This window comes from Vipera berus, assembly GCF_964194415.1.
Source record: "Vipera berus genome assembly, chromosome: 3".
NCBI classification, from domain to species: domain Eukaryota; kingdom Metazoa; phylum Chordata; class Lepidosauria; order Squamata; family Viperidae; genus Vipera; species Vipera berus.
The window spans coordinates 189,405,869-189,550,047 of NC_138204.1; the positions used below are offsets into that span (position 1 = coordinate 189,405,869).

At 38.2% G+C, this 144,179-nt stretch overlaps 4 protein-coding genes across 5 annotated transcripts; 2 read left to right on the forward strand and 2 right to left on the reverse strand.

The window, feature by feature from the left end:
* Positions 1 to 8,358: 8,358 nt before the first annotated feature.
* OSGIN2 (oxidative stress induced growth inhibitor family member 2) lies at positions 8,359 to 20,936 on the forward strand (the record flags this gene model as incomplete). The annotated part of the gene is made up of 6 exons (XM_081322421.1): positions 8,359 to 8,402; positions 9,289 to 9,443; positions 13,439 to 13,575; positions 14,540 to 14,731; positions 18,138 to 18,229; positions 18,772 to 20,936. 6 exons carry the CDS (start codon positions 8,359 to 8,361, stop codon positions 19,787 to 19,789), a joined length of 1,638 nt encoding a protein of 545 aa, XP_081178547.1. The 3' UTR covers positions 19,790 to 20,936.
* A 7,620-nt stretch (positions 20,937 to 28,556) lies between these two features.
* Positions 28,557 to 70,037, reverse strand: NBN (nibrin). 2 transcript variants are annotated; one of them, XM_081323009.1, is made up of 16 exons: positions 69,476 to 70,037; positions 64,977 to 65,110; positions 63,023 to 63,171; positions 60,892 to 61,051; positions 59,408 to 59,511; positions 54,521 to 54,638; positions 52,469 to 52,659; positions 51,615 to 51,712; positions 49,580 to 49,730; positions 42,876 to 43,136; positions 42,094 to 42,553; positions 40,651 to 40,719; positions 39,437 to 39,589; positions 37,130 to 37,243; positions 33,329 to 33,378; positions 28,557 to 29,813 (listed from the first exon to the last, which is right to left on the reverse strand). In XM_081323009.1, the coding sequence occupies exons 1-16, from the start codon at positions 69,723 to 69,725 to the stop codon at positions 29,786 to 29,788; spliced, it is 2,490 nt and encodes an 829-aa protein (XP_081179135.1). In that variant the 5' UTR covers positions 69,726 to 70,037; the 3' UTR covers positions 28,557 to 29,785. The 2 variants fall into 2 exon arrangements, 1 of the variants encoding a protein (XP_081179135.1); XR_014025845.1 differs by lacking the exons at positions 28,557 to 29,813; positions 33,329 to 33,378; positions 37,130 to 37,243 and having other exon boundaries at positions 39,475 to 39,589; positions 40,502 to 40,719; positions 69,476 to 70,033.
* Positions 70,038 to 70,147: 110 nt separating this feature from the next.
* Positions 70,148 to 84,905, forward strand: DECR1 (2,4-dienoyl-CoA reductase 1). The gene is made up of 10 exons (XM_081322819.1): positions 70,148 to 70,281; positions 76,711 to 76,910; positions 78,581 to 78,638; positions 78,778 to 78,864; positions 81,083 to 81,230; positions 83,039 to 83,138; positions 83,359 to 83,431; positions 83,824 to 83,970; positions 84,305 to 84,367; positions 84,764 to 84,905. Exons 1-10 carry the CDS (start codon positions 70,207 to 70,209, stop codon positions 84,821 to 84,823), a joined length of 1,011 nt encoding a protein of 336 aa, XP_081178945.1. The 5' UTR covers positions 70,148 to 70,206; the 3' UTR covers positions 84,824 to 84,905.
* A 4,853-nt stretch (positions 84,906 to 89,758) lies between these two features.
* Positions 89,759 to 111,424, reverse strand: CALB1 (calbindin 1). The gene is made up of 11 exons (XM_081326011.1): positions 111,222 to 111,424; positions 110,599 to 110,675; positions 101,656 to 101,730; positions 97,912 to 97,995; positions 97,751 to 97,807; positions 94,174 to 94,251; positions 92,925 to 92,980; positions 91,992 to 92,031; positions 91,851 to 91,904; positions 91,659 to 91,730; positions 89,759 to 90,292 (listed from the first exon to the last, which is right to left on the reverse strand). The coding sequence occupies exons 1-11, from the start codon at positions 111,301 to 111,303 to the stop codon at positions 90,179 to 90,181; spliced, it is 789 nt and encodes a 262-aa protein (XP_081182137.1). The 5' UTR covers positions 111,304 to 111,424; the 3' UTR covers positions 89,759 to 90,178.
* Between the last annotated feature and the right edge of the window lie 32,755 nt (positions 111,425 to 144,179).

Consider the following 144,179-nt stretch of genomic DNA (forward strand, 5'->3'; position numbering starts at 1 on the left):
CAATTTTGCCATAATACAAATATGCCATTATCTTTCTGAATATGACCCACCTTCCCTTTAATAGCATTTATGTTGCTGAGCTTTTATTGCTGACAAAATTGACCGAATGTAATCTTCAGCCTGTAGGCTGATCTGTTCAATTCAAAATGGTAAATTCGAGAAGTCTGTGAAAATATCATTATATGGTAATTATTCTAATGTCCCAGTTGCATAGTTAATAAGGAAGATTGGACATTTTTAGGTAAGATCATTGATCCCAGTTCCCTAAGTCTATTAACAATTCCCATTCCAACCCATGAATTAGTGCATGATGTACAAGGAAGCACCCAGAAAAGCAGCGATGCCTGGCCACAAAAAGAGGGCATGATATGTAGGAACAAATATTGTATAATATAGTCATTCAATAAATCTCATCTTACTGTTCAGGTGCTCACTTCACCCTCTTTTCCTTTCCCTTATAGTCTATTTCCTTCAATAAGATGTAGAGTGGAAAAGAGAAGATGCTTCTCAAGGAAATGACACTTTCTAACAGCTGAATGTCCTTTGACTGTTTCCAAGTAAGGGACAAAGGCTGTAAAGAAGAATAAATGGCCACATTATCACAAACATGGAGCTGAATCAAAACAAGCTTTCCTAGGTTTTTCAGATATTTATTTGATTAAAATCCAAATACAAACAATCTCACAGTTGCAGTGATGTTATTAGAGAATTAATTCTTGGACACCTGTCTGCTAAGTGAGAACTAAATGCCAAAAGAATCCCATTCACATATATGAGGGGCATTAGTAATAGATTTGCAAGAAAAAAAGTTTTTAAAATCATCACCACCACCACCACCTTGATGGCATTCACAGACAAAAAAAATCTTTAGCTTATGACCTTTGCTCTAAAATAACAAAATAATCAGGAAAATATCTTATAAAGAAGCTCTGCTAACTTAGTATGAGTATTGCAAAATGCAGTATTCTGTTGCAAAACAAGATGCAACAAGTGGTATATGCAGTCTAAAATATTTTTAAAGGAAATACAATTCAACTTATACTGCAATAGTAAACAATATGAAAATATGGTACATTCATTTGAAATTCTGCTCTCTTAAAAACAAATGGAACAAGTTATAGATTGAAATGAATCCCTTTAATTTTTTTAATGTAATAATAATTTCAAGTACAATAGATTTTTGTCTTTTTATTTTCTCTTAATTTATTCTATTTGTATGGCGCCCATTTCATAAGAGTGTGACTTTGGGCAGAATCCTGTTAACAGGTTTAGTTTTTAAAGAACATCACGCTAGCATGAATGATAAAGAATGGACTGTATATTTAATTGAACACTAACAGTGGATCAGTTTCAAGTTTTTTATATACTTTTGAAATGTTTCCACAAACATTAATACTTTAACTCCTATCGCTTTGTCTTTTACTTTCATTGAGATATAAACATTAACAGAGGAATTTACTGAACACAGCATAACTGACAGGAATTTGCATGGCAAACTAAAATGTTGCTGTTTGTTTAAACCATTAGGAAAGACACAATCAGATTCTAAAGCTAATAATCCTTTTGCACATGTGCCAGGGAATTAAACACAGAAGAGATTTTTAGAAGAAAAGATAAACCGTATTATAATGTATAGTGGAACATTTTGTCCCTAGATGAGGACTTAAATTCACATGACTTATTTTTATCATTCTAAATGTAGTCTGATGAAAGTAGACACATAGGCACAACATATTAGATACTTACTTTTCCAAAATCATCGCATACAGGATGTAAATTTTTGAATGTCCAAATTCAGTAAACAAAACCTTAACAATTTAAGTCTGACGTTTCTCAGAGTACAGTATGGCATAATCCAAATAGAATGGAAAAATATATCAGCAGATGCAAACTACCATATTCAGGAAACATGTCAGTGTGAAAGAACTGATCTAGAATTCTCCAAGACATTTAACTTTTCTATAGCTTGAATCTTGAACAAAGACTTCCTATTCTCCATATCATAATGCATGTGTTAAATTGAATTATAATTTAACAACATCTGGAAGGGCCACAATGCCAGGGAAAACTAGAAGCTCAATCATTTCTTATATTGGATTAAATAAACCTAGGATCCAACAGTCTTTGTTAATGCAATGTTAGATAATCTTTGCAGTAAGCACAGCCTGTTTTGATTTGTGTTAAGATAAACAATGTCAAAACTACTAAGACCATCCAAAGTTTCAGTATTTAAAATAATTAGCTTTCATTCAATGAAACATAATATATAACCTTAAGTATAGGTAGTGCAAAACTTTAGGTTCTGAACCATTTCAAGCGTATAATCTGAAACAATGTCTTGCCTTGAGCATGAATTTAAGTGTACCGTAATGTAGGCTCATTCAAGCATTTTGGAATTGTGTAGACTTTGATGGTAGAGGACAGGAAGGCCTGGAGGAACATTGTCCATAGGGTCGCGATGGGTCGGACACGACTTCGCAACTAACAACAACAAAAGACTTTGATTTGTCCCCAAAGCAATTGTATTTCCTGCAGTAAAAGCTGCCATTCATGTTTGGATAATAGAAAATAAATTTTATCTCCATTTCCTTAAGAAAATAATATATTTGGGATATCCTCATTTTGAGAAATGTAGAAAAAGCCATTTGAACCATAAATATTAGTATCTAAGATTCTTAAATTATTATTGGAAAAAGTTTTGGATCTTTTGAGAGCCAGCTTAAAAATATTATGGAGACAGATACAGTTGTCATTTGCAAGGAAATAAGGAGATGGAATAAGGAATAAGGAGATGGAATACCTTGTTTTAACTGAAACAACTTTACTACATTTCCTTTAAGCAGGAGATCAACACTTGAACCCAATCAAATGGCAAAAATATAGTATTTTTTTATTTTTTTATTTTAATTCCATTTATATCCCGCCCTTCTCCAAAGACTCAGGGCGGCTTACAAGCTTAGCAGTATGGTATTTTCCTAACTGCGCTGCAAGGAGAAAAATGAAGCTCCACCATTGCAGTGGTCTAATCAAGCCACGTTTATTTGGGGGGGGGGGTGTTCTAGTGGAAACAGGCATAATAATGGTCTCTCCTTCTGTTGTGTAGCAGGTTCTTTGGCGCAGGAATGAAGATGAGGCAAGTGAGTTCAGGAAAGCTCATGTTTATTTGCTTGCAGAATCTGAACTGAGAATTGGGCTGTAACTAGCCGCAATATATAATCTAGCCCCTAGGCAGCAGCTAATAGGTTTGAAGCAACCATTGCGGCCTAGGAATAGCCAATAGCAGCACTGGAGACTTGTAGTCTGGGTTGCTGGAGAGCCATTAGCTGCTCCAGCAACCCATGTGGTATTACTATTGAGCCCAATATATAACACCCCTCCCCTCTTAGATCAGACAATATTATAGCATAAGTTAGTCTTAATACAATTATCAAGACTCATTATCAAAACAATCTTACATAATATTAATAGAAAAACAACCCATATAGGTTACAAGGTTAACTTACAGCATCTGAATGAATAGGCTTCATTGACAGCACACTAGACAGTTAGCATCATAGCATCTGAATGAATAGGCCTTCATTGACAGTACTCTAGACAGTTAACATCATAACGCTAGTTTCTGTAGTACAGTGGCAAGTTGCAATACAACAACATTATAGATCTTTATTTTACAACGTAATCAGCAAGATATGAAGGAGGCTTGTAAGCCCTAGTGGAACGTCTCGGAATTCCAGTCACTTTGTGGTCTACCAGCTTACCCAGTGGGCTGGGTAGACCTGTGTCCCTTGATGTTCCTGAGTCAAGGGCCTCTCCAGGTTGGCCCACCCCAGAGTCAGACTGATCAGCAGAGTAGGCACAGCGGTTGCCGAAGTCTGGTTGGCTTGCTCCTTCAGGGGATCCATGTTGCATTCCTGGACTCCCCACATCTCCATCTGTTTCCTCATTGGTTATGAATGAAAAGTCCTGAGAGTCCATCTGAGGACTGGCTTGGCCGCAAGTTTGAGGACCTTGGGAGGGACTTATGATGCAGTCCTCACTTAGTGGCCATTCTGGAAACTGTTTCCTGAGCTGATCAATGTGTCGTCTGACAACTCGCCCTCCCGCCAGCCCCACTTCACAAGATAGGAGTCCGGATGCCTTGGTAATTTGACTAGGAACCCACAGATTCCCATGAACATAGTTCCTGGCCCAAACCCAATCGCCCATGTGCAGCCCCCTTGGGGGTTTTGATTGAGAGGCTTCAGCTGCCACTCTATCTGGATACAACCTGTCCAGTTTAGTAATCAAACATCTCCCCCAACGCAGTTCTTCAGGACTTTTGCCTGTAGCAGTACAGGGCATAGAATGCTGGCAGAGTAGAAAATCTGCCAATCTGTGATGCCAGTCACCTGTTACAATGCGCTTGAGTGATTCCTCCGTTGTCCTCACCATTCATGTCTGTTGTGAAAAGTCCCAACAGAGGTTTTTGGTCTGTAAAGACTGTGAAGTTCCTGCCATATAAATAGTCATGGAATTTTTTATTCCAGCAACAATGGCTAGGGCCTCTTTGTCAATCTGAGCATAGTTGCGCTCAGCAGAGGACAATGTCCTTGAGTAGAATGCTATAGGAACCTGTGTTCCATTTTTTTCTAAGTGACTTAAAACTGCCCCCACCCCATAGGGAGATGAATCACATGCAAGACAACTGGTTTAGACTCTTTGTAATCAGTTACAGTGGACTTTTCTGACAATAGTGCTTTTAAGTCCAGGAAACTTTTTTCATGTAGACTAGTCCATGGAGCTTTCTTATCTAGAAGCCTGTGCAGGGGCTCTGCTAGTGCAGCCTTGTGAGGTAGAAATGTGTGATAGAAGTTGAGGAGGACCAAGAATGCTTGTAGCTCTCCTTTAGATTTGGGCCTAGGAGCCATTTTAATGGCCTTCACTTTGTATTCAGCAGGGTGAATACTGTTAGCATCAATTCTGAATCCCAGGAATTCTGTTGAAGGGACCCCAATACTACACTTGCTCTTTTTTAAATTGAGGCTTGCTTCGCAAAACCTCTGTAGAACAGCCTTCTGGCTAACACTTCTGGGGATTCCCCAGCAATAAGAACATCATCAAAATAAGGGCCGACGCCCTGAATGCCTTTAAGTGTGCGTTCCATGATCCCCTGGAATATGCCTGAAGCAACACAGACTCCAAACTGTAAGCGTTTTACTTTGAAAGCCCCCCTGTGAGTCACGATCGTCTGACCTGCAGCTGTGGCCTCATCAACCGGCAATTGCTGATAGGCCTGTGCTAAATCTAGTTTAGCAAAAATAGTACCCCCTTGCAAGGAGGCTAAAATGTGGTTGACCACTGGAACCGGGTAAGCACATTGCTTGAGGGCTTTATTTAGAGTGCATTTATAATCAGTACAAATGTGAATTTCCCCATTGGCTTTAAGTGGGGTGACTATAGGAGTTTCCCACTCCCCTCCATCGACTGGCTGTAAAATGCCCTGCTCTACAAGCTTGTCAATTTCTGAATCAATTTTATGTTTTAAGGCAAAGGGGACCCTACGAGGTTTAACCCTGATTGGAACTACATTGGGATCTAGCTTAAATGAGATAGGCGGGCCTGTGTACATTCCTAGGGTTGAATCCAAAACATCTCCATAGTCCTCGCACACTGACGAGGTCTGCAGTTTGTGTCCAATGGATACCAGTAATCTGAATACCTAAGGCATCAAACCAATTGAGACTGCAGAGCCAGAGTCCAATTCCATTTTACAAGGAACTCCTTATAGCTCTACCAGGAGTCTGAGTTTAGGTTTGAGGGGGCGTCAGGCCCCAGTGCGACACACACTTCTACGGCTTCTGAAAAACCCCACACTAACCGGACCCTGGGCCCCAGTACCTCTCCTAGTCAGTTCTTCCGACTGGTGTTTGGGTGGCCGGTTCCTCTGGCGGGCTCTGCAAACCGCTATGATGTGGCCTGTCCTGCCGCAAGCTCTGCACATGGCTCATCAGAATCTGCAATCGGCGTGAACATGGATGCCGCTGCACCCATTACATGTAGGTAAGAGAACTGCCTTGTAAGTGTTCTCTTGCTGCCGGCTGTTGCGGTGTTTCTTTTGGGTTGCTTTTGGAGTCTGTTGATTTCAGGCTCTTCTTCCTCGGAAGACTCTTTGGGGCAATTGGCGTCCTCGTGGTGGACCATTTCTTCATGCTTTGTCGTTTTGGCAGGCTGTACTGTTTGAACTGCCCCCCTGGCGGCTTCGTTGGCCATTACTTCGTCTTGTGCTTCTGAAAACGTTAAGTTCGGTTTGGCAAAGAGTCTCTGTTGAAGCGTTCGGTTCCGTAGGCCACAGACGAGCCGGTCTGGTAGTCTCTCTTCTAAATTTGAAAATTTACAAAGGCCTGCCTCAGGCCCGCGATGAATTCTGAAGCTGATTCACCGGGTTGCTGTACTCTCTGGTCAAACTTGAAACACCATGCTATCTCAGACATCTTGGGCTGAAAATGTTCGGTTAGCTTCTCTCTGAGGTCTGCGTAGGAGACCGATTCTATCAGTGTCAGAGCAAAAAGGTTCTCGGCCAAATCAAAGGTTGCTGGGCCGCACAGGCAAAGTAGCATTGCGGACTTCAGTCCTTCTGTGATCTGGTTTGCCCGGAGGTAGTTTTCTACCTGGGACAAATAGGATGGCCATTCCTCTGGGTGCTTTATGTCAAATTCTCGAAGTCTCCCGACCTTCGGCATTCTGTCTCTGCTGGTTCCTGCAGTTTCTTCCAATCCTGCTTCCCAGGCTCAGGGAATGAATCCACTGAGCACGAGGTCGCTAGCATAGTTTGCTAGCAGACCTTGAGGGGGGGGAAACTGCCTTTTCCCTCCGGTGTGCGCTGCCTTCCCCTCTAAGACTTCAGCTCTTTTTCAGAGAAGCAGGATCCCTCCTTCGTTGCCAGTGTTGTGTAGTGGGTTCTTTGGAGGAGGAATGAAAACAAGGCAAGTGAGTTCAGAGAAGCTCATGGTTTATTGCTTGCAAGATCTGAACTGAGAATTGGGCTGTAACTAGCCGCAATATATAGTCTAGCCCAGCGGTAGACAACCTCGGCTCTTTTATGACTCACGGACCTCAGGAATTCTGGGAGTTGAAGTCCATGAGTCATAAAAGAGCCGAGGTTGCCTACCCCTGGTCTAGCACCTAGGCAGCAGGCAATAGGTTTGAAGCAACCATTGCCTTCCGTCTAGGGATAGCCAATAGCACAGGGGTGTCAAACTCAATTTCATTGAAGGCCGCATCAGCATTGCGGTTGCCCTCAGGGGGCCGCGTGGGTATGGCCAGGGTGGGTGTGGCCTACTGGGTGGGAGTGGCTAAAGTGCGTATGGCCTACTGGGTGGGCATGGCCAGCTCTACATCATTTGCATCAAGGGTGCCTATGGGGGCCTGGGCAGGAGTGGGACAGATCTGAGGGTCTCTGGCAGAAGGAGGGTCTCTGGGCCAGGGCTAAGGCAGGGGGGGGGCGTTCCCTCACTGTTTCCAGGATGGCTTCACGGGCCACATGAAACCACTTCGCGGGCCGGATACGGCCCCCGGGCCTTGTGTTTGACATGTCTGCAATAGCAGCACTGGAGACTCGTAGTCTGAGTTGCTGGAGACCCCTTAGCTGCTCCAGCAACCCACATGGTATTACTATTGAGCCCAATACATAACACCTTCCATTGCTTTTTCTTTTGTAATTGTAGAGAGAAGCATCCGAGGGATGATGGGGAGGATGCTGATGGTATTTTTAAAGGGACATTTGGTACAGAATTGGGAGACCCAGAGCTGCAGCTCACTCCCGAGAAGAACCCCTGCAGTCATCCTAAGGCACTTGCTAAAGAAGCGCGATTGGTCGCCGCCCTCCAACCTTCGCCGCTGCGGTCCTCGCGGCTGCTTTTCACCTCCTTTCCCTCCTTCCTAGACCAGGGGTCTTCAAACTTGGCCCTTTTATGACTTGTGGACTTCAACTCCCAGAATTCCTCAGCCAGCTTTGCTGGCTGAGGAATTCTGGGAGTTGAAGTCCACAAGTCATAAAAGGGCCAAGTTTGAAGACCCCTGTCCTAGACGCTCTCGGGAGAAGCGAGCTCCCCCTAAGCGTCGTCTTACGTCCCCCCCCTCCCCGCCCGACACCGAGGACAGACCCTCCCTCCGCTGCCCTCCGCCCGCCTGGTCCAAGCCAGGCTCCGCCTCCGCTCCTCTGGCACAGCGCCGCTCGCGAGGCGAAATGCGAGGGGGAGGAGGCAGCGGCAACCAACAGCGGCCCCCAGCGCGGCGGCAGAAGAAAGGAAGGAGGCGGCGGCAACCGCAGCGGCCGCCGCCGCATCTCCATCTCTCGACGTCCTCTTTCCTCAGTCCCTCATGACGGTGTGGTGCTGCCGATGCTCCTTAACCAGCCGCTTCAGGTAAGCGCCTCGAGCCGCAGTCGGCTACCAAGCGTGGCGCCGGGGACGCCGCCGGCTTCCGACTCTTCCTCCTGGGGAACCCGCGACTTGAGGGCCATCCAGGATCCGGCGCGTTAGGCCGGCTTCAGGAAACCCGGCGGTAAGCACTTGCTGCCGCTGAGGAATGCGAGGCGAGGAGCCCCGGAGCATCCTGGCGGAGGCCTGGCGCACACGAGGTCGTGGGGATGGGGGCGGTATGGGCGGCTGAGGCGGAGAAGCGCCGGCCCGGTTGCACGCGCTCGGAAACGCCGCCTTCCCGAATCGTTTTGTGTGTGTTTGTGTTTGTGTGTGTTTGTGTGTGTGTGTGTGTCTCGATTGAAAATGTGCAAGACAAATTGTATTTCATTTTGTCACTTCCCCTTTTTCGGCATGCATACGTGTGTAGCGTATACATTTAAAAATTTATGTCTCGAAGTTATTTATTCGGATGCCTTTTTTTTAAAAAAAATGCCATTTCTATAATAGTTACTCCTCAAATGGGGGGGGGGAAAACAGATCCAGAGTCAATTAATGAACTCACACCCCCTCTCTTCTCTTTGTTTGTTGATCCAGGCAAGGTATGTTATTTATTTGAAAAACCCAAAGAATCCTGTTAAGTAAGCATTCCGTTTATACATATTTAGATGTAGAGTTTTGTATTCACTACTTGATTTTTAAAATGATCTTGTTTCACGATTAAAACCTCAGCAATCTGTCACCCCTATTGTTCATATGTTTCTTGGGGGAAAAATAACATATATTAGCATGTGGCTAAAATACTGTATTTAACAAATCAGCATGAACGAAGGAAGTATTTACAGTGAAGGTTGTTTTATAATAATGATTTGTTTTGTTTCCTTTTAAATAGAAATTACGGTAGTCCAGAAGCTGAAGGATGCTTTTTGAATTCCTTAGTGCAGTATTTTGGTGACAATCTTGGAACCAACGCTAAAACCATGCCATTACTACAAGAAAGTACGCTACCTGTGGACCCAACATTGACTTTGCCTATAGTAATAATCGGTGAGTTACTCTCAAATAGGTTTCATGCTTAGCTAATAATGAATTTCTATTATTAAATTATATAGAAAAAACTGATGACTTAATCAATTTCACTTATGTGTATCCTTGTTAGCTCATAAACCTTATCTGACATACAGTTATCAGATGGTATTGGAAAAGATTTTGTAGCTGAAATAATTTTTTGCCAGCATATATAGTTTGTCTACGAAGTCTGGCTTTGGGGTCTAACTAAATGTATAATATTGCACATAGTTCTGGGCATCATAAAACAAGATGCTGAGGTCCTAGAAAGAGTGCAGAGAAGGGCAACAAAGCTGATAAAGGATCTGAAAGCTAAATCGTATGGTAAACAATTGAGGGAACTTTCAAAGAAAAAGATTAGGGGGAATATGATAATTATCTTCCAGAACTTGAGTGGCTGTCACAGAGAAGAGGGGATTGACTTCTTTTCCAAAGCTTCAGAGGCCACAACACGAAGTAATGGATGGAAGCTTGTCAAAGAGAGATCCAACCTAGAACTCAAATGTGCTTTTTCAAAGACAAGAACTGTTGAAGAACTGAAGAAGCTTCTTGGATGAGAAGCAAAAGGAAAAACAAAGAAAGTCCCGTTGCCTTTGAAAAAACATCTTTGGGACAATCGTGTCCTAGATGACTGAGAATTTCTATAGATATTCAGTCTAGAAGAAAGGCAAAATTTTCTGATAATGAGAACAATTAATCAATGGAATAGCTTGCCTCCCAGAGTTGTGGCTCCATCATTGTAGGTTTTAAAAAAATAGACTGGACAACCATTTAACTGGGATGGTATAAATTCTTCTGCCTTGAACAGGGGATTGGACTAGAAGACCTCTGAGGTCCCTTCCAGCCCTATGATTCTGTGTTCTACCCCTTGGCACCATTACTTTTGAATTGTATCTGTAAGATTGAAAGACTGTGGGCAGCACTGATATGTTAATACTTTTTTTAACATCTACAAAGATTCCAAAGCAGATTTTAAGAATTAACAAAGACATTTTTATATATGTAATTGAACTAGGTAAATTCCCTTTTTAGATTTTAAAATCTACTTTACAGTGCAGAATTTGGAATGGAATGTCTGTGGAGGTTCTCAGTCAGCCAGGTAATGGTTGTCCCAAAGGTACTTTTTCAGGACACAACTGGACTTGTTTTTCTTTGAAGATGTTCACCTTTCATCCAAGAAGCTTCTTCAACTCTGACTGGATGGTGGGGAATGGAAGGATTTATATTCCTTGAAGACAGATGGTCATTTGCATTCTTTTAGAGAGTTGCCACTTGGAGGTTTGCCTGTGTCCTCAGGTTCACCTGAGCAGTGCAAATATGTGTGGAGCCTTCTTGGCTGCAGGATGTTTTTTGCCCTGTGTCCCTTCACTGTTGAAGACAGGCGCAGGCTATTGGGAGTGAGTCTCTGTTGCCTTGCATCTCAAATTGAAGCGTAAATGGTTCCTGTAGTCTGCAATATTTTCTGGAAATCTGTTCATACTCCCATACCATTCAAAGGGTGTTCATCCCAAAGTGCATAGCTAAATGTCTATGGAGATTCTCAGTCATCCAGGTCATGGTTTTCCCAAAGGTCCTTTTTCAGGAGGCAACTGGACTTTCTTTTTCTTTGAAGATGTTTCGCTTCTCATCCAAGAAGCTTCTTCTCCATTCAACACTTCTTAATTTCAGATCATCCCTCCATATCAACTTTCTGCCCTGCTGGCTTTAGATAAAAGTAGTCCTCATTTATTGACCACAGTTGGAGTCAGTTATTTCTAATTGACACAGTTGTTAAGGGGAAAGTCACATGTCTGTGACTATGCTTACAATTTACTTCCACTCCCCCCCCACACACACTCCCATGCCCTATGAAATATTCACCTCAGCTTTGGGATAATTAACAAAAAGGGAATTAATGTTTGTATTTACATTCATTCAGGAGGAAGGGATTACGAGGGAATAAATAGGCACACAATAAAGAATACACAAAGGGATGTACTAGTACCAACTCTGTGCCTCCTTGGTCTCTTGTAATCTCTTCCTCTCCAATTTCTCCATTCTGCGAGGAGAGGAGGAGAAAAAGGATCAGACACAGAAGGGATTGCCTGAAGAGATTTCTTATTTTAACAATCTGTCCACTCTTAGAGGTGGAAAAAAATTAAAGAAATGGGTCAAACACAGGTCATGTACTGACTGACTATAATGCTGATCAAATAACAGAGACAGATACTGCAAAGCTCACAAATGTGCACCTTGGTCACATAGTTATTTTTTCAGCACTATCATAGCTTTGAATGGTTGCTGCATTGAGGCAGCAAGGTCAACCTGTATATGCTTTATTAATTTCTGGTCAGTTGCTTGCTTTTACATGCTTTAGGAAAGAATAGGCATTATTAACAGGTTACATAAACTTTTGAAATGTCTTAAACCTATTCCACTTTGTTCCATTTAGCTATGGAAGTAGCTGATGGTAAGGTGTGGAGGGGGAAGGATTAACTCTTTGGAAATTTGTATGCATTTTTAATTGCCTTTCATGAATACTTCCAAGATCCTTCTTGCAAATGATGCTTAAGAAAATTCAGTATATCTCCATTAAAATGGAAGGAAAAGTTATCAATAATTTTCAGAATGTCAAATAACATTATTAATTGGTGAAATTAAGATTCTCGTAAAACTTGATACTGGGTGGGACTTCTGGGGGAGGCAAGTGAATTGAAGACATCTCCATGAAAGTAGAATTATGGCAAAGACCGAAGTACTAATAAGTAAACCGGTTCTTCAGAATCTCTCTGAATAAAGAGAAGACCGAAGATTGCCCCATGTGCTATTGATAGGTGTTTCTTGTGGGGGGATTAATGGTAGAGATCTCCTATAGGCGTAAGCACCAAAAGACTAACAGATTAGGCATCTTGCTCACAACCACAGTAAAGTTTTTTTTTTAAAGGATACTAAATTCACAAGCCTCATTTTCTGATTTTGGAAATTGCTTATTAACCCATCTTAAAGAGACCTTCAGAATGACAAGTTTAAAATAATTTGAGATACCTCTTTGTAAAGTTATATAGTTCTTGATATTTAGTGGCTGTCAAAGTTTCAACAAATTTATCTGGGTAATAGTTTTGACCCAGATTCAAAGTTTCACACACACACATACCCCATAATCATGTAATTGAGCTTCAGGCGCTCAGCAGCTGGACTGCATTTACGGCTGTTTGCAGTGTCCCCAGTCATGCAGCTATATGACGGCTTTGCAGAAAACCAGCATTTATTTCTATTTTCAGCTAAAATGCTCCTATAGTGAACCATTGATTTCCTTGAGGCAGTCACTTAATGACTATTGAAAAGTTGTAAAATTGGGTGGTTCGTATAAATGACCCCGTTTTACAACTTTCATAACTTAGGACCTTTATGGAAAGGCTCCACTATGGTCATAAGTCAAGAAATACCTCTAAAGGGTAAAGAGATACTGAATTTGCCTAGACTATGTTCAGATAAAATTTGAATCCTGGTGACACAATGTAGTTTTCTTGGCAACAAGCTGTAAGCTGTGTTTCATTGACATCTCTGTTTTGTTTTGTTTTGTTTTAAATTTTCAATCTAGTTTACACTTCCTGTATTTAATTAAGCTGGTCTGCTCTTTATTAGCTTTTCAAGATCAGCTAAGAAATGATTATTATTAATTAGTTCTAATTACTTATTAATGATTTAATACAAAATAATAAAAATCATAGTTATAAAATAGCACTTCACTTACATATTTTCCTAATATCAATAGCAGTTTAAAAATTATTAAAACAATGTCTAAAATGTGAACATTGAATATCAATCTAGCAATAAGTCTGAGTTTTTGAAAATTCCAGGTTTTTATCCAACTTTCTATGGAAGGAATTGTAAATGAAAAGCATTTACTTCTAAATCAGTAGGTTTAAAAATATTTAATTTTGATATAATATGTTCATTTCTTTTTTTTATTATTTTTCCCCAAAAACAAACAGGTAATGGACCTTCTGGAATATGCCTCTCTTACATGTTATCTGGATATAGACCATATTTATCTCCCGACGCGGAACATCCAAATCTTATTTTGTACAATAAGTTAAAAGAAGCTATTCATCTTTCTATTGTTGATCAGGTACAGTCAGTGCTTTTTTTGTAAAAGAAAAAGGTGCCGGAACTCACACATGTCATACAACCCGCCTTGCCTACGCTACAAGGTTCCATCCAAAAAAGGTGCCGGAACTCCGTTCTGAGCGTTCTATGAGACAAAAAGCCCTGGGTACAGTATATGTTAATCTTATGCTTATATGCTTATTAATCAAAAAATATATTTTAGCTATGAAACATTTAATTTTATGTCATAGTTGATTACATATTATATATCCAGACTTAAAAATATTGATTCCATTTGTATTGTAAGCTGCCAGTAGCTTTTATTGTTTCCTGCTATTGCAGTTAATATAAAGTGCACTTGAAATACAAGGTACCAGACATGTACTATGCAATAAATATATAAACATTTCCCAAAGATCAAACTCAGTTTTCAGTGTACTTCCACACTAGTATATTTATTTCCAAAAGGTGATACATTTTAGGTATCATAAGTAGTGGCTATTAATAATCCTGTGATCTATTAATTTAATGTGAACTAAATAGTAGAGCTGAGCAAACTATTTTATGGTGTGTCACAGACATCACAATATCACTAAAATGGATATAAGCTTTTCCAAAAAAAAAGCTGCCAAAAAGAAACTGTTCAATTATAATACATTAATAAGACATTCTCCATATTTAGCTATGTATATATACAGCTAAATCTTGACTCTAATGCATTCCCAACACAAATTTGTCAGTCTTATACCATGGTCTCTAGATATTCTGGGGTTATCTCCCCCCCCAAAAAAAAACTTCCAAGCTAATTAAAATCAAAGGACAAATCAATCTTGAATTTGTAAACAGGAAGTAAAGAAACTAGGTTCAAAGAATTTGTAAGAAGATTCATATAACTGATGTACAAGGGAAGCAAAGTGTTTTTTCCACTACACATGTTCTCTGAGGAAAAGTTGAACAGCCATTTAAATCTTATCTTTTCAAATCAGGAATTAGAGTACTTGGCTGAAGGCCTGGAAGGACGCTCTTCAAATCCTGTTGCAGTTCTATTTGACACTTTGCTTCATCCTGAAGCTGATTTTGGATTTAAGTACCCACCAGTTCTTCAATGGAAATTTGAACCACATCAGTGCATACCTCATATAGTGCTTGGCAAAGGCCCACCTGGTGGTGCTTGGCATGTAAGAATAACTTTAACTTTTTTAATCAGCTATGTACATGTACAACGTAGGACTTCTGATTGGTTGTGACTTCTACAGCAAATGCCCATTTATATTTTTTTGAGCTTTTATCATGCACAGCATCCCATCGTCATCGTATTCATGTTGGAAGCACTGAGGCACTTCAGGGTTGAAAGGATTAACTGGTGACATCACTGTTTAATTTAATTTTAATTTAATAATTTGATTTCTATACCGCCCTTCTCCCGAAGGACTCAGGGCGGTGAACAGGGCAATACACAATAAAAATCAGATACAAAAATTAAAAAACCATTAAAAACCAATTAAACATCATGCCCATAAAAACAATACATATTAAGTTAAAAACTAATTTCAAAAACCCAACCCCATCCCGTCAGACCAGGCCAGCTTGTTCGAAAAAGAATGTTTTAAGATCGCGCCGGAAGGAGCGAAGGTCGGGGGCCGTCCGGAGCTCAACCGGTAAGCTGTTCCAAAGGTCTGGCGCGCCCACAGAGAACGCTCTCCCCCTGGGGGTCACCAATCGGCATTCTTTGATCGGCGGCACCCTGAGGAGGCCCTCTCTGTGGGAGCGCACTGGACGGAGGGACGTTGACGCCGGTCGCAGGTGTTGCCGTAGGTAATCCGGACCCATGCCATGAAGGGCTTTGTACATCATAACTAACACCTTGAACCTCACCCGGAGAGCAACCGGTAGCCAATGCAGCTCGCGGAGCAGAGGTGTAACATGGGAGTATCGGGAAACTCCCAAGACGACTCGCGCGGCTGCATTCTGCACCAGCTGGAGTCTCCGGGTGGACCTCAAGGGCAGCCCCATGTAGAGAGCATTACAGTAGTCTAGACGAGAGGTCACGAGCGCATGAGTGACTGTGCGCAAGGCATCCCGGTCTAGATAGGGCCGCAACTGGCGCACCAGGCGAACCTGGGCAAAGGCCCCCCTAGTCACAGCTCCAATATGCTCTTCCAAAGAGAGCTGTGAATCTAGAAGGACCCCCAAGTTGCGGGCCCTATCTACGGGGGGTAATAGCTCACCCCCCATGGCCAATGATGGGATAATCGGAATTTCCCGGGATGCCGGCACGAACAGCCACTCAGTCTTGTCAGGGTTGAGTCGAAGCCTGTTCCTCCCCATCCAGACCCGGACCTCCTCCAGGCAACGGGACATCACGTCGAGGGCATCGCTGGGGTGGTTTGGGGTAGAAATAAAAAGTTGGGTATCATCAGCATATTGGTGATACCCAACTCCAAAACCACGAATGATCTCACCCAGCGGCTTCATATAGATGTTGAACAGGAGAGGCGAGAGAACCGACCCCTGAGGAACTCCACAAATGAGAGGTCTCAGGGTCGATCTCTGCCCCCCTGCTAACACCGACTGCGAACGTCCCAGGAGGTAAGAGGAGAACCACTGGAGAACCGTGCCTCCCACTCCTAACCCCCTGAGACGTCGCAGCAGGATACCATGGTCGATGGTATCAAAAGCCGCTGAGAGGTCTAAAAGGACTAGGACAGAGGAACAACCCCTGTCCCGAGCCCGCCAGAGATCATTCACCAGCGCGACCAATGCCGTCTCCGTGCTGTACCCGGGCCTGAAACCCGATTGGTACGGGTCTAGGTAGTCAGCTTCCTCCAAGAACAAAGGGAGCTGATGCGCCACCACGCTCTCAACAACCTTCGCCAAAAAGCGAAGGTTGGAGACCGGACGATAGTTGTTTAAAATTGCTGGGTCCAAGGCAGGCTTCTTGAGGAGGGGTCTCACCACCGCCTCCTTCAAGGCGGCGGGAAAACTACCGTGACTCAAAGAAGCAGTAATCACTGCCTGGAGCCAGCCTCGTGTCCCATCCCGGGCTGCATAAGTCAGCCAGGAGGGGCACGGGTCCAACAAACACGTGGTGGAGCTCAGCTTCCCCATGATCTTGTCCACTTCTTCAGGTGTCACAGGATCGAACTCTTCCCAGATTAAATCGACAAGACCGCCCGTATCCTCTTCGTCAGACTCTGCCCAGTCGGAGTCCAAACCGGTCCGGATCCGAGCGATTTTGTCCGACAGAAATCGACTAAACTCCTCGGCTCGACCCTGCAAGGGTTCCTCCCTCACCTCCTGATTAAGGAGAGAGCGAGTCACCCTAAACAGGGCGGCCGGGCGATTCTCTGCGGACGCAATGAGGGTGGCAAAGTGGTTAGACCTAGCCACCCTCAATGCTGCGAGATAAGTTCTCGTAAACGACCTTAGTCGTAACCGGTCGGATTCGGATCGGCTGGACCTCCAACAGCTCTCTAGGCCCCGTCTCCGACGCTTCATCTCGCGGAGCTCCATGGAGAACCATGGGGCCGGTGGGATCTGCGTCGGGTCAAGGGCCGCATGGGTACAACTTGGTCGAGTGCCTCTGTGGCTGCCCTTTCCCAGGCTTCCACCAGGGCATCGACCGAGCTGTGAGCAAAGGAGGCAGGTGGGGGCCCAAGCGCCGTTTGGAACCGCTCAGGGTCCATAAGGCGCCTAGGGCGGAACCATCCTGTTGCCTAGGAGATAACCATTGGGGGCTCCTTTCATGTCCCCATTAGTGAGCCCACCAAAGTAGTAGCTGTTTATCTACTACGCTTTCAGACTGCTAGGTCAGCAGGAGCTGGAGTGAATGACAAGAGCTCACCCCACCACATCGCAGCACTTGGGTCCCGAATGCGAGCTTGCAGATTGTTCTAACCCTGTGAGCCACTGTGCTCTTAGCATCCCATGAATAACCCAGTATTTTTAATGATCCATAAAAATATTAAATCTGATTGCTTAGCAGTTGGTTTAGCACATTTTCTGTCCTCATTTTCACAGGCTTAGAATATGGAAGATTATATTATTTTTTTATCCTAATCCTATTTTTTGTTAATTGGATCAATTAGTTACTATAGGCAATGTTTAGCAAAACCTACTGTTAGATCCTGAAGTCCCTATTTTATTGCAAACAATAATCACTGGATAGTATCAACTGAAGACATTCATAATAAGACTAAGAAAGTAGCAAAATGAATCCTACCAAAATGAAAACATGATGATGAAAGGTAGATTATCTTATGTCAGGAGATGATTTTTTTTTCTCTGATTACATTGTCAAATGTAGCTTGTAATGTGATGCTCTGGATTATTTAGTTTCCCTATCAGCAATAGAGCTTGGAAGCGTTTTATTCTAAATATCACCATGACAAACTGAATAAGTATACTTTTAGTAAGAGTCACTGGAAACCTGTGAAACAAATAATAAATTAATTGGCCTTTTGTACGTAATGCATGGTATATATTTCAGTTTCTTTTAAAATTAATCTTCAAAATGCAATACTATTTTTATAGAAAGATAAGATTATATATTTTGAATGAAGTCATGATTTTATTTCCATCTAGTCTATGGAAGGTTCTATACTCACTATCAGTTTTGGAAACTGGATGGAATTACCTGGATATGCATTTAAAGATTGGGCTGCTACTAAACGAAGGTGAGCTTGGTAACATTTTTAGCAATAGCACTTAGACTTATATACTGCTTCACACTGCTTCACAGCCCTCTCTAAGCAGTTTTACAGAGTCAGCATATTAGCACCAAAAATCTGGGACCTCATTTTACTGACCTCAGAAGGATGGAAGGCTGAGTCAGCCTTGAGCTGGTGAGAGTCGAACTGCCAAACAGCTGGCATTCGGCAGTCAGCAGAATTAGCCTGCAATACTGCATTCTAACCACTTTGCCACCATGGCTCTTTTTTATACTGATGTAGAAAGAAAACTGATGCCTGGATGTAGAGATCATACTGTAGGTTTCCAGCTCAATGGAAATCATACTTCAGATTTCCACCTAGAGGGAAATGTTGAGATAGTATAAAATAAATTTGTGTTTTGTAAAATAAAACAGAATAACTATACTGCCCCTCTTTTTTGGCTTTAAGGGATACTACAATGAAATTTAGAGTTGAGGGATGTTTCTGTTGTGATTGTATACTTTAACTATAACAAATATAAATAATTTTCTCATCTGATTTTTCAGAAATATGAAGTGTGACAGAGTTCTGCCAGAGGAAGTTGCAAATTATTACAAGCACTATGTTAAAATCATGGGCTTACAGAAAAACTTCAGAGAAAATACTTATATAACATCTGTATCAAAGTTTTATCGGGATCAGGACTGTGAAAGCGAAAGCTCTTTGCAGATAGAAGAACAAGGTGGGCAGACTACACTGATCAAAAGAAATTGGGAAATTAGAGGTTACCAGAGATCAGCAGATGGCTCTCATATGCCATTCTGCTTGTTTGCTGAGAATGTGGCTCTCGCTACTGGAACTTTTGATGCTCCTGGACGATTGCAAGTTGAAGGAGAAGACTTTCCTTTTGTGCTCCATACCATATCTGATTTTGGAGCTGCCATAGATAAAGGAATATTGCATGGGAAAACCGATCCAGTTTTAATTATAGGTGGTGGACTCACAGCAGCAGATGCAGTTCTGTATGCTTACAATAACAATATACCTATTATTCATGCATTCCGTAGGAGGGTCACTGACCCAAGTTTAATTTTCAAACAGCTACCAAAAAAACTTTATCCAGAATATCATAAAGTCTACCATATGATGTGTACTCAGTCAATTACTCTGGATTACAACGTGCATCCTGCTTATACCAGTTTCCCTGAACATCAAGTTCTTTCTTTTCAACCCGATATGAAGTGTATCCTACAGAGTTCTTCGGGATTAAAGAAGATCTTAAAATTCTCTTTAGCTGTAGTCTTAATAGGTTCGCATCCTAACTTATGCTTCCTGAAGGATCAAGGCCAGAGCATATGCCATAATCCAAATGAACCAGTTACTTGCAAGGGCAACCCTATTGAAATTGATCCATATACATATGAGTGTATAAAGGAACCCAATCTTTTTGCACTTGGTCCATTGGTTGGAGACAATTTTGTACGCTTTTTAAAAGGGGGAGCATTGGGAATTACACGGCATTTAGTTGCAAAACAGAAGAAACATCAATTTATAGTTGAAAGAGGTGCAGATGGAGTGCCCTAAAGCAAGTAGACATAGACATAACCTGAGGAGCTGCAGGCATATGGTAATAACTAATCTGACCATTAATAACTAAGTGATTAGTCTTGGTTTTATTATACATACCAGTTTTTTGTGCTTGCATTGCCTCATAGAGGAAGATGCTACAACATTATTGCAGCCTTGCAAAATGCAAAAAAATGGCAGTTTTTCTGGAATTGCTTCCAATTAAGGCAACTGTAAAGGATAACAATGCATGCCAATTTGCTTTGGTTTCAAAGCTTAGAAATATATAAAGTTTTTCCTCATAAGCTAATTGTTTTGCTATACAAAACTAGATGAGTATTCAAGGATAGAATTTTCTCCTTAACACAGATTAAGGCAAATTTTCAGCCAGTTATTTGCAGCTAAGATTTTATAAAGTCAACCTGAGAATGTTGCATATTCTGAATCTCAATTAGCTACAAATTTGAGATGTGCCTAATCTCGTACATCTAAATCAGATCTAGTGCTTGAGTCTGATGAAGGCACCAATCATTAATCTAAAACATGCAGTACAATCCAGCTAAATCTGACATTTCACACACAAGTCATGCTCTAGGAAAGCATGTGGAGATGGGAGAATTTGCCCATATTTTATGTAGTTTCCATTACAATATATCCACAATATATCTGAGGCAAAATGTATATGTTAATTATGAAAGTTATTGCTATAGAAACCACAAGGATAACTAGTGGTTCTCTTTGTATTTAATTTTTATAAACTATGAATGTTTATTTTTTAGCCTCCTAAACTTTGATTATGTCCATTGGCAGCAATCCCTATAGACATCAAAATGCATGTGGAGCAAATTAGTTTCCTAATCTCCAATTTTAACAATTATGCCCCTGCTCATTTAAAGCTGGGGTGTTTACTATTAGGGAAAATGAGAAGAAAATACGAAATGTAATTTATGCTAATATATTAAATATATGGAACTGGAATTGCTAACCAATTATACTATAAATATAAAAGTTGGCTAGTATAAAAGGCTTTTACTTTTAATTCACTTTACCCTTATGTATATTATGGAGTATGTAACATAATAATTCTGGATTACATTGCGTGTGGGATTAAATGAATGTCCAACATTTAAAGACTGCCAATTTTTAATTGTAGGGATAAACTTCAGGGTTGCCAATAATTTTAAATAAAAGCATGGCGTTCAAAAGATTTGTCTTTTCCCTCTTTTACATAAACATTTTTAAACTCGCCCTCTGGCTTCTACACTTCGTCTCTTATGAATTTGAATCAGAACTATTGTAAACTCAGGTAAGTATCCTCAGTGTTAGAGACACATAAGTTAAATTCATTGTAAAACAGCCAATAAAGAGACTAGATTCATTAAACTATTTTAGTATTTTTAAAGAGGGTCCCTTCAAATCAGTTGTTGGCTTTTTAAGTCTGTATCATTTGCATTGCACATCAGGATAACAAACTAAACTTTTAGAAACTTTTTCTAAAAGTAATCAAGTTCCTGTAAAGACTTAATGAATACTACTAGTCCAAATTTGACTGTATAAATCTACATACTTGGGGTTTTCTAATTATTACTGTATCTTTCTTAAACATTTTAGTGCACAACCTTTCAGTATAGCAGAAAATCAATTTGATTGGAAGCAGCAAATGAATTTGTGGTTGGGTTGCTTTATTGGAATAACATTTACAAACGATTTTACATATTTTCATTATGAGGGACCTCCCTAAATTAATGGTTTATTGGATTATGAAATTATCATAAATCAGAATAACACTTAACTCATAGAAGTCCTTGAGTGCAAAAATTATTTTTTCAATGTTTTCATTCAATTTGGCATATAAGGGAAATATCCTTTTTATACAAATACCCCCATGCCCAAGATGGGGGGAATCTTTTTTTGGGGGGTCATATATTTATTTGTGTGTGTGTGTTAATCCTTGCAGGTACCTAAGACACTTCAGTGATACAATCCAGAAATCCATATTCTATGATTCTCCTCAAGTAAAATCCGAAAAAGAACCACAGTATTTGTATGTTTTCCCATAGGGTTTAGTACTATTAAAAGCCATATTGTTAACTAGAAACTTAGAGCCAAAGTATCAAAATCATACACTACATTACATTAGGTGTTATAATAGGCTTAGGGATCCCATGGAAACAGAAGCTGCGAAATGGCTGTATTGTGTGTGAGATTTTGGAGCATTTATATTTAGGTGTAATTATTTTTTATTGGTTTAATTTCTTTAATTATTATTTAAGACTTGATTCAGTTGTTTGGTTTTGTTGTACACTACCCAGTCACATTCATGAGAGGAACAGTTATATAAATCTGAAAGATAAATAAACCCTCTTCTACAATCATACATACTAGCAAATCAAAGAAAGCAATGCGGATTATTTGGTAAATGACCAGCCAAATTTTTTAAAAATAGAACTTAAAAAAATAAATATAAAATACTAGGATAACAAAGATAAAACAGATAAATATATAACATACTGTATGTTACTAAAATGGTATGTTGATTGCCTGTGCAAGTGTAAATCTAAGATATTAGAATTTATGAAGTAAATATAAATATATAAAACCTAAAACCAAATAGCTAGATGTATTAAACTGCAATTTAGCTACCGAACAAGTGATAAAAGGTTTTGAATCTTCTAAAAGATAGTTCACATAGAAATCATCTGGCCTTCCTGGAAATTTATGTACCAGGAACAGAATATAAGCAGATCTGATTTCCCTGTAGAATTTATAATGTAATAATGCATGTGAAATTATTTTGATCCCCTGTCATCCCATGATCACGGATAAGTTTGCTCAGTTAATGGGGTTCGGGAATATCTGCCTTGGTAAAATGTCTTTGGTGATAGCTTAGAAAAATGCAATCCTTTTGGAAATAGCTTACTGGTTCCCAAATGCCCTTATTAATCCAACCCAACATCTGCAATGTTGGAGCATCCTATTAACTTAGTCTGAAACTTCACATCCCTTATTCTTTGAGCGAGCAGTTGTTTGGGTTGGTCATATCCTAAAGAAATTAGGAATTGTATAGAAAGCCCTATAATGACAATGTCTGCTCTTCAGGTTCTTTCAGGAAGATGAAAAAATGTCTATTAAAATTAGAGAAGTCAGTACAATTAAAAAGAACGGGACTTTCAGGCAATGGCTTATCATACTCCTCCAAGCCCTCCTTATCTGGATTGCATTTTGGTGCTCCACTATCTTGCACACTCCTCCTTCTTCGCGGGCTTACTTTTTTAGAAAAGCTTTTGACTACTTGAAGACATTTCACTTCTCATCCAAGAAGCTTCTTCAGGACTATCATGATCTGAATGATTGAGAATCTTCATAGAAATGCCTTTGAGTCATTTTCTAGGAATGACCTTTGGGGAAAAATTAGGAACCACAACTACAGTATTGACAAGTGTCTCCTCTTTCTGATACAGAAATTGTATTCCATCACCACCTTAAGAACCAGGTGCAATCTCCAAGGGTCCTTCTCTGACACAATAGGTGTTCAGAAAGAAGTGTGGCAAGATGTATTCTTTGCCCCCTCTCTTTTCAATTTGCACCTCAGCTCAGTGGTGGACTTTCTTCATAAGACAGGTTTCCATGCACCTAAACCTGGTATAAAAATCCCTATACTAATTTATCGTTCATTCCGCCGGGACCTGAATACCTGGCTCTTTGAGCTTTCCGGCCAGGACTGAGAATTTTAATTTTAATTTTATTTTAATTGGGTTTTAATTGGAGTTTAATAGGCGTTTTATTTATTCAAGGACTAAATTTAATTATTTTAATTGTTCTTAACTTTTGTAATTTGTATTGTTATTTTAAATTCCTTGTGAACCACCCTGAGTCCTACGGGAGAAGGGCGGTATATAAGTCCAATAAACATAAACAAACATATTGATGATAAACTCATAGTGATGAAAAGAGCAATAACAGCAATATTTTGTTTGGTACTGCAGTCAAAAATTGCCTGGTTCTGAATTTTGACAAATCTAAAATTCTGGTCTTTGCTAGGAAAGCCATCCAACTATTCTGAAGAGCAAAGCAAATTACTTCATTTGAATATCTTAGGGCTAAAGGCACCTGGAACCTGCATGAGAATCACATAGTGCAGTTAGTGCTTAGGTCCACTCTTGCAGATGTGGTGGACAGTTGAAGCCTGCAGCATTAAAACATTTTTTTGAGGCCAAACCATGGTGCACAAACAGCAATTTATGCAACGAAGGATGCACTGGAAGCAGTACCAACAAAATTTTTGAGATCAATCCTTACTGCTCCCAATAGAAGAACAAACACCTTGTAAAGGCTCAAGATGGGAATACCTGCAATCCAGGCAGACCTGGAAGAGGAAGAGAATAAATTACTAGCAGATTACATTGGCAAGAATCTGCAAAATGCCCCACAATATTATATGACTGCCATGTAAAGTTGTACATACTTGAAGAAAAAATGCATATAGCAGCTTACCTGATAATGTTTGTAGCTGAAAAGCCACCCATGGCTTCCTTCGTTAATCAAGCTGAATCTGATGTGAATATAGAAATATATTTTGCCTGCTTAGCAGAAACCCAAAAACAAAGTTGTGGTTTTAGATTGTTGGAGGCCTCTCACATTTATACTCTCTCCTGGGCTAATCAAAGTGCAAACACAATACTCTGTCAGGCAGGGTTTGGATAGCTAAGCTTACCATGATGGATGAACCATCATTTGTGAGTAATGTTGTGAGTACATTGTGGCTGGCATGCCCAATGTGCATTTATGTTCAGGCAGAATAGGACTTTATGAAGTTATAAAGAGAATGAACTTTTATGGGAGAGGGAGAACATCTAATTATTATGTTCAATTGTTTTGCAACACAAACAGTTAACTCATATGAGCTTCATTAACTTTCTATAATTGAAGTTTTCAGTCTTGAATATTAACTAAACTGTTCATATTTTAAACTATTTCCCTATAAAATTACATAACTGAAGTTCACTAAGCTATTAATGATTTTTCAATATAAATTTAAAAAATTTGAAGAAATACTGAAACTAGATTTGTTTTTTACTTACTGAAACCTGGGCCAAGAATTTATACAGCGATTTGACAGAAATGAAAATTATTATTTTTTCTTTAAAAAGTCATTAATTGCTAGAGTATTTTTGGAAAGATATGGCATTGCAAAGTAATGTTCTTTAGTCTAATTGCTGTTAATTCCTTAGAGGCCAGCCTGATACATTAATTTAAATTGCAATAATAAAAGTTACATGTGTCTCTAGAGTCTCAATTATACCTGAAGGAGAAAATGACATTATTAAACTGCATAGACCTGAGAACAGTGGAAAGAAAGATTAGCTACTTTCCTCTAGCACCAATTATGTTACCCATATATTCCTTTCAACATAATTTCTTAAAATAATCTAATTAAAAGCCTGATGTAAATGGTGTTTTTGAACACTACAGTGTTCAGTTTACTTGAGTTATAACAAAGTGGAATAACTCCACTCTTTTATTGGTAGGTACAATTCCTCTGATGAAGATAAAGTTTTAGAGACTGTACTACAAGTATCTGGAAAGACAAGAAACGTCATTAAATCTAACCTACATTTTGCCCAAGTCCTGCATATATTTTGGAATAAGAACAATATTCAAGGTTTCTAGAGTTTTAGAAAGTAAGAAAGTTTACTATGTAAGTTATGTAAGGTAAAGGTAAAGGTTCCCCTGCACATGCATGCTAGTCGTTTCTGACTCTAGGGACCAGTGCTCATCTCCGTTTCAAAGCCAAAGAGCCAGCGTTTGTCTGAGGACATCTCCGTGGTCATGTGGCCGGCATGACTAGATGCCAAAAGCGCACGGAACGCTGTTACCTTCCCACCGGAGTGGTCCCTATTTTTCTACTTGCATTTTTACGTGCTTTCGAACTGCTAGGTTGGCAGAAGCTGGGACGAGTAACAGGCGCTCACTCTGTTACACGGCACTCAGGATTCGACCCGCCAATCTGCTGACCTTCTGATTGACAAGCTCAGTGTCCTAACCCACTGAGCCACCACGACCCTAGTTATGTAGTCATGTCAAAACATGCTCTTCTTCCTGTTGGGCTCAGAACTGTCAAGAACCTAAATGATTTCTGCAGAATGGAAGCTCACCTTTCCTTCTCCTCCCAAAAGTTTAAATAAAAAGAGCCTGTATATGGGTGCCCTGATGAGAAAGAGGCTCAGTGTCTTGGAAGAATACATGCCTGGAGAGAGATTGATTTAAGAATCTACCAACTTATAGAGAGAAATGAACAGAGCAGGGCTGTCAAACTGCTGGCCCATGGGCCAGGCATCATAGCAAAACTGCACCCACCCCATTGCTGGCAAAGGAAAAAAGTCACGATACGTCGCGACACATCACGCGACATTGGCCAGAACTGTTTAGAAGCATCTTTAGATGCTACACAGCATTTTTGAATATGTCTAAGAGGAAGAAATCTTCAGGAATAATTCTAGACTCCCTGTTGAGGAAAGAACTATGATGTTTGTTCACTCAACATTTCAATCTTTGCTAAAAGCATTTGCCACAAAAATCCTGTAGATATGGTCCCATTTCAATATAAATTTAAAGACTGATGCCACGTTGATCATTGAGTTCAGCCATGTATCAGCTTTGATAGTATTCTTTCTTCAAAACTTTTAAGTACGTTCTATTTGAAACTGGCCATGGTTACTTTAAATTTAAGCAAGGAAACAGCTTTCCTGTTTGGGAAGGAGAACAGGCACTCTCCAGAAACCTTCCCAGAGGACACCCAATTCAATCTCGCCTCTGATCTGTGCTACCCTTTCTGCCTGGACAACGAAAGAAGCAATCCTAACATATAAGCAGCCTGAAGTTATTTCAGTAATTAAGGTGAGAAAGTGAAAGCATAAGCCAGTGAGCACTGTAGAAGATATAGAAATATTTTGAAAGGATACACACGCTAGCAGTTGTATGGATTTGACTTACCTTTTAATTTTTGCTAAAAGGAGGATATAACAATCTCACAACACATTAAGACAATTTTGTTTGTAGCATACTGTGCTGCATGAAACTAACCAAGAAATCATAAATCATAGCTCCATGTGTTGCATGAATAATTCCAATAAAATCAACCAAAAATAGATTTTAAATACTTTGCTTTTCACTAGAAAATGATAACTTTGCATTTTCTTGTTTACTTATAACTTTGATCTGAGAAATTTTACATTATTAATCACACAGTTCAATTGCTGTGGTATATATGCAAAAAACCTGGAAGTTATTTATATATAGTACAATGAAGTAATAGTATTCTCAACTGGTAGTTGATGGAATAAAGATCCTCTCCACTTCAAAAGCACTTGAGTTCCTAAAAAATTATCATTAAAATTTCACTAGTATTTACTCAGGATAAATTATAATTGTTCAGAATAAATTAAAAATAGCTGTAAAAAAGATCATGTCTGAAAAGAAAATCATTAGAAAAGAATACTTGATATTCAGCAATCTATGGCATCTTTTGTAGCAAAAGAGGGCTATTAACTCTGCTAGAAAACTGATTCAATGGACCAAGCCTCTCTCAGAAGAGTCAACCTATCTGTATTTCCGCAAGTTGTAGCTAGCAGAAAGTCCAAATGGGGTCAACTCCATCAATTCCTTAAGAAAACAGCAATTTGGGGCTTGTCTTCTCTTTTGAGTGATTTCCAAACTGTCTATTTGCAATACAGCTGGTTCGGCCCTTACTTTTTTGCATTGGGGTTTCTTTTAGTAAAGGTAAAGCTTTCCCCGCACATGCGTGCTAGTCGTTTCTGACTCTAGGAGCTGGTGCTCATCTCCATTTCAAAGCCAGCGTTTGTCCGAGGACATCTCCGTGGTCATGTGGCCGGCATGACTAGATGCCGAAGGCGCACGGAACGCTGTTACCTTCCCACCGTAGTGGTCCCTATTTTTCTACTTGCGTTTTTACGTGCTTTCGAACTGCTAGGTTGGTAGAAGCTGGGACGAGTAACAGGCGCTCACTGTTACGCGGCACTCAGGATTCAACCCGCCAAACTGCTGACCTTCTGATTGACAAACTCAGCATCCTAACCCACTGAGCCACCGCGTCCCTGGGGTTTCCTTTAATTGATGTTTATTATCAGACTCAAGAGCAGGGTATCAGGACAAAATAACACTTTTTCACAGCTATTTTAAAGGAATAATGAAGAACTTGGGGGGAAATGGGGAAAAATGTGATTCTCAACAAATAAGACATAATATGTATCCAGCAGTTTCAAGACTCTCTAGTTTCTATACATAGCCTTTTAGATATTCATATTCTCAAAACGTTAAATAATGTTGAGTTCCTGTACAGATTGGAGAAATGTTATGGATAAATGAGAACGATGATCTCAAATGGTTAGGGGCGCGAAAGAGAGAAATGCTTGGCAAATCAATTGAATTACAACTACCAGCTTGGGAAAAGTCTTCATATCCGCACAGGAAATTAATATTTTGTACTGCTAGCTCATTAGTACACTTCTTCAGGCTGATGCTACTTTAAAATAACTTATAATCATTAGATGTTCTACCCTTTATCATGTTGCTAAATTTTCTGCAAATCAAACAACTGTTGCACTGAAAGCAATGGAGGCTTTCTCAATTTTTGCTTTAGCAATTTACTCATTACCGGTATTTAGAAGATAATATATGTTAAGGCAAAGTCATCAACATTTGAAAATGATTTCTTTTCCTTCTTCAGGTTAGAGAACAATATAAACAGGACACTTTTGTGAAAAGGTACATTTCCTCACAGAAATCATTTATTGGTTAGATTACACAAATGGCTGCTCATGGTATGATTCTCCAGTTGAAAATAACTCAGCTAAACCAACAGAATATTCATTTATCCAGCATAATATGTAGTGCAAATGCATATTGGAGTGATTCAAATTGACACTGAAGACTCCAAAATTTAAAATATATGAAAAAGCACCTTTTTATAGCATATTTGAGCAGGCAGAAACACCACAGAAATCCAGTGTGAAAAGAATTTAGCACATCCTACTTCAAATTCCCTGATCAGGATCTTTTTCTTAGAACTAGTTAAGGGAGTTAAATATTACAAGGACTAGTCTGTAATATCTGACTTACAGACCAATAAAGCGTGACTTTTTAAAAGGGCCATCTTTTATAAATAGAAATAGTTGCAATGCATAAATTAAACAAACACTTTAAAATGTGGTGTCTCCATTTCTTTTTATAAAAACAAAGGCTTTCATAGAAAGTTCTTAAAATGTGGCTTGAAATGGAATTCGAAAGGCATAAAACTTATTAACCTCAGTATCAATGGGCAAACTCCTTGGTCAGCAAAATCCAAAACCAAAACTTTCCTATGTTGGAATGCTATTAAAAGCTTGGCATTTTCAAGACTGCTTCCAATATTGTTTTGATGAAATCTCTAATATCAGCACAAATCTTGCTCCCACAGTCCTATAGATACATGGCAATATGTTCAGAATCATCTGCCTCTTCCTGTGCTTCTTTCACTATACCTTCTAGCTACTCCAAGTACAGCAATGTGCCAGGAGGAAAAGGCCTTCCCCTCATCCACTAGTTTTCACCGCAAGCTACAAATGTGTATTTAATGGAAAAACTGAAAACAAGGTTTCCGATGCCATTCAATGGGTTTTCTAGGAATTCCTCTCGATTGGACCCGACATGCAGCACAAATGTAGGTGGAGAATTTCACTAAATAGTAACAAGGCTGGGGGAGGCTTGAAAGATTATGCAAATGCAGGAAGCTTAAATTCGTCTTCCACTCAGATTGAGATGTTTAATATTTTCCTTTGGGTTAATATTTCAAAACCTACAAGAAAATTAGCTAGTTTTGGATCCATCACTAATTGGGACGTGTCAAGTTCTGTTTCTTATAAACAAAAACATTCTTTCATTTTCAGCAGATGTGGTTGATTATAAAGTAACTCTCTGATACTGCAGTTTATTCCTAGCAAGCAATTAGAGGTACAATTATCTTCTTTTTATTCGTGGATCATACCTGTAAATTAAGAAAAAATATGTTTAATAAATAGAACCTTAAACTGACTAAAAATCAGACAATTATGAAGAAATAAAGTAACAAGAAATCTTACAAAATATTAAATGGGATAAAGTGAGGTAGCAATTAGGAAACCTGACTACAGTAGAAGAAGTTACTTATTAAAATTCCTACATTAGCCTGGGTGACTTCAGTCCTGCCATAAATGTATGGTCTAACTAATCTTACAAAGTTGTCGCCAGGTTACTATAGGAAGCCAGGAGGAAACCCTGAGATCATTAAAAAGAAGTCTGAATACAATGGTGGTAAACAAGCGTTGGAATTTTATCAATATTTCTAGGTTGGGTGCTGTTGAGTGCAAAAAACCAGAATGACCAGGTCCACACATGAAATTCAATTAACCTGATTTATTGCTATAGTCTATGCACAAGAATTTTCTCAACTAATGCTTGAGACTAACCTGCTCTAACTGCTTAGAATTAGATAAGGGTCAACAGCACTCAAGGAGGGTTGGATTTAGTTCACTTATGGCTATGTAGGAACTCTAGGCTGATTCCTAGATCCAGGTTATGCCATTCCTTCTCCTACAGGTGCATTAATACTGAACTATTCTGATGCTAATGTAAACACGTAACATTAAACCACAGTCTTCCTCTCCACTGAATCTAACATATGAGATTCCAATTTTCATATATTATATCCTTCATAATTTCAACATCATACTTAACATAATTTAAAATTATCTTTCCAAAGTACAGGTCTCCACCCATTGTCCAGGAACATGTACAATTTCAAACAGAACAAAAAACTATTTATAGTGACTGCTTTAATACTCTGGAATAGTGTGGAATCCCATTTAGCTAGCCAGTTAACTGACATACAGGAAATTATCTTTACCACATGCATCCCCCCGTCTGATATTTGAATAGTGATATAGGTTTAAAGCCCCAATTCACTTAATGGAGAACAAAATGGGTAGCAAAAATTAAGGGATAATCAGTAGGGGGGAAAAACCAAGAGTTTCCTTCTAAAAACATACACGAGCAAACACCTTTGGTTTGAAGAAACAGCTACACATGTCATGTATTTATTTACATATTCATCATCATCATCATCATCATCAAAGTTGGAAGGGACCTTGGAAGTCACCTAGTCCAACCCCCTGCTCAGGCAGGAAACCCTATACCATTTTAGACAAATGGCTGTCCAATCTCTTCTTAAAGACTTCCAGTGTTGGAGCGTTCACAGCTTCTGGAGGCCAGTCGTTCCACTGATTAATAGTTCTAACTGTCAGGAAATTTCTCCTTAGTTCTAAGTTGCTTTTCTCTTTGGTTAGTTTCCATCCATTGCTTCTTGTCTTGCCTTCAGATGCTTTGGAGAATAGCTTGATTCCCTGTTCTTTGTGGCAACCCGAGATATTGGAACACTGCTATCAAGTCCCCCCTCGTCCTTCTCTTCATTAAACTAGACCAGGGGTCGGCAACCTAAAAAAGAAAAAGAGCCACTGGGAACCGGTTCCATCACAAATTAAAAAAAGAGGGAGCCGCGTGCGTGTGTCCATGCACGCGCATGCGCAAAAAGGTTTTTTGCGCATGCGCGGACGCACGCGGCTGCCATTTTTTTAAAAATGAGATGGAACCGGTTCCCGGTTGCCCGATGGCGACGGCCCGTCTGCAAAGCTGCCGCTTTCGGCAGCTTTGCAGACGGGCCGTGGCAGCTTCCTCAAAGAGCGGCGCCCCTGCCCATTCCGAGAGGTGCGCGCGCACCTCTCCGAACGACCGGAGGTGCGCGCGTACCTCCGCGCGAATGGGCAGCGGTGCCGCTCTTTCAGGAAGCCCGCCGCGGCCTGTCTGTGAAGCTGCCGAAAGCGGCAGCTTAGCAGACGGGCCGCGGCAGCTTCCGCAAAGAGCGGCGCCCCTGCCCATTCCGAGAGGTGCACGCGCACCTCTCCGAACGACCGGAGGTGCGCGCGCACCTCCCCAAACCTTTGGGGAGGTACGCGCGCACCTCCCCAAAGGTTTGGGGAGGTGCGCGCGCACCTCCGGTCGTTCGGAGAGGTGCGCGCGCACCTCTCGGAATGGGCAGGGGCGCCGCTCTTTGCGGAAGCTGCCGCGGCCTGTCTGCTAAGCTGCCGCTTTCGGCAGCTTCACAGACGGGCCGCGGCGGGCTTCCTGAAAGAGCGGAAACGCTGCCCATTCGCGCGGAGGTACGCGCGCACCTCCGGTCGTTCGGAGAGGTGCGCGCGCACCTCTCGGAATGGGCAGGGGCGCCGCTCTTTGCGGAAGCTGCCGCGGCCCGTCTGCTAAGCTGCCGCTTTCGGCAGCTTCACAGACGGGCCGCGGCGGGCTTCCTGAAAGAGCGGCACCGCTGCCCATTCGCGCGGAGGTACGCGCGCACCTCTCCAAAGGTTTGGGGAGGTGCGCGCGCACCTCCGCCCATTCGGGGAGGTGCGCGTGCACCTCTCCAAACGGGCGGTGCCACTCTCCATTTGGAGAGGTGCGCGCGCACCACTGCCCGTTGGAAGAGGTGCGCGCGCACCGGGCGGCTGGGAGCCGCAAGAGACGGCTCAAAGAGCCGCATGCGGCTCCGGAGCCGCAGGTTGCCGACCTGTGAACTAGACATACCCAATTCCAGCAACCATTCCTTCTAGGTTTTAGTCTCCAGGCCCCTAATCATCTTTGTTGCTCTTCTCTGTATGTTTTCTAGAGTCTCAATATCTTTTTTACATCGTGGTGATCAAAACTGGATGCAGTATTCCAAGTGTGGCCTTACCAAGGCATTGTAAAGTGGTATTAACACTTCACATGATCTTGATTCTATCCCTCTATTAATGCAGCCTAGCACTGTGTTGGCTTTTTTGGCAGCTGCAGCACACTGCTGGCCCATATTTAAGTGATTGTCCACTAGGACTCCGAGATCCCTCTCACAGTTACTACTACTGAGCAAGGTACCACCTATACTATACCTGTACATTTGGTTTTTCTTGCCTAAATGTAGAACCTTACTTTTTTCACCACTGAATTTCATTTTGTTAGATAGCGCCCAGTGTTCAAGTCTGTCAAGATCATTCTGTATCTTAAGCCTGTCTCCTGGAGTGTTGGCTATTCCTGCCAGCTTGGTGTTGTCTGCAAATTTGATCAATTCCCCATCTATCCCCTCATCCAAATCATTGATGAAGATATGAAGAGCACTGGGCCCAGAACAGAGCCCTGGGGCACCCCACTACTGACTTCCCTTCATGTAGATGCAGTTCCATTGATGACTACACACTGAGTATGGCCGGTCAGCCAGCTACAAATCCATCTGGTGGTGATGCTGTCTAACCCACATTTTCTATGTTATCAAGTAGTAAGTTGTGATCTACTTTATGCATCTGTTTACATATGCAAACTTATTTATATAATGCTGATCATTATTTGTTGGTCAGAACAGAAAAACAGCAGTCATGTGCCATTTCACTAAACTGCTAAGAAGAAAAGTGCCACTGACTTCAGTATTAAAAATAAGGTCCTTACCGGAACAGATCATCTGCAAGTGACTCCTCTCTTGTTTGGCAATTCTGCTCCTAGGGGAAAAAATGGTTCTTTAAGAATGAGTAACAAGGACTTTTTAATAACAATTTTAAATAGAGTCATTCATAAATAATATCCTATATTGTACAACCACAATGCTATTTCTGTTCACAATCTTTCCTTCCTACCGCAAACGTGGGCAAATTCAAGGCTTTCCTGAGGATTCCAGTGAATGGGGAGGGGATGGAGTGCAGGGAAGGAGCATATCAGCTCCCTCTGATTTTTCACAATAACTCTTTTTCTATTCCCACTGCCATCCTTGTATGTTGTGTACATGAAATATTCTAATAATTGCACTCAATGTTCTGCTACATTTAGAAAGGATAAGGATTTACCGTATTTTCCGGCGTATAAGACGACTGGGCGTATAAGACGACCCCCTACATTTCCTATTAAATTATAGGGTTTGGGCTATACTCGCCGTATAAGACTACCCCTCTTCCAATGCACACCAAATAAAAATTAAAAAACATCAGATTTGATTTTAATATGGTAATTTTAATTCAAATGCTTATGACATGCAAGTACTTAGTAGGAAAACTGTCACTTATAAACATAAGGCTGTTTGTCATCAAACATGTAAACATAAAACAGTGCAAGTGGATTAAACTTTAATAATAATAATAATAATAATAATAATAATAATAATAATAATAATAATAATAATAATAATTTGGAAGGGACCTTGGAGATCCGCTGCAGTTTTTCCAGCCAGCCTGCCCAGTTCCTGAGTCAAATGTGTCCTTAGAGCTAAGCAGCTGCTCTGGCTACGGCATTCCCCACCTGCCTTTCAAGTTGCTCTTGCATTCCCCACCTGCCTACAGCTGCTCTTCAACTTTAGAAGGAAAGACGCCCAGACCCCAGCCTGTAAAAATCACAGACTGCAGCTTCTACTCCAATTGGTCCCGCTTTCCCTGCGCAGACTAAATGGAAGATCCTCTCCAGGTTTTCCAGCCAGCCCTGTCCCGAAAGTTTCAGCACCCGGCGTATAAGACGACCCCTGACTTTTGTGAAGATTTTCATGGGTTAAAAAGTTGTCTTATACGCCGGAAACTATGGTAATAAAAAAACTAAATTCTACGGTTTTTTAAAAAAAAGAATGTTATTTAGTTCTTGTAATTTTAATAGTTCTTATGTTTATACTTGTTTTTATTGCATTCCAAGCTGCCCAGAGTTGCTTTGGGTAGCATGGATACCATATAAATTTAATAAACAAAATAAATAAAATGGGTTCCTAAGGACTCTTAATCACAGCAAGTATATTTCTAAGAATCATGCTCATAAACATCAATCGTATTCATGGTCAAACTGCCGGCCCGCAGGCCAGATGCATCACGACAAAACCGCGCCCTCCCCATTGCCGGCAATGGGGAAAAAGTCGTGATACGTCGCACGACATCACGTGACGTTGCGATTTTGACATGCCTGCTCTATATAGTTGAGGTGTGCTATCTTCTCAGAGAACATTGTATCAAACAGCATTGAGCGTGCCTAGATCAGGCACTCTCAAGAATTAGTCTAACCTCTGAGCACATGTTATCTGCGATTCCTGATTTATTTAAAACACTACAGTATTTTACTATAGGCATTCACTTACTATTTTTCTTGGCTTACAAAATACATACATACATACATACATATAATACATAGAGCTATATACTATGTCCAAGCCTTCATTGAACCACAAGACATATTCCTAAAATTTTTGTTCAACAAAATTATCAATAACTTTAAAAAGTGATCCTAAATTAGAGTCTTGTTTTATGTCCCCACTGAATCACGGAGCTTAGGGTTTATAAACTCTTTCAACTTAGTCTAGTTGTGGGCGCATAGACAGGGTAAAAAAAAATCAAGATAAGAAAAAAATATTCTATGCTACATGCTTTAGATGCTATAAAGTCATATATTTTTACAAACCTGAACAACCATTTTTGCAAAATATTTTAAGCACTAACAATGTCAGTCATGTTTATATTAGGTATTAAATATTAAATATTGACTGATTGAAAAGCTTTTTATGCTATCAGGTTCACTATATGTAGAGAATGCTTATCCAATCCGCAGCCCTGGACATCAAGTAGTGAAGCTTCGTAATGAAGATTGTAAACTTTTATCATTATTATGTGACTTATATATATTAACTATATTATATACTTTACAAGACTATTCCCCTTCATTTAGTACAGTACAGGCAAGCCAAAAGGTTGAACAACCACAACTTAAAATGGTCATTAACTGCCTTAACAATTAAGTGTTACAAAGCATACTAAAATTCTGCTTCCAGAATTTGTATCTATGTTTATCTTTTGCCACTTTGGTATCACAATGAAGACATCAAAAAAGTAGCGGGAGTGAAAGTCTAAGTTTCTTATATGCATTTATGTTACATACACATAGGCAAATATTATCTCTTTTAATTCAATATGAAATGTAGTTGGGAAGTAAAAGCACAATTATTACATTGACTGCAATTATAATAGCAATAGCAGTAGCAGTAGCACTTTGACTTATGGCAATCCTGCTGTGGGAAGTCAGCCCCTCCCCCCCCAGAAAAAGAAATATTTTGGGGAATATTAAAAAGGCAGAATATATTTCTCCAAAGGAATAACGGAGATGATCTTAAAGAAAGGCAGAAACCTCTCCCTCCCCCCAGCCAGAAACTCAGCAGAAAACAGGTTTGTAGAAATGCAGGTGTGACAATCCTTTCAGAAAGGCTGGAGCCAGGAAGCTTGGAGCTGATGGGATTAGAAAGACAAAAGATCCCTAGAATCAACAACACCTCACCCAAAAAAATCCAACACAGGACACAGTCATCAGCCACAACCACAGCCACAGAGAAGCAGGGTATGACCTTTAGGACATAATACGATTAACCCACCATTAGAATACCAGAAAGGCACACTGAACCTCAGGTCAAAGTTCATGCCACAGGAACAGGAAACAACCTCAAAAGCCCAAGAAGGTAGAAAAACCCCACCACTCCCAGCAACATGTACTGCTCCAGACCCTCAAGTCTTGTGTTCTGCTCTTCAATAAACGACAACCTTCTTTCTAAAGCAGTCTCCATTTTGTTTATTCCTGGCTTGGACTGGATCCTGATGAAAACTTTTCTTTTAACACTGCATTCTAACCACTGTGCCACCACAGCTCAGGGTATTAAAAGTAAAAACTAAGTACGCTTTGTCTTTATAATAGTGAACTTTAAGATACCCCTTTTTAAAAAAATGTGGAAACAAGAAGCACAAAATGTATAGCCTGTCATCTCTGCATTTAAGTAAGCTGCATTCAACAAAATATGGCTTGCTGAAAATTAGATAAAGAAACTACTAATTTCTTAAACATAAAGGAAAAGATAAACACAGATGTAAAATCAAGTCAAAATTTGCAACAGAATGTTCACAATATTAAAGTAATTGTTTAGAGGGTAATTTTAAAATTGATAAAACTAAAGATAAATGCAGAAAAAAGCAAACTCAGATTGTATAACAACAAAAGAAATGGTAAATATGATAAAGTTGAAAATAGAATATTATTATATTGTAAAATATTGTACAAAAATAATACGGTATTATGCTTGTATCTTTTATCTTTATCTTTTATCTTTATTGATTTTATTGTAATTCCTTTGACTGTTTTGACCTTCCCACAATCATTTGAGAGACAAGCAGCATAAATTATTAATAATATTTGTTTTTAGCTATTAAAAATGTTTGTGCTTATAGAACAAATGTTTGTATTGCTTACCTCCATTTCTTGTCTCAACCAATCTTCCATGTCAGGGTTTCTTCTAGCATGATGAGCTATCAGATCTGATCCTCCAATAATATTTGGAAGCCTCCCTGCCCCAGGATAAACTATCTGTCCCCAAAAAAACCAAACAAACACATCACTGTGAACAGAAATATTAATTAGTGGCAATAGTTGCAAAAGCAGAAGAAAATAAATGCAACTTTGGTCTTTGCTTCATTCAGTTCATAAATAAAATAATTCAATACAACATATGCCAGGATGAAAAAGTAATCACCCCATCAGACCTCATGTAGGAATTTGGGACCATTATTCCACGCTGAATTGTTTCAAGCAATAATATTTCACGGCTTTCTAGTATGAATTGCTCAACTCTTGGCTCTACCACAAATTTCTACGAGACTTAGGCCTGGACTGAACTTTTGAAAACACTTGTAGACCAGCTTGCCATTTTGGGATCACTGTCTTGCCGAATGACTCACTTGTATTTCAGCTTCAGCTGATAGACAAGATAGCTTAATACTCTCCAGTAAGACTCTTTTTTTTGTTACATTAAATCATCCAGGTTCTGAGTCAGAAAAGTTTTCTAAGCCAGGATTCCCACATATCACAAACACTTCCTGCATCAGAAAAAGAAGTTCCAACTGTGACAGATAGTATAGGTAGTCCTTGACTTACAGGCACAATTGAGCCCCAAATTTCTGTTGCTAAGCAAGATGATTGTTAAGTGAATTTTGTCCCATTTTACAACCTTACCTGACACAGTTGTTAAGTGAATCACTGTAGCTGCTAAGTTAGTATCATGGTTGTTAAGTGAATCTGGCTTCCCCGTTGACTTTGCTTGTCAGAAGGTCGCAAAAGTTAAATAGTGACTCTGGGACACTGCAACTGTCATAAATACAAACCTGTTGCCAAGCATCTGAATTTAGATCACATGACCATGGGGATGCTGCAATGGTCATAAGTGTGAAAAATCATCATAAATCCATTTTTTCAGTGCTGTTTTAACTTTAAAAAAGGTAAAGGTTCCCCCGCACATGTGTGCTAGTCGTTTCCGACTCTAGGGGCCGGTGCTCATCTCCGTTTCAAAGCCGAAGAGCCAGCGCTTGTCCGAGGACGTCTCCGTGGTCATGTGGCCGGCATGACTAGACGCCAAAGGCGCACGGAACGCTGTTACCTTCCCACCGTAGTGGTCCCTATTTTTCTACTTGCATTTTTTACGTGCTTTCGAACTGCTAGGTTGGCAGAAGCTGGGACGAGTAACAGGCGCTCACTCTGCTACGTGGCACTCGGGATTCGACCCGCCAAACTGCCGACCTTCTGATCGACAAGCTTTGTATAACCACTAAACAAATGGCTGTAAGTCAAGGACTAACTATATTAGGTTCTTGCTGTAGCAGGCAGTGCTTTGCTTCTGCCAGATATACTGTAACAACCTTCATCTAGGACCCCAACGTTATTCTTTTAGAACAAATTATCTAGTCATCCTGACAGCTATCAAAATTTTCTTTGGCAATTTTCTTAGTGAACAGTGGATTTCCATCTTTATAATTTCCTATAAATCCCATTTTTACCCATATTTTTTTTGGTGGTGGAGTTAGATTTTAGTCAAGGCAACAGAGACCAGAAAATTTCTGGATGTTTTGGGTTTTTTTTAATCTGGGATGACTTTATGCAGCGCCCTTGAAGTAATTTGGACAAAACTATCCTTCTATTAAGATTTATTATTGTTCCAAGTTTTGTTCATCCTAGGACTGTGTCTCTGACAATAGATCAACTGAGTCCCAAAACCTGTTCTGCACTGTAGGCAATACGATGCCTTTTTTTAAACAGAAAACTTCTGAAATTTCTTTGAGTGAGGCCTCTGCAATTGTTATGGTGAGAACTTCACTGTGATGAGGAAAGCAAAAGTTTGTGGGATTAATATATAGCTCTAGCTTGAATCATTTTAGCCTTGATTTTCTAATGACAACATATCTTTTAATTGAACTAACTGAACTTGGAGAAGATTTCTTTTTCACACTGACACACATATTGGACTATTATGTTTATGAAATAAAGGAAACAAACACCATTTTTATATTATTTGTTCACTAAAGGTCCTGTATATGTCAGCAGTACCTACAGTAATCTCTCAAAATGCTTTTACATATGGAAACATTCAGAAAATGCAAAAGGAGACAAATACATCGTAAAAATTACTAATTGTACATATGCAAAATCAAAGAGGGATAAAACAAGTTTAAACAAATATCCTTAAAATTTAATATTGTAAACAAGGCTCCCTTGTTACAGTATACAAACCTTTTTAAATTTTTTAAAGTTGTTCAGATGCCTGTAGTCTGAATTTGCTGGACAACTGATTTTCCTTGGTTGAGTAACAACCAATGATCTGAATTCCATTAGCAAAAGTTTACCAGGTAGATAACTTGAATCATCTCCACATTTATCTGTACTCTTATTTAGGGAGAGAAAGGAAGAGCAGTTAGGCACTAGAGTGTATAGGCACTCTAATTAAACTCTTATTATTAATGAGATTACCAAAAATACGCCCTCCCCCACTCTGGGGATTATATCCTAAATCAATATTTCTCCAAATTTTGTAATTAAATCCATTTCACCATGAAAAATTCAAACGATGTGAACTCATACAAGAATCATGTGCTATGAAACCTTCCTAACAACTAATTCATCTAATATACACAGGTATTTTTTCCTTTAAAAAATTCAGCATTCTGTTACAAAGTCACTCTGACAACTCTTGATCTTTTTTTCTCCTTTTGGACCAATGGGAAGATAAAAATATTACCTATTTTAGAGGCAAAAAGGAAAGCAACCATCGAAGTGGGTGCAATCTAGGGATTGTTTCCAATCTGGGAAGCTACATGCAACCCCTCAGGCTCTTGATTAGCCACCTCTGATTTAACTGTCTCAACATTTTCTAACAGACATTCCCTTTATAAATCTCCCAGCAGTCCTTATAAAAAAATAAAACAAAATGGATCTCCTTCTATACTCCTAATTCTAAAATGGAATAATTAGTTTGATTGCCTGACAAATAATAGCAAGAGTCAAAAACGGAGAATATTTGTAGCTCAGAGTAGAAATGAGGGGTCCTTGATGCTCTCTAAGCTTGGTTGTTTTCTTACAGATATTTCATTACCCAAACTAGGAAACATCATCAATTGCCAGTAAGGAATGGGTTTGCTCTGTTAATAGCAAGAAAGAGGAAAAGAGGCAGAAAACACATGACATATTTTCTTAACACTACCCCCAATATTGTTTTGGGTAAGAAACGGTTATTTAAAAAGCTTTGCTTAACACTTTAACCATTTTTTAATTTAAAAATATTGTTCCTTCTATATTCACCTTTTACTAAACTTATTTCTTCTATTTACATCCCACCTTCCTCCAAAGCTCAAGGCACCATACACAGCTCTGCCATTTTATCCTCCCAATAGCCCTGTTAAGCTTCAGGTAAACATAAATAGATTCCTTAGATCTGAGTCACTTCTTACAGGTTCTGGTTGTTCTTTTTTTATTTCTTCTTTCTGGTTTTCTGCTGGAAAGGATTCCTCATTTTTTTCCTGTTCAACAGAAAGATATATTTGTATATATTTGTACAAAAACTGTTTAAGTCCTATGATTAACATTTAGGTTTATATCCCACCTTACCATCAAAAGCTCAAGGTGGTATAAATAGTACTCACTCCTCCATTTTGTCCACACCTAATTCCATGGGTAAGTTGAGCTAAAATTAACTGGCTAATAGCAGTGATTTTGTACAACCGACAATGGATGTAACTTAACCTGGGTTTCCCCAGCTCTTCTCTAATGTGCAAATCATCACCCTACCCTGCTTCCCAAGAGAATTCCTTTCATGTAGCTCATGTACAACCATCATTCTCCCCCCCTGCTTTTTTTTGGAGTTCCTATTTCTTCATTTTACAGACAAGGTATTTTTGTATTATTAAGGGATAATATAAAAAAGTTAGCTTTTATTCATTAACAACCTGATTTAAAGTTGCTGCAGTTGCAACTATATCATAAATATCTGAACAGTCATGCTTATTCAGGCCCTGCAGATATATCCCCAACTCTTTTCTTATAATAAACAGGCATTTGCTTTTATTAAACCCACTAGCAGACTCAGAGTGCAACAGTGTCCTCCCTTTATTAACCCAGGATTCACTGATCCCATTAGTAGAGACAATTCAAGTATAATCATTGCCATTACTACAGTCCATGAATGCATTCAAACCCTTCTAAAGCTTCCCATATTTTGACCATCAATAATCTCATGAGGTTCCACAATCTTGAATTATTCTATTGAAAAATAATTATATTTCCTATTTTAAATAATCAATTTTAAGATAGAAATCACAAAGCAGCTGACACTTAAGTTCATGAATTCAAGAAAAATGCTTGAAATATTGCACTCCACTGTATTACTGTGATTTAAGATGCTTTGATTTATTCAAGATTACTACAATGTGATATTTTGTGTATGTGGATTTGTGTGCTTTCCCGGATTGCATATCTGTAATTGACAGTTACATTACATTGTGGAAACAGTAAATCAGCAGCTTAACAAAATTAGTATTATATATGCAAGAATAGATATGTGAAAAGTAAAAGGAAATTGTGTAAATGCTAACTGATTAATAGTGTGTCTGCAATTTAAGGACCTAATACCTGTCTTTCCTCAAAAATAAGACCAGGTCTTATATTAATTTTTGCTCCAAAAATTAGGGCTTATTTTCCAGTTAGGGCTTATATTTGGGAAATAGGGTACTAAGTGCGTCCGTCTGGCTGACTATCTTAACTGGGGCTTATTTTTCATGTGGGGCTTATATTACGAGTGTCCTGAAAAATCAGGCTAGGGCTTTTTTTCCAGTTGGGTCTCATTTTGAGGGAAACACGGTATATGGATAGATCCCATGAGAAAAAGCAGGTCTCACCAAAAATCCAGTGGCTTCTATTTTTGTTTCTTTGTTTCTTAAAGTGCTTTCTTTAAGATGCAGTTTTACTTTTTTCTTTGCATTTTGAGTGTTTTGCTCATCCTGATCTCCTATATTCTCTTCTGGGTCCAACTCTTGGCTTGCAAATACAAGTTCTAACGAAGCTTCATCTTCAACAGAGTCCTCTATTTTTTTTCTCTTCTTTGATGCAGGCGTTTCAACAGGAATACTTTCCATTCCTGTTTGCTTTAACTTGTTATTTTCCACTATTAAAGATTTTCTTGAGTCCATGTTTGGGTCACTTACTCCTTGTGTTGCTGCACACTGTCCTTTTTGAGAATCCATATTATTTTCCCATAGCAAAAAAGGTACAGATGATGTTTGATGGGAAACCTGTGACAACTTCTTCTCCATCTTTGCATGTTTTGATAATGGTGTTTCTACATCCTCATTCCTTTCTCTTAAAGTAGAAAAAAAAGACTGAGAGTTGATCTTACTTTGAAATACCTTTCTAGTCAACAATAGGTAATTGAATAAATACAGTTGGAGGACCTATGGATATTTCAACAAGATAAGGAAGTATTTACATTTTATAAGCAAGACCAATTCTAAATTCTACCAAGTTCACATCACTCTGTAATAATCATTATTGGAATAAATATCAAATAAGAGCTCCCCTTAAGACCTTAGGAACTAAGTTAGCTAACATAAAAATAAAGGTTAAGAAAGAGAGCTTATTTTTTTAACCCTTAAGACTCAAGTCAGAAAAAGCATTAATGTACCTTTTTTTAGCAGTGGCGTGAAAGTAATTTTTAATTGAACCGAGTTGCTGTGAATCTTTCTGTCTGTTCCTGCTGTGACTTGAAATTTCAGAAGATAAGCATGTTAGACTGGTGAAGTCAGCTCCATGTGTCTTCTTCAGCTCGGGCAGGATTTTCCCTCTGTTTACACTTCCTGCTCCTTCTGGAGTCTCCCTAACAATAATATCCTGTGACTGGATGACAGGTGGTTCTGTCTTTGTTTTCTCTTGCGATAATTCAATACTGTAAAAATGAAACAGATTCGAAAAAGTAATAATCAAAACTGAGATAAACACACTCCCTGAACTATAATCCATGAAGCCCTGAAAATAACTGCAGAATTCTAAATTGTCTCGACATGTAAGAAAATGTTAACATAATACAAAATGGTGTGATATTTTAAAGTCTTATCCCTATCAGAGTTTGCCTCCTTACTGACACTCAACGATTTTAATCTTTTCCTATTATCTAATATGAGAAAAATGCTATTATTTAAGACTGTATGTTTGCATGCTATTTCAAAGAAAATGGGATATGTTGAAACAATTAAAAAAATTAATTGCCTGGAGTGTAAGGGCTATATAAAAATACAGAGGAAAATCGACTTCCGGTGGCTGCGCGGCGCCGGAGACAGCCTTCCCGGGCTGCCCGCGGCTCAGCTGTTTGTTTTTTCGCCCGAAACAGCGCCGATCAGCTGTTCGGGCGAAATTGAAGCCCCCTCCTCGGGAGAAGAGGAGGGGGTGAGGTCTCAGGTAGGGGTAGAGTTCTCCGGGGCCGCCTGAGCTTGGAGCTTGGGCGGCTGTAGGATTGAACTCCCCCGAAGCCTGGGCTGCTCCCAGCTGGCCGGCGTCTCTGCTCCGAACTTCTTGGAGCAGAGCCAGGCGTCTGCGAACCATCCCTGCCTGAGGAAAGAACTATGATTTAAAGGAGCAGGCAGAGCGGTGCAAGAGGGAAAGGTGAAGAGGATTATTTTACTATACTTTCTAGCTTTTTGGACTTTTTAAACTTTAATTAAAAGTGCGTCATAATTGAGGATTAAAAGATGGCGGCTAAACCTCCCCCTAAAACTCTTCGGAGCGGTGGATCCTCGCCGGTGCAACAATCATCACTACAGGCGTTGCACCCTTCTGAAGTGCTGACACCGAAGGATTTACGAGATGCTCTGGATAAACTTTTGGAATCAATCAATCAATCAATCGGTGATAAATTTGCACAGATGGAGGAGAAATTGGAGAAATTGGAGGAGAGAATGGAAGAGAGGATGGAACAGAAGTACAGCGTGATGAAGGTAGACATTTTGTCTTCAGTGCATAAAGTGGCGGGATGTGTGGAAGAATTAGATGAAAAAATGGATGATCTGGCTCAAAGGAACGCTATATTAGAAGTAAAAGCACGAGAGAATGAAAATGCAAGAGACAAAATGGAAAGGGAGTTAAGCCTATCCCAATATTACCAGATGCAGTTTGCTGTTAGAATCAGAGGGTTAAAAGAGAATATTAAAGAAGATCTAAAGCAGCTGATTTCTGAGGCTCTTGAAGTGGTGATAAACCAGCCAGCATCTGAAATAAGAGCAGCTATGGATAAAGTGTTTCGGGTGAATTCATGGATTGCCAGACAGAGAAAATTGCCTAGAGATGTGGTGGTTTATTTTGCAAAAAGAGAGATTAGAGATCAAGTTATACAAGCTGCCTATGATGCTAAAGTCGTGATCGCTGAACAAGAAGTCTTGGTTTTAAAAGAAATTCCTCCAAGGATTTTAAGGGGAAGGAAGGACTATACATTTCTTGTGCATGAGCTTAAGCAAAGAGATATAAGGTTTAGATGGGAGATCCCGGATGGGCTGATGGTGATGCATGAAGGTAAAAGGTATCGGCTGATTACTGTGAAGCAAGCGCGTGATTTCTACAATAACGTCTTAAAGGCAACCCCATCAGCACTTCTGGAAGCTGGAAAGGGATCGGGAGAAGGAGAACATCAAGAGGATGAAACAGAGGAAAGTGGCCCTGGAGTAGATCAAGATACAACTTCTTTGGATGATCCTAGAGAGCAAAGAGTAACGCGTGCTGCTTTAAAACGAGCAAAGAAAATAAAAGAACAAGATCAGCAAAAGTCTTCAGATTCTTCACAACGTACGCAAGCTGTGGGAGGAGCACGGCCTAAAGAAATTAGCCCTATCAAAGCTGTGCTCCAAGAGCTTTGGGAGGATATGCATGGCAACTAAATTTCTAACCTGGAATGTTAATGGACTAAATTCACCGCAGAAGAGGAAGAAAGTTTTTCAATATTTAAAACAATTTAAGATAGATGTTATATGTTTGCAAGAAACGCACATTAGAGTTTTGGATCAAAAGTATTTATTGAACTCGAGACTGGGTACGCAATTTGTTGCCTCTGCAGAGAATAAGAAAAATGGAGTGGTTGTTTATGTTAAAAGTGCCTTAACAGCAGACTTAATTGAAGTAGATAAGCATGGAAGATATGTTATGATTGAGCTGTTGTTAGAAGGCAAAAAGACGCTTCTAGTTGGATTATATGCACCTAATCAACAACAAGCGGATTTTTTTAGTTTGCTCCACACAAAGCTTACCCAGTTGGATTATAAATCTTTTATTCTTATGGGAGACTGGAATGGTGTCTTGGATGCACAGTTGGACAAGGCTGGAGCTTTTAAGCGCATTCCAAGTCATGCTAGATTGCCTAAATCTTTTTTTTGAAATGAAGGACGACCTGGAATTGAGAGATATTTGGCGTGAGAGGCATTTGCAGGAGAAGGATTATACTTTTTATTCTGATAGACACCAATCTTTTTCGAGGATTGATTTTATTTTGTTGACTAATGATTTTTTTTTGAGAACTAAAAAGGTGAAGATTTGTGCAAGAACTATTTCCGACCACAGTCCAGTTTGGTTGGAGATTGATAAGGAGAAAAGAGACAGGCGCTCATGGCGTGTAAATGAGAATTTGTTTAGAAATCAGAGAAATGTGGAAGAATGCAAACAGCGGATGAAGGATTTTTTTGAGATTAATATGAATAAGGGTACCTCTATGGATATGGTTTGGGATGCTAGTAAGGCATATATGAGAGGGGTGTTGATATATATGAATAATAGACATAGACGTGTAATGGAAACTAGAAGGAAAGAACTGGAGAATGAAATAAAGGAAAAAGAAAAGGCTTTGATTCTGAATCCAGAGGATGTGAAGGTTAAGGAGGCTATTAGACTGCTAAGAGGACAATTTGATAAATTAATGGCAGATCAAGTGGCAACCAATCTGCGGTTTGCTAAGCATAATACTTTTTGCAACGCTAATAAGCCAGGCAGATGGTTAGCTTATAGACTGAGGAAAAAACAAAGGGCCTCTAATATAGATAAGATTGAGTATAAAGGAAGGGTTGTGTTTCAACAGAATCTTATTAAGGATGCTTTTGTGGATTTTTATTCGAAATTATATACTAAAGAGGAAATTAATGTAAAAGATATTGATATATATTTGGAGAATGCTAGCATCCCAGTTCTTACGCAAGTACAAAAAGAGGGGATTAATCAACTGATTACAGAAGAAGAAATTCTTACAGCAATTAAGGAATTGAAGTTGGATAAAGCGCCAGGTACGGATGGCTTGACTGCAGCCTATTATAAAAATTTGCAATTTGAGATGATAAAGCCGTTAAAGGAACTGTTTCAGACAATTCAGAGGGAGGGAAAGGTGCCACCGTCTTGGAGAACAGCTTTTATTTCTTTGATTCCGAAGGAAGACCAGGATGCTACTCAAGTTAAAAATTACAGACCGATATCGCTTTTGAACACAGATTATAAGATATTTGCTAAGGTTTTGGCTAATAGACTGATGAGGGTTCTGCAACAGGTGATTCATGGGGATCAAACGGGGTTTATTAGTGGTAGGCAAATGAAAAATAATGTGAGACATATAGTTGATGTTTTAGAGTTTTTGGAAAGGCACAACCAGATCTCTGCAGCGCTAATTTTTTTAGATGCTGAAAAGGCCTTTGATCAATTGAATTGGCAATTTTTGTTGAAAGTTTTAGATAAAATGGACTTTGGGGAAAATTTCTTACAGCCGATTAGGGCATTATATCAAAAACAAACTGCCCGAATCATAGTTAACAATAGCCTGACAGCAGCATGTAACATTGAGAAGGGCACAAGGCAGGGGTGTCCGTTATCGCCCTTGTTATTTGTGTTAACATTAGAGATATTATTGGTTAAGATTCGGAGTTCGGGAAAAATTAAGGGGATACAAGTTGGGGATCAGGATTATAGATTGAGAGCATTTGCAGATGATCTGGTTGTTACAGTGACCCAGCCAGAGCACTCTGTTGTGGACCTGATGGAGATAATAACACAATATAGGAAGGTTTCTGGATTTAAGGTAAATACACAGAAAACTAAAATTTTGGCTAAAAATATGACAGTTTCACAGAAGGCTCTCTTAGAAGGATTAACTGGATTTGAGATTGTTAAGAGGGTTAAATATTTGGGGGTGATTTTGTCGCCCTCTAATACAAAGCTATATAAAAATAATTATGAAAAACTATGGGGGAAAATTCAAAAAGAATTGGAGAGTTGGCAAAAATTGCAATTGTCTTTGTTGGGACGGATTGCAGCAGTGAAAATGAATGTCCTGCCCAAATTTTTATTTTTGTTTCAAATGATACCGATTCTTAAGAAAGATTCTAATCTGGAGGAATGGCAGCGAGGTATCAATAAATTTGTGTGGGCAGGGAAAAAGCCACGAGTTAAACTTAAGATTATGCAGGATACTCGTGAGAGAGGTGGCCTTAAACTGCCTAATCTTAAATTATATTATGAAGCTGCTGCATTAGTAGGAATAAGTGATTGGATTAATTTGACGCAAGGGAGGTTATTAAATCTTGAGGGCCATGATTTGTGGTTTGGCTGGCATGCATATTTGTTGTATGATAAGAAGGTAGACAATGTGTTTAGGGTGCATATTTTAAGACAGGCATTGCTGAGGGTTTGGAAGAAGTATAGGCATAAGTTGAGCTGCAAGATACCATTGTGGGCAATTCCAAAACACGCAATAGAAAATATTCATGCTGGCTTCAAACATGATGTGACTACGTACAAGGAGATTTTAACTTTGGAAAGAAATGTTTGGTGTTTGAAATCATATAGCCTCTTGCGAGAAGAGAAGGTTGTTCAAAATTGGTTTCAATATATTCAGCTACGGGCCAGGTGGAAAGAAGACCAGAAAAATGGTTTTATAATGACTGATGAAAATTTGATAAAGCAAGTTAGAAATCAGGGATCAGCACATATCAAACGGATATATCTTGCATTGATAGAGATTGATTCAGAGACAGAGCTTGTTAAGGATTGTATGATAAAATGGGCCCAAAACATCCAAGAAGTTATCACAATGGACATGTGGGAAAAGATTTGGGTGAGGAACGTAAAATTTACTCAAGCTCAAAATCTAAGAGAGAACTTTTATAAAATGTTTTATAGATGGCATTTAGATCCTAAAAAGCTTGCAAGTATGTATCCGAATTACCAGCCTAAATGTTGGAGGTGTGGTGATGAAGATGCAACATATTTTCACATATGGTGGACATGTAAGAAGGTTAAGGCTTTTTGGATAAAAGTCTGGTGGAATATGCAGAAGATTTTTAAACAGAGGATAAAGTTTTGTCCGCAGCTTTTTTTGTTGGGAATAATTGCAGACGCTACAGTTGTGGACACTAAGTTGATGTTGAACCTAATTACGGCAGCAAGACTTTTGATAGGCCAATATTGGAAGAAAGAGGAATTGCCGACCATAGAAGAGTGGACTTTAAAGGTTTCCGACCTGGCAGAGATGGCGAAGATTTCGGCTTATTTGAAAGATCATTCGCAAGAACGCTATATTATGGAATGGAGAAAATGGATTGAGTTTATCCAGAACAAGTATAGGGTTAAGAAGTTTTATGTAGCATTCGAATAAGTCTTCTTTCGTTTTTTCTTTTTTCTTTTAGTTTTTTATACATAGTCAATATTGTTAAGGTGTGTCTTATCCTATATAAGCTAGAGAGTAATGGATTTTAGATTTTATAGTGGGTAGTATATGGATGCTTATGATTGCCTTTTTATAGATATATACCTTGTATTTAGCTCTGGGAAGTCGGGGGGGGGAGGGGGGGATGGAGGGAGGGGAGGTTGGGGGGAGGTAGGGGGGGGAGTAGGGAGGGGGAAGGTGGGTTTGTTAAAGGAAAATTGTATTTTAAAACTTTTTCAATAAAAAAAAAAAATACAGAGGAAAATCCATGTATTTAAATATAATCCAATTAATATTCCATTGCAATTAATGTTGACATACTAAGTGTAGGTTGCTATTTTGTAAAAAAAAAAAAGTCGTTTGCTGCAAATAACTAATTTCAACAACCAATTCCTATGCATGTATACTTAGATGTCCATCCACAATTGACTGATTATTTATTTACTCATTTTCTATATCTATCCATCTCAGCCAAGATTTGAATGAAACACACAACTAGATTCTTTTCAACATGCAGCTTAATTTTTAAAACAATCATTTGATATTACAGAAGTTGCTACACTATACTAAACCACACACTATATGAGTTGTCCCTAGTTTCAACAATTACAGAAGATAAGAAATTATAGTTTAGTAGCAACCCAAAAAAACTCTGAATGATAATTTACAGTAATGTGTCCATCACTTCATCCATTTCTGTGTCAGCTACATATGCAGTGATGTCCTCTTGGTTGGAAGCCATTGTTGTTTCCTCCACTGCCACAATCCGAGACTGACTTTGTTCAGCAACATGGGATGCTATGGTATCAGTTTTTATATCTGCAATTTAGATATGAAGGTAAAAATATTCAAATAAAACTATTTTTAATGCTGCTAATGATACAATATTATTAGCATCAAGCTTTCAGGTATTCTTTCAATCAAATTATATGCCAAAAATCCAAGAAACTACATGCTCATATTTCAGGCTTTAAATTAACTAAGCCATAAATTATTTAAACTTGACTTCAGTAGGACTTGAGTATTTAAATCTCCAATCTAGTTTTTTCTGATCTGCTCTTATTACTGAAGAATTGTGTTCTAACAAATGAACACTACCCACCAACTAAAAATCCTAATATTGGTGCTGATATACAATTAACAATAATCCCTGTTTAGTTAGTGGTCATGATTAATGTTCAGCCTTTCCCCATAATTTTGTGCCAGTCACTTTCTTCAACTAAACACAGATCACAGGGTTCCTGATGTGAGTTAAAATTAAAGGAGAAAGCACTATTTATGCTGTCTTGAATTCCTAAAGCAAAGGTAGATTATAAATCTAACAAATTATATTTATGATATTTGCAACCCACAACTCCATGGCAGTTCCCAACATAAAACATAAACAATAAAGTCCACTATTATTATTGTAAATCACAACAACCTTCATATCTGGTTTAGTACAACGTAACAGCTAACAGTAATACTAGGAAGTATTCAGATAAAGCAGGTCTGATGTAGCCCATGGTTTTGTGACCCTAATCACAGGCAAATAATGGACTCACAGTAAATGTGAAAGTTTGTGTTGGACTAAATGGTGTTTCAAAAGATGGGCACTGCTTAGTGCTGCCAATCAAAAGGCCCACACTTATTTTGTATTTTTTTCATGAAAAAAAGTTAGAAGACAGAGAAACATATTTTGGAAAAAAAGAGGAAAATTATAAACTTCAAAATGCAAGTTTACAATGACAGCGTCATTTGCTAGCATTCCACATGAAGGTCTATATTCAAAACACCATTTGTTCATAAAATATATTGAATTACAAGATAGCTTGGGAGAGCTATCTAATCAAACTTACAGAACTACTGAGATGATAACAGGAGTAACAGGAGTGGCAGATCATGTCTGCTGTTATATAAATCTATCTGAACTGGAATTAAATCTTAGGATAACAGGCTTCATTCATCAATATCTTTTATTAGAAAACTATTCATTAAAACATTCTTTGTAATGTCAACTTTTAACATTTTCCCGTCTTCTGAAATATTTTATCAAAAGAAAAAAAGAAAATAATTACTTTTACTGTATAAAAAGGGAAATTGTATATGTTTTTTTCTTTTTTGCTCAAATGACTTTAATGTATTGATGAGATTATAACTGTTGCTGAGCATCCTGAGATTTTGAAAAAAGTTTGAGTTACATCTAACTCTCAGCAAAAAGATTTCTTTCCTATATGGAAGGAAATTAGAAATTATTTCAGAAATCCTCTCTCAGGTTAGTCAGTGCTGATGGGTTTTGGTAATTTACAACTCACTTTTTCCTATATGTCGTGAATTTCAGTGTACTCTCTCATAAGTAATTGGAGGGGATTACACAATGCATAAACACAGAAAAAAGGACTATCTGGTTACATTCTAGAAATAAAATGCAAATGCATGAGATTCACAACAATTGTTTTTATAAATTGGAATAAGCATGGTTTGCTTAGGCATTGTTTGTTGAGTAAATTCATGGGGGGAAAAATTAAAAGAGAGAAAGAACAATATTTGAGGGGGGTGGTAAAGATGAAAATTACTTTCATACTGTACATTCATTAAAAATAAAACCAAGCTGCAATTTAGTAAAACAGGTAAACAACCATCTTAGTGCTATTCACTAAATATCAATTAAACAAAAGACTAATAAGAAAAGATAAAACAAAGTGAAAAAAGTATTTTTGTTACCTCCACTGGGTGAAATTTGAGGGTTACAGTATTTTTCTGTAGATGCAAAAATAACTGCTAAACCGATTTCTGCCTCTGAAATTGTTCTGTAATTCTTCCTAACAGAAATAAAATGAGTTATCAAAAAGTATCATTCATCTAAAAATATCTAGAAAAACATTTAAAAACAGACTTTTACAAAGAATTCACAGTAGCACAAAAACATTCAGGTAGGTTGCTAGATCTTCCCCTACTCTTTAAAATGCTTTCTTGAAATATCAGTGATCAATTCATTTTTAATGTATAGTTTTAAGTCTACAATCTATAACTGTGCCAGTTTTTAAAACCTAAGGGTTCTCATATAAAAAAAATTAAAAATGATTTTTTGTAATTGGTTAACCCTTTAATCAATCAACTGATTTTTTTTACTATTTCTCATTGGACAGTTATATCCAAAGCCTTGATAGTAAATGAACACATATTTTCAGAAGATTTTGGAGGTTACAGGAACCTTAGTATGTTATATGGAACCTTAGAATGTCAATACTGTATATGCATGATCTTGAAAGTTTATTTCAAAATATTTCAAAATTTTGTTCTGTAAAAATACATTTCACTATACAACTGAGAGTGGGTTAGCTAGCAAAAAAACTTTTAGAAATCCTACTAAATACAGCATAAGCTAAACTAGAATCCTTGGGGCAAATTGATTAAGAGTTTTTTCATTTCATCACACAAATTCCAATAGTACTTTCTTGCACAAGATAATAAACTATGGTGTAAGATGAATATCTCTTTTACATGTTTAATTTTGAACCACATCTCAAATGTTGTTGACTCAGCAATTCTGTCTGAATCATAAACATACGCCACACCTTTGCAAGGCAGCTGTGATGTTATCTATCCATTTTTTGTCCAAGGTAGAAACTGATGCTTGGGAGTTTGTAGAGCCTACTTCAATGACACAAGTGTTAGACGTTATTAAAGTAGCAGCATCTTCTGTTTTGTCAGTCAACAGTTTTGCCTCTCCTCCTCCAAGTTTAATTGCTGAATTCAATTTTGCATGCTGGAATGAAATTAAATTTAAAGAACTGAGCTGGTATTAATGTGTAATTTTTAATAATAAATATACTGGACATTTCAAAATTAAACATTAGAACAACAAAAAGAGGCCTCTCTAAACTGCAATAAACAAATGTTAAGTACAGGTAGTGCTTGATTTACGACCATTCATCTAGTGAACATATGAAGTTACAATGGCACTGACTTGTTTTTCACACTTACTACTGTAGCCTCGCCAGGGTCATATGATCAAAATTTGGATGCATGGCAACTGGTTCACGTTTATGACAGCTGCAGTGTCCGGAAGTCATGTGATCATCATTTGCAACCTTCTGACAAGCAAGACAATGGGGGAAGCCAGATTCACTTAATAACGGCATTGATTCATTTAACAACTGTGACAGGAAAGGTTGTAAAATGGAACAAATCTCACTAAAAAAAGTGTCTTGCTTAGCAACAGAAATTTTGAGTGCAGTTGTGATACATTGTTTTGTTCTGTCTATAATGATACCTTCTTAAAATTGATATCTAGGTAGCTAATAAATAGGGAGCTAATACACTCTAATAATTGAGTGTTGTATAGTACATAAAATAATATGAGTAGGCAACATAAGAGAGAAGGTATACGTGCCATTTTCAATTTCTTCAAAGTGATAAGCATAAGAACAAGTCTTGAATCTTTTTGTTTCCTTTCAGGTAGTTTTTTTTATTGGACCCTTAAAAACTGCATGTTCATTTGCCTTTGATTAATGAGTGAAACTCAACAGGTAACTTTAAATAAACCAAAGCAATTATCTGATTGAAAGTCAAAGACAGAATTCTAAGAAATTCTAAGAAACCTTTCCTCTTAGATCATACATGGTACATATATGCAATTATCTACTAAGGAATCGGATTTGTTTCCTGCCTTTATAATGACCACAAACTAAAATTAGATCTCTATGAAATTTTAATATTATACGCTTTGGTCAAGGTTACCTACCTATTTTTCAAACATATGCATCAGATCTATTGAAATAATTTCTGGTCCATTCACATGATCATGCCTAAGCTGCTTCCATCTCATCAAAACCCAAACAAAATATCAGCCAGGGGAATCTACATGAATGAGTGGACATCTCAGATATTCTGTCTATGTGAAGAGTCCTTGGGTATAATCACATAAGCACTCTACCACATTCATTCAACCTACACTAAGATGTAGTCCCACTCATCATTCACATGAAGGGAGTTATCCTTTTTTTCTTTTAACTAGAGGTCTTATTTGATCTTTTTGCACATGGGCAAGAACATTAAGGGATAGATCCCCAGAAATTTTTGCTCCTTCCTCCTCCTATTAAGGAGCAGGGATATTGTTTTCAAATAAATCAATACAATATTCTCACTGAAAATCTAATACATGCTATACTACTTTGTTTTCTCAAATAACAAATTCAACAGAGGGGCACAATATATCAATATATCAAGAACCTATCTAAAAGTAAGTTGAATCTATACCAGGGATGTCCAACCTTAGCACTTTAAGACCTGTGGATTTCAATCGCCGAATTCCCTAACCAGCATAGCTGGGAGTTGAAGTCCACAAGTCTTAAAGCTTCAAGGGTGGACACCCCTGATCTAACAGAACTCCTGTCATAAGAATACCTTTAATTCTTTATCAGGCTTTGATTAAAACTAAAGACCCAATCAACTTGTTCTTTTGGCACTCTTCACATTGCAATTGCCTTCACTGACATGCTTTTCAGCTTCTCACTCTAACCTATAGTATCATTGGATTTCAGGTTGTCTTTCATCCATGTATGAATCAATTCCACCCCCACTTAGCCCCTTGGTCTAGTTAAGGCTTTGAATAGCGAGCCATTTACCTGCTTTGCCGTTAGAAACATAAAAGTTTTTCCTCTGAAAATAGTTCTTCTTCTAGGATACTTGGTAAGATCTATATTTTCATTCTCAATACTTGGTTCATCAACCTGTGGGAAAAATCTAAAAACAAAAGACACTGTTATAAAAAATGTAACTTATTTATAAAGAAAGACTTTCTTTAAAAACAAAGCTTTTCCCTCAACCTTTCCTCTATATTTGAAAATGTTTTAATATAAAATCTTAAAATATATTCTCTTCTCATCATCTTATCAATCCCTGATTGAGATTCTATTTGGCACTGTCCTTTGTCTTGGGCATGTTATTAAAGCAAGCCTCGGATGAAAACAAAGATTATTACTCCCCATCAAGCATCTGTATGTCCAAAAGTTATTTATTAGATTCACAGTATTCCTCGATTTATGACTAGTTATTTAGTGACAGTTCCAAGTTATAACAAGTCTCCCCAGGACTACTTACAATCCAGATTTGAAGTAATGCTCAGATTACTTCCAGTTTCCAGCAAAGAATACCCATTGCAGACAATGGATTTGCATAGCGACCATAGTGTTTGCTTATTATTAAATTTGTATAACACCCATGTCATCACTGAGTGATTCTAGGTGGCTGTGCTGATTCACTTACGTCATTAAAAAGGTTGTAAAAAATCAGGCAAAGTCAGATGGTGACCTTTTTAACAACTGACATGATGTAGATAGTAATTCCTAGCTCAGAGTCATAAATTGAGGACTACCGGTACTTTGTATCCCACCTTTCTTCAGGAGTTTCATTTTTGTCTACAGAGTGATTGTCTCCAAAACCATCCAGGGTTTTTCTGTAGCTAATGGTGAACTAGAAGTCAACATCTTCATCATTATACTAGTAAGGATTCCATGATGTACCCACAGTATACCATTTATCAGAGAAAAAGTTGATGGATCCAAAAAGATATGTGATATTGAAATGTGATTAAAGTGTTCAAATATGAGCTCCTCTTTAGTGATAATATTCATTTCAATTTTAATTATCAAATCTCACAAAACTGTAATATTTAAATTCATAGGTGTTTTTCTGCTGATATCAATATGTACTGTAATTGGATATATATATATATATATATATATATATATATATATATATATATATATATATATATATATATATATATATACCGTATATACTTGAGTATAAGCCGACTCGAGTATAAGCCAAGACCCCCAATTTCACCCCCAAAAACTGGAAAAAGTTATTGACTCGAGTATAAGCCGATCCGCCGTTCTGCAAGCCTCTGCCGCCAGCAGAGGCTCGATCCGCCATTTTGCAAGCCTGAATACACAGGAATACCCTGTGTGGCCGCGGCTCTCGGGGAAGCCATGGCTGTCCGCTTCCTCGCTCCACGCTGCCATTCGGGGCCCGTGCGTTCCCCGGGCAAATCGCGGCGCCCAGCAGGCGAGGAAACACGCCCGCTCCAGTCGCCCCCCCTTCCCTCAGGAGACGCGAAGCAAGTGACCGCCCGGAGCTTACCAAGGACTTGCGCGCGGCTGAGGCTTCGGTGCTTCCAGGATCACGCGCACCTCTCCCAAGCCGCTGCCGTCCGGAGACCTGCCGAAGTTTGGGGAGGTTTGGGCGCCTCCCCAAACCTCCCCAAACGTCGGCAGGTTTCCGTTCCTCCGCGCAGACCTGCCGACGTTTGGGGAGGTTTGGGCGCCTCCCCAAACCTCCCCAAACGTCGGCAGGTCTCCGTTCCTCCGTTCCTCCTGCCGACGTTTGGGGAGGTTTGGGGAGGCGCCCAAACCTCCCCAAACGTCGGCAGGTCTGCGCGGAGGAACGGAGACCTGCCGACGTTTGGGGAGGTTTGGGGAGGTGCGCGCGTACCTCCCCAAACTTCGGCAGGTCTCCGGATGGCGGTGGCTTGGGAGAGGTGCGCGCGATCCCGGAAGCACCAAAGCCTTGGCCGCGCACAAGTCCTCGGTAAGTTTTTTTGTTGACTGGAGTATAAGCCGAAGTGGAATTTTTCAGCCCAAAAAGTGGGCTGAAAAATTCGGCTTATACTCAAGTATATATGGTATATATATATATATATATATATATATATATATATATATATATATATATATATATATATATATATATATATATATATATATATATATATATATATATATATATATATATATATATATATATATATATATATATATATATTCATATTTTACAGGATACTATTTACTGCACAAAAAAGTATTATTTAAAATCTTTGTTAATGTATCTACTCCCAAGGCTTACATTGACTTGAAGATATTAGCGTAGAGATCCCTATAGCAACTTGATGCAATTAAGCCAATGATATTCTTAGATTAATTGAAAATACCTGGTAGCCTCCCAAAAGTGCACATAGCCCTGTATCATAAATGTAATATACACACTGCAAATTAAAATCTATATTAAGCTTAGTTGTATACAGCCTGTAAGAAGAAATAAGTGCAAATGGCAAAAGAAATAGATATTTCCTCTGTGGTTTATGTAACAGCCATGAAAAATGTTTTAGTTATGTAATGGTCCTCATAATGAAAAAATGGGAGGATATTGATATAGGTAATGACTGTTTGAATGGATTGAAACTCAAATACTTTGGCCACCTAATGAGAAGGAAGGACTCACTGGAGAAGAGCCTAATGCTGGGGAAGATTGAGGGCAATAGAAGAAGGGGACGACAGAGAATGAGGTGGCTGGATGGAGTCACTGAAGCAGTAGGCGTGAGCTTAAATGGACTCCAGAAGATGGTAGAGGACAGGAAGGCCTGGAGGAACATTGTCCATGGGGTCGTGATGGGTCAGACACGACTTCGCAGCTAACAACAACAAAATTTTAATGGAAGTCCTGTAAAGATTCTCAAGACAGAAACAACTGTTATCATCATTCTCTGACAAGTGAAAAAGTTAAAGATGTCCTCTGGTTGATCTAGACAGCCAATGGTTTTATGGATATAACCATGTTGTTCACTTGGCAGCAATGCAAAAATGTTTTGCCACTGCATTTTTCCAGGACATTCTTCAATTTTTCATCTAGCCTGATATTATCTGCTTATCTTCCATACCAGTCTAACCAGGGTTAATCTTATTTAGCTTTTAAGTCCAGACAAGATCAGCCACATGCTGTCATCTAAGGCTGCCTGATAAGTGGAAGTTTGCAAAGTCAAATGTTGTAACCTTTAAATCTCATGAACCACCTTCAGCCATTTCAACCTCACTGGAAGTCTTCTTTCATCAGAATGGATTATTCTGTGTAATTGACCCAACTTTGAAACATAGTCTTAATTGTAATAGGTAGCTTATACTGTAACAGTCCTTTTCCAAATTAAACCAATTGAATTACTAGTGGAACAGCCCTTTTCAGAGCAGTTCCAAAGAGTGCAGCAGGAAGGCATAACATTTAGTCCTCAAAACATTATGCACCCTTCATTCAATAACCTTCACCCAGAAAGTGGGTGATGGTACAAGCTAAATCTTTTGACTTCTCACAACATTCAAGAATATCAATCAGTTTTGCAGGTTCTGATACTTTCTCAGTGGACAATTATAGTATGCAATATAAGGAGAAATATTTTCTGTTTCCATGAAGCTACTGGAAATACTGACTGGGAGTTATAGAAAGAGCTGTTGTTAATAAATAGATGACATTCAGCTTTTTTTTCTATTGGAACTGAGTATAATGGCTGATTAACATCCTGAAATCTGTAATAGGGCAGGTAAGCATGAATACATTAAAATATAATCCAGGCAATTCAAAGCTATTTTTTATTGTGCCCCCTGGAGAAATGTTTACACCTTACAGGCTAAGAATTTTGTGATGCTTACAGATTATATAACAGATTATAATTACGTGTCCGTAGTTCTGGATATTGCTTTCAATAATGTCACACTTTCAATTAAAAGTGGATGTTCATCAAGGGATATACCTAGTTTCTAAATTGAGAGCAGAGTCTATCTTTTTTAATTCATGTGGTCTGCTTTGGAAATGTTTTTAAAAAATCTGTTTCTTTAAAGTCAGGATGAAACTTTGCAGGGTATATATGCCAAACAATTGATCAATCCTCAATTTACAAAACTATTTTCTGGAACAAAAATAAAATCAAGACAAGTAAGAATTTGCTGTCCTCCTTGCTTGTCTCCCAATTTAATTCATTCATTGAGATAATCCAGACTAAAATTGGGTTTACAAAACTGAAATGTTTGTTTTTTTTTGCTTTGGCATAATTCAGAAACAAAAATCTGTGTCTTCCATCAATGTCAAGATTATATCTTTCATTAACCCTAGATTTGTAGAATTTTCATCATCTGAGATTTATTAAATCTACATAAATCAATTTCATTGATTTAAGTAGGTGGGCTTTTTGGACTTTTAACCTTAAAAGATACTAAGATACACATGGAGCTGGATCCCACTGTCTCATTATTGATCCGTCTATTGTTTAAATTAGTATTTTTATGCTTCATTGTTCCCTGCCTAGATAAACAATGAATTGCAGAAAGAATGCCATTCATTAACACAAGGCTAGAAATAGTCAATAGGAGAATTTAAACTATTTTCTTATGAAATAATAAAAGTAGCATTTCATGTAAAATGAATTTCAGATACAATTAAACAAATAAAACTTCATACACAGTCAAAAAGATACCAAAAAAATTAAAATGTATTATAACCTGATACATACAAACTTATTGCAATATATAGCACATGATTAATTTATCTTGGATAGCTACATTTAATCAAGGCATACTTCAGTAGTTTGGAAAGTGAATGTAATCTCAGCAAATGTTAACTGATAAGATTATTATAACATGAAACATTAAAACTTTTTTAAAATGAGGATGTACCTTAGAACTTATTACCTTTCAGGCAGTGGTAACTGTTGCTTTGCTTGAATGGCTTTGATTAATTCATCAAAATATTCTGGCTTCATAATTGGTCGACCACAAATCAGTGCACATATTGTCTACAACAAAAGTGGGAAATTATAATAATAATTCATAGTGGTACAAAACATGTAATGTCTCTGATTTTAATTCAGGTTCTTCTGCCTATTACAAACCATTCTGCTTCTAAACTCATTCACTATTGATCATATTCTAAACTGAGTTTCCCTTAGAAAAAAGAACAGAAGTCCTATAATAAATTCTACCATCACTATAGAACAATTTGCACTGTTTTATTACTTCCTCCAGTCAGTACCTTAATTTTACAATACAGTACAGCCAATTCTTCTACAAAAGGATTCCCATCAATACAAATAGTTTAGCGGCCACAATTGAGACTGGCAACTCAGTCATTAAACAAAGTGCAATCGTCACTGGGCTTATGGTCTTATATCACTGGGTTCCTTTGCTTTACGGTCATTTTTCATAATGTCATAACTGCAAACAGTTGCTAAACTAGGATGTTGCTTAAACAAGGACTACCTGTATTTTCAGTTGCCACTATTAAATATATGGGTTTTCTGGACAAATTGCATTGGAAAATTTTCCAAAAAAATTCAGAAAAAAATGTGTTATGCAAACAAGTACAATTTGATTTAGAATACACATAGTTCTTGGGCTATGTCCATAGTTAATTGAAATTATTAGTTGAAAATGCTGACTCAAGAAATTTTTGCGGTCAGCAACTCTATTAACTACCTCATCCCAATCCCAACAATGTTTTTCATGAGGCAACTGGACTTGTTTTTCTTTGAATACATTTCGCTAAGAAGCTTCTTCCTTCCATTCCCCCACCATCCAGTCAGAGCTGAAGAAGCTTCTTGGATGAGAAGCGAAACATCTTCAAAGAAAAATAAGAAAGTCCAGTTGCCTCATGAAAAAGCATCTTTGGGATTGGGATAAGGTAATTAACAGAGTTGCTGACAACAAACTTCTCAAGTCAGCATTTTCAGCTAATTAATTTCAACTAATAATTTCAATCAACTAGGGACATAGCATCTTTGGAATAACTATGAACTGGATGACTGTGAATCTCCATAGACATATCTCAGTGGCAGCTATCCTTTTTTAGTGTATGCCAAAAATATTATATTCCTTTTCTCTTCCTTACTGCATTACTAGTTGCATGCTAAATAAATAAATAACTGCATTACTAGGCATCCAAGCCTGCATTCCTATGCACAGATGGACATATAGGACTTGTTTCCTAGAAAATTTGTGTAAGAGTGCGAATAAAACAATTTTCCTATTCAGCCTTCAATGACTATTGCTGGGATGCCTCCATTTTCAAATCAAGAATTTAGGCCAATAGGAAAAGAACAAAGAAACACTATTACATGTAGAGAATATTTTCTCTAACACTGTTTTAAAAAATTGTATCATGCTTATGTATCACTCACCTTCACAGTAATTTTGACCAGAACCATAACAAGATGGGTACAATCTTCATTCCACTCATTTACTACATGGCCACCCAGCTGAAGAATATTTTTATTTAAAATATTTTTCTGTGAAACATCTAAGCATGAAGAACACACTACCAGTGGTTCATATTCCACTCTGCAAAGTACAATAAAACAAAATATGATTACAAATAATGCCAAACAGCTTACCATCTGTTAGGGGAAGATATATATAAGATATAAAGCAGGTGGGGCAATGAGCAACAGGTGATTGTTTCAGTTGCTCTGCTTAAATCAAAGACTTCACAAAAAAGATGAGATTTGAAGAAGTGTCATTACAGTTCAACCATCCCCACCGAGATAATAGCAAACATATAGGATATCCAGAGACAAATGCTAGAATCTTGGAGACCACAGTTTTGGATTAAGAAGATAATAAGTGGAAGAATTAATGTTCTAAGCAAAGACACATCAGGTTGGAGGGGAAAAAAACTTGATGCTGGATCCACAAATGGAAAGGCAGTGAAAAATAAGATTTCAGAGGTTATAATGAGAGCAGAATAGCAGAAGATTCATTTGGCAACATGCTATTCAAGAGATGTACAAGAATCAAGGTAAGAAAGGAATATTTATCTCATTTGGGGTATCAACTGTAATGGGAGATAGATTTAAAAAGAGACCAGAACTTGGGTCAACAGGATAGAAAGAGTATGATTTCTGTGACTTTGAAAAGGGAGAAACAATATGAACAAAGAAGATAGCAAAGAGAGAAGACTAACATAAAGCCAACGTTCCATGATTAACATTATCAATGGATACGTAAAGCATACAAAACTGGATTTGGAAAAGATGAAAGATGAAAAATTAGTCTTTCTAGGCCAGGGGTAGGCAACCTTGGCTCTTTTATGACTCGTGGACTTCAACTCACAGAATTCCTGAGCCAGCATGACTGGCTCAGGAATTCTGGGAGTTCAAGTCCACAAGTCATAAAAGAGCCAAGGTTGCCTACCCCTGTTCTAGGCCAATATTTCAAAGCTTAGTGAACCTGGCAATTGTAAAAATTCACTAGCATTTTCTTTTTCTCTCTTCATCCAAGGGTTCTCCCTGAGTGTAGTTCTGGTCAAAAGAGTGTAGTTCTCTTCACTGAGAGAAAGGAGATTAGTTTCCCATTATTTCCCTTGTAGACCCTGTAATTCTTTGAAGCAAGTTTTCAGGAGAGAAATGAGAGCAAACTCTCCCTTTCCTATTCATCCAACTAAAAAGCAGAAAGGCCTCCTGGAAACTGAACTAAATCATTGATGATTTCTTGAATTCATTGGGACTCATTTCCGACTAAGGCTCTAGCAGTTATTTGGCAATAAGATCGGCTGAATCTGTAGATATGCTTCTAAATTAACCTATGTAGTGTTACAATTTATATCTAATTAAAAAAGAATTGGAATACTGAATGATTGTTTTTATCAACTAATTTCAGTCCTCTATAACAGGGATCCCCAACCTGTGGGCCATAGGCCGGTACTAGTCTGTGGCCTATTGGTCACTGGGCCAAGGGAATGGCTGATGAGTGTGCGCATGTGTGCATGCACCCTCCCCAGTGCATGCGTGGGGCGCTAGCAGCATCACCAGCATCACGCGGGCACAAGCAGCCCGTTTGTGCATGCATGGGGGCTCCAGCACCATCAGCACCATTGTAGGTGTGAGCAGCCTGCTTGTGCATGCGCATGAGCGCTAGCACCACTGCTGTGCACATGCCCATTTTGCGCGGGTGCATGCACACACGCACATACATTTCCCTGATCCTCCCTCTCCCTCCGGGCTGCCAGTCCGGAAAGGTTGGGGAGCTCTGCTCTATAAGCTTCACAGTTATGAACATTTTGTTTTATATGTTTAATTCATCCATAACCATGATCTTTCACATCTGAAATACACAAGAAACTCATAGATTTCCCCTTAACTCAGGGGTCTTCAAACTTGGCCCTTTTATGACTTGTGGACTTCAACTCCCAGAATTCCTCAGCCAGCATGCCTGTCTGAGGAATTCTGGGAGTTGAAGTCCACAAGTCATAAAAGGGCCAAGTTTGAAGATCCCTGCCTTAACTGTTTCAAGATTAGCAGAAATCTATCATACCTGTACTTGCTTTCAAAAACTCCAAAAGTGATTCTGTCTCCAGTATTTAATGTTATGGTACTACCATTGTGTAGCTTTTCTCCATTAACGAAGGTACCATATTTTGAAGTGTCTTTTAAAGTTAATTCAGGAAATGATGAAGATTGACTCTGAAAGTACAATAAAGCTCATAGCATTTAACGTTTCAAGGACAGCAAGCCTATTCATAATATACTCACCGCTTTTTTTTAAAAAAACCACATCATTAAAATATCAAACTACTCAGTGTTAATATCAATGTGCTATAGGTTTTCATACAAGAGCCAGCTTGGTGTAGCCAGTCACTTTTTCTCAGCCCTCGGAAGGAGGCAATGGCAAAACACTTCCAAAAGTCTTGTTAATAAAACTGCAGGAATTTGTTCAGGTAGTTTTCAAGAACTGAACATGATTGAATGAAAGGGGGAAAAACCCTCTACATACATATTAACATAAAAATACTATTTTGTTGTGGGGTCTTTGATACTCTTTGAGCTTGGTTGCTTTCTTGTAGACATTTCATTATCAAATTATGTACGGTAATATTATCAGTGATGATGTTACTTTGGTAATGAAAAACTGTACAAAAAATACACAACCAAACTCAAAGAGCATCCAAGACCCCAAGTAACTCAATTGCTTTGTTTTTGAGAATGACACAATACAGTTTACACACTAAACTAACAAATCATCCAAGTGAATCACAATTTAGCTTTACTTCACTTAAAAAAAATTCTTGAAAATATGTAGATGAATAGGAACACTTTTTAATCAATACTATACATCAGAAATAAGACAAGCATAATTAATCTTATCTGCTTATCTGTATTAATAGTCTTATCTTGCAATCATGTTAATCATCTAATATATAAAATGTTAAGGAATATATTTTAAATTTAAGCATAATCAACTAGAAAGATGGTTTGGATGAACCTCTAAAGTCTATTTTAGTGACTTACCTCCTTGATTTCCCTGTGCAGTTGCTAAAAATGGCACAATCCAGCTTGCTTTCAACTAATAAATTATTGTTTGTTTTGTTACTTAAATTGAGGTTTAGTTATGGTAAAACCAGGATATTAAATAATGGTTTGGAATGGGTTTGTTTGGACCAACCAGTTCAGAGGTAATAAGAGACTATAATTAATTGAAAAGTGAAATACTTCTAATCATAAAGCCAAAGTGAAACCTTATATTTTATGTCCAGGTAGAGTTTTATTTGAAGATATTTCAGTAAAAATCTTTCCTGAGCAATGCAGCTTGATCAACGAGGTACAACAAACCATATTCACCTGCAACAAGCTATCAGAATATTATTACTTAAATGACACAGATTTATTTATTATTTATTTATTTATTTATTTATTTATTTATTTATTGATGGGATTTATATCCCGCCCTATCTCCTGAAGGACTCAGGGCGGCTCACAATAAAACATATAATAAGTGCATAAATCAAGATAAAATGAAATTGAGAACATCAGTGCAATAAAAAATTAGAGAATTTAAAAATGAATTAAAAATACTAAATATAAATTAATTAAAATGCCTGTCAGTCTAGGTCAGCTTGGTGGAACAGGTGTGTTTTGAGGCCGCGGCGAAAGGATTGGAGGTTTTGGGCTATCCGAAGCTCAGGGGGGAGCTGATTCCATAGGGTTGGTGCTCCCACAGAGAAGGCCCTCCCCCTGGGGGTCGCCAGCCGACATTGCCTAGCTGACGGTACCCTGAGGAGGCCTTCTCTGTGTGAGCGTACTGGGCGATGGGAATTTGTTACATAATTTCTGTCAGTGGCTTCATATCCAAATTACATAATTGGAATATTTGCTATAATGACATCAGGACACATTTAATACTATTTGTACCAAGTCAACAAATGTTCAATTAAAAAACGTGTTTTGATACAGCAGGCAGTTGGCAGAAAATTTATGAATGTGATACTTACAAGGTTCACCTGTGGATGATTAACTGAAAGAACTGCATGACTTCGACTGATTGACTGATCATTTTGAATTAAAATTACACAATTCTTTCGTCCAACAACATACTCAACACCAACTAGAAGCCGATATAACTGTCCTGAAGTTAAAGAAAATGTTAGTTTCAATAATGGTCATAAGCAAGAAAAAGCATTATCATTCATTTCACAGTGAAATTAGAAAAAGTTTGAAAACTAAATAAATAAGAAAGGCAAATTCTAGAGTGTCATTGAACATGCATACACTGTATTTATGAACTATAGTTTGATATCTCATGTAATAAGACTTACTGAAACTGTGTATCTAATTGTTTTATGTTTCTTATAAACCATTTTGAAGCATACAATAAGAAACTGTACCTAATTAACAATACATTTTAAAAATGATGGAGATAAAAATGGTATAGGAAGCATCTCAGAGGGGAGAACATTCCAGAACACTGGTGAAAATATGGAAGGTGTTCCTGCAAGCAGCTGCCAGGTAGCATTCACTAGATCTTAGTACCTGGAGCAGGAGTTCCCCATAAAAACTCAGGGAGTCACCAAGTCTATAACTGCAGAGGTAATCTGACTGGGATCTTGGTCCCAAGTTTGTGAGGCTTTGTATGTCATAATTCAAACTCTGAACATCAATAGCTAACTAGTGACCAGTGGAGTGACAAAGGTGTAACATGAATATAGCCAAAACACCACTTAGCAAGCAGCCACTGCACTCTGTGCTGGTTGCAGCTTCCTGGCCAAGCACAAGTGTAGCCTTGCAGGATAGATACCTAAGATCAATGTGAAATTATTAGCAGGAGAACAAATGCAACTAGGCTTTCCCTGCCCAGGAAAGGGCATAATAAAAGACATAAAGCTATCAATGGGCACTTTAGTTTTAGCAGCTGTATAGATCTTCAGTGATAACGATGATTTTAAGAGGCAGCCCAAACAACAGCTCTCTTCTTTCTGAATTATTTTTTCAAGCTCATAAATAAAATTTATCCTGAGAATTATTTTCAATCTTTTTTCTCTACCATCTTTGAAAGAACAAATACCCACTAGCGGCATTATTCTAGCTTAATAAGCTTATAGGTGAATTAGTTTTTTGTATATGCAACCATTTTGCTCTCTTTTTTTTGTATAAGTGGGGGGTGAAAGTAGGAAACTGCTGTTAGCTCTCCATAGTAAATAAAGTCAAGTTTTACTCCTGGTAACTTTATGGAGAAGTCCATGCTTTTGAAAATAATATGGAAGTGATTTTTCACTGATGTCTGGGATTGGTGGTGGGGATTTCCCAGTTTATCTTTCACCTACTGGTCTTCCATCCAAGTACCAGTTAAATACTTATCTTTTTTAATTAGTCAAGTTCATTTAGGTGCTGCTGCCTAGCTGGGTGAGCCACAAATTAGCAACCACACTTCAAACTAGCAGAGGGGTGTCAAACTGCCAGCCCGCAGGCCGGACGCATCATCCAGAAGCCGCACCCACCCCACTGCCGGCAATGGTGAAAAGGCTCCAATACGTTGCACGACATCACGTGACGTCGCGAGTTTCACATGTCTGGCCTAGCACTTTCTGCAAGCTCATCCTACTTCCCTTTAGACTAATGGATGGATTACTGGACAGTTTTTAGGAGATGGTCAACGTTAAGCAATGCAAAAAAAAACCAACAACAATTCTGGTAATATCAATATCAATGGGGATACATTTCATGTGCCCCAAATTCTATGTTCCTGTTTTGCACTGCCAAATAAATACTTATCACTTACAGTGATTTCACTGGGGGATCATAATCCAATATCATAAACTGAAATTTCTTTCATGGCTACTACATTGACAATGTAAGATACTCTATATCAGGGGTGTCAAACTCAATTTCATTGAGGGCCGCATCAGCATTGCGGTTGCCCTCAGGGGGCCGGGTGGGTATGGCCAGGGTGGGTGTAGTCTACTGGGTGGGCGTGGGTAGTGTGTATGGCCTACTGGGTGGGCGTGGCCAGCTCTACATCGTTCGCATCAAGGGTGCCTATGGGGGCCTGGGCAGGAGTGGGACAGATCTGAGGGTCTCTGGCAGAAGGAGGGTCTCTGGGCCAGGGCCAAGGCAGTGGGGGCCGTTCCCTCACTGTTTCCAGGATGGCTTCGCGGGCCACATGAAACCACTTCGCGGGCCGGATCCGGCCCCTGGGCCTTGTGTTTGACATGTCTGCTCTATATCATACTCTCCACTTCTGAGAGATGGATCCAGATCATTAGATCCAGATCATTTTTTTAAATTCTTCATTATTTTCTGAAAACTTGGCACATATATTTGTTTTTCACATACTCCAAAGCCCATGATCAAGAGAGCTGCAATCCATGGTTTCAAAATATATTTGATTTGCTGCCTTTACTTACACGTGACTCTGAACTTCAACTGGCTAAGTGACAAAATTAGTGGACCAGAGGAATGCTGTAGATATAATTTACTTGGACTTCAGTAAGGCATTTGATAAAGTAGATCACAACCTACTACTTGATAAGATAGAAAAATGTGGGCTAGATAGCATCACCACCAGATGGATTCGTAGCTGGCTGACAGGCTGTACTCAGCGTGTGGTCCTCAATGGAACTGCATCTACATGGAAGGAAGTGTGTAGTGGGGTGCCCCAGGGCTCTGTTCTGGGCCCAGTGCTCTTCAACATCTTCATTAACCATTTGGATGAGGGGATAGATGGGGAACTCATCAAATTTGCAGACGACACCAAGATGGCAGGAATAGCCAATACTCCAGAAGATAGGCTTAAAATACAGGAGGATCTGGACAGACTTGAACACTGGGCGCTATCTAACAAAATGAAATTCAATGGTGAAAAAAGTAAGGTTCTACATTTAGGCAGGAAAAATCACAATGCACAGGTATAGTATAGATCAGACATGTCAAACACAAGGCCCGGGGGCCAGATCCAGCCCGCGAAGTGGTTTCATGTGGCCCGCGAAGCCATCCTGGAAACAGTGAGGGAACGGCCCCCACTGCCTTGGCCCTGGCCCAGAGACCCTCTTTCTGCCAGAGACCCTCAGATCTGTCCCACTCCTGCCCAGGCCCCCATAGGCACCCTTGATGCGAACGATGTAGAGCTGGCCATGCCCACCCAGTAGGCCATATGGACTCTAGCCACGCCCACCCAGTAGGCCACGCCCACCCTGGCCATACCCACCCGGCCCCTTGAGGGCAACCGCAATGCTGATGCGGCCCTCAATGAAATTGAGTTTGACACCCCTGGTATAGGTGGTACCTTGCTCAATAGTAGTAACTGTGAGAGGGATCTCGGAGTCCTAGTAGACAATCACTTCAATATGAGCCAGCAGTGTGCTGCAGCTGCCAAAAAAGCCAACACAGTGCTAGGCTGCATTAACAGAGGGATAGAATCAAGATCACGTGAAGTACTAATACCACTTTACAATGCCTTGGTAAGGCCACACCTGGAATACTGCATCCAGTTTTGGTCACCACGATGTAAAAAAGATGTCGAGACTCTAGAAAGGGTACAGAGAAGAGCAACAAAGATGATTGGGGGACTGGAGGCTAAAACATATAGGGAACAGTTGCAGGAATTGGGTATGTGTAGTTTAACGAAGAGAATGGTGAGGGGTGACTTGATAGCAATGTTCAATATCTTAGGGACTGCCATAAAGAAGAGGAAGTCAAGCTATTCACCAAAGCACCTGAAAGCAGAACAAGAAGCAACGGATGGAAACTAGTCAAGGAGAGAAGCAACCTAGAACTAAGGAGAAACTTCCTGACAGTTAGAACAACTAACCAGTGGAACAACCTGCCTCCAGAAGCTGTGAATGCTCCAACACTGGAAGTTTTTAAGAAGAGACTGGACAGCCATTTGCCTGAAATGGTAAAGGGTTTCCTGCCTGAGCAGGGGGTTGGATTAGATGACCTCCAAGGTCCCTTCCAACTTATTATTATTATCATTATTATTAAACCATGCCCCCTCCGGTCTATGGAAGAAGCTCTTATCCATTGAACTGGTCCCTGATGCCCCAAAGGTTGGGGACCTCTGAGGTAGAGTGTTTCATGCATGTTGCATTCTGGTTGGGGAATTCTAGGAGTTGAAGTCCATAGCAGTGTTTTTTCAACCTTGACGATACGATCAGTGGACTTCAACTCCCAGAATTCTAGGAATTAAAAGTCCATCCATCTTAAAGTTGCCAAGGTTGAGAAACACTGCTACAGCATAAAGTTGATAAGGCTGAGGTATCTGGTGCGATGAACTAAACAACACGGAAAGCAGCAGGGTAAACAGGCACCAAGCCGGAGGAAGTCCACATATGAAAACACTCTCTCTCCCTTCAGGCGATCTGACCCGTAAAAGTCTGGCTGGAAAAAAAAACACCTTTCGTTTCTTGCAACGCGAGGATGGTCCGGAGTGTTGCAGCCTAGACTTATTCGCTTTACCCTTCCCTTCCCGTCCACCCGCTTCAGTGTTCTTGCTTACCTCCTCCGGTCTCATCGGCCGGGCACAGTTTCCACATCCTAACCCTAGAGAAGAACAGAGGGTGCCGCTTCTCCCAAGTAAAAAAAAAAAGGGCCGCCGAGTCCTTCTCCCTCAGCCGAGGCAGAAAACAACAGTGCGCCTGCGCGCAGGCCATCTCTAGGTTGGAATAAACCCGGAAAGAGCCATCGGCGCCATCTAGGGACAGCAAGAGGAAAAGGTTTCTTACCCTGCCAGGAACGTGACTTGCCATTGGTGAAAAAAAAAAAAGGATTTCCCGGGAAGAAAGGCAAACCAGTGAAAAAGTAAAGCTCTACAACGATGTTCCTTTTGAGGAGTCGAAGTAGACTTGAGGAAGTTTATTATTTTTTTTTGGTTAATTTACTATCTTTTGTTATTTTTATTTTATTTATTTTGGGGTAAGTTTATTCCGTTTTTTAAAATATTTTAACCATCGTAAACCGGCCTTTATCTGTGGGCTGAGAATGCGAATCTGCACGTCAAGTTTACAAAATTGCGCTCCACGCTAGGCGGGGACTTTGCTCAACGCGGTGATAATTGCACAAAAAGTTAAGCGAAGTATATTTAGTCATCCTACCAAGTTTTGCCTTTGGAAAGGGGCGTGGCTAGCTGTTCTCCGCAAAAAATATGGGCGGGGCTTCCTGCCAAGCCTCGGTCCCATCTCAGCCGTCTAGAGGCGAAGCGTTTCCGAAGCTCCGCTGTAGAGGGGGAAGATGGCGGTGGGTGTGTTCGCTCGGTTCGGCTCGCAGACTTTATTTGCTCCGTGGCTTTATTCGGCAACTGTGCGGGTGAGAAGCTCAAAACTTCCTCTTCTCCTTCGGGCACCGTTTCAACTCTCTGAGAGAGGCGGTGATTTTATAATTGCCGTTTCTAGCGAGTCCCGAAACGGCGCCCTGAGCGTTTTATTTTCCCCCAAAAAAGAGACCCTGGAAGTGCAGTGCTGTGGCAGTAGTGAAAGATAACACCGTTATCTGGACAGGTGCGGAATAATAAGTTAGATTTCGCCCCCCGAAACTATTAACTAGTAATAATTAAACCCCCCCCCCCGAAACTATTAGTATTATTAACTAGTAAATGGTTAAAACCAAAAGTTTATTACCAACTCATGGCTTTCAAGGAAGCGTCAAGGAAGCGTTCAGTACGTAACCTCAGACTTCTATACATATAATAGTCCTTTTAATCGGTTGTCTAATTGATGCCTCTAATTTTTGACCATGAGGAATGCAATATCCAGTTCGGTCGCCATGTATATAGCCTCTGTTAAGACAGTTGCCCAGGGTTTACCATCGTGGAGGCAGCCTATACTTTATATGGGGTATGTGCCCCTATACCACAGGTCTGCAACCCGCGGCTCCAGAGCCGCATGCGGCTCTTTTAGCCGACTCCTGCGGCTCCTAGTCCTCTGCCATGTGCAGTCCAAAAAAAAAAAGTGGGACTAAAAAAGTTCAACCAATCAATTCAAATATGCGGGGTAGGTGCATATCTCGCCTTGGCTCCACTCTTCAGTCAAACCCTGTTCTGCGCATGCGCACGTGTACGCACATGTGCACACATTTTTTGCGGCTCCCAGCTTTTCCTTTTGTGAGGGAACCGGTTCCGAGTGGCTCTTTCACTGTTTCAGGTTGCTGACCCCTGCCCTATACACTCCATTATAGCATATACCCCATTATAACATCTATCCCATTGCAATTCCTTGGCTCCATATTAAAGTGATTTTATTATGGCTTTATCTTAATTAATATATCCTATGTTTTGTGTGTGTGTGTATGTGTGTGTATGTGATATGACCTCTGCTAAATAAATAAAGAGGAGTCCTGCCAAACTTTGTTGGAAGGGGAGATCTGGCCGACTTTTGTTTGCTATAAATTGCCTAAAAATGTTGTGGTTCTTTTAGTAATATTTCTTATTAATACACCTACAACAAATTCTTAAAGAGTTTAGTGGGTGTTTTTTTAAAACTTTGTCTGGGCACTAGTTCAAAATATTTGCTGCTGTTGCTCAAATTAGCTCCTGCTGGGATTCTTTTGTAAAACTTGTGTAACTTTTACCATTTTTTTTAGCTTGCTGGTAACCTTTACCCTAGAGAGCATAGTGCTCTTGTTATCTCCTTAGCAGCCTAGAATCTTTTTTTCCCACTTGATTCAATTTCTCATATAGTTTTTTCTTTACAACTTTATGATTAAGTGGTACAGTAATCTATAAATGCAGATGTTATGGTAATAGTAATAAATGCCTTTTAATTATAGGAGTTCAAATAAAACAAATGGCAACACATGTATTATGTTAGTGAATCACTTAATAGATAAAAATATCTTTTGGATCTGTTTTACTGGGAATTTTGCACATAAATGCAGCTCATATTATGGGTAATGCTATTTACCAACCAAAAGAAGCAGCTTGCTAATAACTTGAAACTCCTGTGTAAATTTTTTAACATATGGGTGATTAGCCTAATTTTTAGATGAACTACTGTAATTTATTTGTAATGATTCGCCCATCATAATCCCCTTTTAACATCAATGGTAGTTCTAATCTATCTTTACCCATTTTTCTCAAATCAATGATTTCAGCGCCAATATGTACAAAGTTCATACCTTCAAATTGCAGTTTGCTCAAACTATCCAATTTCTTGTGACACTATCCCAGCTTTTTTAAAATAACACAGATTTGTAATCTTTTCCTTATTTACTTCCAAATTAACACTTAAGCAGAATAGAATTTGATGCAATGCTTTTTTGTAATCACTGGCTACTTCTTTTTTAAAAACAAATGTTATTCTTTTATCACCAAAGATAAAATACAAAACAAAGAAAAGGGGGGAAAAGAAACAAACTAACAAATATCCAATACTAGCAACAAAAAGAAAAAACTTGTGTGCAAAAGAAAAAAAGCCCAAAATATCAAATACATCTACATTAAACAAGAAAAAATCCACCAGAGCTGAATGCTGAAAGACATATAAAAAGTAATATATTCCCCTCCCCTTATATAACGGCTCTACAACTAGTTATAAACTTTCCCATTGTATTTAACAAAAATACTATAACATAAATATCCCTGATGTGGAAATCTATTTGTTTAATAATCAAATTGACCCAACATCAATAGTCAATAGGTTACCCCAAAGTTAAAACTAATCTTCAAATCCCTCTGTTAACCATCTGTCATTGTATTTAACCTGTAGAAAATCCACAAACGGCTTCCAGTCTCTTATAAATTTGTCTAATCTGTTGTCTCTAATCAGAACAGTTAATTTTGCCATATCTGCTAATTCAGTGAATCCCACTCTTCAACAGTGTCCCTGTTTTCTTTCAGTGCTTAGCATATATAAGCCTTACAGAAGTCACCATGGAAAGAAATAAAGTTCCAAACTGTTTTTCAATTGGTCTGTCCATAATACCTAGAAGAAAAGTTTCAGGTTTCATTAATATTTGTATTCTGAATATTTTCTGCATTATCAATATTACATTTATCCAACACGATTTAGCATATTTACAAGATCACCACATATGATAGAATGTACCTGGATTTGGGTTGCATTTCCAAAACTATCAGTCTATATCGAGGCTCAAATACCAATGGTACATCATCTTAAAAAAAAATCAGACTATAATTCAAAGTAATTTTAAATCATTGGTCCATACATTCTCCCATCAGTCTAGCATTATATTGTAGCCAAACTTTGCCCATTTTACTGTACAATCTTTAAAAAATTCATCTTCCAGATTCATCTTAAAAACATTTTATAAATTTTAGCAATTTTTAATTCCTGCAAATTCAAAAGTTTAATCTTTCAAAGATCATATAATAATTAAACCAATCTCAAACAAATCTTTCACTTACTAATTGTTCTCTTGTTTTTATCTTCTTGTTTTTATCTTTTTCAAATATCAGTAGATCTCGATATATCATTAGAATTAGAATTTTCATTAATGAGAATCACCCCCAAATATTTTATCTGTTTCATAACTTTAATCAGATTTTAAATTCCATTTCCTCTGCTCTTCTGCATTCATATTCTTAGTCAATATTGTCATCCTTAATTTATTTCTTTTTAAACCTGCCACTTCTCCAAATATTTTAACCTTTCTCATAACCTATTCAATGTTCTCTATCAGGTCCTGCAAAATCAAAAACAAGTCATCAACAAAAGCACAAAGTTTATACTTATGTGCTTTACTTTGTAATCCTTTTACTCTGTCATCTTATCTAATGTCCCTATTTAGCAATTCCAGTAGATAAATAATAAGGGGGATAAAAGACACCCCTGTCTTGTTCTTTCTGGATTTCACATGGTTTTGTCAAATCTCCATTCACCATAATCCATGCTTTCTGGAGTTTATAAATGGACTTCAGTCCCTGTAAAAAGCCCAATCCAAAGTCCATTTTTGACTACTTTAACCTAAAGTTCTAATTCAAATTATCAAAAGCTTTTTCTGCACCTAAGAAGATAAGATTAAAAGATTAAAACGGGCAACCTGTTGGTCGCTATGATGTTGTAAATGTTCAATTAAAGGAAGATTACTCCCACATAGTCTTTTAATTGTCTTCTGGGTAGAAAATTACAATGGTCTTCATGTATGTAATCTCAAAAAAAAAATTAAAATCTTTCAGCTAAAATGGATGTAAACAGTTTATAGTCATAGTTAAGAGAAATTGGCCTGTACCAATTAAGAAGTCCCTCCTTAGGTATCAAAGAAATGTAGGCATTTTTCCATGAATCAGACATAGAATTTCCTTGTAGAATAGAGTTCATTAAGTCTTTCATTGGAAGAAGTAATTGTGTTTTTCTATTGTTGTAAGTCACAACAATAGAAAAACACAGTCTGCTTAAAATAATACTACACAAACATTAGCTGTTGTCATGTTTTAATTGAACATAAGATGGAAACATTCACAGTGCAGGGTGGAAAAAGTATGTGAACCCCTAGCCTAATGACTTCTCCAAGAGCTAATTGGAGCCAGGAGTGAGCCAATCTTGACTCCAATCAGTGTGGTGATATTGGATGTGTTGCTGACAGTTGTCCTGCCCTTTAAAAACACACCTGTTTTGGGTTTACTGGTCTCAAGAAGCACTGTCTGATGTGAACCATGCCTCGCAGAAAAGAGCTGTCAGAAGACCTACGATCAAGAATTGTTGACTTGCATGAAGCTGGAAAGGGTTACAAAAGTATCTCCAAAAGCCTTGATGTTCATGTGTTCACGGTAAGACAGACTGTCTACAAATGGAGAAAGTTTAGCACTGTTGCTACTCTCCCTAGGCGTGGTCATCCTGTAAAAATGACTGCAAGAGCACAGTGCATAATGCTTAATGAGGTAAAGAAGAATCCTAGTGTGTCAGCTAAAGACCTACAGAAATCTCTGGCACATGCTAACATTTTTGTTGACACATCTACAATAAGGAAAGCATTAAACAAGAATGGAGTACATGGGAGGACACCACAGAGGAAGCCATTGCTGTCCAAAAAAAATATTGCAGCACGTTTGAAGTTTGCAAAAGAGCATGTGGATGTTCCACAGCACTACTGGGAAAATATACTGTGGACAGATGAAACCAAAATTGAGTTGTTTGGGAAAAACACACAACACTAAGTGTGGAAAAAAAAAGGCACAGCACACAAACATCAAAACCTCATCTCCACTGTGAAACATGGCGGAGGGAGCATCATGGTTTGGGGCTGCTTTGCTGCCTCAGGGCCTGGACAGATTGTTGTTATTGATGGGAAAATAAATTCCAGAGTTTATCAGGACATTTTGCAGGAAAACGTACGACCATCTGTCCGCCAACTGAAGCTCCGCAGAGGATGGGTGATGCAACAGGACAATGACCCAAAGCATGCAAGTAATTCAACAAAACAATGGCTTCAACAGTACAGAATACGCCTTCTGGAGTGGCCCAGTCAGAGTCCTGACCTCAACCCGATTGAAATGCTGTGGCATGACCTTAAGAGAGCGATTCACACCAGACATCCCAAGAATATTGCTACACTGAAACAGTTTTGTGCAGAGGAGTGGTCCAAAATTACTCCAGATCGTTGTGCAGGTCTGATCTGCAACTACAGGAAACGTTTGGTTGAGGTTATTGCTGCCAAAGGAGGGTCAACCAGTTATTGAGTCCAAAGGTTCACATACTTTTTCCACCCTGCATTGTGAATGTTTCCATCTTATGTTCAATTAAAACATGACAACAGCTAATGTTTGTGTAGTATTATTTTAAGCAGACTGTGTTTTTCTATTGTTGTGACTTACATGACGTTTAGAGCGCATTTTATGGCCAATTCATGCAAAACTCCACGTAATCCCAAAGGGTTCACATACTTTTTCTTGCAACTGTACATGGCGACTGAACTGGATATTGCATTTCTCATGGTCAAAAATTAGAGGCATCAATTAGACAACAGTTCTTTTAAGAACTCACCGATTAAAAGGACTATTATATATATAGAGAAGACTGAAGTTACGTACTGAACGCTTCCTTGAAAGCCATGAGTTAGTAATAGTTAAACTTTTGGTTCTGAAGCAGACTTTCTATATCATTTCAAAGGGAACTATAAGACCATTCCATTCTACAAGCAGTATCTCTCGTTAAAATAGGAACAGGATCTTAAAAGAACACCCTACATTGTGGTTCTGTTATAATGGTAATGATACAGAGCATCTTCCAGAGATATATGGGATATGTAAATAAACAATTCAGATTAAGGATCACCAATATAGGAATGGAAACTTCCATGTCCTTCTGCAGACCATGTTGAACTTCCTGTGGAGCATAATGTTTTGAGGGCAATTTACATTGTCAGAATTACATCATCTAAAGAAAAAACAATGAAAGGACATTGTTTTGGTGCATGTCAGGAGCATTGAATCAATTATGAGCTGAAATCTTACTTTGCCAGGTAATGTTCGTTTAGTTATGACTCAGTTTATTGTGTGAATCCAGTTTTATTTTATATGCATTATACTCTTTCGTAAACCAATACTGATTTATTTACTAAACACGGTTAATCAAATCATGCCTTGAAGTAATGAGTAATATTAGTGGCAGACTTTACATAAAATGTTTTTGTAAGGAGCATGGCAACATCAAGACATGTAAAGCAGAATACTTGAAAACATTTATACACATTATCACTATTATTGACTGTAGCAGCTGCCTTGATGCAATAGTTACAGTTAAGAAATATCTCTAGGTTAAAATGACCCTTTTTCTTTTCCAGCATTTCACCCATGGAACAAACGTACTATATCAAACTAAGAGTCCTCAAGGCGGCTTCTTTTCACCGATTCAGAAAGTGATGCTATCACCAGATGCTTTTCATGGGAAAGTGGCCTTTATCACAGGCGGTGGTACGGGCATTGGAAAAGGGATGACAAATGCGCTGTCTAATCTGGGAGCAGAATGTGTTATAGCAAGCCGGTAAAAACAAATAAAACTTATTACAGCTCCATGTTCTCTTTATTCCCACTAATCCTAGTTGGATGATAAATGTTAGGCATATGGTGATAGCCTACAATGTTGGGTTGAAAATATATTAACCATGATGTTGTGACTTTAAGATGTTAATTGGCCAATGGGTGTGTAAGTGTTCTCATGGCCATAAGAGGGAGCTAGGAATGTAGCTTCTCTCTCTGAATTCACTGCTCTCTACTATTACTGTTTTTCCTCTGTTTTGCTGTACTGTTGGTTTACTACTGTGATAAACCTGTACAATTGTGTATTGACCTCTGGACCGGTAAGAAGATTTTGTATTACTCCTTGGACTGTTGCTATTGTGTATGACCTGGACTGTTTATTTTTGACCATGCATTTTTGTTCTTACACCACCTCAAAGTAAAATACTTTTTGCTTTTACAACTCAGTGTACTCTTGTGGTTATTGTGTGACTCTTACTGCTCTCAGTACCCTTCCTTGTCTGTGCAACTCTTTGGTAGCACAAGGAGACCTCTGCATAACAATCCTTAACAATAAATACAAAGTAATCTCTTGCTGGATAAACCCCTCTTTGCTTTGTTTAATGTTGTATACTGGATGAGGCACAATAGTGACAGACTTGCTGCAAATTCCCAAGAGCATGTTTGCTTCTTCATTTTCTGGGGAAATCCATAAATTCTCAGAGCATCTAAGGTAGCAGTAGCAATAATACTTAGACTTAAATACCACTTCACAGTGCTTTACAGCCCTGAGTGGTTTACAGAGTCAGCATATGGCCCCCAGCAATCCGGGTCCTCATTTTACTGACCTCGGAAGGATAGAAAGCTGAGTCAAACTTGAGCCGGTAAGACTTGAACTGCTGGTGGTCAGCAGAATTAGCCTGCACTAGTGCATTCTAACCATTGCGCCACCATGGCTCTGATAGATGCCAGTAGTCTCCTAAAGACCCTAAGATTGAGCTCTGAGTCCCTTTAGTGTAGGAGTGTCAAACCTGCAATGTCACATGACATGTCACGACATATCACGACTTTTTTCCCATTACCAGAGCTGGGGTGGGCATGGTTTCAGCATGACGCATCCAGCCTGTGGGCCAGCAGTTTGACACCCCTGCTTTAGTAAATCAATAGTACTAGTATAGATAGTATAGTATAGATAATATAATATGATATGATATGATATGATATAATATAATATAATATAATATAATATAATATAATATAATATAATAATATAGATAGTACAGATAATAGTAACTATTAAATAAGGAACAATATGAAGAATCTGTAGCCACATTTTCAAAAGTATATAACACTATATATATAGTATATTTTTGTAGTTGTCAAATATTTTACAAGGTATGTAGTTATGTAAGTTATTGAGCAGCATGGTGGCCTAGCGGATAAGATGCTTTCCTCCTATTGGGAAGGCTGAGAGTTCAATCCTTAGTAATGACAGGTGTTTCTCTTCCAGGCTGCCAAGAAAAAATATTTGCTGCAAACTCGGTGTAGCATCAGAAGGGTATTTGGCCAGTAAGCGCTCAGCTCCATCCAGTTGCTCCAACTCTACCCAAATTAAGGGGTTATAGGGTCATAAAAAGGGAGGGTTTTTTATTATGTAATCTATAGGAACTCAGTCTTATTTATAACTGTTTGCAGGAATCTTGATGTATTGAATCAAACAGCAGAAGAAATATCTTCCAAAACTGGAAATAAGGTATTTAAAATTGTTATTAATATCGGTGCACAACATCTGAATCTAGTATTTTAAATTTTATTTAAATTTAAATTATATTTTTAAAATTTATTTTATTTTTGCTGCTAGTGATTATGTAATTATTTTACTTTATTACCAGGTTCATGCAATTCAATGTAATGTGAGAGATCCAGAATCTGTTACCAATGCAGTCAGTCGATTAATTGATGTGGCTGGGCATCCTGATGTAAGTAATTAAAAATTTTGATTTATTATTCCTGGAAAAATAGCGTAATATGTAACAAAAAAGAATGTCATATACGTAAACTAGTCAAGCAAAAGGCAATACAAATTGCTTTTTATTGTAATTTCAAAGTAACATTAACTAATATATATATATATTACTGTGAGCATACTTTCAATAATGTAGAGCATTTTCCATATTGACAGAATTTTCTGCAAATTGTTTTGGGCAAAATTCTAGTGTAGTTTGTTTATATCAAGTTTAATTTCTGGAATGAAAGTCATATCTTGGAGTGACGTGTCAGGATTTGTAGTTTAAAACCTTGATCTAATGACAAAAACTAATTTTGATTGATATTCTAAGAGATTGTAGTGTGTGGCTACACAAACCTTTTCCTCCCTTCGATTACCCATCCAGTTTGCTGTCTCTTGATTTGGGGTCCTCTTTGGAATATTGTACCTCTTCCCTGGGAAGCCGTAATGCTATTGCCGGCATTCCCTTCCACTCCTTCTCCAGTTGCAGATTCCATCACATCAAGGTTGAGAAACACTGGAGTAAGCAATAGTGGTTGACTTGCATGGATTACTTTATGATTAATGTCGTTTTACTTGCCAGTTAGCAAATTTAGACACAGTCATGAGAAAAATACACACCATTCATTTTTTTTATTTTGTTAACCTATTTCAACATACAGGTACTTGATTTTTATTACAATAATACTGTTCTGCCCTAGCCTATGTGAGTTCTTGTTCCCTCACAAGGACAAACCCCTATTTAACAAGTAGGCTGGAAAACAAACCCCTTTTATTTGCATTACAGACCTGATAATTGTCCCAAAAGCAACAGAACACGTTTCCAACGGAGAATTGTTCAAAAGCAAATGGAGCACGGGTCAAGCAGGGAATTTTTCACAGGCAAAGCAAACAAAACATGATCCCTTGAAACTGGAGTCCTTTGCAAATGGTTGCCTTCAGCAACCAGCCCTGCCCACACATTCCCTTTTTGTTATGCAGCCCCAAGGCATGGCTTCTCAATGCCTTCTCCTCCTTCCTTGGAGCCACCCCATTGCCTCCCTCTGTCCTACTCATGTTGCATGTCTGCGTTTATGAGCATCTATAATTTCCTCCAGCTGTGCATCCTCAGCACAGCTGGGTCTCAGCCTGAGCATGAGTGGAAGGGCCAGGCTCTTCATCAGTTTGTAAGTCCTGGAGTTCATCAGAGCCTTCCTCCGACTCTGATGGCTCTCCAGGGCCCTCCTCCTCCTCCTCTGATTCCCTGGACTCAGCTGCCGGGTCCACTAGCTGGCACGGAATCACAACAAATACTGATAGATGTAACAAACAAACCACCTTTACATTTTATAGTCCAATGTGTAATTCAAGTAAACGTCAATGCAATTTTTTTTCATGTGGAAAACCTAAGTACCTTCCCATATTCATCATTATCTCAAGTACCTAAAATTAGAATCAGGTATACCAGGTCTGATCCACAGGATTAGAACATCATTAGAGAGGATCTGGGAAGAGACTGTATTATTTAAACCTCAGAGATTTAGTTTATTTATTCGTTATTATTGATGAGTGTGGTATCATACCTAGATTGAAAGGATATGAGGATTTTAAAACAGGGATCTTCAAACTTGGTCCTTTTATGACTTGTGGACTTCAACTCCCAGAATTACTCAGCCAGCAAAGCCAAGTTTGAAGATCCTGTTTTAAAAGATGCCAACTAATCACAAGAAAACACTCAAAATCTCACAGCTGAAAAATAAATCTCCATTGAGTAGTGGGAAACAATTCCTCCTAATGTCAGAGTCTGGTACACATAAGAAATAATTATTTGAAATTATTTCTGTCAGAGAGGTAGTACCTGTATTAAAGCTAAGAGTGTACTTTTTCCATAGAAAGAAACGGCATACCTGTTAAATTTTTGTTGAATAAAAAAACTGCAAAAATAAATTTTTCATATCTTTATATAGTATTTAAATGAAGATAAAATAACAAAAACAGTTTTAGATGGGGTATACTTATTTTTTGACATGACTATATTGAAATAGTCTCCTAGTCTCTACAAGCTTCTAGAGCCAGAAGTATTACTTGACATGACAAGTTTTCACTGCTAGTCTTCTGTTTATGTAGAAATTGGTAGGTGCTTATTTGTTATCTCCAGTAAACTGTAGACCAAATTGAATACAGATGTAATGTATTTTTCTTTATTTCAGGTAATAATAAATAATGCTGCTGGAAATTTTGTTTCTCCTTCTGAACGTCTTTCTGCAAATGCATGGAAGACTATCACTGACATTGTTTTGAATGGTACTGCTTATGTAACTTTGCAAATTGGAAAAGAATTGATTAAAGCCCAGAAAGGTAAACTGAGATTGATAAACATCACTTTTTTGTCACTGAATGAAAGTGACATCTATGTTTATTTCCTTGCAGATGTCTGGAGATTTCAGTTTTTAGTATAGTTCATTATTCTGAAAATAAGCCTCATACTTTGTTAGTTTATTAGCAAACCCTTTTGCAAAGATGAGGCAACTTTTTTTACTTGTCCATCTTCTGGAGAAAAAGAAAACAGTTACTTTATATTACAGTCATATTTTTGTAGATATAAATTATGCAAAATAAATAGGCATTTTATGGAATGTTAGGCAGTTTTCACAGAATCCTTGTAATAATATGATGATTGAAAATGACTATCACTTTTCTCTGATTATCTGACTGCTACAAAATGTCTTGGCTTTGTTTCTGACATTACATAAGCTCGTGACCTCCCGATTGGACTACTGCAACGCGCTCTACATGGGGCTGCCCTTGAGAACCACTCGGAGGCTCCAGCTGGTGCAGAATGCAGCCGCGCGGGTTGTGATGGGGGTTTCCCGATACTCCCATGTAACACCTCTACTCCGCGAGCTGCATTGGCTTCCGGTTGCCCTCCGGGTGAGATTCAAGGTGCTGGTGATGACCTATAAAGCCCTTAATGGCTTGGGTCTGGGATATCTGAGGGAACACCTGCTGCCGGCATCAAGCTCCCTTCATCCTGTGCGCTCCCACAGGGAGGGTCTTCTCAGGGTACCGCCTGTAAAAGATTGCCGGCGGACAATACCCAGGGGGAGGGCCTTCTCTGTGGGTGCGCCGGCCCTTTGGAACCAGCTGCCTGTAGAGCTTAGGACTGCCCCTGACCTTCGCTCATTCCGCCGGGACCTGAAGACTTGGCTCTTCGAGCTTTCTGGCCTGGACTGAGAGTATTAACTGGGGTTTTAATAGTATTTTAATTGTAATTGGGGTTTTTAGTTCAAGGTTAGTGTAATTATTTTAATTGTTTTTAATTTTTGTAACTTCTTGTATTGTTTTTAAAAACCTTGTGAACTGCCCTGAGTCCTACGGGAGAAGGGCGGTATATAAGTCTAATAAAATAAAATAAAATAAAATAAAAATATGGCTGCTTAAACATTATTTTGCAACTTTTTTGCAACATTTGTAAGGGGATTTTGCAACTTTTTTGCAACATTTGTAAAGAACATTTTTTAAAAAAAATAAGATCATTAATTATGCTAAATATTATCTGCAATTTAATTATATGTCATATATTTTCTCTTTAACTTTATATTGCCAGTAACATGTTCAACCTATTCAACATGTTCAACATATTCTTATTGCTTAATGTGGGAATGTAGGCAAAGATATGCTCTGTTTCTGTTTTATTAACAGTTGGCCAACAAAACTGTAGCCTTTGGAACTAAGCTGCAAAGTAAAGAAATAAATATATATTAATTCATTTATTTGTCTAATAGATGGTAGCATATTTGCAAATCACAAATAATACAAATAATAGTTTTTACAATTATTCAGTATGTATCATCCCTTTCTGTTGCCAAAATAGTGCTGTCAACATGAGTATGAATTTCTTGTTTAAAATTGTATTCTTATTCTTTTTGAAATGGATGCTTTTAAAGTCTACAAAGCAAAAAACTGAAATTACTGCATAATGCGCATCTGTATGAATAAACTGATACAAAGATACAAACATGTCCATAAAGATTTACATGTAAATGCTAATATCTAGGTCTTCACTGATACATCCTGATTTCTACAAGAAATATAAGAAAAGCTCAGTCAACTGTCAGGTCAAAGTTATAACTTATGGCCCACATTTATTTTCCTGTATTTTTCAGGGGCAGCATTTCTGGCCATTACAGCAGTCTATGCAGAAAGCGGGTCTGGGTTTGTGGTGCCAAGTGCGTCTGCCAAAGCAGGTGTAGAAGCCCTGTGCAAGTGAGTACTACTTAAAAATGCATTACTTTTTCTTAATACCTTTGATTCTCTCCTTGAGAGGTAAATTTAGCTGTTTTACTGCTTCTACTTTAAACCTTTGTTTTAGATCTGTCTGTCTATACTTTTCACAGAACTGTAGTCTGTGCTCATTTACCAGTCTTACATTTTGCTGCAGCTATATTAATCTTTGGATGCAGAATATTTAATCTCTGATTTCTAGGTCTCTTGCAGCTGAGTGGGGTAGATACGGCATGAGATTCAATGTGATTCAACCAGGTCCAATAAAGACAAAGGTATGTTATTACCCATTAAGAAATTAACTGAGATCTTTGCAGTGTCCAGAAGCACTGCCCCACTCAGGGTTGTATTTACCTCCATTTTGGGGCAAAGCCACGCCCATAGGAAGTCAATGGTTTGCTTAACAATTGGGAATTTGCTTAACCACCACCAGCACAAAAAAAGTCATAAAATTGGGGTGATCAGATGAGTGACCCAATTTACAACTCTCAAGAGTTAGAGCTGTGATGGGTCGTAACTCAAGGAGTTCCTGTTATTGTGAGTGACCTTTTAGAAATAGAAATACTTTGGGAAGAGTGGAGCAGTGCTTCCTTGAGATCACATGTTTTATTTTACTGTTTATCTTTTTGCTATAGCAATCATTTCCCCCCCCCCTCTTTTTCTTTAGGGAGCCTTCAGCCGCATGGACCCCACGGGGATATTTGAGAAAGAAATGATCCAGAGAATTCCTTGTGGTCGTCTGGGAACTGTGGAAGAGATCGCCAACCTTGCCACCTACCTCTGTAGTGATTATGCGAGTTGGGTTAATGGAGCAGTAAGTTGATCCTGGGTGCATGAAGCTCACTGCTGCTGTTAGAAAAGTGTAATTTCACACAAGTGTCACCTGATTCCTTGAAGGCATTTAATTACAGCATTTTTACGGAGCTCTGTGAGCTTGATGAGAATGCTTTATGAATCACTCATTAACTTTTTAGAAACTACCTACTACCTAGTGGAAAGAATGCTTTATGGACAAATTTAGTACAGTTCAGTAAGTCACAGAAATTGAGTACTTTAAAGGTATTTCTTCTTCTACAAAAGGTCTACTGAACTAATTCAGCTGATAATTTGAATTTCTTAATGAAACAACCTCTTCATCAATCTTACAGGTCATTAGAATGGATGGTGGTGAATACGTGAATATGGCTGGAGAATTGAATGAATTACGTAAGGTAATAATTTACAAGGAAAACTTTGTAACAAAAGGTTGCAAAATGGAAGACTCCATTGGATGTTTAATTGGTTAATACTGCCCTCCATTCTGCTATACTTCCCATCATAGTTCTCGTTTTCCTCCCAATATCAGCTTTTGATGCTTGGTAAAAACATCCAGCCACTTTTAAGAGATATTTTTCCTCTTAAAAATTTAATGTATTACTATATACTTTTAATGGAGTACTAAGCTTAAGTCCCATTGATTTCACTTGGAAAACTTTGAGGATCTGTTCTGCTCTGAATGCAATTTAAGAACATTATCCCTGGCTGGGTCATACCCATTATATTTACACACTACATGATGATAGTAGAAAATCGGCATTTCAACTACACTGTTTTCTTTTCTATGCTAGGTCACCAATGACCAGTGGAATATGATGGAACAAATGATACGAAAAACAAAAGGCTCATAATTTACATTTTTATGTGACTTTTTATATAGCTTATTTCTAAAATGTTCTGTATTCTAGTAATAAAATGCACTGCTGCTGATAATTATCTGTATGTCCATGTGTATCCATTTTAAGTTCACAAATCACAATATTACATTCTTTAGAAGCAGTATTTTAACAGGCATACACAAATTATCATATGTTAATACTTTCATAGTTTCTTTTCGTATATGGGATTTCGTATATGAGATTAAATCTGAATGCTCCTACATTTACTATAGAAATGGGAGGAAGAATCCTATCATGATTTTATTTTGACAATATTGGAAGGAGCAGTGTCCACTAGAGGGGACCATAACACAATATTCTAGTTATAAAAGCCTGAAAATATCTGACAGTTTGTATCACATTCTCCTTGATTTGAAAGTTTACAGACATTGCTATGATTAATTCAGTTAATGCTGTTGATGCTGTTTCCATTTTTTTTGATGCTGATGATTATTGGAGTGCATCCTTGAACTGAAAATTTTTTGCAAATGTTGGCATAAATATTTAATATAACATTTTGGAAATTATAGGAGTTCTCTTCATTTCAATTTGGCATTTAAGGCATTGGGGATAAACCAGATGGCCCTGAAATCTAATGTATTTGCTGGTGTCCATTTAATATTGTTGTTGTTAGTTGCGAAGTCGTGTCCGACCCATCGTGACCCCATGGACAACGTTCCTCCAGGCCCTCCTGTCCTCTACCATCTTCTGGAGTCCATTTAGGCTCACGACTAATGCTTCAGTGACTCCATCCAATCCAGCCACCTCATTCTCTGTCGTCCCCTTCTTCTCTTGCCCTCAACCTTTCCCAGCATTAGGCTCTTTTCCAGTGAGTGCTTACTTCTCATAAGGTGGCCAAAGTGTTTGAGTTTCAACTTCAGGATCTGGCCTTCTAAAGAGCAGTCAGGATTGATCTCCTCTAGGACTGACCGGTTTGATCGCCTTGCAGTCCAAGGGACTCGCAGAAGCACCATAGATCAAAGGCTTCAATTCATTGGTGCTCAGCCTTTCTTATGGTCCACCTTTCACAGCCATACATTGCAACTGGGAAGACCATAGCCTTGACTATATGCAATTTTGTTGGCAAGGTGATGTCTTTGCTTTTTAGTGTGTTGTCTAGGTTTGCCATGGCTTTCCTCCCCAGGAGCAAGCGTCTTTTAATTTTTTGGCTGCAGTCCCCATCTGCGGTGATCTTGGAGCCCAGGAAAATAAAATCTGTCACTACCTCCATTTCTTCCTCATCTATTTGCCAGGAATTGAGAGGGCCAGATGCCATGATCTTAGTTTCCTTAATGTTCAGTTTCAGCCCAACTTTTGTACTTTCCTTCTTCACTCGCAACAAGAGGCTCTTTAGTTCCTCTTCACTTTCTGCCATTAGAGTGGTATCATCTGCATATCTTAGGTTGTTGATATTTATCCCGACAATCTTAATTCCAACTTTTGATTCATCTAGCCCTGCCTTTCTCATGATGTGCTCTGCATATAAGTTAAATAGGCAAGGTGACAGGATACAGCCTTGCCGGACTCCTTTCCCAATTTTGAACTAGTGAGTGGTTCCGTGTTTAGTTCTCACTGTTGCTTCTTGACCCGCATATAGGTTTATCAAGAGACAAATAAGATGGTCTGGTACTCTCATCTCTTTAAGAACTTGCCACAGTTTGTTGTGATCCACACAATCAAATGCTTTAGCATAGTCAGTGAAGCAGAAGTAGATGTTTTTCTGGAACTCCCTAGCTTTCTCCATGATCCAGCGTATGTTGGCAATTTGATCTCTAGTTCCTCTGCCTCTTCGAAATCCTGCCTGTACTTCTGGAAGTTCTCTATCCACATACTGCTGGAGTCTAGCTTGTAGGATTTTAAGCATAACTTTACTGCTTAAATGTACAACTGCTAATTCTAACTTTGTCACAGATTACTAGGAGCAGAATGTGTTAGACAGGTGGGACCAGATTCAGTTCTCAATAATTGATACTGCATTGTACGAAGTAAACCAAATCATCCTTAAAAGACATCTGAAACTATTGAATTTGGACCACATTCTTAATCAAGGTCAGCATTCTCACATTCTCTTTAACTTTATTTGGATTGATATAGTTTATTAAATTGTGCTAACCCACTTGATTTGGTATGGGTTGTGTTTTTGTCATGATTTAATGTATCTGTACTACATAAACCCAGAAATAGATTAATTCCCTAAGCCAAATAAATATGTGAAAATCCAGCATCAGAGCAGAGTTGTTTTGTCTAGCTTGGCATTGTCTAAATAACAGAGAAACATGGCCTTTCTTGTGTTGTCAGGTTGCAGTTTCCCTCACTTGTAGTTATCATGGCCAGAAATAGAAATAAAAATGTTTAAAGAACACCAACGTATCCCCTTTATTGTAAATAGCTCTCCAGGGTTTCAGTTGGGAATCTTTCTCAACTCTACCTGCTAATGCCCTATACCAGTGATGGCAAGCCTTTTAGAGACTGAGTGCCAAAAACTGCCCCCCACCTGCCCCCCACTAGCCCGCCCGTGGGCCACCCACCGCCGCCACGGCCCAGTGATTGCCCAAGTGGCCCAGCAACACCATGGCAGCCACACTCTCAGCCCCACCCCGCAGCATCAACTGCGTGTGACGGGTGCAAGGGTGAGGTCTTGTCTCCACTGCTCGGCTGCCATGTCCTTGGCTGCACTGCTCTGCATGGGCTGCACTTGGGGGCGACTCTCCTCCAGGGGGCTGCTGGTGGGGCCGCGGGGGGAAGCGGGTCTGAGGCGATGGTGCATGTGCCCACAGAGAGACCTCTGAGCGCTGCCACCACTGCCCTATACAGACCTTTAAAATTTAGCTGAAAAGCATGCTTTCTGTCACTAAGCTGTAGTGTTTTCCTTGGATGACGTTGACATAAAGGAAAACTAATGGTGCTGGGAATCATTCTTGAGTACATGTGTATCCTTGTGCTTTAATTTATAATAAAATATACTAAGATGAATTAGTAATTAATATTCATTGGCCTAATTTATGAAGATTCACAGCAGCTGCTCTATTAAATGCCAGTGGGCTTTGTAGCCACACAGTATTAACAAAAATTAGGGCATGTATATTTAGATGCTTAATTATAGGTTCATCTTGAGTAACATTTGAGTCAGGATGGATATTTTGATCAACAGGAGTATTGATCCTGTATTAATACATATCTACCATGGTAAATAAAAGGAATATCCTATAAGACAAGCTTTTTCAAAAGCCATAATTATATATCAAGTGACTTATTGATGTCTTATATAATTTACAGTTAGCTAAAATGATTTCACTGTAACTTTATCTGTTCACAGTATTACTAAATGCTAATAATTAAACAGTTCTATAACCATATGAAACTGCCTTCTACTGAAGTAGTATGCAAATTCTTTGACCATGCAATAGCCCATACAAGTTACCATTGTTTAAATGGTTAATGCTTGAAGTAGAATTAAGAAAATAGCCTTCTGACTTGATTAAGCAGTAAGCTTGATGCAGTAATCTTTCTGATGAAGAAACACTCCTAAATGGTAGTATAAATTAAAAAAAAACATACAAACACTTGCTAATTTTATCTTACTTGTATCAGTGAAATGTACATTCTAGTTGTCATATGATAGGGGAAAAATGCAGCTTTACATTATATTAAGTAACTGTCCTTGAAAGTATATTTAAAGGAATAGATTGATCAAGAAAGCATACAGTAATAAAAATAGATGTGTCGCAAGTTAAATCAACATTAATACAGACTTGGGAATATTATCACATTTGTTTGGAAGACCTGACTGGGTGCAGTGAATAAATTTCAGCCCAGTAAAGTACAGTTTCCCAAAATCTATTAAAATAAATGAATGTATGAAGATTTGATAAATAATATTTTAAATGTTTATATAATGGCATTTGAATTGATATGATATCAGCCTCTCTACCTTCCTTTTGAAGTAAACAGTAGTAGAGTGTACTTTCATTGGATTGTTACAAATAAATGACAAAACTACTCAAAATATTTAAATGGAAATTCTCACATAGGTATGTATAGAGTCAGACATAATGTTTGCTGAACTCCTTGAGTCATTTCTAGGTTAGGTACATGGATGATAATAGCAATTTTATTGGCACTGCATATGCCTCAACCACTTACAAAAATTAGGAGATAAATTCACTATTTCTTGTGGAGGATAGGAGGAAAATTAGCTGGGGTTGTGGGATGATCCTTATGATTGTGAAGACTTTATTTCAGAACAGAATATCAAACAAATTGTGTACTGGTATATTAGCATATTAAATTTAATTATAGATTACACAGAATGATGTAAAAACAGCAGTTTTCAGGAGTTATATTATGCAAAATGTGGAAATAGTTTTAGAAAAATGGACTGACATTCTCTGATTTACAAATGCTAAAGATTGAAAGTAAAATATGAGGCAATTTTATGTATTAATCTTTAACTGATTAGAAATATGCCATTTGTCTGGTAAAAATACAATGTTGTTCTTGCCAGGCAACAAGGAAGCTTAAAAACACGTCAGGAAGTTCAGCACCTTCACATCCAGAACCTCTGTTGACCTTGGTAGTGAATTTAAAGAAGCTGGAGAGTGGGACATTTATAACATGTTGGAAGTTGACCTGATCAATGTAATCTAAAGCACTGCTGATGTTTCTATGCCCAAATCCTTTCTCACCTGAAACTGGCTTGCAAATAATGAACTTCTTAAATATTTCTCAGTGGTTTCTGGCATATTTAGATATGGGATATCTCCTAGAAAGAGGTGACTAGTCTTTTTGGATTGATTGACTTACAGTACACTTGACAAAAAGGCTAACCTTCACTTTCTAGAAGATGACACCACCAAAAAATTCTGGTGGATCCCAGCAGTCTCCCTCCTATCCATGTCCTACATTCCTTTACAAGAAAGGAAAGAAAAATAAGAAATCCACCACATCATTTTAAATGAGTGTTTCTTTCTGACATTGTCGAAAATCTATTTGCTTAATGGAGACTGAGCCAATAACAATCACAGCTGTGCTCTAAAAACCTTCTCCTATGTCTCACAAAAACAAAGCCATGTTTATTGGTAAATATATTGACAGACTGGCCCAGGTAATTAAGACATCCTCTTTAGTTACAAAAGCTGTACATTACGAACATAGTAGGAACAAGCTGAGAAGAATGTGCCACATAACCTGGCTAATTATCTATATGCAATTTTAAATTTATAAAGTATAAAAGAAATAAAGCCTATTCTCTTATAATGCACAGTTTATTTCCTTTTTTGTTTTTAAGATACAATATATTACTAGTTGGAGTGGAAATGAGGACAGACTCTAATTTTCCCCAGCGCAGAGGATGAGAGCAAGTTCTGTTCTGTAAAGTTTTCCTCCATCAGACAAGGCCATAATGTTCTTCTTGTATGTTGCAAGGTTATTGATATCTAATTCCTGTTTTTAAAAAAAGAAAATGTATTTTAAAGTCACTAGATATCATTCCTTTTGACTTGACATCTTCCAGTAGTGTTGAATTGCATTTCTCACATTTACACTGAGGTGGTTGGGAACAGGAACAGTTGTTACCAAGCCGTTTGAAAGGAGTCGATTTAGAAAAGTTTGCGTGTGTGAGAAGCAGTGTGTATTTCTGGAGTTGTGTTTATGTGTTGTGCTAAACTAAATTACTGTTTGCTTTTTGTGTAGTTATGAATAAACAATTGCAGATTATAACACCTGCTTTATGGTTTAGTGCAGGCATGTCAAACTGCCGGCCCATGGGCTGGATGTGTCACACCAAAACCACGCCCTCCCCATTGCTGGCAATGGGGAAAAAGTTGTGATACGTCACGTGATGTCGCAAGTTTGACATGCCTGGTTTAGTGCAATCTATTAACCCAGTCAACTGTGGGTTATTAAAAAAAACAGTTAAAAATTCCTAATGTAGGCATAATAGTCCTTTGGCAGGTGAGGATTATTTATGTATTTGTTTACTTTTTATTTGTCTCTCAGGGGTCACAGTGGGCACAGCTAGTGATGTGCCACCGAATGAGAAGGGTTGAATTTCTGGGCTGGGACAATCAAATCAAAACATTCGTGTTAAACCTAATAAAGGTTCATGCACACATTTTTAAATTTATTTTGGCAAAAGAAAATGGGGGCAAAGAGCAAAAAAAACCCATGATTTTACTTCAGAATTTTGGTTTGGGAAGCTATTGTCTGTGGTATGCTAACCCTCACCTTAGCAACCTATGTGAATCCTGCCTCAGGAGTGACATTGTGCCATATTGACAACTGTGTTTCCATTCTTTTGTCACTAAGTGCCCATTCCCTACCATTTTACTATGAATTAACTAACTATCAGGGGTGTTGCTAGATATGGACTTCTTGTTTGACATTTATGGTCCTCTAAGGGAATATGGTTAATTGCTGCTCCCTGTGGGCTTCTTGAAAGAAAACAGTGGAAAGGGGTTTAAGAAGAGAGCAGCTATTTTTGTCTTTGTTAAGACAGAGCATTGTGTGATCCTTTTCAAATTCATTTTAATAGGTATTCAATTCAAAGTAGGAAGATGATAGGACAGCTACTATACTTTCAGCCTGGGGACACATCTAAGAGAAATGGTAGCTGTTTTACTAAAGCACTGATGCGAATAGAGTTAATGTAGGAGTAAACTCTGCTGTCTGGTATTACATATATGATTTCATTCCTTTTGTATCCAGAATTCTAAATATAGAGCATTTCAAAAGAACTTCTTGAACTGGCTAGACTTTGAAAGAGAAAAAGGCCCGTTAAGTACAATTTAAATGGAAATCTTAGAATTACCTTTTTATTCTTTTCACAGAGATCTTTTAGCAAAGCATCTAATTCCAGTTCATCTATGTAGCCATTCCCATCCTGAATAGGAAAAAAAAACAGCATTACTCATTTCTGCTGCTTTCATTGACTTGTTGCAGCTTAGAAATACATTGAAAACTTTGGTTCACAGACTTTATCTTAAAAAAAAAGTATACTTACTGAATCAAATGTATCGAAAACTTTATTAAATTCCTTTCCACACATTTTAACACCCTAATATTCAAAAGAAGGACAAATATTAGAACAGAAATGAATCAGGATATCAGTATACAAATATAGAACACTTTTAAACTGGCATACCTGAAATTTAAGGAGAAAGTTTTCCTGTACTGGCAGTAACCTTGGGAGAAAACGAGGAATTCAGAACAATTCCATAATGATTAAACAAGCAGAGAACAGAGCAAAGCAAATTATTTCAAATCTGAAATGCTTTCAGCTTGAAACAACCCATATCCAGTTTCTTAGAGTTATTTCAAGTTGAAAACATTAATGTTTCATTGTAGGTGTTTTCCACTAGAAATTATTTCCAGCTCACACCACTTTTTCAGTGAACAGCTGGTTGAACTCAAAATTAAGCATTTCAAATTGAAACTGTTTCTAGGTCAAAATACTTTGGCTTCAAAACACTTTGTCCACATACACTTCACTCTCTTTAAAGATTAATAGATGCTGAGAAAGTCAAATGAGCTGACATATCCTGTATTTTGTAGACAAATCCTTTGAGAAGACTTTTTTTTTTTAAAAAAATGCCTATTTGAAGCATAGAATTAGGTAGCTGGGTGACCTTGGGCAAGTCACACATTCAACCCAACTCACCCCCAGGGTTGTGGGGACAATAGGAGGAGGAAGGTGTGTTGTATATGTTCATTGCCTTCAGTTATTTGTAATAATAATAAAGAGATACAAATAAACAAATTGCTGAGAGTAGGGGATATTGCTAGCTGGGCCTACAAGTGTGGTCGTTTCTTCTCTTGGAAGCCCTCATTTCCTTCTTCCCAATGTCAAAGAACAGTGCATGTAGACATTTAGACAATTGCTTGCTTGGGTTGACCTTTTCCACCCAAGGATGGACTGCTCAGTTTGTTTATCCTTGGAGGAACCAGTCCAGCACATCCTATAGCACTGGCTTTGCACTTTGTACTCAGTACCAGCATTCCTTTTGCCCACCCTTATTGTGTCATGTTCCACAACCAATTGATAAGATTTTCTACTTTTTTCTCCAAATATTCTTACCGGGCCATTTCTGTCAGTTCTAGCTTTCCATCATTGTTTTCATCAAACATCTTCAGCTGAAAAGGTTAAATTATAGTCTATGAGAAGTTTATTTTTAAAAAATCAAAAGGAGAAAAGTTTGACTAAAAGCACAGGTCTCCCATATCTGGGAAATATGCTAACTCAGTGAAACCCAGTAGCCCCCCCCCCTCCCCATTAAGTCATTGTCACTCTTCAAATGTTTGGATTTCAGGAGATCTTTTAATGACATGTACTTTGCTATATCATATTCTTCAACAGCTTTTACATCTGCTTTTACATTTTGTTTTGATCAGGCTGGATCCCAAATCCTAGCATTGAGTTCTGCAATTAGGGTTCATTTCTGAAAGCTTGGGAGGTCTCCAGGAAAGTATAGGTTATGCAGGAGAATTGCTGGTTATCATGTTCTCTAAAAGCCATCAGATCCAAAGTCATTCTTTACATAGAAAAATACCTGACAATGCAGTCTTTTAGCCTGGTTTTCTAAGATGTTTTTCATACTGATTAAGAATTCTGAGCCACTTTAAGTATAGGTCCACAAAGGAAAGTTAGATAAAAATTAATATAAATACTATACAAATGTTAGAGTTAAAATGGTGGAAACTAAATTTATTATTTATCCCACCCACCCCCAAAATGCACAAGATGCACAATAACGGTTCTATTGTTCATTGTTCTAACTACAATGGCACTCCCCAAGCCCCACATCTCCAAATCCCACCTTCTGAGGCTGATTATGCAAAATTTTCCCAAGGCGATGGCAGTTTACTACATTAATATAGCTGAATCTATGTTATGTTCATGCAGTATATGGCATTCCCAAAACTCTCTTGAGTTTCTGTTCATTATCTCCAGAAGACAGAGAGCAGACTTTCCTAACATGATGTCCTCAATTCCCAGATTTCCCAGCTGGGATGGCCATTGTAGACAATTCTGTAAATGAAATCCATGCAATACAAATGCACAAAGATGATAGCGGACTGTTCTTGTACACACAAAATGGACCTGTTATAGATTAGCCTGCTGGATTTCTTCAGTTATTATTTCAGAGTTTTTTATTGCCCATTCTTTATTTATGAACCCTATGGAGCCAACTAAATTGTAACTCAAAGGGTGAGATGACAAGGTCTAAATACATTTATGAGATATTTTAAGTTCTGTGTGGGTATTTTAAAATGGGGTAGGGCAATTACTGTAATTCCAATAAAGAAATAGCAGTTATAGGTCTTACCATAATATCTGTATATTCTGATAATTTTGAATCATCGATCTGTTTGTTTGCTTTCTGTAGTAAATCTTTCAAAAAGTTCTGCAACAAAATTAATATATATCAAAAAGCAATACTTTGTCTGATATCCTTGCAGAATAAAATCTTTTTCTTCTAGTTAATTATGGATAGAGAAATAACATTTTTCCTCATTATTCTATGAAAATATAAAAGCTATAATCCCAATTCATTCACGTATGGAGGTAAGAATCATTGACCTTAATAGATCTTTCTAAGTAATCATGGATTGCCCTATATATCTTTGAAATGCAAAGGACAGAAGTATAGCGAGTAACAGTCATGCCAATTGAAAACTTAATCTGTCTCCTACATTCAAGATGCCTAGTCCTCTCAATGGGGAGGATCAGGTAGATTAGCCTGCATTATACCATAATGTAAATTTAATGTATTAGCATTATATTACAAAATAATTCCCTGTCCAGCTAGCAGGCATAAGGAAAGCTTCTATTCCAGTTTATGTTAAGAGTGTCATAAGTTGGGAGCCCCAGCTTCATTCCTCTGACCAACTGGTAGGCCTGTTGGTGACTTCATGAATGTTGGTTGTTTTGTGATTTGGGGCTAGTTGAAAATGGTTGGAAGTTTCTAAGAGTACAAATAGCTTGACTTATTTTTTTATAAGGACGGAAGCCAAGTGTTAGGAGAAAGGGGATATGTGACTCATGTGACTAAGTTGTACTGCTTTAGCACTTCCCCATCAACTGGTCCTCAACTTAAAGTTAAAATTTTGTTTCCTAAACACAGTACTTCTTTGAGTTCTAAATGTCATCATTTGAATGAGTTTAATATTCTGAATAGAGCTTTGTGTAAGAATAGGACTCCCTTTGGGTAGGTGTATGTTGGGGAAAACTGAGACAAGCAGCAGGTGAGGTCAGAACTAATTTGGATAAGGTCATTTCTCATCAAACACTCCTGATTTTCTCTGATACTGACTTCTTCTAAGGAACAGGCTATGGGGAAAGGACATCAAGCCCTTAGGAGAACCCTTGGCCCTTCCAAAAGTATTATGCGTGACCCTAAGGCTACAAGCTTGCCATTCCTGATCACTCAGTTCTGGCAGTGCCTGTTCTTTTAAATGCAGGTTCCATAATTAGTTAGCAGAGCCGAAGTTGCTTTCCTGACCTTGCAAGAAAATTTTGTTTCCCAGATGGGCAGCCAGTTGCCCTACTTTAGTGACATGATAAAATTCTTTATTAAGCTAGAAATTTTGAGAGCTGGGGAATTATGAATGTCTATCAGAAAAAATCCCTACATATGCTTGTTCTAAATTTCTTTCTTGGTATTATTCTTGGTATTATTCTTGCTTTTAATAGGGATGGGCACAAGTGGGAAAATGTAGGAAACTCAGCTGGGCTATTCTAGGTTGCTCATGTTTTAGCTAAACAGAAGCCCAGGACATTTTCGTTATTCTATCTGAGAAAACTATGAAAGGTCTTAAGATCAAATAAGGCATATAATCTGTGTGACTTTCCTTAGATTGATTCAAAACATAATCTGTCCACTTCTGCAATCAGCTGTCACTGCTCTGTTTATTTAGTCATTCATTGAATTTATACGGCTGCCCATATCACAAAAAAGTGACCTGAGATGGTATATAATAAAAGTATAAAACAGTAATATATTTTTAAAAATATCCAGGAAACAAATTGCTATTAAATTGAGGGCAGCAGATGCCAACCTCAAACTTTCTCAGTACCTCACTCGTCCCCTGGAATATCCTGGCCTGATAGCATAACCCAGGTTTGAGCAACTTCCATATATCAACAGAGATGGAGCTGGCTTCACTGGGTACTGCCAAGTGTGGCTCCCTAGCAGATGGGATCCATAATATACTTCTGCTGGATCTGATGATAGTTGTATGTCTATGCTTAGAAAAACAACTTTTCTGTAGCCCTTCTTAGTACAATAGTCATCCATTGTTGAAGAAGTTTATGCCAGTTGACATCTACTAAAGCCCTAGCTATATCTCTTGGCTTTATCTCGGTTAGGACATTAAGAAGTACTGTGATGCATGTAGTTATATTTGATTCTGTTAATTTTATAATTTACTCTCTATCAGTGTTTTATTATATATTTGTTGTTTTAAATTTAGCTGAAGGGCAAAACACATTTAGTAAAAATAAATCAGTTCCTAGGTTGTACTGCTTCAGGCTCCAGGAATAAGTAATTACATAGATGAATACCTTATCTTCACAGAGAAAGAAGTATTTCTTAGGAAATTTAAGCTAGGGCTTTCTCCCTAGTGTTTAGCTTTCTGTGTTCCCATACGAAGTTTATTCCTGCAGTCCAGTCAGAACAATGGTACAATCCAAAAGCAATAATATGTAGGCATTCATGGTTTGCAAAACTGGTTTCAGGGAGGTTATATACTCTAAAAGAAATTTGTAGTTGTATTCTGTAAGTTTTCTTCTTTGGAATTATAATTTTTAAATGTTGCTGAGTGGCTGTTCAGACCGGCATCTCGGGCTTACCAGCCTTCTCCATCATTAACAATAGGGGATGAGGTATTACCCTCCGTTGATAGGGCTCGCAACTTGGGCGTCCTCCTGGATTCACGGCTCAGTTTGGAAGATCATATAGGAGCCGTGACCAGGGGGGCTTTTGCCCAGATTCGCCTGGTGCGCCAGTTGCTTCCCTATCTGGACCGAGATGCTCTACGTACAGTCACCTATGCGCTCGTGACCTCCCGGTTAGACTACTGCAATGCCCTCTACATGGGGCTGCCCTTGAGGACCACCCGAAGGCTTCAACTGGTGCAGAATTCAGCCGCGTGAGTTTTGATGGGAGCTTCCCGATACTCCCGTGTAACACCTCTTCTCCGTGAGCTACATTGGCTTCCGGTTGCCCTCTGGGTGAGATTCAAGGTGCTGGTAATGACCTATAAAGCCCTAAATGGCTTGGGTCCAGACTATCTAAGGGAACACCTGCTGCCGGCATCATCTTCCCATCGTCCTGTGCACCCCCACAGGGAGGGCCTTCTCAGGGTACCGCCGGTTAATGAATGCCGGCGGGTTATTCCCAGGGGAAGGGTGTTCTCTGTGGGTGCACCTGCCCTATGGAACCAACTACCCACAGAACTTAGGACTGCCCCCGACCTTCGCTCATTTCACCGGGACCTGAAAACTTGGCTCTTCGATCTGTTTGGTCCAGACTGTGGGGTTGTTAATTTAACTGGGTTTTAGATATACTCTTGGGGCTTGAATTTAATTTAATTGTTTTAATTGTTTTTAATTTTTTGTATTCATGGTTTTAACTGCCCTGTAAACCGCCCTGAGTCCTACGGGAATAGGGCAGTATACAAATCCAATAAAATAAAATAAAATAAAATAAAATAAAATAAAATAAAATAAAATAAAATAATGTACTTGGAATAGAAATAGCACAGTAAATTAAACTCTTTGGTCTTTACAGCTATGTTGTACAGCCTCTACTTTTAAAGATTTGTTTATTTCGTTGCTTTATGCAAATACTTTTGATGTAGAATGCCCCAAATATCTAAGAAATGATTATATAAATTTTTTACCTTAAGCTCTTCAGCATCAATATATCCACTATGGTCACTATCATATTTTCGCCACGTCTGAAATTAAGAAAATAGCAACTGAAAAAAATGCATACATCCATATGCAAAGTTTTGTACCTTGCCAATGCAATTTTTCACAAGCGAAAATGTATGTGGATTACCTGCATGAAATCTTCACTAGATTTCAGCTGTTGGCATTTAAAAAATAATAGGAAGTTTTCTTCTGTTGGCAGTATCTGAGCAAGCTGAAGGGGAAAAAAAACTTCTATTTAGAATTATTTTTTCTAACTAGAATAAAAATATAATTTACTGCACTATGTTTCCAGAAGGAAATAAGAAACATTTGCATACAACTGATTAGTAGTTTGTAAATACGAGGTACAGTCCATGAATAATTTATTGTGTGCCCAATACATTGAACTATCACAGCACTAAACTGGAAGAAATGGAGTGGAGTGCAGTGAAGTGAAGTGGAATGGAGAATAGAATTAGAATAGAATAGAATAGAATAGAATAGAATAGAATAGAATAGAATAGAATAGAATAGAATAGAATAGAATAGAATAGAATAGAATAGAATAGAATAGAAAATAGAATAGAATAGAATAGAATAGAATAGAATAGAATAGAATAGAATAGAATAGAATAGAATAGAATAGAATAGAATAGAATAGAATAGAATAGAATAGAAGAATAGAACTGAACTGAATTGAATTCTTCTTTGGCCAAGTGTGATTAGACACACAAGGAATTTGTTTCCGATGCAGTGTACATACAAACAACAAAGTGATAAGTTTTAGATCACAAATGATAAAATGATAGGAGTCCTAATGTGATTAGTTTTGTTTTGGCTTGGTGCAATATGTGTATTTAGCCTTTTCATTTTGTAAGTGGCTAGCAGTGATATGTGAGCTAGCCAAGAGTCTTTAGCCTGTTAATCCATCCTACACGTTCCTACAGAATATTTAAACCAGTTATCTTCCTTTCTAAATTTCTCCAGATGGCTGATTATTACATGCTAGTGAAATCTTAAATGTTGTAAATATGTTTCATTGTTAAGAGAAGCAAAATAACTTTTCATATTGATTTGTAGATGAGAAAAGGACCCTCCAATCGCCCAGATTAGCTTTGTTTTTTAAAAGTTGGGGCCTTTTCCACTAATATTTTCAAATTTCAATAAGCTTCAGATAAAAAGGGGAGAAAGAATGATAGATTCTCCATTGTATTCCATGGTTTTCTTTAAATTATACAATTTAAGAGGTGGAGTACAGCTTCATAAAAAACAGTGGGAGGAAAGAACAGGAAAAATTAAGAAAGGATGAATGAAGTGACCATCATGTAGAAAAATCAGTAACAAGAGTCTGAGAACAGAGAAATAGTGCATTCAAGACCTTTTCAGAGGAGTTTTTGCCTTTGGGTTATTTTTTTGTAGTACCATCCAAGGAAGTGTTCTACTTTCAGAATGATGAGGTATATCAATTATTTCAATTCAAGATAGAAAACAAAGTTAAAATGAAATCTGAAGAGTAATGTTATTATTTTGAAGATACTAAGCCACTGGCCTCAGTGGATAGCCCTTCCTGGAAAAAAAAATTCATAAGATAAGATATGACGAGAAGAAAGGTAGGCAATAGAATGAATGAACCTTCTGCTAATAGGCATCTTGGAATCTTAAAAGACCTTGCCCATTTCCAGGACTAAGCAGGAAATCACCAATCTTTTGATATTTTATGATTTAGATCAACTGCTGGGCTAGACCTGGTAGAAGACTCAGAATTAGTGTGGCTAGAGAAATATTGTATTGCAGACTATCATGAAGCTGTACAAAACATTTGATTTATGGCAGTAAGAATGTACAAATGACTTATACACACTGTGGCTTCAGTTCAGATCTTCCTCCTGCACTTCCCATGAGTTAACAGATTCTTGACATGATGCTTGGTAGCCTTGAAATCAACCAATTACAACCCCTGTCCTGAGAACTGGCTTCAGGTATAGATCAAATCATTCAGTGACGCTGTTTCAAATTGTGAATATTTTCTATAACAAATGTATTTTTTGAGCGTGACTTTGGAAAATACCTCCCATGGTGAATCTGGATATTTTTTCAGGAGTTGATTTCCAGAAATGTCATGGAATACTTGGACAAACCTTGGTCAGTGTTGTATGGCAGGGATCAGAGGCTTATTTTTCTTTCAGATGTTTTTTAGACTCCAATTCCCATCAGCCTAACTATTATGTCAACAGTTGCTGTGGTGCAGCAGCTGCTGAAGGACTGTAGATCCCTTATTTTGTCACACAGCAATGACCAAAAGATGAAATAGATCCTCAAGAAGGGACACAAACTTTGTAAAATGGTCTGTTTCAAGCCATCTTGTGGTCTTGAGAATATCACATGTCATGATTATTGCTGCAACCTGGATACACATCTAGCAAAAGTGGTCTTACATCTTTCAATGGTTTATCAGAAAATAATTCTAATCCTCTTAAATATTCTCTCTCCTCTGGATTTCTTTAAAAGACACACTTTCTGTTTTTGCTTGAATAAAGCAAATTCCAAAGCAAGCTGTTGTACTTAATTGGGGCGCATAGATTTAAATTTAGGCTGATCAAGATGTGATGAAAGCTTCAGTTGCACTAAGGACCCAGATTGTTGGGGGGGGCAATAAGCTGACTTTGTAATAATGCCGCTTGGGGGGGGGGCAAAAGCCCTAATAAGCAGGCATATACATAGAATGAAGGCTATTGCTAAGCACATTGATTTGTGCTTAGAGTGTAAGCCGCCCTGAGTCTTCAGAGAAGGGCGGGATATAAATGGGATTAAAATAAATAAATAAATAAAAATAATATTTTGAAAGGGAGTAAATGGTATCAATCTATCCTCTTTTAGTTTATGATGAAATATTAGTCATGTCATTGCTAAGTTACATGAATGGCAAATAGAGACAGCACAGCTAAAGAGTTCACAGAGTTTGCTCAGAGGCATTGACTGAATATATATCGGAACAAATTCAATCTACCACCACTCTACTACTATTTTATAAAATTATCTCAAGATGATATGCAAAGGACAAATGAATTCACTTCAGAATGGGACCATCCACAGAGGAGAAAAACGGGTGATAGAAACGGTACCCCTTCCTTTCCTCAGACTAGAGGACTATAATCTGACTGGGCCACAAGACTTCCCCTGCAAAAAGGTGGCTGTATAACATCTTGTAGCTTAGTATGAACAACCACTGTAAAATATACATGTATTATATGCATATCATATATAACACCTTAGTCCGCAAACTGAGTACCAATTTGTTTCCAGGTCCAATTCAAGGTGTTGGTTATCACGTATAAAGCCCTACATGGCATAGGATCAAGTTACCTACAGAACTGGCTTCACCCAATCTCAGCAGCCGGTCTCACTCGATCAGGCAGGGAAGGTATGCTACAGACTGCGTCAGTCAAAGAATTTTGACTGGTGGGGTCTAGGAAGAGACCCTGCTATGCCGCTGCCCCCTGCTTTGTGGAACATCTTCCTCCCAGAGGTGAGGAAAATCCCCCAATCTCTTGGCCTTCCACAACCATGGGGCTGGCTAGTCCCTTGAGAGCTCCTCCCCCCCCCGCCTGTAATACTCCATCTTAAGATTTCTCCCCTTTTGATATTTAATTGCATTTTTCCATACTTTTGAAAAAATTTTACCCTAATTTAATTTTTAATTTATAATGTTAATTTTTATATATTATTTTATTTATTGGCTACATTATATTGTACACCATCCAGAGCCCATTTTTGAGGGAGATGGGTGGTTTAGAAATATGAAATATAAACAAACAAACAAATATATTTTGTGTCTCTGCACAGCTATAAGTGCAAAGCATGTAAATTAATGCAGAATAAGAAGCAATCTTACCTCTACAATTCCTATTTTTCCATCAGAACTCTTTGAAAAGTGATCCACAAAAGTTTTCATTTCTGGAGTTAAGCCCTTTAAATAAAAAGCATGTTGATTATCTTTTTTAGGCACAGACAAAAAGGAAGCAAGACCACAATCCATCCCATAAATTTTGCCCATATTGGAAAGCACTGAATTATTGCAATGCAGAGTAGACGGACCCTGACCTCTAGACAGAGGTCAACCTCATTTAAAAAAAGAAAAGGTGCAGCCTAATTTATTAATAATAGTCACATTAAGAGGCATCTTGATAAAAAAAACTAAGTTCATGGATGCTAAGAAATGAATTTATAAAATGAAAAATCTCTGATTTTTATTAAATTTCAGATTAAGATTTAAATATATAAATAAATCTATGACTTAAAAAAAACCCTCAGGATTCTTGTTCTATCTAGCTATAATGAACATTAGTATGTACTCTTGCCATTTTCACATTTTTAGGGTATTCCCTTTAAAAGAACTATTTCTGCCTCTTGACAAAGTATGTGAAAAGCTTTCCAAAAAGGGAGATCTACTCTTTATACTGAGTGTTCAAGAAAAGGTGATCTACTCCTTCAGTCATATGTACTCAATCAGGAGTATTTGGATGTACTTCTAAATGCACACAGCAACACAGTAATCTAGGGAAAGTGGATCAATCCATTGCCAAATAAACCTCTTTTTTACACAAACTAATCAGCCACACAACTAAAGACTGGCACAGGAAAACCATGAAAGCATCAGCATAGCAGAAGATAATGAGAAATGATTGTCCTGTTTCCTGGGGAAACATTTATTTCTTTGTGTTCAGAATGGGGTCAGTGGGAAGGTTTAATCTGCACTCAGTTTGGCTGGTACACGGTAAAAGCTCATTTTCTGCCTTGGGGTGAATCTGTATTAAGCTATGCTACATTAAGCTAGTTAGTGTTCCCTATGATTTTAGTGGGTTTGCTCTAGGCATAACTATGTTTGGATCTGACATGTAGTTATAGTATACGTTATTACCAATGAGTACCATACGTTGTATGTCAATGCTGACAATTCTTAGACAAAGAGAATTCAGTTACACTGTGTAACTCACGGGTGTCAAACTGCCAGCCTGTGGACCGGATGTGTCACGCCAAAACTGCGCCCACCCCATTGCCGGCAATGGGAAAAAACTCACGACACGTCACATGACATTGCAAGTTTGACACCCATGAGTTACACAGTGCTGAATGCTGAGAATATATGAATGCAGATAGCCAGATGTTATTGCACCATGGTTTTAAAAATATCACTATCACAAGAATGAAATCTGTTCCAAATAAATTGACTGATGGTAATTTGTCAATGCTGATAATGTTCAAGCAGTGCTCCAGATGTTTTGGAAATGCATCCAAGATGCCTATTACTATTGGTAATATCTTTGCTTTCTTTTGAATAATTGTTCTACTGCTACTATATAGCCATTGTCATGTCTTATCTGCATTGCCAGCTAGGGGTTTGGTTTTTTTTAATGTTCAGGCCATGAAATAATTTGCCTTGCCATGTCTGTCTTCTATTCTTCATTTGGTTTTGGTTTCTCTGTTATTCAGTAAGCCTTCATGGTGTACCAGCTTCAGTGCATCTTATTCACTGTCCTTCAGATAGTCTTCTTTAACTGTCTGGGGTATTTGCAACATTCATGCCCTCCTATGCTCTTTGGTAAGTAGAGTATGTCAACATTGGTGCTTGGATGATAGACATAATTCATTGTCATTATCTTTCTGGACTTCCTATCCAGAAGCTTTGAGTTTTGCTTGAGTCCAGTCCACTATTCCAGATGAGTATTATTGGAACTGCACTGGCGTTAATTGCCTTGATAGTATTTTCTCCACTGTTTGGACTTTATGATCTTTTTCACTCAAATAAAACATTATTATTATTATTATAGTTGATCTCCCAGTCAGATATTTAGTCTGGATGTGTTCATCTAAGGACCGGGGATAGGCAAATGATGTTAATGATATTGTCACAGGATGTTAGCTGTTTCAAGTAAATCTAATTTTGTAATTGATTGATGGGGATTTTGTCAGTTTCCCATGGTGTCAAGTGGTGCTCCAGTTCTTTTGGTATCATATCCAAGACACCTATTACTGTTAGTACAATCTTTGCTTCCGTTTGCCATAGTCATTTTATTCCTAATTGTACATCTTTTATTTTGTGATTTTCTATTCTCTTCTATTCTGCTGTCTTCAAGTTCTTCAATGTTCTTTATCCAGACTTTTTCTGTTTTTCTTATCAATAATTATTAAATCTGTTATTATTTTATGCTGTTTGGTGTATGTTACCATATAATGTCAGTGTTTTTATTGTGCATCTTACTTGTAAACTGTTTGTAGTCCTGTGCAGAAATACACAAGACAGCAAAATAAATAAAAATAATACAATTATTAACTTTTCAACCAACAATCTATATTCATTACACCTAAAGCTTCATGGTTTCAATGTGCAATGCAAAATAATGATACAGGATTCTCACAGATCCTGAAGAGAAACTATTGGAAGTAGTAAAATAGAATAATCACTTATAGTTTTTAATCAATGCGATGGTGAGCACTTGAAGTTATCAGTGTCTTGGCTTTTTTGTAAACCTTGTATTGGAAAGTCAAACAAAAAGAAGGAGAGGTGAAGGGAGATTTTTCCATTCTCCCTATAATTAAAGTAAATCTGAAATGGACAAAGGCATCCAAAACTTAAGGCAATTAACTGTGGCATGAATGAAACTGACTCTGCAACTAAATGAAGCTGTGGAACTAGCTAATGATTAAATGTTAGTACCAAGCTGTGTTCATACTGTGATCATCTTACTGGGCACTTATTATTTAGATATAAACTTCAACAGAAAGCAATTTCTCAACAAGCCACCTTCTTTAAACTAACACCATCTAACTAGATTATGACAGTGAACAAACAATTCCCAGGTAAGATATTCATACTACAAGCTGTAGTCCTAACCCATCTCTAGGATGTCAGTATAAGGAGAGCTGTTGCAGATAAACCCTGCCCAGAAACCAATAAAAATAGTTCTCAGCAATATTCAGAAAAATACGTATTATATGCTATAAGTGCCAACAGCTTCAACAACTTTTAAAAATATCAAGTAACACATCAATTTATTTCTACTTTTTCTTTCAAGAAAGCAATTTCAAACATCTACGTTAAACACATGAATTCCTAATGATTCCAGTTCTTCACCATCCAATAGATATGTGTAAGAGTGTGCATTTTGGAATCTATGTGTCTGTGTATACTGTGTGCAGCTCTGTTCCTCAGCCACCAAGGGGCAGAAACATATTTCAGTCTATATACTGTAGTACGGTTATATCCTTACTCTAAAAGAAATTCCTTTATCCACACTAAAAAGCACAATGCAAGTAAACATTTCTTTAGCGGAGGAACTAAAATAGCAAAGTGAAAGCATCTAGTGATCAGAGTGCATGGTAATTTTCTATTTTTATCTTATATTATCAGACTAATCCACTTTTTTAATTACTGGTTCTGGTGCATAACTGTATTTGACTAATCTCCAAACAACTTGCCGAGAGGAACTATGTATGCATTACCGCCACAGGAAGATTACTGCATGGGAAGGAGGAAGAAATGACAAAGAATGAATTCTGTCATACAGATATTGCTCAAATCATGTAAGCAACAAAACAGATGACATAATGGAATTTAAAAAGGAGGTGACTGAAAACTAAAACTTAAGTTATGACAGCACCTACAACAGCATTATCACTAAACCTACTCCTGGACATGCTTCAAACAGATATGAATTGGGACTTAACAAGATAATAGTGCAGAGGACCATCCCACTTATAACACTGAAGAACCAATTTCCCTAGGTATTCTAGATATAACAGTCTCTTTTTCTGAGGCAGCTGCATACTCAACTGCAGTATTTCATATAAAAAAAAATTTCAGGAAGAAATTTCTAAAAATGAGACTACAGAAATCTCATCTAAGCAAAGCTCACTAATTGCATAGACTGAATTACTATTTTTTGACTATTTAACAGAAACAAAATTGAATGTGGACTTGCTGAAAGAGTCCCTTGATGCATTTACCCAATCTTTCCACAATAAATTGACTCACCTTGTTGAAGCAGGAAACATCCAAAAATTCTCAGGCTACTCTAACTGAAATACAAGCTTTATACCACGAATTGATAGAGAAAAGGGAACAAACTCCAAAATAAATCTGCCCTCCAAACCTTGAGGCACAGGAGGGCTGAAAATCAAGATCAAAACAACCATGTGTTGTGAACTAATCTACTTACAAATCAGCTTTAATAGACTCAGCAGTAGATGGTGAGGTTCAAGAAAACAATACATTACTCCCTAAGTCAGCTACTTCTATGTCATTACTGTGCAATTGACTTACACTCAGTGAAATGGCAGCCTAGCAAGATGGACTGTATGCATTCAAGCAGTCTAATATCCCAAGTATGCTTTTCAAAATTAAACCCATGCTGACCACTTTACTTATAGTTCCACTGTATTTTTTGAGACACAGATCTCCCCATTCATTGAGCCATTACATCAAGATACTACCATCCTTTAATTTTGAGAAATCAGGAATGGATGCTGCTGCTCCAATTGCAAAAATAATAAACCAACCTTCTTTTTGGGAGAAGCAATTTCAGGCAGAGAAAAGGGCAGATTTCAGCTAAACTGCTGGCAGCAGAAATAATTGAAACCTTTGGAACTTTGTCTGGTTACAATCAGGAGGGCTTACTAAAGAAATTAGAGGACCTTACACAAACTTAATCCACAGTGGACAAGACAACTGCCCCATTGATTTGGTTTCCGTGCCCCCTGCAGAAAGTTCAAAAGTGGTATTAATATGAACTTGTCTCCAAGTTCATAGATAGGCAGACAAATAACTAGCTTATGTCATTGAAGAATCCAACGTACCCCCAGGAGCTGCAAACGTAGCCCCACAAATAACTGAGTTTGCACATCAACATTTACAGGATTCCATCTCAGTCTCATTAAAGGGCACCTGGATATCTGATATATACTGTTCCAGTGCTGCAGTTGACAGTGCAGGAGGTGTGGGGTATACAACCTCCCTCAGTGTTTTTCAGCAAATGCCTACAGCAATAACTGCCCAACTCAACTGAATAACATGCAACCAATATTTACTTCTCTGTTTTTTATTTCCTGGAACACCACAGGATGGAAATCCAGGAGTAATCTTTTCTGGCATATATCTCTAGTTATGACATAATTTTTTTTCCAGGAAGCATTGTATGCGGCTAAACTGCTAGTCAAAGTGCTTAAGACAATTACATTGGAAGCTGTGCCTAGCATATAACACGGAAGGCTTTGTTGGGGCTTAGGCATTCTGCCTAAATAACTAGTTTACAACTATCAAACCGGTATGCATTGGCAACTCTCCTGCAATTCAGGAAGAGGCAACTCCTCGTGTTTAATGCGTATATTCCACCCCTGCAAATATGATTACAGATGAAACCAGTAAGGGATAAAATAGATACCTATGTGGGAGATTTAATGGTTGTGTTCCCAGTAGCATACTTAATACTAGTGATGACTTTAACACAAGAACTGGAGCAAATGATAAATCACTCTTTGCTAAACTCCCTTGCCAGCCATTGTCTCCTATAATATCTGTTTTACTCTTCCAATCTAAGAATGTAAACCTTGATTGTAGAGGATTTTGTCATGTTTCAAACTTTTACAAAATCATCTGGTAGTATTAAATGGGTCCAGCAGTGATAATTACCCAGTTAAGTTTACCCACTAGTCCAGTTAGACTATGCTGGGATCTCCCAAAACTTAATTCCTTATCTAGGTTTGTTACTTTGCACCTAAATTTTTTTGATAGGTTGTTTGTACCCTTTTTTTACTATGACCTTTGCCCTATTCGTGCTATATGAATACCTCAGCATGCAGCAATAATCACCAATTTTGTTTGATGGGTGTCAACCAAATCACTTTAGTAAGCCATTTATTATTATTAGTTGTGAAGTCGTGTCCAACTCATCACAACCCTATGGACAATGTTCCTCCAGGCCTTCCTCTACCATCTTCTGGAGTCCATTTAAGCTCAGGCCTACTGCTTCAGTGACTCCATCCAGCCACCTCATTCTCTGTTGTCCCCTTCTTCTCTTGCCCTCAATCTTTCCCAGTTCTAAGCCATAGTGGATGGCAATTGTTCTGGCTAATTTCAATAACTTAACAAATTATTTCAATCATTGTTAACTGCCCCCCAACCTATTACAGTTAAGCATAATCCAAGAACATGTCATATGAAGCTTGGAATTCTCTAAATTGTCACCTAAAATTATACAAAGAGAATTTTTTGACACAAACAAAATTGAAATTTTGTTCAATTTCTGACCTAGTGAAATTGGGAAAAAAATACCAACCCAGTACAATTAATTTATGAAAAAGGGGGGGGGGGGTAATGCAGTGTGGATATTTGGTAACTCTTGATTGTGGTTGCCAGTGCAAAAGGTCCTGCCATCTTTTGGGGAATAGTAACTCCATCCTTTTCCAATAACTCTAATAGCTCTTCACTGCATACCATTTTGTTGCCCTACATGGGTAAAGGGAGAATTTCCTGACAGACTTGGTGAGACCTCTCTGTCACATGTTCAGAGATCAGAAATATAATTAAACAGTTTAAATTATGTACAGTAAATCCCCAAGTTCAAAATTTATTACATATGATAATAAAAAATAATTTGGAATGGTGGATCCCAGTGCTAGCTTCACTTTTCACAGCAGTAGGTCATTCAGCCATGATACCAAAGGATTGGGGCTTGACTATTATAATATCAAGAATGGCAAAAGAGATGATCCAGCTAACTACCACCCAATCAGTTTGCTAAGACAGATTAGCAAAATGTATGCCAAATATCTACACGAGGCAAAACTAATTGACGGGCTTGAATCTAAGTATATCCTGAGGGATGAACAGGCTAAGTTTAGAACAGGGCGATCAATATTAGAGTGGGCCTTGGTGCTGCAACACTTAGTACAACTCAGGACAATCCTTTTATGATTTCAGGTCAGTTTTGGGCACAATATCTAGAATTAAATTTTTTATTTTTTATTTTTATTTAAATTTATTTAAATTAAAAAATGCCACAAATGACAAATATCTACTCCTGCTGCTCATCAAAATTCATGAGAATATAAGATCTTATATAAGAATATAAGACAGTTAATTGCAGTAATCAAGGACACGTCACAAAAGAAATACCTGTAAGGAAGGGAGATAGACCGGACTGTGTATTGGTTCCAGTTTTATTCAACTATTATGTAAACTCATTAATTCTTCACCTAAGTAGGCCTACCTTCCATCCCCCCCTATATTAGCCCAAACACCTATCAGTTTACTTCTGTATGCCAGTGATGCGGTAATCCTCCATTGGGCTTAAAAAGAAGTCTGAGATCACTGATGCATCACTGTAATGAGGAGGGACTAATAATAAACTATGTTAAGACCAAGATACTTACTTTCTCTAAATGACCAAAATAGAAAAGCTGGAATTTAGGTGGGCAGTCCATTGAGCAGGTTAAGATTTTTAGATATCTAGGAATAGCTTTTTCAAGTCTCAGGAAGCAGAAATGATCGTCTGGATTGTGTTTCCACAATGCATAAACTACACAAACTTATTATTTTTCCAGAGGAGCAGAGTTTATTTCTGCTGCAATTAAGGTTTTTGCAGCTAAAGCTCAAGCACAATTGCTATACGGGGCTCAATTAAGACCATATAACAGTATGATCGCCTTAGGAAAGATTCAAACAAAATTTCTAAGAAGTATTATGAGGGTACCTGCTGTGTTCCAAATTCAGTACTTCGTTAGGAAGCAGGAGTCAATAAATTCAAAACTAATCTCTGAATAAATATCTTTACCTACCCATTGAAACTACGTCACAATTCTAGCATACTGACCCATTTAATATTGACAATTACAATTTTTTTTCGGGAAACAGCAGTCTAAAAGAAACCAAGTCTCTACGGTTTCACATGTGATGCCATCCTAAAGTTAAATCAAGCCAGATCAATAATAAGATGAAGGATCTTAGACATAGAAGGTGAAACAGAGATTGCTGCTTTTTCTCACAATATAACTAGAAATCCAAATATTAGTCTAAACCAGCTTCATATTTATATCGTATCGTAGTTCCCCAATTTAGGAGAGTTTTATCCTTAGCTCCATTTAATGTTCTCCCCACAACTCTCCTGGAAGAGAAATGTAGGAAAACCCAATATGAAACCCAATACTGCCCCTGTGATATGGGTGCTATAGAAACCACAGCTCATATTCTTCTGTATTGCCAGTTTTACAGGGACATTCACAAGAGGTTGATCACACCTGTTTTATTCAAATTGCAATGCACTCTGATAGCTTTCATCTGCGCTGTCTGTTAAAGAAGAATAAACTCATTTCTCTAAAAGTAGTAAAATGTGTAAGTACAGTAACAACAAATGGTTTATAATAGTTTTTGTTGTTAGGGGATAGCATTGTGTTATTCATTTTACTGATTGTATTTTTATTGGCAATGACTGGGATAAAGTTCTGCCTGTCTTTCTTTACAAATGCAGTAAGCTGTTTGCTATCAACCCAGAGTTGGAATGCTCTAGTAGAGTGTGGATTCACGAAATTTTGCTTTTTATCTGAATTCCATATTTTCCAGCCACAACTTTTCCATTTCTCCAGTTTTAGCAATTTGCATTTAAACTGATGTGTGCATGGCCAAATATGTACATGGTCATAATCATCCTTTACTGGAGCTTGGTTATTGGAGTTAAGTATTATTTTTATTAAATTTATATGCCACATTACTCCCCTCTACTCTGGGGATTTTCCTACTCCTATTATATTTACAAATGGGAAAAAAAGCCCCATCTTAACCTACCAAGCCAGATTTCTGTCGTGCCTGCTGCAGTTCTTGGATAAAACCCTGCAGTTCTTTTCCATCCATGTATCCATTGCCTGTAACACCAAGATAGAGAACACAATGGTTACAGTTCTAGTGGTTTCTCTCTTTCCTTCCTGCAAATTAACAGAGCAATCCTATGCTTAGATCAAAGTCCCACTGAGTGCAACCAGATTTCGGAAAATACTTATAGGGTTGCAGTTGTGGTTTCAGCCTCCCCGAGAAGAATGCCCTGTTTCCTTCTACATTACATGACTGTTTTTATAGGAGGCGCTTTGGACTTTTAGAAGCTTTCAGCTGCCGAACGAAGGGCAAATAGCTAGAAGTCCCAACGCCTGCAGAGCGGCCGACCGCTCGGAGGCTGGTCCGCGCTCGTCCTTCCGAAAATGTCGGTTTTCTCAAATGCTCCCGTCGTTTTAGACGTAAAGAAGTAAAAGTTGTCACTTGCGCCCGACAAAGTTTCCTGCTTACAGTAGAGCAAGTAGGAGGACGCCGAGTCCCTCTCGCTTAGTTTTGCAGCTGAGCGTTCTCACACACACACCCCTCCCCCTTTGGTTCCGAGCCTGACAGGGTTAGAAGAATGGGACGATGTAATCAATCACCGTCAGCGTCGTAATGGCGCCAGATCGCGAAAAACTGGCTTGCCGAGACCGTCGCTTCTTGCAGGTAAGCCTCCGCGGTCATGGCGCGAGTCTTGGGCGATCGGCGGGCGCAAGCGAAGCAAGAAGGTCAATGGCGCGGTTGCCGGGTGCCTCTGTCCGCGGTGCTGACCGGCTCTCTGCCCGGAGAAGTTCTCCTCGTTCTTAGCCGAGGACTCTCTATTTATCCGCTTCTTTGCCTCTGAGCTCCGCCCCTGAAGCGCTCCCTCCCTCCCCCCTCCTCTCTCTCTCTCTCTCTCTCTCTCTCTCTCTCTGTGTGTGTGTGTGTGTGTGTGTGTGTCTGTCTGTCTGTCTGTCTGTCTCTCACACTCTCTCTCTTGCATAGTCCTCCTGTCCAGCAAAGCGGGAGGGTCTCATAAAGCCAAGTCTGCTCCCCAGAAAATCTAAAAGGCTCAACCATAGCAGTGACAACTTAATGCTACAAAAAGAGTAATGAGGATCACACAGTTCCAGAGTCATCTCTCTAGAGAACCACATTTTCCATCTTAAATAAATGAAAACAATCCAAAGATCAACTTCCTGCTCTCTAGATGTAAAAGAATGCGATCTTCACATCTGTTGGCCAGGTTGGGGTGCAATTAAATACATCCATTGACCATGCTTCTGGAGTAACAGGAATAAAAGGCCTGTTAAAGTTTTCACCCAGGCAGTGGACAGAGGAATTGAACGGTTAGATTTACAGGGGTGTCAAACTCAATTTCATTGAGGGCCGCATCAGCATTGTGGTTGCCCTCAGGGGGCTGGGTGGTTATGGCCAGGGTGGGCGTGGCCTACTGGGTGGGCGTGGCTAGAGTGCATATGGCCTACTGGGTGGGCGTGGCCAGCTCTACATCGTTCGCATCAAGGGTGCCTATGGGGGCCTGGGCAGGAGTGGGACAGATCTGAGGGTCTCTGGCAGAAGGAGGGTCTCTGGGCCAGGGCCAAGGCAGTGGGGGCCATTCCCTCACTGTTTCCAGGATGGCTTCGCGGGCCACATGAAACCACTTCGCGGGCCGGATCTGACCCCCGGGCCTTGTGTTTGACATGTCTGGGTTAGAAGAATTCAGCAGGCATTTTATCTGACTATTCCCCCCCCAAATGGCAAAATAATTCCTCTAGCAAGTTGCCTTGATTGCAGAATTTCCCACTAGAAATGATAACAGCATTATAACTGAAAAATACCCCTGAGAGAAGTTCCTTCAGGACATTATTCCTCAGTATTTAATTTCCAATATCACACATACACAGCTTGGCCACATAAAGAACTCTACCTTCCTCCAGTGAATTTTTTCCCCAAAATTTTCTGCTTCTTTGAAATACAATCTAAAGCAAATTCTCTTTTTGTAAACTGAATGAAAACACAGGACAATTTGTTTGTTTGGCAATAAGAATATATAAACTTTGGTTATTCCAGCTCCAGTGTACCAAGGATTTGAAATGGAGTTTCCCACCAGATAATTAGATAATAACTGTTGATATAGTCTATGAGTTATGTAATTTATCTTATCCCCAGTCAGATGTTATCCAAATGAGTTGGATTTCAGCTGCCATCATCCTTGGCCAGCTAGTGCCTTGCTGGCCTTGTTCATATCCTTCCAGCTTCCCCATTAATTTTGCTTATTGCAAATGGCAATCACATAACCTCAGGATGCTGTGACCATCATAAATGCATTATGGTTGCCAAGCACCTGAATCAACATCACATGAGCATGGCGATGCTGTGATAGAAATGAGAGATCATAAGATGAGATCATAAAACTTTTTTTCAGTCCAATTCAAACTTCAAATGGTTGGTAAATAAGGACTACTTATAGCTCATTAAAAAAAACCTCTTTCTGACCTTGTCCTCCAAAATCATTATTTGTAAAACACTAATTCATTGTGAAAAAGCAGGAAGAAACAATTATTCCACAGTGATGAATTAAGAATAAACGGCATGAAGATGTTTATGCAGTCTCAGATAATTTATGAACCATAGGAATTTAAGGCTAATACAGATGTATTTCACAACATTTGCCACACATGATTAAAAGAAATAAGTGGAAATCATTCTGAGTTGAAATTTCCAAAAACCATTAAGTAAATCGGCAATCATTCTAGCAGTGCAGAGTGCTACAAAATAGATATTTTCATACAACCCAACACTTTTCCCAACATAGAAACTTTCCCAGGAGAATTTCTGACACCTGGTTAAGAAAATGCAAAGGAAATTAGTAGCCAACAAGTGTTTAGTTCCATAGATGCCTTAAGAAACTTTCCAACATATTTTGCTGATGAAAAGGCATCTTGGTTCCCACTGAGGTATAGAAATGGCAGGGAATTAGCTGTCAGTGGTGCCAGCAATGCCTAAGAGAAGAGTACTCGCAATGGATAATGAAATCACGTGGTCAGAAGGCTTTCTGAGACCAATCAATGTTCCTGAAAGAGAGAAAGTTGGAGGGCTAAGAGATGGTACTGGATGATGAGGACCTTTCCAGTATGATGACCTTTTATATCTGTCAAGTAAGTTAAACTTTTCAGCACAGAGCAAACTTTCATCTTGTAGCAGCAATCTTAGTAGACATTCAAGGCTGAATCAGTTTCCATTGTCATCTTCCTATTGTTGATATTGGTAGTAGCTACCGCCAGTGCATGGTGAACACAGGGCAATGCATTGTCTTCCATTGCTCTCTCTGATCCTTCATTCAGGGAAAGCTGGATGAGTTCAGATCAATTACTCTTAATTATACCTATGCTGTACAGTGAACCTTTTTCAGAATGAGATATTTGTCATAGGTAAAAACTAACTGTGATAGTCTTTCCTACAGAATTCACATATTTCAGTGGGTTTTTTTTCCTTTCATGAGTGAATAAAATGCAATTTTACATTTTATATACTCGATTGATCTGCAGTAGAACTATTAGTTTAATTGTTACATTAATCAGCCCAAATTATAGTTAATTAGCCTGTTGAATCCAATGTTTATTGGTAAATGCTAATAGATTTAGGCTTTTGTTAATTTTTTAAATTTATTTTTTTTCTATCATGAAAGTACAGGAAGAAATGGAAAACAATGTATTAAAACAGCACTGCAGAGAATATTAATAATTTCTGAATTAAATTTGTATATATGTTCAGCATTAACAGTTTAAACTAGTTGGGTATTTTCTACAAAAATAGGACATATTCATTTATGGAATGTCCTATAATAAATTAAAACAGAACTGTTGCAGCTGTGAAAATCAAACTGTATAAACAAAGCATCTATACTGTATATGAGTTTGACTACAGCTCATTTGTACATCGAATAGTTCTACTATGTGGAAAAGATATGAGTTATAGTTAATCCATCTGGGATGTTAGGGCTAATGATGCAGCAAATGTGAATATATGCATTCATGCATATGAAAAGGAATCTGTACTAGTTCTCTTATATTGTGAGAACTACAACTCTTGAACTCTTCCGTGCAGGGCACACACTCATTGCAGTTTATGTTCATTATAGAGCCATATAAAGAGATGAACCAGAGAAATGTAGGTCAGTTAAAACTAATCTTGCTCATGGACATAAAGGAACCAGACATTTATATGGGAGAAATAATTGTTTGAATTCTAAATCTCCATTGAAATAACTTTTTATATCCTTAGAGAGAAACCATAATATTTGGAAGGCTGCAAATCTAACTAGTACTGTATTTTAGGAGCAAGACCATTAGGCAAATATGAAACAAAAATCAAAACATATATGAGCAGACCCAAAACTGATTAGACCTATTTGTTTCAAAGATTATGAGAACAAACTAAATCTTAATGTTTAAACAATATTGCTGCATACCCAGGGAAGAAAAGGAGCAGAACTAAGTTCCAATATGGAACAGGATTAAGACATAGCTAAACCTTTTCCTATGGTATGTACTACTTCCCCAAAAGAAATTACATTAGGTATTAAAGATTTATGGGCAGCAGAGGGCAAACAGAAGGATAAAACAGTGTCATTGGTTATTACTTCCACACCATTATTATTTTTATAGGAAAAATTATATATTAGAAGCTGCATTGTGTTAGTTTAATCTTCATTAGAAATCATACAATTGGAATGAGGATATAACAATTATTCTTCATCATTGCATCTAAAAACCTTTTTTGCTATATGATCTATAATATGATTTGTGTACTATCTTGAGTTTCTTTATTCCTCTTTTCAACAGCAATCTTTCATTTTTCTAGATAGCAAGAGAGAGAGAGCAAAGTACCATAGGATGAAATAATTATCTTCTACAAATGGCAAAAGCTCAGGGTTATCTGTTTCCATGGACCAAGCTATTCTATAGTCACATTTCCAAGGAGAATGGTTCCACTTTCATTTAGGACCATCGAACATCTAGGCATCTAAACTATCCAGGAGAAATTTGCAAGCACTATATAACGCTGTTCCTCAAAATCCCTCAAAAAATGTAATGGATTGGGAGGAGAGTGAAGACTTTAGAATGGCACCAGTGGGGAGAAATAATCTACGTATAACATTATATTTCATATTGTATTCAAATAGATTTCCTTCATATTTGTGCCATCCATTAACCTACTCCCAATTCCATCTCATTTTTGGATTTTGCAGCTAGTGTTCCACTTTGAGGGAAAGCTGGCCATAGAAAGTTTAATGCATGTGGGCAATGTATAATTCCATTAGTATCAGCGGCACTATTCCTATTACTATGATTTCTATTTCCCAGTCTCTACAAAATAATTAGCACTGATTCATAATGGTTTTTACTCCTACCAATCTCAAAATGCTAAGAACATAGCATTTATTCATAGTCAGCATTTCTCAGTCCTTCCAGTTGACCAACAGGACAAAATTTCAACAACAGCAACACAATCAACCCTTCACCCCTATCCATGACACTATCCATACTTAAATGAAAAACAAAGAAGTATGCAAGCTGCCTTCCCACAAATCCTAGTTATATTTATATCTGACAATAGAATATTGTCAGAAAGAGTCAATCAAACAAAGCTCTCCTGTAGAGGTGCCCATGAATGTCTCAGCCTAATAGCACACAGATGATGATTCTGTGTTCATAGGAATTAACTTTGGTGTTCTTTTGTTTTTACAAAAAGCATCAATATTGAAATATAAACAGTCAAAAAACCCCTATTATTCAGTACAGATTGGAAAACCCTGTTATGCTACTTAGTTTCTATAAATTAATTGTGCAATCCATTTATCATACTTCAAGGTTAGTTGTGGGACATTTTTTTTATTGTAGCCACACTGCATTCCACCCTTCATAAAATATTTCTCCAGGCAAATAGTAATAATAATAATAATAGTATTACAGTAGCAAAGATTAAAACATTAAAGAGTGGGTATCAGTAAAATCAGTGTAATCAATAAATAAGAGCAAATAAAATGAAAAGACAATTCCATTATAATTTTCAAAGTCTACTGGCTGTTTATAAATGCCCAGTGAAGCTGACAGAAAGGCAGCATTGTGGCCATTATCTAATGTCTGCATAGGCTTACATTAGATAATTCTACAACTTGGCACAAGGAATCATCCAACAAAAATAACTATTAAGAAGATAAGGAGAACAGGTGACAAGTATATCTTTGCACAACACATAATAAGCTTCAGAATTTCATTATTAATGGAAATTCAGTGCAAGGCTTGGCACACTGAAATCCTTTAGAAATTCTAGATCACAGAGCTTTCCTTCTCTGACATTACCCATGCTATTAGGAACTGGACTTTTTAAGCATGAGATATAAAAAGGCCCACTCTTAGCTTGGAGCATTCAGCAAAGTTTATATAAACTTAATAACCTTTCTTGCAAAGAAAATCTTTGAAGCCTGAAAATCATTCCTTAAACATTTTATTAACCAACTGAATTTCCTTATTTTGAGATTTCTGTCACTTTGCCAGGTTTAGCAAATAATTAAACTCAGAGCTTTAATATATATAAATAGATATGGATAAATATATAGGTATTTCTAGGTAATTATATCTGCCTTTCACAATGGAAAAAGCAATTAGAACTTGTGTAAGAAAAATATATCATTTGGTATCTAAAAACATGAGATCTGTCCCTGAGAGCAAGGATTATCACAAAGCAGCCAAATTATTTTTAGAAAAACAATTAATATATTTTTGCAGAAATATTAATGGTTCAATTATGGATTACCCTTATAACAAAAGAAGAAAAAGACATTAACTAAATAAGATTTCTATATCTCTTTTTTCCAAATACTAGAGGCAAATTTCTGTGTGCAGTGAATTGTACCCTTAACCTCTTTAGGGCAACATATTATGCAACATTAAAATAAAATATAGACTTGGTTCCAAGTCTCAGTATAGGGATCATATAAACATATATGGGGAGGCATAGAATTGATTATAGAAAACATTTCAGAAGTTATTCAGGTATTTTTAACCTCTTTAAATTGGGTGCTAAATTTCAAGGACATGAGGGAAAAGACCCTAATTTTCATCAAAGCTTCAATTTTTCTTTGATTAGCTTTATTGATTCGACTGTAGTTTTTTTTGTAGAAACTGAAGTTGAACATGTACATAAAACATCTGTAGAACTGAAGTTTGGTTTCAAAGCTATCTTCCAGAATAAACTCTCTGGAATAAATAAATTGCTTGTGGTATCAGTCTTCCAATAAACCTTGAAATAAGAAGTTTAAAAATGCAGTGAGAAATCTCATCATCTGAGTTGGCAAATATTGGTTTTCTTGAAATATTTTTAACCCATTCTAGTGTGTGAATATGCAGAATTTACAAAGTGCTCTGGTTCATTTGAGTGAAGTGTACTATACATTACATCTATTTATATTTTTTATATTTTTCAATTCCATGAACAATATTCTCTTAACATTACTAAATGCAATATCCTAATCTTCCCTAATTATCCTTGTTAAATGTGGTGTCCTCCTGAAATGTTCAATTACAACTTTTATAACCCACGGTCAAAATTTATGGACGTAGTAGCCACAGCAGATCTTGGCTGATCATGACTGATCTCAAAAAGCTTAACGGGGTTCAGTTTGATCAGGGGTTGCATGGGCTATAAGCTACACAAGAAATATCCTAAAAACATTTTAGAAAACAATAACAATTCCCTTCTATAGTGTTGCCAAGAAAAACACATGCATTTAATATATCCAAGAAATCAACAGGACCTCATTAACTTTACTTTATGATCTAATAATTTGGAGGACATCAGACTAAGGGGGAGCCACAGTAAACATATGATAGATTGTTTTTTAGATTTTTTAGATTTTGGGGAGGAGGCATCTCATGTTTACAATAAAGTTTCTAATAAATGAACAGGAATTTATCCTGTGGTTGCCAGGCAACTGTAGCTTGGCTTTTTCTTCTGGGGATAGAGAGTAGGGCAGACTGGACTTGAAGTATACCAGGAACATTCTTAACTGAGATAAGATAAACAGTTGACTGACCTGATACTTATTTTTATTTCTTTTCCAGTATTAGGATATACATCTATTCTTTCATTGTAAATGGGCATAGGAATATTTATCTGAGAGAAACATCCTACAGCAGTAGCAGATGTCAAATCCAGCCTGTGTCAGAAATCTGGCTCTTCAATATACACAGTTCTGTTTTTTCAAAGATGCTATTTTTTGTCCTATCTTGGATTAAAATGCAGTTTGTTTAAGTTGTTGGATATGAAAAGATGGCTATTGCTGCATCTAGAATTAAAAGCCCTGCAACATCAGCTGCTGGAGAGCACAGTGCCCTACAAGTGAACTTTCCAAAAGCAACTAAATGGTCCTCTGTGAAAAAAGATAGGGGCTAGCTAGATTAACCCACTTCCATGATTCTGCTGGCCTCTTGTTAGTTTTGCATTGCAGCTGCAACAATGCATATCCTTTTAAGAAAACAGTAACCTCAGACAGAGATCCCTTCTGGGGAAATTGTATTAACTTTCTGTTTCATCTTTGAGGTTATTCTGTTGTTAAAGTAAAATGAAGAGTGTGTGGCATTAGGGCTAAAATATGAAGCAGAGGTTTTAGAGACTCAGACTACAAAACTTGGTGAGCCATCTGCCTTGATACTGTAGATGACAAGGGGGCATACAGAATTTTTTAGCCTAATTTTATCTCAACAGTGTTGTGCAGGATATACCGTATGTCTGTTATATTATCCGATGATTTGAAAACAGAGATTTTTTTTTTTATCAAAAACACTAGTTAGTATTCTTAACTCATTTAACCATTTTTCATCCACAAGGTAGCCCCTATAGCACTAATGATATTACTGAACTCCATTCCTTATCAGTCATTTTGGCAATTGGGAAATTGGGAAATATAGTTCAGCAATCTCCAGAGCGGTGTTTCTCGAATTTGGCCACTTTAAGATGTGTGGACTTTAATCCTAGAAATTCCCAGCAAGCAAACTGTTCTAGAGGGACATCTATTTCACCTGGCTTTATAAATTCATCTTTGCAATAGCCAAAGTTAACTTCCCTTTTTAAACTCATATACTAGAAAATTAACACATAGGTTAAGTTTTCATAACTTCAGGAATGGTTATATACAAGAGAAAGGAAAGAAGAAGAAGGACTGTTGATCGTTCTCCTTTAGTACAGTAGAAATCTGGCAAACATAAATATAAAATGCTTTTGCTAAACTTTCAGAATCCCAAATGCAAGACCCAACTCAGGCAAAAATCCATCAAAGTGCTCCACACAAGCTCTTTTTTTCAGCCAACTCTGCTCTGACACTAATCTACTGAAGGCAGAAATAATAGATGCATTTGCAATCTGCATTTCTATTTCCTCCATGGGTTACTTCAAGGTTCCTTTGATTCATGAATACAGCCAACATTTCTATGTGGAATGCATAAAGAAAAATAAGCTTTTCATTATTTCTGATTCAGAGTTCCTTTTATTTGAGCAATGATTTTTCTGTGTAAGCATATTTATACATTTTGGTTAACAAGATGTATAAAAAGGCCAAGTGATTTACTATACAGTATGCCAGTACAGTCCAACCTAAAGGTAAAAATAAAGGTAAATCCACTCATGTACAACTCATCTCTGTTTCTTAGCTGAGGGAGCAAGCATGGTTCAAAGACATTTCCGTGGTCATGTGGACAGTATGACTATACATCAAGGTGCACAGAACAAGGAACTGCTACCTTCCCATCAAAGTTTTTAGCTACTCGCATTTGCATACCTTCAAACTGCTAGGTGGGCAAGCACTCTCCAGATTTGTTGGGACTACAATGCTCAGAGGGGCCTGCTGGGCAACAAAGATAAGTAGGAGTCTGGAAGCTAAAACATATAATGAACAGTTGCAGTAATTGAATATGTCTAGTCTAACAAAGAGACAGACTAGGGATGGCATGATAGCAATCTTCCAATATTTAAGGGGCTGTCACAGAGAAGAGGGGGTTGATAAGGAGTAACAGATAGAAGCTAATCAAGGAGAGAAGCAATCTAGAACTAAGGAGAACTTTCCTAACAATGAGAACAATTAACCACTGGAATGGCTTGCCTCCAGAAGTTGTTCCATCACTGGAGGTTTTTAAGAAGAGATTGGATAGCCATTTGTCCAGAATGTCCCTTTCAATGTCTTTTTCAACTTTATTCTGCATTCTAAAAAGGCTGACTGGGGTTGGAAGCTAAGTAGAATCAGCCTGGTTACTACTTGAATGGGAGATTATATGACATTCCAAGGTTTTTATCAAAAGCTTAAAGCAATCTCCAAAGGCAACAATGGAAAATTACTTCTGTACTGTTTCCAGGAAAACTGGATGGGTGTGACCAGGGGTCAAACTGAACTGAAGGTATATTTGCTAATTCACTAAGTAGCAGTACACAAATAATTATACCTGAAGTTTGAAGCATCTTCTCTGAATGCAAAGTCATAGGACAAAATTAGGAAAAGTATTCTCCAGGTAATCTGCCAGAGTTTCAAAAATCTGAATTGTACTACTGTAATGAGTTATACAAGGGATGCGGTGGCTCAGTGGGTTAGGACGCTGAGCTTGTCGATCGGAAGGTCGGCAGTTTGGCGGGTCGAATCCCGAGTGCCGCATAACAGAGTGAGCGCCTGTTACTCGTCCCAGCTTCTGCCAACCTAGCAGTTCGAAAGCACGTAATACTGCAAGTAGAAAAATAGGGACCACTACGGTGGGAAGGTAACAGCGTTCCGTGCGCCTTTGGTGTCTAGTCATGCCGGCCACATGACCACGGAGACGTCCTCGGACAAGCGCTGGCTCTTCGGCTTTGAAACGGAGATGAGCACCGGCCCCTAGAGTCGGAAACGACTAGCACGCATGTGCGGGGGAACCTTTACCTTTACCTTAATGAGTTATAATTGCTTTGTGTAGAAATTTGAGTGTTCCTCATCTGGGGAAAGGGCAGATTTATGAGTCCTATAAACTAATAAACAAAGACTTCTAGGGTGTATTGATTGTCTTGGTGTTATTTTCCAAACAGCACAAACCTGAAGGGACACAGTTAATTCTACTGAACAGCTGTATTAGATTACCATGGTCAATGTGAAAGAAAATTAAAAATGCAGATGTGCCAATCAGCTTTCTCACCCTTTTACAAACTTCTAACATATCCTGTTATATAAGGGTTTTTTCCCTCTTTATCTTTGAGCTGCAGCTGCAGATGACCGATGTCCAATACTCCAAACAGAGATATGCAACCTAAGAATAAAATATTTGTAACCAGGGGAGCATCTACCAAGAGCTAAAGCTGCTCATGAATCAATAGCAGTTGAGAGTCAATCTGAGTAATACACAAATATCTAACTATGGATTTTTTTCCCCTTGAAGTATTGCATATTGGCTCTCTTTCTACTCCTTTCTGAAATTCTTTTTAACAGTTTATAGTAGTCACTCAAGGATTAATCTGTGCCTCCCTTATATCAAATCTGCATATTTGAAGAAATGGCCATACAGCTCCAACTTCTAAAAACAATTAAGCTATGGTATATGCTACACCCCTGGAAACTGATTTTTCTTGTATGTCAATGGAACAGTGCATATGTCATAGTGAAGCTACTAAACTCACTTAATAGAGCAGGGGTGTCAAACGGGCAGCTGTGGGCCAGATGCATCATGCACAGGCCATGCCCACCCCAGGTCTGCAAAAGCAAAAAACATTGCAATACATCGAGTTTGACACCCGTGAACTAGAGCATAAACCCCACTGAATACAGTGGGACTTAACTACAGAGAAGAATGTGTAGTCTATACAGAGAATTCTAGGTACTGGACTGATTAAAACTAGACTTAGAATACATGTACTGAATTGTCTTTGCTAATGCTAATTATTATCACTTCCCAGGTATAAAATTTATCAATTACGTAAGACTGTTGCCTACAGAGTAATAAAATAAAATTTATTACCTTAGAAATATGTTTCCATTATAACAGTTGTAACATATTGATTTTTTTTGTACTCTTGCCAGTACAGTCCAGGACAATCTCTACCACACTGTAAGAATCTACTTTATTACTGCATAATTATTGACTGAGAAGTCATCCATTCAAGCAGAATTATAGAGTATGGTGAGATGTTTTAATAGATATTCCCCACCCTCAGTAGAATAATGGAAAAAGTGGGTTATGCCAAATACTTTTATTACAGGTCAACTTGTGTGACATAAAAACAGCATAATTACCTGACTAAAGTCTGAATAAAGCATAATATGGAAAAACCAATAACTATAGCAAACAGACTGCATGGGTGAATAGGTTCGTCTTATAACACTCACTGAACTTACCTCTTATTCAGCACAATGCTATAATAAAAGTCTCTTGTTAAACAAAGTGTTAATTCTCAACAAAACTGGATTACTTGTAGAGATGGAAATTTATATGATTGCTTTAAAGCACCCTTTATAAAGTCCTCAGGCATTCAAGCAGTTGGTTGGGCAAAGATTTACAGGGATAAGGTACTTTTTTATTTGAATGTTTAAAAATATATTTGGAAAAAGCAGCTTAGAGGCATTGACATAATTATTGGTTCAAGGGCTGGTCAAGATGTTTCCACAATCTTGACCTGAACTCTTGATTCTCAAATTTCTGTAAGTTATCCTGGAATAGTACTTTTTAAAGCCTGAAAGCCCTCAGAAAAATGTGACTGGTATCTCTACAATAATAGCAATAGCACTTAAACTTATATACCAATTCATAATGCTTTACAGTCCTCTCTAAGTGGTTTACAGAGTCAGCATTTTGCCCCCAAGAAAATGGGTCCTCATTTTACTGTCTTTAGAAGGATGGAAAGCTGAGTCAACCTTGAGCCAGTCAGGATCGAACTCCTGGCAGCGGAATGCAGAGTTAGCCTGCAATACTGCATTCTAAACACTGCACCACCCTGGCTCCTAATATCTTGCAAATGGTGGGTGGAATTTAATCATCTTTCTGTTCCCCATTCCTAAGAATCAAGGGGAAAGCACCAGTGATTTCACTTGACAGCAAAAAATCAATTTGAGTTTGAAGTGAGGAAAAGGATAACGTAATGAGTTATCCTAAATCCAATCATCTTTTTTTACTCAAAATCCAGAGTACAGATAGTCCTCGACTTACAACAGTTCATTTAGTGACTGTTCAAAATTACAACGGCCCTGAAAAGTGACTTATTACAGTTTTTCACACTTACAACTGTTGCAGTATCCCCTTGATCATGTGATCCAAATTCGGATCCTTGGCAACTGGTTCATATTTATGATGATTACAGTGTCCCAGAGTCACATGATCAGTTTTTGCAACCTTCTGACAATCAAAGTCAATGGGGAAGCCAGATACACTTAACAACCATATTACTAACTGAACAACTGCAATGATTCACTTAGCATTTGTGGCAAGAAAGGTCATAAAATGGAGCAAAACTCACTTAACAAATGCCTCACTTTGGGCTCAATTGTGGCTGTAAATCGAGGACTACGTGTATATTTCTGGAAAGATGCCGATTAAAACTAATGAATCACTTCTTGTTAGGCAGAAATGATCTGGTCACTTTCATATCCACCTTGGTATCCTGCAGATTAGATTACTACCATCTGCTATATGATGTTGCTTTTGAAGACAGTTCAGTCAGTTCAGAAAATAGTTGCTCAGTTAGTAACTGGAACCATCCTTAAGGAAATTGAATTTTCAAGCATCACGTTCAGACTTTTCCTCCAATGTTTGGTGTTTTAGTGGTTGGTATTTTAAAGCTCATTGGCTGAATGCTCTATTTTCAAAGAATGGAATAAATTAGAGGTTTTTAATTCTGTGTTATCTATCATTTGTTTCTTGTATTCTGATATGTTTAGTTTTAAATTTCATTTTCAGTCACCCTGGAACATTAGAACAGAAAACATATAAATACTTTAAAGAAAGTTCATCTTCCTGGATTTGAAATAGTTGCAAAAGCTTATACTCCATTTCAAAACACAAATCCCCTGCAAGGCTTGTTTTAAATCCCTCTGTGTCACCCTGGTCCAGGTACATGAAAGGCTGTACTTTGACATGGATCAAGATCTCCTGACATTTCATTGATTGTAACTAGGGAGATGCGTTCAGCCAATCTGGCAGGATATGATGGAAATTGTGATCCGATATCTCTGGAAAGCAGCAATTTGTTGCTCCCAGGTTTTCCTACTTTTTATTAATTGCGCACTGCATAATTCAACTGTATGGTCTCCTACAGAAAATTTGTACTGGTATCAACATATACACATAGAGAGAAAAATGTTCAATTTCTCTATATATATATGAGTTGGTTATTAAGGACCAATTTTCATAATTTCCTACTCTTGGCTCCCAACCCTACAGATAGCTTTGTTTTTAAAAGAGAGGTAACTATTTCATTCCACAGAGGGGAAAATCGTGTCAGAGAAGCAGAAGACCTGCTTATTCATATTTATGGGCAATATCTGGGCAAAAAGAAGTAGTTTTCTGTTCGATCCATTCTCACTGGACATCATTTGCTCTCTTCTACCCACCATCTCATTAGCTGCTACCACAAACTGCTGATGGAAGAAGGCCAGGGAACTGATATTCTCTCCTACTGCCATTATGTGACCATCAGTACCAATCTTCTCTGCAAGCAAAGGATCTGAGTTTGCCACAAATGATGCAAAGTCTTCAATACGAGATATTATTACTTCTGTTATACATACTCGCTTGTTCCATAGATCGGCACTTTTATGTAGGTTGAGCGTAACTTATTATATTTGCATTACAAATAAGATGAAAACTTAATTTAATAAATCCTCCTTTTAGCAACCTTCAAATGCACATTCCTATCTGATCATTCAGATGATGCAACAGACAATTCTGTTGCATCTGAAGTAATCTGTATGAAGCAGTTAGATCTATATAAATTTTGTATCCTTCATAATGATTCATATCAGGTACAGCAATTTATGTCTAAGAGCTGCAGTTCACACATCTTAAAGTTGCCAAATGTGAAAAACACTGTTATAAACATAACATTGTGACTCCAAAACAGGAGAAATGGAAAGATTTGGCTTGTTCTCTAAATTATGTCTTTTTCTTTGTAAAATACTTTCTGTCCATTATCATTTTGGAGGATTTATTCACATTTTGTGTAAAATTAAGATTTATCTTTTGCAATCTAACCTCTAATTCTACCCCACAGAATCACACAAGTGAAAGATACCTTATCATAATGTCTGATCTCTTCCCAAATCTTACAGTATTAGTGATGACACATTTCTTTGTTTTTTGATCTATTAAAGATGCTAACTTTTGCATAAAATATTTAATAGGATGCTATGGATCAGCTGCCACACATAGACGTTTGATCCAGGTTGGATTTGCCCATTCTGTTAAATTATTATGTTGCTATTTAGTTTTAAATTATGTGAACTGAGATATAATAATAATAATAATAATAATAATAATAATAATAATAATAATAATAATAATAATAATAATAATAATAATAATAATAATAATAAAGTTGGAAGGGACCTTGGAGGTCATCTAGTCCAACCCCCTGCTCAGGCAGGAAACCTTATACCATTTCAGGCAAATGGCTGTCCAGTCTCTTCTTAAAAACCTCCTGTGTTGGAGCATTCACCACCTCTGGAGGCAAGTTGTTCCACTGGTTAATTGTTCTAACTGTTAGGAAGTTTCTCCTTAGTTCTAGGTTGCTTCTCTCCTTGACTAGTTTCCATCCGTTGCTTCTTGTCCTGCTTTCAGGTGCTTTGGAGAATAGCTTGACTCCCTCTTCTTTGTGGTATCCCCTGAGATATTGGGACACTGCTATCATGTCACCCCTCACCCTTCTCTTCATTAAACTACACATACCCAATTCCAGCAACTGTACCCTATATGTTTTAGCCTCCAGCACCCTAATCATCTTTGTTGCTCTTCTCTGTACCCTTTGTAGAGTCTCGACATCTTTTTTTACATATTGAGGCTTGTAAAACAGTTAATGGCTTAGCATAGTCTACAAACTAATTAATGGATTAGTTTAGTAACTTGTGGATAAGAAAAAACATGACTTAATGTGAAGTATAAACATGGCCACTTATTTATTTACAGATATTATAAAACCAATTAAATTAATTATTGAAACCAAGATGACAAGGTGGTCAAAATTAAAATGTTAAGCATGATGCAACCACTGTATAACACCCTGCTGTCAGGGGATCCCAAGGCCTGATGAAAAAAACATGTTTTGAGAGCTTTCTGGAAGATCATAAGGGCTAGAATAACACACACATCCATCTCAGGGGGGATAATGTTCTACAGAACAGGTGCTGCATCAGAAAAGACTTGTCTCCTGGGTCTTGTCAGACCAAATTCTTTAGTGGTTGGGACCTGCAACATGCCTATCCTGCAAGGCTAATGGGTTAAGCAGATGTAACTGGGGAGAAGCGGTCCCTCAGATAACCTGGCCCCATGCCATGCAGTGCGTTAAAGGTATAAACTAGCACCTTGAATTAGATATGGAAGCAAATGGTAACCAATGCAAGTCCTGGAACAGAAACGTAACATGTATACCCTTCAAGATGCACAAATAATTGCCAAGACCACTGCATTTTTGTATCTTCTGGAACTTCTGGATACTCTTCAGGGGCAGCCCCATGTAGGGTGCATTATAGTAGTAGATGATCTGGTATGAGTAACTATGAGTAGAGCATCACAACCCAGGAATGGGTTCAACTATTGCCCAACACAAAGTTATGCAAAGGCCCTCTTGGCCATGACTGCCACCTGCTCCTCAAGCAGGAGCCATGGCTCTAGGAGGGCCCCCAAGTTGTGCACTAGGTCTGTTTGGGGCAGGGCCATTCCAACTAGTACCAAAGATGGTAAAGCCTCAGATTTGGAAGACCCTAAAAACCAAAGCCAATCAGTCTTGCCAGGGTTCAGTACAAGCATGTTGCTCCCCATCCAGACCCTCACAGCCTCAAGGCACCAGGATATGACATCAGCAGAAAATAATGAATCTAATATTAACCTGACTGTAATTCTATTTATTATTATTAAGTCAAATATTTAGGACGTGGATTCAAATAATTGATTTTTTTTCCAAAAGTTGCTTATATTCTATTGCATTTATCATATAAAAAGATTTACTTTTCTGGTAGTCTCATGCAGTGGTTGTTTAAATTATTACATTATTCCAGGAAAAAAGACAATTTTATTTCAAAGAACTTATTTCTTCATAGATATAGCTGTACAACTGCACTATAAAGATTACAACATATTCATTTCATTTTCCAATCTGAATTGCTTAATCATTTTCTTACTTTGCTTGTGCTGAAGTCCAAAGTTTAGTGTGTTTTTTGCAACAGATAAATGAAGCCCCCCTCCCCAATATGTATATGAAATGGGGGAGGAAATGAATGGCAGAAATAACTGTCCAATGTAAATTGGGGGAAAAATACTTCTTACTAGATTCTTTTGTGTTAACATGATGAAATTTTCGGTGCCAATAATGTTTGTATATAGCATTTATTTCCATTACTGCACTGGATGCATCTTGATATTTGCTTGTAAAGAGCATAAAGATATTTGTAAAGCAAATATTAAGATGCATCCAGTGCAGCAATGGAAATAAATGCTGTGTATTATTGGCACAGAAAATTTCATCAAGTTAAAAGAAAAGAATCTAATAAGAAGTATTTTTTTTTAATTTACAGTGGCCAGTCATTATATGTATCCTGCTGCAGTATCTTAGACTCAATATTTAGGAGTCATAAAGAAAGTTATCTTTATTGTTCATTATATCAGGATAGATATAGTCAGCATTTAAAGTCCTCAGATTCATTATGGCTCAGAATTAATTGCCCTGCACTTATTAGTATAGTATTTTAAGTTATGGATGGGAATATTTCAGGCATGGCTCCATCTAAATAAATACAGACTTCCTTGCTTCAACCTACCAAAAAGCTGATGCCGGGCATGGGACAATATTTCATAATCAGTCTTAAAACATCACGTGCAAATTTCACCCTATTTCATAAAGCCTGAGGTACATTAATTGAATCAGAGTTAAACCCTAAGCCTATTCAAAGAAGGGGAGGGCATTAGAGGGAAAGAGGACAAAATTCAAAATTATAGAAAAAGTTTCTAAGAAAATAGAACAAGACATGCTGTTTTATTTTCAATGGCAGGAATCCAAACAAATTCAGGTAGTCCTTGGCTCACAAACACAATCAAGCCCCAATTTTTGGGAAGCAAAACAGTTGTTAAGTGAATTTTGCCCCATTTTATGATCTTTCTTGCTACAGTTAAGTGAATCACTGCAATTGTTATGGTAGTAACACAGTTGTTAAGTGAATCTGGCTTCCTCATTGACTTTGCTTGTCAGAAAGGTTGCAAAAGGTGATCACATGACCCCGGGACACTGCAACAGTCATAAATGAGTCAATTGCCAAGCATCAGAATTTTGACCATGGGACCAGGGGTGTGTGTGTTACAATGGTTGTAAATGTGAAAAACGGTCATAAGTCACTTTTTTCACTGCTGTTATAACTTTGAATTGTTGCTAAATGAACTGTAAGGACTACCTGTAATACAATCACAGTTCTGGAACGTTTCTCAGCTACTCTTTCAGATACATGAAAGAATCATTATAATGTAGCCACAGCCACATCATCTCTATAGATATTATAGCTCATCATTCAGCCTACAATGTCTACAAAATAACAATCTATAAATCAGGAGTCCCCAACCCCAACCCCCTGGACTGTGGCCCACTACCGGGGTGTGGGCCATTTGGAACTGCCGCATGCACCCCCCACTTGCACAAATGGAGTTGTGCGTGCTCATGCACGCACCTGCTGCTCACAACAAACTATCCCCTCTCCCCCCTGCCCATCCACAAAATCAGAAAAGTTGGGGATCACTGTTATAAATAACAAATAGTTTTGTTACAGAAGTCTACATCCTCTGTTGTTGATTCTCCAGCAGCTGATATTCGCAAGTTATCAACTTGGATTTATGTATTAAGTTTTAATTAAATGAAGATGTAGTTGAATGACTCTATGATTTATTTATTTATTGTAGTTTTAATCCATCTAATAAACAGTTATCTGGGTGGATTATAACTTAAATTAATTAGAAGATTCTAACATCAATAAAATAAACATTAATTAGCATTAAGAAAAAATACTAGAAAATGTACAAAACTGCCATCCCAATAGCTGTTATAAAGCAGAAGAAGGGGAAATAAACAAAAATGATCTGCTGTTTTATATCATTTCCCAGGCAAAGAACTCCTAACTAGACTTTCTTAGAGCTTATCTGCACTGCAGAGTTGTCCCATCAGTAGAACAGGCAGGCAACCATTCCTGCACAACAGAAACAGATGGTGTGACCCTCTTTTAATCCCCCTGTCACTATGAAACCTAGATCTCAGGATACATTTTTATGCTCCACTTCCAAAGTACATTGTTATTGTTGTTCTGCTTCATTGCACAATCAGCCAGATGTTTAGAGTATATTTGACATTTTTATCCACCTATCCAATCCTTCCTAAGGACCTGAGAAAAGTAGATGTTGTTGTTTGATGGTGTTAAAGAAACCATCACTGGATGAAAATTGTTCCAAGTAAAAGCTACCTTTTGCAATTAGTTGGTGGGGATTTTGTCAGTGCCAGTGGGGTTCAAGTGGTGCTCCAGATGTTTTGTGATTGTACCCAAGGTGCTTATTACTATTGCTACTATCTTTGTATTCTTTTGCCATAACCATTCTACTTCTATTTGCAGGTCTTTGTATTTTGTGATTTTCTTCAGTTCTTTCTCTTCTATTCTGTTGTCTCTAAGTACTGCAACATCCACTATCCAGATTATTTTGTCTTTCTTATCAACAATTGTTAAATCTGAAAAGTGCTTGTCTGCTTGAATTCTAAAGTCCAGGGCACTTTAGCTTCTTCATTTCCTATTTCCCACCACTTCTTGCTTGCAGGCAAATGCTATTTCTTGTATTTGCTGCCTGCTGCTGTCTTTCCATTTTTGGCTCTGAATGCATTTGTTCTTAAGGATTAGTTTTGTGCAGTCAAAATTAGTCCCTCTGTTTCGTTATCATGTTTTCTGCTTTTAACCATTGCCAAGTCTTGTTCTTATCTACCTTATTTTTAAAAAAATATGCTGGTCATGTAATACTTTGCATTACCATGTCTCTTTTCCATTCTTCATTTGGACTTTTTTGTAGGCCAGTTTTGTCTCTTTGGTATTATTATTGTTGTTGTTACTGGTCACACAGTCAACCAGATATTTAGACTATATATGGCACTTCTATGCAATTATTGTTGTTGTTGTTGTTGTTGTTATATACAGTAATGTGAAATCCAAACTGCCAGTTCTTTAGCTGGTGTTGGCTTTCAGGTGCATCAGGTTCCTCCCCAGACCCTAGATTGTCATAATGTGTTGGTGAAGTATATGTGTGAGTCCAAGCAATTTTGTAATCGACAGATAAAGATTTTATCAAAGCTCACATTTTATAAGTGCTGTCCAAGACTTTTTGGTATGATACCCAGTGTACCAATAAGAACTTTCTTTGCAAATAAAGATTCTTCTTTTGAAACTTGGCAGATTTTTTTTAAAAAAAATACTATTTTTCTTTCCCTGAAATTTTCACTTTTCTCTGTGTGCATGTTTGTGTGCATATTTAAATCTACTGTTGTCATATTTTACACTTTCCATTAAAATAGAATAAAAAGTGGGAAGGCACAGAACCAAGAAGCTGTTCTTTTGAAGATCAGACTGAAGCTTTCCGGTCAGACTGAAAACCTTGTAAACTGTTGCTAAACTGTCTCACTTTCGGCAGGATTTTCTTAAACTGGTTTATAATCAAGCCAACCTAAGAAAGGTCAGTTTAAACAGTAAGTGTGTTTGTTTGTTTGCTTATTTATTTATTTATTTATTTATTTATTTATTTATTTATTTATTTATTTATTTATTTATTTGTTTGTTTGTTTGTTTATTTATTTATTTATTTATTTATTAGATTTATATACCGCCCTTCTCCCAAGGGACTCAGGGCAGTGTACAGGGCAATTAAAATATAACATACAAAAGTTAAAAATAGATTAAAATTAAATTTAGCCCCAAACAAAATAAATTAAATTATGAAATTTAAAACCCCAATCCCTCAGTCCAGGCCGGCAAGCTCGAATAACCAGGTTTTCAGGTCACATCGAAAAGAGCAAAGGTCGGGAGCCATCCAGAGCAACACAGGCAGCTGATTCCAGAGGGCAGGCGCGCCCACAGAGAATGCTCTCCCCCTGGGGGCCGCCAGCCGGCACTCCCTGACTGACGGCACCCTGAGGAGACCCTCTCTGTGGGAGTGCACGGGGCGATGGGAAGTTGACGCCGGCAGCAGGTGCTCCCGTAAATAATCCGGACCCATGCCATTTAATTGTTTTCTCCCAAATATTTCCATGTAGTTCCTGATACAATGACATGAATGGCTCCTGGGTTACAATGTATAATATGTTAAGGTTCGACCTCTGCAAGCATGAAAATAGAAATTAGACAGGAGTAAAAATTTTAAAAATTCATGATCATTTATATCTTATACATTGGAAAAAGTCACCATCTATAAGCTAGGTCAAGGATAGGCAACCTCGGCTCTTTTATGACTCATGGACTTCAACTCCCAGAATTCCTGAGTCAGCTGCCTACCCCTGAGCTGGGTCATGGGTTTTTACACTATTTTCCATGAAAACGTAGTATTTCACAAGAGCATGATGAGTTCCGCTGGAGAATATTATCATTAAATACATTTTTAAAAGTTCTCTTGATTAATTTTAACTAATACATTCATTTATCTGAAAAAGTTTGAAAACCCCTGGGGAAGATTATAAAGCCACTGAACACTGAAGGGAAGATCAACCAGGTTACCTCCCTTTACCTTGAGATAACACAGCGTTAATCTTGGTAGGCCACAAATTGTGCAAGGGTGCAGTGGAAATGCTATATTTCAGACAGCTGACTTTTACTTTTAATTTATTGTAGTTTTGCAGACCTCCATACACAGACAGATGCAGATTATTAAACAAGCATAGCATATTTTATAAATAATTCCCCAAAAGATTATAGCATTTCATTTTTTTAATGCAGATATAATCGCCATGTCTTTTTACCAGCTAAATGTAGTCCATTGACTGTACATGGGAGATAATACAATGACAATAAACGTCACTTGTTTAAATAAATTTATTTTGTTTTATCATAAAAGATAAAATAGAAAATAGAAAAACAATCAAACAAAAAAAAAACCACATCCAGCACTAACAATAACAAAAAATAAAGAAGATTGGTTTGCAAAAAAAGAGAAAAGGTGACCTAAATATCAAATAAAGTTAACATTAAACATATAGAATCCACCCTGGCTGGATGCTGAAAAAAGCAATAAATTTTCCTCCCCTTTTACAAATACACACAAACACACACACACACAGTGTATATAGAACAGTCAACAGGTTTAACTAAACATTACACTAATCTTCAAATCCTTTTGTTAACCATCTATTATTGCATTTAACAGTCTAGTCCTGGGGTGTCAAACTGCCAGCCCACGGGCCAGACACATCACGAGGAAACAGCGCCCACCCCATTGCCGGCAATGGGGGAAAAGTTCTGATACGTCACGCAACATCATGTGATGTCACAAATTTTACATGTCTGGTCTAGTCTATTATGTCTGATCAAAGCAGTTAATTTCATCATCTCTGCTAATTCAGACAATTTTAAAATCCATTCTTCAACACTCAACATCTCTTTTCTCTTTCAGTGCTTGGCAAGTACAATCCTTGCAATAGTCACCATGTGAAGGAATAGCACCCCAAATTGTTTTTCAATTGGCGTGTCCATAATACCTAAAAGAAAAGATTCAGATTTTATTAATATTTATATCGTAAATATTTTCTGTATTATCATTATTATGTTTATCCAGAATGTTTTTACATATTTGCAAGACCACCACATATGATAAAGTGAACCTGGATTTTGATTGCATTTCCAGCACTTATTAGAAGTGCTTTTATACATTTTTATTAGCCTGCCTGAGGCCAAATACCAACGATGCATCATTTCATAGAAATGTTCTTTCAAGCTATAATTCAATGTAAATTTTGGTCCATTAATCCATACATTCTCCCATTTATCTAGCATTATGATATACCCAAAGGTTTTTTTCCAATTTTACCATACAATCTTTGACGTATTCATCTTCCAGATTCATCTTGAGTAACATTTTATATACTTTTGCAATTAAGTGGTCATCTCCAGAACTTAAACTGACACCCAGTTCAGATTTAGTTCTTGCAAAAATAAAACTTTTTTTTAATCAAGCTTAAAATATTTCAAAAATTATATAATTAAGCCAATCACAAACAAATCCTTCACTTAGTAATTGTTCTCTTGTCTTTATCTTGAATATCTCTTTTTCAAATATCAATGTCCTGATAATATCATCTATATACATTCTGATACCAACTTTATTCTATGTATTATTTCATGAGATGATAGCTAAAGTGGCACTTTATCAGCTAATCTTCTTTTGTACTTCCACCATACATGCCCAATCGATTGCCTAATAGTGTGAGTCTTAAAACCAGTGTTAACTTTTATTTTGTTATACCACAAATAGGCAAGCCACCCAAATCTCAAATAAAACCTTAGAAGGCTAACAATCTTGATTTTTTTTTAAAAAAGTTATTCAATCTTTTAACCAAACCAGACAACAAGCATCATAATGTAGTCTAAAATCCAGATCCAAATCATGATATTTGTCTGAGGCCACAAAAACAAATGATGTGCCACCAATGTCACACCAATGTCACAGGCTGTAGCTGTTTATCTGAATTGGTGAGTTGCAACTCCTACAGGCTAATTTATCAAGAATCTCTTACTGAAATTTCCCAAGACAAATGCACTTTTCTGCAAGAGTATGATAATTTCATTCATGGTGCAGACATTTTTTCTGAACTGAATGCTGGGCATATATTTTAAGGGTGTGCTGGAGACTGCTTTCGCTCAAAATGGTACGTGAGGTTGGGACAAAAACTTTGAAGTGATTGATTTATACTGCATTAAATATAGGAAAGATGCTTACTTTCCTGCTGTGCAAGTAATATTTTCCTGTTAACTAAAATTACAATTTGATAACAACTCTTAAAAAGCTTTTGGGACCCATAGTTGAGGGATTCAATGGGGGGGGGGGTTTCTATGCAAGCATAGAACTTGAAGTTATCAACCTTTGCATTATGTGAAGCTGGGGAGCCAGGCTGGATTATCTCCAGAATCACTTTCAGCTATAATTCTGTTGGCCTGGAGCAGCAGAAAAGTATAAATAAATAAAATACATGCGTTCTGTATTTCTATCTCTCTATATCTGCATGAAATTATTCCTGTTTAATCAAACTGAGGCCATCTGCAGCATTCTGTGCTATTTTATATTAAAAACAAAAATAAATGGATCTAGATAGCCAGATCAGATACAGTTCACTTCACTTTCTGTGCAAGATCTATTTTTAACTTTTGATTAACCAGTTAGTAACACTGTAGGCAATATACCAGCAGGCTGGTTAATACCAGTTGCTCTTTGCTTCCTACAAATTAACCAAGCATGAAATCTAAATATGCATTCCTATTATGATTAGGGTTATCCCATCAAGCAAAATTTCAACCTAGTGCCCTCATAGCAAGGTTTTGTAAGTGCATCTGTTTCACTGTAAATCATTGTGCTATAAGATGTTATCACACTTCATATTACATATACAAAATTTATGCATGCTTAATTTCATTATAGACAGCCAATGTGATGTAGTGTTTAAAGAATCAAGATAGAAATTGGGAGAGTGTGAATTCTAGTCCTGCCTTAGGCACAAAGCTAGCTGGATGACCTTCACAGCCCCAGGAAACCAGCAATGACAAACCACTTCCGAAAATTTTACCAAGAAAACTGCAGGAACTTGTCCAGGCAGTCTCCAAGAAATGGACACAATTGAACAGAAGGAACAAAAAAAATCCTCTCATTATAATTCTGAACTCTTAAAGCAAAAAACTAATTGTCACTGAGAGCACTGGTGGCTGTCCATACAGCTACATTTTGTCTCTTTCCTTTATAAGGCAAAATTAATTCTCTCCTGTCAATACAGGGAGAATTAATTTTATTCTGAAGGCCAATCATAATTCACTGGCAAGGCTGAATATTGCTTTAGGTCTGCAGCTGAATCATCAAATGAATGTTGAATTGCAGATTGTAATAGGATAGTTAATTCAATCCATGGGTGTCCTCTGGATCATGCATTCTGTTCCTTAGGTCTGCACCTGAGCCTGGGATATTGATTCATGCAAATGATTCTCATCATTTCTGGCTATGGTTTAGCTTATGAGCCTGGACAGTGGACTTTATACAGTTATGACATTTTTTTTATAAATTCTAATAAATGGAATTCAGATTCTCCTTTGAGGGTGTGGAAAGCTTGTAGCCATGGGCTGGAGGGAGTGATGAAATGTGAGGAACCCAAACATTTCACTTTATATATGACATTCTCATGTAAGTATAAAAGGGTGGAGTTTGCAATGTGATATCACAATGTACATTTTGTCATGTTGATGTCATTGTGATCAAGAATGTATGCATATGGTAACACTGGCCCAATTACATTTCTGACCTTCTGATTCAGTCTCTGTAGACCAACTATTGGTATGTTTGGGATACCTTTAGTCTTTCTGAGCAGAACCATAATTGTTCTTGTGAGTGAAGCATGAGAATAAATACGTAGCCTCAAAATATTTTACTATTTCACTTATATTTAATTAAAATTAAATAAAATTAATTTATGCACTTAAGAGCTAAAACAAACTGAATTTAGTTGAAATGCTTTTTTATATATAGATCAGGGTCTTCAAACTTGGCCCTTTTATGGATTGTGGACTTCAACTCCCAGAATTCCTCAGCCAGGCATGCTGGCTGAGGAATTTTGGGAGTTGAAGTCCACAACTCATAAAAGGGCCAAGTTTGAAGACTCCTGGATAGATAATGTGAATACTGATTATAAATAATGCACAAGTACCTGATAGCAAATAGTGCTTAGGTTAAAAGAACTAAAGTACACTAGGTAGATTTTAACCTATCAGTTTTCATTTAAAAGTCTTTTGCTGCTCTAGCTAGCAGGGAACGGCAATCTTGTATATTTTTTATTACCACATAAACTCTTTCCTCAACTTTATAGGATTTATCCTATAAAGTAACTTGAGACTTTAGACTGCTTTTATCCTTATGACGTACAATGGAAAAAGATATCCCATCATTTGCAGATAAGGATCTTGAAGAATCAGTTTCCATGTGGCACAGTTTCAGAATTCACTGCCAATAAACTTTTCTCCTTCACAGGATCTTAAAAAGTGTTACTCTTAATTAGAATACAATATATGTTACAGAAGAGACGTAGGCATTTCTCACAGTATATCTAAGGATCTTGTCCTTATAGTAAACAAAAGATAAAACTACTTCTCTAAATTAAATGAGTTAATTGTAGTATTTTTTCAGAGAGTAGATGGATGACTTGAATGTATTAAATTGTTACTTTGATTGGCTTTTTTGGCCTTGGAATAAATGGAAGGTTGGGTGAAAGCCAGAATTTGGACACCACACTTTCCAAGGGATGGGCAACTTGCAAGTGTGAGCCAAATACAGCCTCTAGTTCCATTTTGCACATTGCAGCCTTCAGAGAGCCTTCTAGATTGTACAGCTGAATGTGCCTGCTGGTAGCTAAAATAGTTCCCATTGCTAGCCTAATTCATACTTCTGTTAACCCTAATTTATGGAGAAAACCATTGTGGCCTGGTTCTGCATTACACTAAGCCAAGAGCCACAGTTTACAAACCCACAATGGTTGATTCATACATCTAATATACAGAAATCTAACAAATTATACTATGGTAATATTTATGGACTCATCCAAAGTTTTTATTTCAACATGGTAATCCATGTATCCTGCCACTGCCAAAGAAGCCACTAATTGGGAGTAAAGTAGGGGAAAGTGCATGTTTCTTAGTATGTTTTTTTTAACCAAATTTAGCAAACTGCCATTTTGGTATTTTGGGAAGCAGCCCTTTTGTACTTTATTTTGCCAAATGCTCTAACCATACTATGGGACGAACCCAATTTTTTTTTTTTGCTATAGTGCTGGTGAAGTAATGTCTACAATAAAGCTCCCTAGCTGTGAAAGATTAGATAATAACTAAAGCATAGCCCTGATCTGGCTTAACCATATATATGCCCCTGTGCACGCTGTGTGTGTGTGTGTGTGTGTGTGTGTGTGTGTGTAGACTACTACAAAGTCCATCCATTTTATTTACTTGTTGCAGGTATTCACAGTGATAGCAGTACAGTATCCTCTGATTTTATATTATTTCACGTGCAATTTAGGACACAGCCTCAGCAGGATAATATATCAAAACATTTCTGCCATTTGTGCAAGAGCCCTGCATTTGCAACATTTGGCTTGCCAGTAATAAACATGATTGGCATTTGGAGCTTAGTGCCACACTCTACAGGGCATTGCTATGGAAACTCTTCATTTGTGCATGTTTCTGAGCTACATCATATGAGAAACTGTTGCTGCCTGCTCCACAAAATGGCAGTTTGTATATGGGTTGCTAGAATTGCATTTAATGTACAAACTACCAATTCAATCCAGTAATTTCAGTCTTCCACATAAACTCATGAGCTTCCTTCTCTCTTAAGACATTGCAGACCCGTGCGGGTCTCATAGCAAGTATAACAGCTCTGAAAAAGATAATGTGAGTGCCTGTATAAACATGCACATAGCACAAAGCTCATTCTTAATTATCCTCAGAAGTAAAGTTTGCATAAAGCATGGATATGGACTTATTAATGTCACAAACTTTAAGTTCAACTGATGAAACAGTTTTTTCTTTTAATTCAATGGTGTCTGGGTGTTCCTAAAGGATTAAATTGAATCTTGGTTGTTCAAAACTTTCCAGACCTCATTGCATTCAGAAGTAAAACAAGTTTTGCAGAGTCAAATAATGGAAACAGCAGATCAGATCAGAACAGGTTTGATGCAGAATGAGTCTGCTTAGAATATGAGCCCAAATTGTAAAACTGAACATGTGAGGCCTCTTTCTTTCTAAATACTACTAGAACCCCAACAATTTTTTTTTACTTCCATGCATAAAAAGGATATATATAAGTAGAACAACAAAAGAGATATTCGTATATTGTGTCATCTTGCATTATATATTTTGAGCTCTCAGAGCAGTTAAGTATTAGAAAGACATCATTATCACTATGGCTGCACTTTAAAATGGCCAGTTTTAGCTGGATTATGTAACCCATATAACCTATGTAATATGAATAATTATAATCCATAAGAATAGTTTTATAGTTCATATGGATTAACTGGAATCTTCATAAAATAAGTTTATCATTAAGCATATATTTTTTTTAATTCCATTTATATCCCGCCCTTCTCCGAAGACTCAGGGCGGCTTACAAACTTAGCAGTAGCCTTCATTCTATGTATATGCCTGCTTATTAGGGCTTTCACACACCCCCAAGCGGCATTATTACAAAGTCAGCTTAATTGCCCCCAACAATCTGGGTCCTCATTTTACCTACCTTGAAAGGATGGAAGGCTGAGTCAACCTTGAGCCTGGTGGGATGCGAACCTGCACTAATTGCAGGCAGCTGGTGTTACTTAAGGAGGCATTACCCCACTGCTCCACCAAGGCTCTTATCACACATATAAACACATTTACTATTTTCACAGGCACATACATAGAAGTAAATAATGAACTGAGTTTGCATTTAATATACTGTGAGATTTATGTGAAATAGAGGAATTCTTTTTTTAAGTTAGAAAGTGGAAAAACTTCAAAGCTATCAAGTTCTACCAAGTTTATCCACTATGTCAGAATCCATTTATATCACATTTCATAATTGTATAGGTAGAACAACGTGCTATTTCTGGGGATTCTGCCATCTCTCCGAGGGGGGGGGGAGAGGATGGTTACTAAAGCGATTTTCAAACAACAGGGGATGTTTTAACTGGGGGAGGGAGGGGGACAGACAGGTCTGGATTGTATCTTCATTTACAACTGAAAAGGAAAGCAATAACCATAAAACCAAGGAGAGTTCCCTTTCCCATGGAAGGCCCTGACACCTAGCAACTGATGAGAGCCTGACCAAATGGATGAGGGGAGGGGTTGAAATGGGAATGCTTTATATAGGATTGAAATGTAACTTTTGTCAGATTCCGTCTTGTATTCCCACAATCGATTCCATCCTAGTAAACATTTTCCTTTTTGGACTAAACTTGCATCCAAGAGTTCTTATTTCCTAAGATGTGGATTGAGGTGGGTCCTGACACACTTGAGGAATACGTTTTTGCACATATTATACTGAGCTTTGGTGGAGCAGTGGGGTAATGCCTCCTTAAGTAACACCAGCTGCCTGCAATTAGTGCAGGTTCAAGTCCCACCAGGCTCAAGGTTGACTCAGCCTTCCATCCTTCCGAGATAGGTAAAATGAGGACCCAGATTGTTGGGGGCAATAAGCTGACTTTGTAATAATGCCGCTTGGGGTGTGTGTGAAAGCCCTAATAAGCAGGCATATACATAGAATGAAGGCTATTGCTAAGCACATTGATTTGTGCTTCTTAGATTGTAAGCCGCCCTGAGTCTTCGGAGAAGGGCGGGATATAAATGGGATTAAAATAAATAAATAAATATTTAAGGAGACACAAGTCTCTCTGTTGCTTTTGCTTTAATAGCTTGATGATAGTTATCAGGACATTTGAATAAAAAGGAGTGTGCAGGAATCTCCAAAATTAGTTGACTTTCTTAAGCATATAATTGGTTCAGACAGCTTGAATTAGCTTGCAAATCAAGCCAATGATTCAATCATATTTTGCACACATGCATCTTTAGAAAGGGGTCCTGACAGTAGACGGAATCTGCTTTAAGAGTCAACCTGGAAGGGAAAACCTTACCGGGGGACTTTGCAACAAATACAATGTCTGGCAACGAAGCAAGAGAGGAGGGAATCCCCATGGAGGGGGAGTCTTCCCCCCAAATGGAATCCCAGAGACGATGGGAAGCTGAAGCAGCATATTCCCCCGGGGAAGAAGCAGTGGAGCAGTACGACCGAAAACCCCGGTGGTCGATGGGCGTTGGAAGGAAAAGTGAGTGGGAAAAGGCTTCGGGAGAAAAGACCCTGAGGCGTAGTAACCACCAACCGGAATGGAGGCAAGAGATGGAGAGTTCCCTGCACGCCAGCGAGGAGGAGCGGATCCTGGAAAAGGCCATTGATCTGATGAAAGCAACCCTGAGCTCACTGAGCTCACTGAGGGAGGAGAGAGCTGAGAATCGCAACCGAGGAAGCGCCTGGGGACGCAACTGGAAAGGTAACGGAGGGGATCCAACACCTGAAACCCCGGGGCCGTCCAATGGAACAGGAATTGCTGCCTCAGCAGTACCCACCCCCCCAGAACCACAGATGGGGACCAGGATGAGGAGCGATACCGGCCACGGCGCAGACAACGCTCCAGCCAAAGACTCCCGCCCCTGGAAGTCAAATTCAAGGGGGAGCCATCACGACTGGGATTTTTCCTAACCCAAGTCCTCAGCTACATGGAAGAGTACGGACGGGACATCCCCAGTGACAAAACACGCATCCGAATTGTGCAATCTGCCTTGGACGGGACGGCTGCAGACTGGGTGGTGAACTTGCATGACTCCAACACCCCAGAACTCAACGACTTCAACCGATTCATGTCATCTTTGAGGCGGCGGTTCGAGGATCCTTTGGCTGACTGTAAGGCCCGGGAGAGAATCAAAACAGTGAGGCAGGGCAGGCGAGCAGTGGCTGATTATACCCAAGAATTCCGAGCCATTGCCAGCAAGCTGAACTGGCCAGAAGACATCCTCCTTAGCCACTTCAAAGACGGTCTGAACTACGACCTGTATGACGCTTGCCTGCCTCGAGGAGACCCACCCCACCTCGACGACTGGTACATCCTGGCGGAGGAAGTGGAAATAGACCTACTGAAGAGACACCGCAGAGGAAAACCATGGGGCCGCCTGCCACCCGAGCAAACACGCGAGGGGGAAAAACCACCAGCCACAGCCAAAAAAATCAACAGGTTGCTTCAACTGTGGGAGAGAGGGCCACCGTGCTGCAGAATGTCGTTCAAAAGCCCCCCCACAAAAACCAGAGGCATCATCCTCCAAGAGGCCGGGGAAGCCCCAAGGCAACACAAAAGAATCTTCCATGAAGGGGACAGAGGCTGTAGAGTCCACAATTCCTGCCAGGAACTGGGACTGGACTCCGGCCTGCACCGCAGGGACGGTGGACAACTCGGAAGACAGCTCAGAGGGAGAACCATTGGTAAGTGGACCCCTTCCACCCATACTTAAGACAGTGACTATATTAGCTTCCCCTATGCCTGAAGCAGCCAAAATAAAAGCTCTGATAGACTCTGGGTGCATCCGCTGCCTTATCAGCCCAACGCTGGTGGAGAGATTGAGCATCCCAGTGAGGAGGCTAAAACAACCAATCTCTTTTAGTCAATTAGATGGGACAATAGCAGGGGGAGGACCAGCCACCCTAGCCACTTTACCAATCCACCTATCACTGGGGGCCCATGAGGAGGACATAACGTTTATAGTGGCCCCAGGCATGGAATGCCCAATGATCCTAGGACTGGAATGGCTGAAGAAATGGAACCCTGGGATAAACTGGAGGACAGCAGAACTCAATTTCCCAAAGGGGGGGCAAAAGAACTTCATAATTGTATAGGTAGAACAACGTGCTATTTCTGGGGATTCTGCCATCTCTCCGAGGGGGGGGGAGAGGATGGTTACTAAAGCGATTTTCAAACAACAGGGGATGTTTTAACTGGGGGAGGGAGGGGGACAGACAGGTCTGGATTGTATCTTCATTTACAACTGAAAAGGAAAGCAATAACCATAAAACCAAGGAGAGTTCCCTTTCCCATGGAAGGCCCTGACACCTAGCAACTGATGAGAGCCTGACCAAATGGATGAGGGGAGGGGCTGAAATGGGAATGCTTTATATAGGATTGAAATGTAACTTTTGTCAGATTCCGTCTTGTATTCCCACAATCGATTCCATCCTAGTAAACATTTTCCTTTTTGGACTAAACTTGCATCCAAGAGTTCTTATTTCCTAAGATGTGGATTGAGGTGGGTCCTGACACACTTGAGGAATACGTTTTTGCACATATTATACTGAGCTTTGGTGGAGCAGTGGGGTAATGCCTCCTTAAGTAACACCAGCTGCCTGCAATTAGTGCAGGTTCAAGTCCCACCAGGCTCAAGGTTGACTCAGCCTTCCATCCTTCCGAGATAGGTAAAATGAGGACCCAGATTGTTGGGGGCAATAAGCTGACTTTGTAATAATGCCGCTTGGGGTGTGTGTGAAAGCCCTAATAAGCAGGCATATACATAGAATGAAGGCTATTGCTAAGCACATTGATTTGTGCTTCTTAGATTGTAAGCCGCCCTGAGTCTTCGGAGAAGGGCGGGATATAAATGGGATTAAAATAAATAAATAAATATTTAAGGAGACACAAGTCTCTCTGTTGCTTTTGCTTTAATAGCTTGATGATAGTTATCAGGACATTTGAATAAAAAGGAGTGTGCAGGAATCTCCAAAATTAGTTGACTTTCTTAAGCATATAATTGGTTCAGACAGCTTGAATTAGCTTGCAAATCAAGCCAATGATTCAATCATATTTTGCACACATGCATCTTTAGAAAGGGGTTTTTTCCTGATCCAATTCAACATTTATTTAACAGTTTGAATCAGAAGACTAAATTATTTATATCCAATCTGATACATACATACACATATACATTAATTATATATATATATATATAATTAATTATATATGCATATGTCTGTATCTGCCTATAGTACATAAAGCAGCCTTTCCCAATCTGTTTCCTTTCAAATGTACTGGATCAACTTGCTTCTACTGACTGGAGGTTCTGGGAACTATAGTCCACAAATCTAATGAACTTCAAATTTGGGACAGCTGTCATAAACTATAGGGAAAAAAATTGGTTCCAAATATAAATTAATTGTTAATCTTTCAGGTGAGAGAAAGCAAAGCAGGTATTCCAGTTGGAGGTGAATCAAAAGAACTTTCTACTCCCAGAAATAATTATAAAACTTTTGATTATTAAATTCTAGATTTTGAATTATTCAGAAGTGTTGAGAAGTAAATCAAATGGACATGAGATTTAAAACAATAAACTTCTTGTAAAAATTACTCAGCACACATTCTACAGTTTGAATTCTTCAGGGGTTTCAGTGAGACTGAGCCCTCAAGATTCAGTTTTATCTATCTTTGGTTTCATTTTGAACATTTTCCGTTGGTTGTAAAGATGGGGCCATTCCCAACTTTCTCCATCTCCGTTATAA

Bases quoted from the DNA above. Each gene is read 5' to 3' on its own strand.
- NBN (XM_081323009.1), bottom strand. From the start codon at position 69,725: ATGGCAAGTCACGTTCCTGGCAGGGTAAGAAACCTTTTCCTCTTGCTG. The intron at 61,052-63,022 runs GTATGATAGATT...TGTACTTTGCAG, and splicing joins GTTTTTGAAAGCAAGTACAG to AGTGGAATATGAACCACTGG. The intron at 49,731-51,614 runs GTAACAAAAATA...TCTAAATTGCAG, and splicing joins TCAAATTTCACCCAGTGGAG to ATATAAAAACTGATACCATA.
- DECR1 (XM_081322819.1), top strand. From the start codon at position 70,207: ATGGCGGTGGGTGTGTTCGCTCGGTTCGGCTCGCAGACTTTATTTGCT. The intron at 81,231-83,038 runs GTAAACTGAGAT...TGTATTTTTCAG, and splicing joins ATTGATTAAAGCCCAGAAAG to GGGCAGCATTTCTGGCCATT. The intron at 83,432-83,823 runs GTATGTTATTAC...CTTTTTCTTTAG, and splicing joins CAGGTCCAATAAAGACAAAG to GGAGCCTTCAGCCGCATGGA.
- CALB1 (XM_081326011.1), bottom strand. From the start codon at position 111,303: ATGACCGCGGAGGCTTACCTGCAAGAAGCGACGGTCTCGGCAAGCCAG. The intron at 97,996-101,655 runs GTAAGATTGCTT...TTTCCCCTTCAG, and splicing joins GAAAAATAGGAATTGTAGAG to CTTGCTCAGATACTGCCAAC. The intron at 94,252-97,750 runs GTAAAAAATTTA...ATTTTGTTGCAG, and splicing joins TTGATGCTGAAGAGCTTAAG to AACTTTTTGAAAGATTTACT.